Source organism: Canis lupus, chromosome 21 (assembly GCF_048164855.1).
Source record: "Canis lupus baileyi chromosome 21, mCanLup2.hap1, whole genome shotgun sequence".
Lineage (NCBI taxonomy): Eukaryota > Metazoa > Chordata > Mammalia > Carnivora > Canidae > Canis > Canis lupus.
Genome location: NC_132858.1, coordinates 43,490,225 through 43,604,606, shown reverse-complemented (window position 1 = coordinate 43,604,606; position 114,382 = coordinate 43,490,225). Strand labels below are relative to the sequence as shown.

Here is a 114,382-nt window from a genome sequence, read left to right as displayed (position 1 = left end):
GTATGAAAATTGTATAAGGTAATGAAGATATAAAATGGAAAAGCAAGGTGAAAAGCAAAGAGAAAACAAGATGTGTAACCAGTTCTTCCTGGTCATAGAGGAAAGAAAAGATAGCAGGACAAAGCAAGACTCTTCTTCACAGCTGGTGATTATTTGTAATTCACAGCTCGAGAGCTCAGTTTAGCTGGAGCATGCGTCTTGGCACACATGCTTCTCTTTTTTGCTGGCATTGTTCTCAGTGCAAATTGTATTTAATTTATGTAATAGAGAATTTTGTGACTTTGTAAAAAATAATTTTGTCAATGGGAAAAGTCCCTGTGGTTTTAGATCTCATCTCTAAGGGTTTCCTTCTATCCTTTATTAGCGTCTTAACTGAATCCATTAGACTTAAAATCAATTACAGGAAGGTGAAACAGAGGTACTGACACAGCTACTCTTAAAAACCAGAAGATAAGCACTCTTTGAAGAAACAGTTGTTAAATTTTTGAGTTAGAGATTCCTTGTAGAGAGCCTCATGCACCCTACAGACTTTAGGGAAAACACACACACGCACACATTTTATACTTGATTTATATATGATGCGCTTATATAGGCCATTCCATGAATGTCAGGTTAAGAGCTCTTTCTCTGTAAAGGTCAGGGAGGAGAAACTGAAAACATAAGCCCATTTCATTGATCACTTGGCTTGGAAGTGGAGCAAGAGCCTTATGTAGGATTATGGCAGGTGTCTACATCTTCCCAAATAAAGGAGCTCTTTATACCTTTCTTGCTCATCTGAGTGACTTGGAGCACTCCAACCATTGTGTCCCCACTTCAATCTATTCAACCGTAACATCTTAGAGGTTCACTTAACCTCACCCTTAAATGTTTTTTTTTCTTGGGCCTCTCAGGTGGGTATGCTTTGGGTAGTGGGAGTATATGGGGCTGGGCCTTTACTCGCCTGCCTCAGAGCAAATATTGGAAATTGGTACAAAAATCTGATCCCTGCTTTAGGAAAAGGCCAAGAGATCATGTTGGAAGATAAAAATTAAATTTCTGTAAGTCAAGTCAGAGCAAGACTGAAAGCAAGAGGATATCCAGTGATTCAACTGGATGAAAGAACAACTTGTGAAGAGAGATACATGACTGAAATTAAGAAAGGTTGAAGCTAGTACATGCTGAGTTTATCCTTCAAATTTTTCTAATAATTATTTTAAGTATTTCACATACATTCTTGTCTAAACACAGTAGCTTACCACTTAGAAATGCAAATTAAATGTTCTAAATGCAAGTTTGACCATATACTGCATAAACAAGAACAGACCATAGGACTCTTTATTTTTCTGTCATTTTCATCTGGACATCAATCTACTGACCTCCTTGACCCTCAGTCTCCTCTGCCAGCACCTTTTCCACCCCAGCTAATGCCAACTCCAGTCTTCCAGCTGCTCAGGTTGAAATCTGTTGGGAAATTCCCTATTGACTCTACCTTTAAGATAGGTACCTTAGATCTATATATCTTGAATCAAGTCATTTAATTCTCAAAGTAGACCACCTAAGGAAGATACTATGTTTGTCCTCATTTTTTTAGAAAAGCAAAATAAACCAAGGCTCAAAGAGGTAAGTAAGAAACTAGTCTGCTACCTAGTTGCAGGGAGGAGAGTCAGAATTCAGCCTAGGGCAGCCCGGGTGGCTCAGCGGTTTAGCGCCTGCCTTCAGCCCAGGGCATGATCCTGGAGACCTGGGATCGAGTCCTGCATCGGGCTCCCTGCATGGAGCCTGCTTCTCTCTCTGCCTCTCTTTCTCTCTGTGTGTCTCTTATGAATAAGTAAATAAAATCTTAAAAAAAAAAAAAAAAAAGAATTCAGCCTAGACGGCCAAACTCCAGAGCCAGGCTCTTAATCATTAGGAAATATTACCTCACAAAAGAAATTAACACCTGTCTAAAAACTGATCTAGCAAAAGCAGGACTAAAGTCCACAACAATAGAGGTACATTGTACAGATTTGTTCCAAAGTCGCTAATTTAACATTGTACAATGAAAATGTACCCAGAAGAGCTATTAGGAAACATAATACAAATGTCCAGAGCCTAATAAGTTTAGTATTTCTCTCTCATTATGGCTGTGTGTAGATTTTCGTGATACATTTTTTAAGATAATTTTTTTCCTAGCTACTATCCTTTGAAAAAGAATATAAGAGATTTTTTAAGGAAAATCTAGGAATGACTACCAAGAATAATCTCTAGATGAGTTAGAATGTAAGCTCCGAAAGGGCAGTGACCATATCTAACTTAGTTCACCATTATATACCCATTGTCTCACATATAGTGATTAATTTATGTACATATATTACATTTTCACACATATGAATTATTTTATATATTTATCCTTCCACAAGTACCACCATCATCTCTTGTGTAAATTACTAAAACCTTCTGACTGGTCTCTCTTTACCTTCCTCAACTTTCCCAAACACACAGCCAGAAAAATCCTTCTAAAAAGGACCAGATCATTCCATTCCTTTGCTCAGAATCTCACAGTGGCTTCCCATGTCAGAGCAAGGTCAAAGTTTACGATGGCCCGGAAAGCTTGTGATCTCCCCATTCCCTCTGTTATTAGCTCTCTGACCTCCTCTTCTTGCTCATCTCTCATTCCAATCCAGTCTCCTTGCTGTTCTCCGAATCTGCCAGGTGACTTTTATACACTATTTCTGCTTAGAAAAGTTCTGCCCTATGGTATCTATGTGGCTCTCACCTATTTCAAAGATTTTCATTTTTTGTTTTTAAGTAATCTCTACACCCAACGTGGACCTTGAATATACAACCCCAAGATCAAGAGTTGCATGCTCTGCCAACTGGGCCAGCCAGGCACCTCGCTGTGAATATTTTAAAAAAATTTTTAAGTAACCTCACCTACTGCAAATCGTTCTCAAATGTCATCTCTGGTGAATTCTACCCAAACCACACTACTTAAAGAGGCAAAGCTCCCACTCTATTATCTTAATTTTTCTTTTATCCCATAGAATTTTATCACACTAACATGTTAGGTAATTTAATGAAATTTGTTGATCTATCTCTAAAGACTTGTGTACCCCAAGTGCTTGGAATACTGTTGAGTACATACCTGAATGAATGAGTGAATGATTCATAGTCCACATGGTAAGTGCTCAGTCTAGGTTTACTGAATATTGGTCATGAAATGCTACATTTACCATGGATTCAGATGCTCACCCAGAGCATGGAACCTATTTAGCTGTTGGATCTGCAACTAAAATGATTATGGATAATACGCACCAAAATCGTAACAGCTCTTATCTCTGGGAGGGCAATGTTCACTGACTGCAAGGGGATCTATACCTTTTTTTCTGCAGCATTAATGTGTTACATTTTTTCCCAAGAGATTACTTATGTGAGTGAAGTACCAATTTTAAAACAAAAAGTTAGAGGTTTGAAAGTAACACTTAGGAAGAAAACTAAAAAGGAGCAGAACTTTTCAATCTGAAGGCAGGCAAAAGGAGAGCAATTTTATAGGTAGATGAACAGGAAATGGGCCTAATGGAATATGAAAACTGCTGTCTACAACTACTTAGAATAGAAATGGAATACCCTGAGTCATAGTATAGATTAACATATCAAAATACTAGATTTTTAACAAGATATAGTCCTGCCCATGTGTGAGAGCTAAACCTATGGCCTATTCAATTCTGGGATTGTGGAGTGCCTAAAAATTCATAATTCTTAAAGATAGGGAGATGGGAAAATTAAACTTTAAAATACTGCTTGAAGAATTGTCTTTTAAAAAAAATTGTCTTAACACTTTTCCCCTCAACAACAGAAAATTAAAGGGGCATGAATCAAAACAAAAATTGTTTGAAAATGCAAATGTTTTTATTAATATCAAGTATTTTCACTGGCTTACCTCTCTGTCCCCATTAGGCGAAGTATATCCAATATTGCTTTATTAGATTGTGCATATATTGTCATAAGTAAATTCTACTTAGTTTCTAGACCAAAATTTAACAGATTACAGTTACAAACCAGTGAAGAAAAATAAATCCACTTTGGTCAAAATATAGTATGTTTGTCAAACCTCCTCAATTAACATCAATATTTGATGGCTAATCTAATAATTAGAAAAGTATATTTTTATTCTAGGTACTTGTGATTTCTTCCATGTACAGCTGACCCTTGAACAACAGGGGTCTGAATTGCACAGGTCCGCACTTACTTATACACGGATTTTTTCTATATGGTATTGTACTGTATTTTCTCCTTGTAACTTTCTAACAACTTTTTTCTAGCTTCATTGTAAGAATACAGCATATAATACATATAATATACTAAATATGTATTAACCAACCGTGTATGTTATCAGGCTATTACCAAAGTTTTGGGGGAATCAAAAGTCGTATGTGGATTTGACTGTGCAGGGGGATCGGCACCCCTAATTCCCACATTGTTCAGGTCAACTGTACTTATAATACAGGACTTTTTCAAAATTTTCAGGAGATTGGAGCAGAGTACTCTTCCAGAAAGAGGTAGGACACTCTTCCAGTATGTTAGAACAAAGTCTACAGCAGCTCTGTATATCTCATTTAGTAAAGTTACTTAGAGTTTAAAAATTACGTTCAAATGATCTTTTCCACTTGTATTTCACTGGTATTTCATATTTACACAATAATTTTGAGCAAATGGTTTTTACAGGGCAAAATGGATATAGTTTCTCATGGTTTTTCAACTGATAGCTCCCCCAAATACTATATTATAATGTGAACAAGCATGCCACTGAAGAAATTTGAACATTCGACTTGCTGGTTTTCATCTCAAGAAAAGTGAATCTAATTTTACTGTAAAAGTTGTATCAACACATAAACACAAAAAAATTTCATTCTCCCAAATATGTCATCATTAGGTAAAAATTCATCTAGGCAAAATAGTATTTATGCTTCCATTTTATTGTTTTTAAGAATTAAACTGCCACCTCAGTAGTCTTAAGAGCAATATAATGAAACATACATACATTTAATTTAGACTTATGTCCATCATAGCTTCAAAGGCTTCCCTGAAATAAGGCTGGGATTCACATCTTTTTTCCTTAAGGAAAGAAACACTAACAGTAATTTTGTTATCCTTCTACCCACCCACCCTCATTCAAACAATAACTGGATGAATTCAAGTCTAACACCATTTAAAAATTTTGTCTGCTACAACACATTCATCTGATCTGCCTCCCTGCATAACACATATTTTTTAAGCCTAACTGAAAAGAAATCATTTTTTTAACTCTACGAGAATTCTCTTTAACATGTGGAAGTTTATCATGATACTAATTATTTTGTCCAATACATAGGCTAAGTGGCTTCATACCACTTTCAACTCTAGTGAATTTCAGTAAAAACAGGAGAGCTCCTCATAAATAGATGAAAAGCTCTAAAGTGAATTTGGCTATTTTCTTATTACAAGAAATGAAGAATGGTATTGGATTTTCAACAGTAACATTTTAACAGCTCCTAAACAGGGGCATGAAAAGGAATCAAGTTCGCACCAGTCCAAGTACCTACAGTAAAATGACAGAAACACTCACCACCACCATCTCACACTAGTTCATACTTCACTCCCACGCTTCTAATAACAAGAATTTCTCACTAGATATATTGCATTACACTGGACTCTCAAATTGCTAGATGTGAAAAATCACTCAACTTAAAAAAAAAGTGTATTAGTTATTTTCGGCTGGTCAAGGTTGAAATGATAATCGATATCATCTCTAACATCAGCTCTAAGTTCATAGATGCCTCTGCATCTGATGATCCAAGGGGAGACACTGTTTTGCCTTTATCTGACAGAATTAAATGGTAAATTAGCCATCAGTTCACCCTTTGTCAAAAAGAAATGTTCTAGATTTATGCACTACAAACTAGTTAATAAATGATATCTGCATACTACACTTTTCATGTTTATATTATGCACCATTTTAGGGGGGAGGAAATACTTCACAGGGGTTTATTCAAAGGATATATAGTAATATCCTAAGACTGTTGATTTATACATATGAGTTCTGTATAAAACGTAAGTGGTCATCGTAGCTGGACTGTAACAAGCCCCTATAATGCAAAAGCTGACTCTAAAGGCACCTTATAAAGCTCTGAAATTCAGAATTTAGTAATTACTTTTCTCCAATACAAAATCATCTGGAAGTCTGCACTGTTGACTCCATTTTAAAACGTTCCAAATTTTATACTGCTTAACCAATAAAAGGAATAGGAGATAATAGTTTTAAAATTTCAAGTTAGAGAAAAAAAAAAAACAACCTTATCACACAGTAATGAAACCTGAGCAACACAAGTTTGTGATTACAAGAACATCCTTCATTAACACAGTATTCCTCGACGGCATTCAAATTGTACTTTAAAACCCAATAGACAAGAATCCACTTCAAAGCACAGGATCAAACTCTACCAAGATATGAGGAATTATACAAAGCCTATTCAGCCCTAAATATTTAGTTTAAGACAATGAGCAGAGTAGAACACACTTCATCTAAATAACACAATTTAAACAGTTCTATAAAATAATGTTACTTAAGATTAGTAAATGTGGTGCATCATGTGATTCCAACCATTCAGTAAAAAGCATTAACAAGTAACAGTATCCCCCAACAGCTTGGAGCCTGTAGAGTCAATTACTTTGGCCATATCTTTCCAAATAATTACTAATGCCTTTTAATATTACGAACATAAATATGGAATTCCAATGTATTTTGGTGCTCCTGAGGCTGCCTAAAAATGAAAAGGCATCCAAGTGAAGTGCATTATATACTTAATATACCTCAAAATTTCAGTGCCTAAAATGTGAAATAATTCTTTACCATTTAACAGTCTGCCTTACAGTAAATTCTAGATTTTTACTTTTAGGATTTTATTGTAACTTTGGGAAATTAGTGGTAAAACATATGGTTTTAAAAAACAGTATGTGGCTGCACTTAAATTCACATAAAAATAGCATTTTTACAACCATTTTGAAATTTAATCCTTTTACACAGGTTAACAAAATGTATCACAAGAAAAACTAAACATTGGATTTAACAAAAGCAATATTTTTGAAAGTGGACAATGAAAAATTCTCAAATTTTTTTTACAAATGGTCACCTCTGGGTCAATTTACCACGCTAGGGGAACAAAGTTGTTAAAATATAGCTGTGCTCAACTGAGCCACTTATCTGCGCTACAGTATAGTACTTGAAATCAATCCTAAGGTCAAGATTTAAAACCATATTAAGAGACAAGACCCTAAGTGTTTTACGGTCACCTCACTAAGAGGTGCTTTTCCTTCCCCAAAACAGTCAAAAGCTTAATTAAAAGATTGACTATACATAAGTTTTTTTTTTTCCTCATCATATCTTCAGTTCAAAGCACTATTAATCATTGGTAATACGGTCTATATCTTGTCTGATCTGGATGATGTGGTCCAGGAAGTGGGGTTTGAGAAGGCGGACCCTGCATTCGTGGAGGAGGAGGTGGCCCTCTCGGTGCAGGCCAGATACCAGGACTCATTCCCCCTGGTTGTGTAAATGGAGGGCTCAGAGTTCCTTGATCTTCAGTGAACTGGGGTAAAGAGTTGGGATTATAATGGTGAGGAGGGGGTGCAGTTACAGGTGGACCACCATGTTGAGGTGGGGGAGGTCCTGGAGGAGGATGATTCATATAAGGTGGCATCTGGGCAATAATATGTCCAGGGGGAGGGGTTATTGGTGGTGGAGCAGAGGTCATTGGTGGAGGTGGAGCTTGGCTATAAACCAAGTGAGGAGTACCTGCAGCCTGGGGAGGATGTGGCATTGGATGGCTTATTGGTGGTGGAGGAGGTGGGGGTGGTGCATAATGTTGCTGTGGAGGCATAATATGATGAGGGTGCGATACCACTGGTTGACCCTGATATTCAGGATGGTGGTGAGCAGGTGCTGGGGCAGGAGGTGGTGGTTCTCTAGCACCTGAATTTGAGTCATCCTGAATAGGGACAGTTATTAAATTGCTGTGTTTTCTTGTTGAAATACGAAAGGTTTCCTGACTGACCGAACGAGGTGGAGGAGGAGCCATGGACAATTCTGCAGGAGGAGCACGAATATCCTCATGTGGCTGATTATAGTGCTCGTGTGGCACATGTTGCAAAGGAGGTGGCGGCATCATGATGTGCTGCTTTGGTGGGATATGGCTCATGTGGTGCTTATCTGGCGGCATCAGAAAACGATCAGGGATTTCAGCTGGTGGTGGAGCAATAGGAGGATGAACGTTTTCAAGTGAAGCACGGGTAACAGGTTTTCCAGCTCTCATATGGCGGTGGTTGATATGAGCCTGTAAGTCTCGCTGAGACAAGTATGTTCTCTTGCACCCTTGAACAATGCTACACATGAAGAGAGAACCTCGTGTACACTGCTCGATTCGCTGCACAGGATCACTACAGCTAAATTAGAAGGGGAAAAAACTGATTTACTAAAAGCAAACTACAAAGACAATGCACATAATTTCACAAATAGGCCTGTTTTTAAAAACCAGTTGTGGAAAATATTGCAGAAGTTCACAATTAAAAGTTATAGTTACAGAAAGTGAACCCTTAACTTCTCTCCCATTCTGCGGTCTGTTCCCTATTAAGCATCAGCATTTCTACCAACCTCAGAACTCTGAAGAAAAAATGAGAAGTGCTCATCAAACAGATTAGGTTTTTTTTTTTTTTAATTTTATTTATTTATTTATTTACGATAGTCACAGAGAGAGAGAAAGAGAGAGAGAGAGGCAGAGACATAGGCAGAGGTAGAAGCAGGCTCCATGCACCGGGAGCCCGACGTGGGATTCGATCCCGGGTCTCCAGGATCGCGCCCCGAGCCAAAGGCAGGTGCTAAACCGCTGCGCCACCCAGGGATCCCCAGATTAGGTTTTAAAAAGAGACCCATCCTTCCTAAGGCCTAGAATGATCTTGTTGTCTCAAAGAACTCTACGCTTTACATCCATTTGCAAAAATATCCAGAAAGGTTAAACCAAAGATCTGTCATAGTCCTAGAATTCAAACCTGTATGGTATTTATTGAGCAGTCAGTATGTGCTGAGCAAATAACACTAAGTAAAAGATACCGCAAGGACTACAGAAATTAGTAAGATCATCCCGGTTATCAGGGTTCCTAATATTAAACAATGTGAACAATTTAAATTCAAACTGACTATCAAGAGTCCCTTAAGGAAGAGTTACCAGACAATTTCACTACTAAAAAAATACTAAACACTCCTTTCTAAACTGTAGGCACTAAATTTAACTCAGTATTTTCTTAAAGACTCAGGGTCAAAATTACAACTCTTTTTCATTCACTGTATTTAATCCACATTTGCCTTTGTAGTCTGTTGGAAATAGTGGAAAGAGGACTGAACTAGGTATCAGAAGAAATGAGGTCAAGCATTGGCTCTGTAATCTTGGAAAAGTCACTTAATCTTTTTGCTTATTTCTTCATCTGCAATATGGGGTTAAAACATGCATTCCACCTAACTCACAGTGTTTTTCTATTTTGCCCTACCTTAAAGAATATCCTTAGGATAAAGGAAACAATGAAAGTGACAGAATTGAATCACTAGTTAAGCACTACATATACAGAGACACAAGCTATGATCACTGAATATGTGTGTCAGGTCCTTTGAAATTATATTAAATGGCTCTATATTTTTTATTTTGAGTTGTGTCCATATTTCCGTCCTTGCTGTAAGACTGGCACTCCTTGATCCTAGCAGGCTTCCCTTTAGTCCCATTCGGCACAGTTCCCATTTCTTGTTCCTAATTTGCTGTAAACTCAGAAATATCTCTACAGTAACAGGATATAAGGTACTTTGTTTTGGGTGATGCTTAAAAGCAACAGTGTATGATATTTATATAACTTGGGTTGCCATTTCTTCATTTCCTGACCTGAGTCTGTTAAGCCAGATAGGCTTATGTTCTCAAATAGCTAAGGGCTAACTAGTGAGGTACTTACTGAGGAGTTACACTTAATATCTTGAAACCTAAATTCCTTTTTAAATATTAATATTAGAATACTTATTGAATCATCTCTTCTCTCTCAGTGATGCCAATCTTCCTACACCAAAAAAAGAAATCATCCTGGAACTATCTGTAATTCTGTTATCAACCAATACTACCAATCTTGGGATAGCTTCTGACCCAGGTTATAAAATCTCAGCAGCTTACAGTTGTCCCAAGGAAGTTTGTCTCAAAGCTTTCTTTAGCCTTCTATCAGGGATTCTAAACTGATATAAAAATTCCTTATTCTGGATCTCTCAAGATCATCCCAAATCAGATCAGTAGCAACCAATACCTCTAGATCTTCTTCATTAACTTATCTGAGCTGATGCCACGATCGTGTTCTAAGATATAATACTCCAGACATAAATAATAAGATTTCGAGGTAATAAATAATAACTTATACTTAACACAGTACTTATCAAATGTAAGGTACTATATATGTACTAGTTTAGCTCTAACAACAACACAGGGAGGTAGATATTATTATTAGCTCCACTTTACAGATGAAGAAACAACCAGGGACATAGCTAATAAATGTCAGAAAAGGGATTTGAAGCCAAGAATTCTAATTCCAAAGTCCCTGTTCTCAATCACTGCTTGATACTATCTCTCACGTATCCCATCAGAAAACAAAACAAAATAAAACAAAACAAAACTGTTCTCATTTATAATAGTAATTTTGTGATGACAAATGTTGTTTGTTTTGGCCAATCTGAATTGACAAATAGCTATCTAGCCCTATCCTAAGGAGAAGGCTATGGCCAACTCTGGGCTCACAAAGAAAGATCAGCCATGTCTGCATATTTGATATCCTGCTGCTGACTTATATCATACCCAGGCCTTTAACCTAGATTACAATTCATCTCATCACAAACTTTATTATTTAAAAATGTAATGATAATCTTACCCTGGACACATCTTATCTCCTTTTTTTTCATGTAAAATAGCACAGTCATAGCAAAAAACATGCTTGCATGGAATCTGTGAACAGAGACATATTAGTTGTATTAGCATACAAGAATGTAAAATATTTCCATAAAAAATAACCATAAGCACAATAACCTAGACACAGAAGGCACCTGAGAACTATTCATCAAAATAAACATTAAGTACTAGTTACAGAAAAGCAACAGTTAACCTTTTTCAGTAACAAAACACTTTGAGAATATAACGAAACCTTTGGCTCTTTCCTCAATAAACGTATACATGTGCATCTGCTTACACTTTCTGGAAATATAAATGCTACGACTTTCATCCTGTGGTTCCTAGGATGTAAAGCACGTGAAGAAGCCCAGATTATCCAAAGCAATCTACAGATTCGATGTAATTTTTCACAGAACTAGAACAAAAAATCCTAAAGTTTGTATGGAACCACAAAAGGCCCCAAACAGCCAAAGCAATCTTGAGAAAGAACAAAGTTGGAGGTATCACAAGCCCAGGTTTCAAACTATACTACAAAGCTGTAGTGATCAAAACTATGGTACTGGCAAAAACAGACACAGATGAATGAAACAGAGTTGGGACCCCAGAAGTAAACCCATGCTTATATGATCAATGAATCTATGACAAAGGAAACAAAAATATACAATGGGGAAAACCCAATCTCTTCAATAAATGGTATTGGGACACTGGACAGCTACATAGAAAAAGAATGAAACTGCACCACTTTTTAATACCATACACAAAAATAAACTCAAAATGGATTAAAGACCTACATGTATGACCTGAAACAATAAAAGTCCTAAAAGAAAATATAGGCAGCAATCTCTTGGACAGCAATCTTAGCAATATTTTCCTAGATATCTCCTTAAGCAAAGAAAACAAAAGCAAAGTAACTGGGACTATAACAAACTGAAAAGTTTTGCACAGCAAAGAAACCATCAACAAGACAAAAAGACAACCTAGTGAATGAGAGAAGAAATATGCAAATGATCTATTCAATTAGGGGTTAATACCTAAAACACATAAAGAACTTATACAACTCAATACCAAAACAAACAAACAAACAAACAAACAAAAACACCATCCAATAATCTGATTAAAAATGGACAGAGGGGGCAGCCTGGGTGGCTCAGCAGTTTAGCGCTGCCTTCAGCCCAGGTCGTGATCCTTGAGTCCTGGGATCGGGTCCCGCGTCGGGCTCCCTGCATGGAGCCTGCTTCTCCTCTCCCTCTGCCTGTGTCTCTCTGCCTCTGTCTCTCATGAATAAATAAATAAAATCTTTTAAAAAAAAAAAAATGGACAGAGGACCTGAATAAACAATTTTCCAAAATCGACATACAGATGGCCAGTAGGCACCAATCATCAGAGAAATGCAAATCAAAAGCACAATGAGGTATCACCTTACAACTGTCTGAATGGCTAGTATCAAAAAGACAAGAAATAACATGTTGGTGAGGATGTGGAGAAAAACGAACTCCCATGCACTGCTGGTAGGAATGTAAATTGGTGCAGCCACTGTGGAAAACGGTATGGAAGTTCCTCAAAAAATCTAAAACTTGAAGTACCATAGAATCCAGTAATTCCACTTCTGGGAATTTACCTGAGGAAAACAAAAACACTAATTCGAAAAGGTATATGCACCCTTATGTTTATTGCAACATTATTTATAATAGCCAAGATATGGAAGCAATCCAAGTGTCCAATGATAGATAAGTGGATAAAGAAGATGTGGTACATACACATAATGGAATATTAAAAAATTATAATAATACAAAAAATAATAATACAATGAAAACAACAATAATACACATAATAAAAATACAAATTAAAAAAATACTTAATAATTAAATCTTGCCATTTGTGACAATGTGGATGAACCCAGAGAGTATTACACTGAGTAAAGTCAACCATAGAAAGACAAGGACGCCTGCATGGTTCCATCAGTTAAATATTTTGTCGGTTAAATAATAAATAAAAATATTAAATAAATAAAAATTTTGATTTCAGCTCAGGTTACAATTTCAGGGTCGTGTTATCGAGCCCCAAGTTGGACTCTACACTCAGCGGGGAGTTTGCTTGAGATTCTCTCCCTCTCCCCCTCCCCCTACTTATGAGCTCTCTCTCTAAAATAAATAAATAAATAAATATTTAAAAAGACAACAGAGAAAGACAAATACCGTATGATTTCACTTACATGTGGAATGTAAAAAACAAAACACAAGAAGAGAAACAGTCATAAATACAAAAAACACACTAGTAGTTGTGTGCGGGGGATAGGCAAAAATAGGTGAAGGTGATTAAGAGGTACAAACTTCCAATTATAAAACAAACAAGTCACAGGGATGAAAAGTACAGCATAGTCAATATTGAAATACACAATACTGAAATAGAGACAATAATATTGTAATAACTGTGTGTGATAAAAGATGGTTACCACACTTACCATGGTGAGCACAGTGTAATGTATGTAATTATCAAACCACTGTGTTTACACTTGAATATGTCAACTATACTTCAATTAAAAATTTAAAAAAAATTTAATTTAAAAAAATAACTTCAAAAAAAATCTCCCAAAGAAGAATACCAAAACCATGTTTTATCTTATCCTGCCCCTCTTGAAACTATTCCAAAGTAAAAAAATTACAAATATCTCCTACACTTAATGTAAGTAGCATTCTTCTCTGGTAGTTAATAAACTTTTAAAAATCTAAAAACAAATCTGAAGGACACAGTAAAATGATGTTAGACCATTTTAAAACTCACAATCCATTGCTGTTATTTAGTTATGTTACACAGCAAAGACTGCATTCTCTACCGGCATATATGTTACTGAATTCAATTTTTTTTTCAAACACAAATATGAAACCATCTTTTTTTGAGGGAGCATGTGTCAAAATTACTGTAAAATTACATCTGGGGGGATCCCTGGGTGGCGCAGCGGTTTGGCGCCTGCCTTTGGCCCAGAGCGCAATCCTGGAGACCCGGGATCGAATCCCACATCGGGCTCCCGGTGCATGGAGCCTGCTTCTCCCTCTGCCTGTGTCTCTGCCTCTCTCTCTCTCACTGTGTGCCTATCATAAATAAATTAAAAAAAAAATTAAAAAAAAAAAAATTACATCTGGGGTTGTAATTGTTTTAAGGATCAGAATTCAATTCTCAGAAATTATAAATATTAGTTTTACATTTAAAATTATAGCCTTCAGAAACGAGTAACTGATCTTATTCTTTAAACAAGAAAAAAATGTTTCATTAACAAACTATAATAAATGTATACTAATAAATACAAAACAGTCCAAAGAAATAAGTTTTCAGAAGTTAGTTTCCTTAGTATTTTTCAAGTAATTCAAGAATTTGTCATAATTATCCATAATAAATGATGTTATCCCAAAATTGCCCTTAGCTATTTCATACTCACTAAAATGTCACGAACTTAGTCATTAAACAGTGATAAACCTATCTACTTAAATTTCAAAATCCCAACTCTATGCAAATGTTTACAGTTACTAAAACAGATTTAATATAGTAATACTTACCATTCGCCCATAGATTTTAATAGGCAATCCACATTTGTCACAGAAATGAACTGGTGTATCATCCTTTTCACCTAAGATGTTTATCTGTTGAAATGATAGAATTAAAATTTCCTTTTTAAGCATTTCTAAAAGTTACATTTATAAATTAGGCAATGAATTGGTTAGTATTTATAAAAGTTGTTAAAACAATTAGAAATAAAGGTTTCTTGGTATAATTCCCATATATTCCACATCATTAGTGGCGTCTTTTTTTTTTCTCCTTTTAGTGCTTATGGTCACTGATTTTACTTGACTTTACAGAAAATTACTTCAAATTATTTTTTAAATTAGTGGATATACGGCATTAATAAATGATTTGAGTGTTCTAAAAAGCGTAATAGCTTTAATAAAAGTTCATACCATTCTTTAAGTATTCTGATTATAATAAAATATTTAAGATATTTTATTGTTCTAATAAAATTTTTTATTTTTAGTTATACCTGGAAGTCCCAAAAGAGGTGTCCAGGAAATCTTCGCTGATTTCCAAACAGTTCTCCCCCTTTACAGTCATACCGTTCTTCTTCATTATAATCAAATCCTTCTGAAAAAAGAAAGTGTTAAGGATTAACTTTTAAAATCCTAAATTTCATTTTGGAAGTACATGTACTCACCACAGACCTGTACAATGAGAGAGCCATCTGATGCCTTTCAAAGCTCTTCTAAGGACAAGATAATCAAGATTAGTTAAATTGAGTTTAAAATATCAGCTAGAGGGATCCCTGGGTGGCGCAGCGGTTTAGCGCCTGCCTTCGACCCAGGGCGCGATCCTGGAGACCTGGGATGGAGTCCCATATCGGGCTCCCGGTGCATGGAGCCTGCTTCTCCCTCTGCCTGTGTCTCTGCCTCTCTCTCTGTTGTCTATCATGAATAAATAAATAAAATCTTTAAAAAAATAAAAAAATAAATCAGCTAGAAATGATCTTGGTGACCATCTAGTCCAACTCTCTTATTTTCTAACTGAGAATATTGTAGTATGGAGACCCACAATAACTCAACACATGGATTAGTGGTAGGGCCAGGAACATACCTCAGAACTCTTCACTCCCATTCAAGTGCTCTTAATAACTCATCAGATTATCTCTAGTATAAAACTTTACTATTTGCCATCAGCACATTTGTTGCACCAACTTCTAAGATACTGATCACCATTTACTCTAATCTACCTACCAAAGTGGTGTCATGCTGCAAAAGGCTGATTTTATTGCCAAAAGCATATAATGGAAACAAATAATTCTGTAGGTTTTCTTCTTAGACTTAGTAAATTAGGTATCCTCTTCTTCAGTCTTACAACTGAGCCTGTTTTTAGAAATAACAACATATTCATACTTCATCCTTTCAATTAAAACCTCTCCCTGGTTTATCATCCAAAAGGCAGAAGGCATATCTTACCTACTCACAAGTATCCTCCTCTACACTACATATACTAATAACGTTACGACGATCAAATGGGTTCAGTTTCTCTGACCCTGATCGTCATCCTCTCATTTTATACAAAAGAACAGAAAACCAATGGACACTCTGATGGTAATTCTAGGTATAATCCAATTACCTAAAGTAAAGTTGAGAAGACACATTATCCCTCCAAAATGCCAAGCTTCTCGTGTCTCTTTTGGCCCTAGAACTGGTAAACAGAGTAGCCCAAGCACACAAGTTTTAACTTTACTCAAACATGGTTAAATTACAAGCACCTGTGTATGGGTGGACACATGGACATACGCACAAATACAATGATGTAAGAATTTTTTGAAGATGATATGGACACTTCAGTGCACTGCTAATTATCTCCAATACAAAAGAGAGTTCAAAGAGTGTTCTTACAAGTTACAAACAAGTGGCTGTAGGCTCTTAATATGACCCATTTATACCTTACAAAAGATGCTGTCATCTAAAACTCAAAATAAGAAAAATCAATTTCTTTTATTTATCTAAAATACAGAAAATTATTGTCCAAAACAGAAAAGGAAATGAGGAGCATGTAATCATTTTTCAGAGTAGTCTGATCTGTGCTCCTATCCTTAAACTATATGTGTGTGTGTGTGTGTGTGTGTGTGTGTGTGTATACAACAAACCATACACCAAACCCCATATCAGCACCCAAAACTCCCTATTTTGATCAATGCCTAGGAAAAACACCACTTATTTTTTACCCCAAATAAGTTAAACTAAAATATTCAAAAATTATCTTTAGTCTCAGTTTGTGCTATTAGGAGAAAGAATGATAAGAGTAGTTCCCCTTAGAAAGGGGTATGGGGGGCAGCCCAGGTGGCTCAGCAGTTTAGCGCTGCCTTCAACCCAGGGCCTGATTCTGGAGACCCTGGATCGAGTCCCACGTCAGGCTCCCTGCATGGAGCCTGCTTCTCCCTCTGCCTGTGTCTCTGCCTCTCTCTCTCTCTCTTATTAATAAATAAATAATCTTTAAAAACAACAAAAGAAGGGTATGGGGCTTGAGGAGTGAGAGAAGAGGGAATGAGGGGTATCTGAGAGGAAAAGGATAGAAGGGGTTTCTTTCTTAGCTTTTTTTGCCTCGTTTGGATTATTCCAACAAGAATTTATGTGCAGATTACTGTGCTGTTTTTAGAAATTATTAAAAGAAACAAAAAGACCAAAGAGAGGAGAGCCTAGGTTATGGATAGTGAGGGGCAGCCCTAAATTGCTACCACTCCAATTTGTAACATTGGATTTCAAATATACTTGTTTAGATGGGGAGAGATACCCTACAATAAAAGGAATCATAATATGAGGTATAATTAAAACATTTGGTTCCAAAAAGAAATACAGACAGATTGCTGGAATAGAACAGGAAATCCAGAAATAGACATAAATACTTTTAGACCTTTAATGTAGGATAACGATTGGATTCCTATTCTCAGCAGAGAAAAGACAGATCATTCAATAGTTGGGACAAACAGCTAACTGTTTTAGAGGGAAAAATAGAGCCGCCAAACTCCACTTTATTTTTCTAATAACCAAATATATGTCCATAAATGTCCCAGTGCCAGCTAACTTTTTCTGTAAAAAGCTAAGTAAGTAAATATTTTAGGCTGCGTTGGTCTCTTGCAATTACTCAACCATGCCATTATAGTGTGAAAGCAACCATAAACATTACTTAAATGAATGGGCATGGCTATGTTCCAATAAGACTTTATAAAGACTGAGCTGGATTTGGTCCACAGGCCATAGTTTGCTGACCCTGTGCTAAAGGGCAAGACAGACAAATTATTTTGTGCTCATGAAATAGGGGAAAGGCCTTTCTAAGAATTTTATAAGACCCAGAGGTCGGGATGCCTGGGTGGCTCAGCAGTTGAGTGTCTGCCTTTGGCTCAGGACGTGATCCTGGGGTCCCAGGAACAAGTTCCACGTTGGGCTCCCTGCATGGAGCCTGCTTCTCCCTCTGTCTGTGTGTCTGACTCTCCCTGTGTGTCTCTTATGAATAAATAAATAAAATCTTAAAAATAAAATAAAACCAAGAAGTCCTAACAGAAATGACTAGATTGGTACCTGACAACACAGAATCTTCAAACTTCTCTACAATAAAAATTATATATAGAAAATGCAAAAGACAAATGGTGAATCTATACAATATATGACAAAGAGTCAATTTAATAATATGTAAAGAACTAATAAAAGTCAAGAGAAAGACAAGAAAACAGTAAAAAACGGTTAGAGGATATGAACAGGTAGATCCTAGGCAGAAGAAATGCCCAATACTATGAAAAGATATAGACACAACCCCACTCATAATTGAAGAAATGTATATCAAAACAAAAATTTTAGGAGGCTAGTAGTCACGATATTGGTGTATGGGAATATAAACTGATATACTTTTTATAGAGCCATTTGACAATATCCATTAAATTCTAAAATGCACCGTATCCATCAACTTATAAAATACCCAAATTCATGCAGTTCTACCTCAAGTATACATGCTAAGCTATACGTACAATATTTACTGCAACACTGTTTTTAACAGCAAAGAAGTTATAAAAACTATTAAATTACGGCATATCCATAAAAAAGAAATATCCAAACCTATTTTCTTAAATGAGTACATCTGTATATACTGATACGTGGAAAAATTTCAAATGCATCTTACATGAAAAAAGGGCAGTAATACATTAAAAAGTTACTATACTATAAAAAAGTTGTAACAGAAATCATTTTGGTGGAGTACTGTCGAAGTAGAGGAACAAATTTTACTTTTCATATTATGCTTTCTGCAGTATTATTTAGGTTTTTTTATTTTCAAACAACAGGCAGTGTTACTTTCAATAACAAAAGAAAAAAACAAAAATACTATACAGGAAAGTACATGCCAAAATGAGAAGTCAAACAGAAAGACTGAAAAAAAGTGAAGACAATTAAGATAAAAAAAGGTCATTATTAGTAAATTAATAAATAAGACCACATGGATTATTTGCTGGAATTAGATACAAAAGAAAGACTTTTGGACTTGTCAGTTTAAACAAATTACCTTCATCACCAGGTGGAGCCTTTGCAGGCATCCTGTTTATAGTCCTTGGAGTTCGAGGCGCAGTTTTGGTTTTGTTCCCTTGTTTGGAGATGAGCTTTATAGGAATTCGTCTTCGAACATCAAGACCACCCAATGATCCAGAACTATTAGTGCCTTGTAACTCATTGTCTATGTCAGAAGAAAAAAGTTGTCATTTCTTTTAGTTTTCCTCTTTTGAAGATTATTCTGCCACAGGTATTAAAGTAACATACCCAACATTATCAAGGGCTAAATATGTAGGTTCTGATTTTAAATATTATGCTATATAAGTTTAAACATTAATTTTCTCTACATTAGATAAAACCTTAAAGCAATGCTTTTTGAGACAAAGAACCCTTTAAAAAGTTGACAAAAGTTATAGAACGTCTCCCTAAAAGTAGACAATAAAAATTTATGTGATTCCAGAAGAGTTTGCAGGAAACATAAGACCCTTCATAAGCCACTTCTGTCTTTAACTATGAGATAAGAACTTCTGTCTTTAACTATAAGAGATTTTTTAAAATTAAAAAAAAAAAAAAAAAGTAAAGGAAGTAGAAGGAGGAAAAGAAAGAAAATCATCCCTATCTCCACCAAGCACACAAAACACTTGTTAAAGTTAACGAAGTGAATCTACATTAGGACAATCAATAAAACAAAACACAAAACTAACACTGACAATGGCAAAATTAAATAAATAATGCATTTGAAAATGAAGTTAGTTTTAAGGAAAGTGATTATTTCCTTAAGTGTAAAATAGTTTTTCTAAAAAGTATTCAAGGATAGCAAAACTTATCACACCATTTAATAGCAGAAACATGCAATCATGTATTTGTGCTATAACCTTTCTAGATATATAATGTGAGTGTGCTATTGTAAGCAGCACAGCATCATAACGGAAAATTAGAGTTTAAGGGTATGCAAAATTTCTGCAATTAAACTAAATGTAAACAAGAGACACTTTCTAAGTCTCTGCTTGTTACTAGCTATGAAATAAATGAACTCATTTCTCATGAGTAATAGGAGCATTATTTCATAGAACTGACTCCATCGAAGGTTAATAGCCTCCCTTGTTTCAAGTCTGACAAAATATTACAATACAGTAAATATTCACCTTTACTACTAAAGACACAAAGGGAAATGCCCTAAAGTAGGAAATGCAAATAAAATAATTTTTTAAAATAGTAATGTTTTAAATGTGATAAATTATTGAACTTGCCATGCAGGAGATAGTACTATCAAGATTGATAGGCACACTGTCCACATTGCATTCAATAAAGCCAAATTAGGAAGTAGTAACCTAGTACTAATGACCTCCAAGGGTACTAGGATTTTAGACACGTGTTAAATTCACATCAATTTGCTTTGAACAATACTTTCTGAACAATACTTATTTTAAGTTTTATTTATCTAAGTAATCTCTATATCCTACATGCGGCTTGAACTCATGACCTCAAGATCAAGAGTCACATACTCTTCTGACCCAGCCAACCAGATGCCCCTCTTTCTGGACAATATTTAGAACAAAATTCAAAATAGGTCATTAATAATTAATTCCAATCTCTTTCAGTCTGCTTTCTGCTATTACTTTTACAAAAGCTAATCCTCAAAGAAAAAACTCATGGAAAGGAATTACATGGCTAGCTAAAATCCCCAGTTAGGATAAACCCAACTTGGTCAACCTTCAAACTTCACTACATGTATTAACAAGTTGAATAATGTATTTCATCTGCTTCCATTCCAGTTATTTATGTAAAAGTATCTACAAGCCAAAAGACATGAATCATTTTTTTTTCTTTCTCAAAAGGTATTCCTGATTTTCCAATAAAGTAGAAAAGCAAGTTAATGTAGACAGATATTTAACAGTTCAATGTTGTCCTTCAGATACTAGAAAGACTCAATGGTTTTATCTAGTGGAATGACCAAATCCCAACCCTTCATTACTGCAAATCCTTTTCCCACCACCCTGAACACCTGTCACAATTGCTTGCTTAGTCCACCACAACTTCTAGGGAGTCTACTGCCCCTTAACACCTTGCCACCTACTCACAAATTGCAAGCCCATAAACAAAGTACAGCATTTAACAGTGACATCATTCTGGGCTTGCCTTTTTTTTTTTTAATTAAAAATCAGAAAATACAGCAATTTCTTCTTGAACATGCCAACTAAAAATATAAATCCCGTAACCACAAAAGTTCTTGGATTTTACACAGAAAATGAGAACTAAAAATATAACTGACCATTTATTTTTACTTTTTACTTTTTAAAGATTTTCTTAAGTGATCTCTACATCCAATGTGGGGCTTGAACTTACAACCCCAAGATTGAGTCAAACGCTCTACCAACAAAGCCAGCCAGGCACCTCTGTAATTTGTCATTTAAGGTGAATCCACTTTAAAAAGGAGTAACACTCTTACATGATAGTATTTTTTTAAAAGATGTGTTTAGAATTTTATCCTGAATTAAAGGAACCCAAGAAATATCTTACAAAATTTAGATTTCTGTTATAACTAACTGCTGATTCTTAGAACAACCAAAGAATGAATCAAGTATTAATTGGAGTTTCTCGGAGTAGTTTTTCCTGGCAAAATGCTATTAGAAGATAGACTTCATTATATGTTTGACTTTTCAGCATGGATCATAAAATCAGTCATTTTTTGCGTAATATTCAAGGGTTTCGTCAATTTCCTCAAGGGCCTCTCTTAAACCCTCCACATTAAAATTTTTCCGTTAAGATGCCTACCTGATCATAATGTCTTCAATCAACTGGCACTTCCTCACTTGCCAATGATTTTTTTTTTTTAATTTTATTTATTTACTCATGAGAGACAGAGAAAGAGGCAGAGGCAGAAGCACAGGCAAACTCCCTGGTAGGGAGCCCAATGCAGGACTCGATCCCAGGACTCCGGGATCACGCCCTGAGCCAAAGGCAGATGCTCAACCGCTGAGCAACCCAGACATCCCAGTTGCCCGTTTTAGTTGTGCTTCAGTTATCAAATTCATGTTTATGAATTCCATGAAAACCTGAATCTTTTGCAAGTTTTATAATCAGTCAATATACAGCATGTGATACCATTTCCTGATGTGATACCATTTCCGGATAGAAAGCAAGGACAATGGCTTACAACAAAATTAAAAGAATTGAAAAAGGAACGCCTGGCTGGCTCAGTCAATAGACCATGTGACTCTTGATCTAGGGGTTGTAAGTTCCAGCTCCAGGTTGGGTGCAGAGCTTACTTTAAAAATAAAATCTTTTAAAAACAGAAAAGGAGCAGCAGGGATATCTGAGTAGGAACTAATTTTTTAAGTGGTCAGATCATTTGTGAATATTTTCATGCCAGGATGACTCTTACTTTCTGGTCAACATTTTAACTTGGAGAACTAGGATAATACTCAGAGACACACCCAGCCACACTACAACTTCCTAACATACTATCCTCTAAACTGTGGAAGGCGCTTCACTCTCAATTCTAGTAAGGGGCTGTAATGAGAAGTGTTTTGCTGAAGTTGCATGTTTACTACTCCAACACCAAGGTCCCAGATCTCAATTCTACAAAATTTCCAAAACCAGAGTTCCTTACAGCCCGGTTCTTGGCCCTCTTCTTCTCTGTATTCTTGTTCTTTGAGTGATCTCATCCATCCCCATTCCTTAAAACAACAGCTACCTGCTCATAAATCTCAAATACATATTTTTCAACCCAGATCTTTCCTCTGATCTCCACTTGACATCTCCCCTTATATATCCTCGTACACAGCTCATCCTTTGCAGCCAAAAATCTCATTCTCAAGTTCCCAAGTCTCCCTTTACCACTTAAAAAAAAGACGTCTGTTTTCCTCCCAAGTTTTCCCCAACTTAGTAACGGGCACTGCCTAGCTGCTCAAATCAGAAAGGTAGTCATCTCTCCTTTCTCTCACAAAGCTCCTATTTGAATTCCACCACAACATTCGATATGCCCACTCCCCTTTTCTCTAAACCGAACCAACTTCATTACCGAGCCTCTCTTAGTGTTCTACTGCAATCACCATCTAAACTATTTTCTATCAGTCTTGTCTCTCACACCATTCTCCACAAACAAGTTACTGTGTTTTTAAAAGAAATTATGTTCCTCCTGTACTCCTGCTCAATGGCTTCAGGGATCCCCAGGTGGCTCAGCAGTTTGGCACCTGCCTTCAGCCCAGGGCGTGATCCTGGAGTCCCGGGATTGAGTCTCACATCGGGCTCCCTGCATGAAGCCTGCTTCTCCCTCAGCCTGTGCCTCTGCCTCTCTGTCTCTCATGAATAAATAAATAAAATCTTTAAAAAATAAAATAAAATCTTTACCACGGCCTTCAAAGTCCTGTACCATCTGACTCCCACCGTCCCTTCCAATCTCTTAGGGCTCATTGCTTCTTGCTAAGCTGTAGCTGACTGACCTCTACGTTTTCCTTCCTCAGAGTCTTCATATTTGCTAGACACGCTTTACTCCTGATTAATTCCATGCAGGGATTCTTCTCATCTATCATATCTCAGCTTAGAAATCCAGAAAGACCCTCCCTGACCACTCTCTCTGAAGCCTCCTCCTTTAGTCTTTACCACAGACGCTGTTAATTTTTTTTCCAAGCGCTCATCATGATCTGTAATGCTTAGGTTAAAAAACAACAACAACAACAAAAACTTCTCTATCGTGTCTTTCCCAACAGAATGTAATCTCCATGAGGCCAGGAACGCAGTTGGCCTGGTTTCCAAGTCCATCATTCCCTCTCTAGGCATACTGGGGTCTGGCATAGGTTTTGCTGACTAGCACTCACTAAATTTTATAGACAGATATAATTTTACGCCTATATGTACAAAATTAAGTAGGCATTTGATGACTGAGAACACCTTACCCAATACTTAATACAAGAAGGATCCTTTTATCCTACTTAGGATATGGCTGATGGAACCACACGGAACAGCAGCCCCAGGTTCACTCACTCACTATCCAAAAGCCACGATGAAAAAAAAAAGCCAAACAACACACAACGAAGAGCGGAGTCCTTCTTACTTGGAGAAAGAGATGCGGGTATCTTGAATTTAAGCTCTCCTTTGTAAACGCCCCCGAAAGAGGAGTAAGGACCACAGCCGAAGCGCGGAGCAGGCTTTGGGCTCAGACAGAAAAGCCGGTCCGAGCAGGATTCCGAAAACTCTCACCTGGCTCCCCGCTCCGCCTCGGGTCCACGAAGGACCGGCAGCGCCCCCCGCAGCGCCCGCCCGCAGCCCCCTCCCGCGCCCCGACCCTGAGCCTGGAGTCTGCCCGCCGGCACCCGAAACGCAGAGCGGGGCACCACGGTTTAAAAAGAAAAAAAAAAAAAAGGAGGCAGCGCGCCCCGGTCCCCACGAGGCCGCGCCGCCCACCGTGCGGGCGGGGAGCTCCGCAGCACCAGAGCGGCGGCTGCTGCCGGCACCGAGGCTGTAGGTACCACACCGGAGGGTAGGCCGGGAAACGGCAGGCCCTTGCCGGGCACCGGGAGGGGTCTGTGGGATTTCTCTCTCACCGCCACCCCCCAGCGCTGCAGGGCGAGCGCATCCCCGCTCCGCCCGCCGGGCAGCCAGTCCCAGGCCGGCCGAGGGGGCATGGACCCGGGACCCCCGCTGCCTCCGCCTCCTTACCAGTGTGATCCATGATTCGGCTCGCGGGGCACAGTGGGAGCGGAAGTCAACCGCGCCGGAGTCGCAGGGCGCGCGTGCGCGCTCCCTTCCGGAGCCCGCGAGGCGGAAGTGCGACCGAGCTGCCTCGGCTTGGGCCTCCTCAGGTTCCCCTCTGTCGGGTGGGTGCACTACCCAACTCCGGTGAGGGCGTCTGGCATAGTTCGAGGGAGACAAAGGGGGGTACGCCAAGAGCTTCCAGGTCGAAGGTGCTAAGCCTTGACTACAGAAATGAGACCCGAGGGCACGGGGGAACGGGGAGAGCACCAGCAGCCGGTGGAACGAATTCGCGGCAGGTAAGGCGGCTGCTCGCCCCCGCGGAGCGTTGCCTTCTGGGACTTGTAGTGCGCGGCGGCCTCGGAGCCGGCCGGGCGCAACTGCGCAGACTCGGCCGTTGGGCTTGGCCCCACCCCGGCGGGCGGAGTAACGGTTTGGAATGGCCCGCAGTGCGCGCGCGCCGGCGTCCTCCGCGCGGGGCGGGGGGGGGGGGGCGTGCGGGGAGCGTGGGGGGTGCGTAGCCGCGCGCGCCCCGGAAGGCGTCCTCGGCGGGAGGTTGCCCGGGGGACGGCCGCGCCGTGGGAGCGGGGAGGGCTCTCGGCGTGCGGTCTCCATCCCGCCCCGTCCTGGCGGGCCCCGCGGAGCGCACGTGGTACCGGCCCGTGCTCCCACCGAGGAGGTGTGGTAGCGGCGGAGACGCAGCAAGGCGCCCCGCGCGCCCCTCCGCGGGGTGGGGGTGGGGGCGGGGCGGGGCCGCCCGGCAGGGGAGCGGGGGAGCGCGGGAGCGCGGGGCCCGGGGGGAGGGGCAGCGGGGCGGTACCTAGCTCCAGCTCCTGGTCGCCGGGGGTCGCGGCCGCGGCTGCCTTCATCGTCCCCGGCCAGCGCCGCGGAGTGGGTCCGGGGGCCCCTGAGCGAGGCGGCGGCGGCCTCGCCGACCGGGCTCCGGGTGTGCGCTCCCTTCTCCGACCCTTCGCACCTGGTGCTCTCGGAGGAGTGGGAAGGAGCGCACGATTAAGGAGAAAACACGAGCCTGGGAGCCCAGGGATTTGGGTTCTATTCCTGTCGTCCCTTGGTGACGACATCGTTACCTTGGGTGGTTCACGCTTTCCGTGCCAGAGTTCCTGGATCGATAGAAGAAGAAGATGATGATGATGATTCTCCTGCCCTCCTCCCAGGAGCGTTCTCCGGCCCCGAATCCTGGAGGGAGCGCGTGCGGCGGTGCGCTGGGCCGGTAGTGCTGCAGCGACATCGGCTGGAGTCCTCGGGAGCGGAACCTTGAGTGCTCCGCGCTCGCCGGTGGATGGAGGTTCTCCTGGGGCCTTTAAAGATTGTACTTGTTCATGAGACACAGAGAGAGAGACCTAGGCAGAGGGAGAAGCAGGCTCCCTGCAGGGGACCCCCCCACACGCCCTAAGATCACGACCTGAGCCAAAGCAAAGGCAGATGCTCAACCACCGAACCAGCCAGGTGCCCCTTCCTGGGGTCTTGAAATACACTTCCCCGCGGCATCTGAAGCTTCCTAAACAAGTTTTTCGGTACAGTTACAGCCAAGGGGAATTGTGAATCAGACTTAACCCTTGCTTTTGTTGAAAGGTAAATTTCTGTATCACTAAGTGGTTTCCAAGACGCTTTCAATTGCTGAGCTTGTTTTTTTGTTTGGGAGGTTGGAGGAGGCTTAACCGTACCTTTGCCCTTTCTCTAAATATGGTGCTAGATATGGTCGTGCATTTTTCACCCATTTGAGGTACAGAAGAAGGTAGTTTTCAGCTAGGAAGTCCTCTTTGCATTTTTTCTTTCTTTCTTTCTTTCTTTTTTTTTTTTTTTTTTTTAAGATTTCATCATGAGAGAGACAGAGAGAGAAGCAGGCTCCATGCAGGGAGCCCGATGTGGGACTGGATCCCGGGTCTCCAGGGTCAGGCCCTGGGCGGAAGGCGGCGCTGAACCGCACACCCCCCCACACCCCACACCCCACACCCCGCGCCGGGCTGCCCTTTTTTCCCTCCTCACATTTAGCCTGTCGGCTGTACTTCAGATTAATGCAAATACAGGTTCATAATGGTATTATCAGTGTCTGCTGATGCTCATATGTAAAGAAATAAAGAGACTTCAAACTATACTATACATAATTTAGTCTGTAAATTAGAAGCTGTGTCAGCATTTTATGATGCATCAAGTTACGAAATTTTAGGGAGGGAACACTCACTTATTTTAGATTTCCTGTTGATAAAATGTTAGACAAACATTTGTTGAATTATTCGTTTGACATCTGTTGCTTTTTTCGTGCGCTGCTTGTAGCATCTGTGCTCTATATTCATTTCCCTCCTTAGCTGTAGTTGCCTCACTTTATCAGGGCGATAGCAGTGTGACAAGTTAATCCCTAAACTGATAAGTGAGACTGTACATAAGACTTTTATTTTATTGCTGCCCTCTGGTATCCCTTGTTGGTGACCTCTTTGCTGTAATCAGTCACAATTTCTTTATTAAAAGTCGACATTCTTAGTCTGCTCTACATGCTTTCTATTTTAATAATCTTAATTATTGATTGATAGTATATTTAAGCAAGTTTTATGAAATGGAATAAAGTAAAATTAGCACGATTTAAAACAACAATAGAAACTTGATATATTTATTTTATAGCTTGGTGCTGTCCTAGGATTTATAAGAACAAAATATTGTAGTAATGGGCAATCTGAAGCACTGAGGTGCATATTTCCATCTTACTGGCAGACCATCTGCTGACCCATGAATTTATAAGCTAATGTTCTTTTTTTTTTTTTTTTAAAGATTTTATTTATTCATGAGAGACACAGAGAAAGAGGCAGAGACACAGGCAGAGGGAGAAGCAGGCTCCATGCAGGGAGCCCAATGCAGGACTCAATCCCAGGACTCCACGATCACGGATCACGCCTTGGGCCGAAGGCAGACACTCAGCCGCTGAGCCACCTGGGCATCCCTAAGCTAATGTTCTTGAAGATGCTTTAATAACCTTCCATTTATATAGCACTGTTTACACTAAGAGAAAAAAAGGGTGGGTATCAGAGAGCTTGTTTGACTTGTTTTGTTGGTCTATGTTTGGGAGTGCTGAAACATAAGGTATGATTGTACAGAACGTTGAAGAGTAAAATTCTAGAGTAACAGTAAAGAACGAGCCCATAGGGGTGCCTGGCTGGGTCCATTGGTGGAGCATGTGACTCTTGATCTCAGGGTCCTAAGTTCAAGTCCCACATGTGGCATGGAACTTACTTTAAAATTGTTGTTTGATTACAAAAAAAGTACATAAAACTTAGCATGATAAGTTATTCAGATAAACAACATAGTTCAGCAAGATATAAATTTTTTTAAATGAACAGAACTTCAATTTGGATGGGGAAAAGTGAACCAATAGTATTACCTATAAGAGAAGAACAGTTGACTGGGGTGCCTGACGGGCTCAGTTGGTGGAGTGTGCAACTCTTAATCTCGGGGTTATAAATTTGAGACTGAGGTGTAGAGATTACTTAAAAATTCTTTTAAAGAGCGAGCAGTTGACCAAGAAGCCAGAGACTGCTATGATATCCAAAATGCTAGTAAGTATGAATGAACTGTTAATAACTGATCAGGATAGTGTCCACTAGACTTTAGCAAATTTGATAAGTAGGGGCACCAGGGTGGCTCTGTCCGTTAAGCATCCAGCTCTTGGTTTCAGCTCAAGTCGTGAGATTGAGCTCTCGGTTGGGCTCTGTGCTTAGTGTGGAGTCTGCTTGAAATCTTCTCTCTCAAATCTTTTTTAAAAAGCGGGATCCCTGGGTGGCGCAGCGGTTTAGCGCCTGCCTTTGACCCAGGGCGGGATCCTGGAGACCCGGGATCGAATCCCATGTCGGGCTCCTGGTGCATGGAGCCTGCTTCTCCCTCTGCCTGTGTCTCTGCCTCTCTCTCTCTGTGACTATCATAAATAAATAAAAAAAAAAAAATTTAAAAAAAAATCTTTTTTAAAAAGCTTGATAAATAGAAGTAGATGGGAAAGGCAGTAGAATATGGTGATTAGGTAGATGAACTTGAGAGTTAAAGACCGGGGGCTCCAAGCCCAGTGCTGTCATTTCCCAGTTGCAAGACTTTAGGCAGATGACCTAATCTTTGTGGCTGACTTGCTTCCTTTGTAGAATAGGGTTAATAATAGTACCTGTCTTTAGGGTTGTGAGAATTAAATGTTTTTATTCATCTGAAGTACTTAGTACTGTCTGGCAGCCAGTAAGCCCTCATTAAATGGCAGTTCTTATTATCAAGGTAATTACTCTAGTCCTTGCTTCTTAAGGTGGTAGTTAAGATTAAATGAGATAATGAACATTACATGATAGCTACAACGTTATTATTACCTGTAAAAATGAATTGGAGATAGGTTTTGAAGAGAGGTCAGTTGGGCTGATTTAAACCCATTAGCACGCTGATACACAAAGCAAAACTATGTTGAGCTAAGACTCTGACTTCTTTGTATTGGAAGCAGTTGTGTGATCTGCCCTCAAACTGAGTCAGTAGCCATAACTGCAGCTGCACATAGTCCCAGCTTCCTCCCCTCCCTACCAGCTCTTGAAACTGAGCTCTAACATAATACCACAGCCAAGCCTTATCAAGTATGGCAGCTGGCTTTCCAAACACCGTAAAAAACTGGGCAAGAGACAAATACAGGGAATAAGAAGGTTAAACCACAAGGAGTATTGCTGATTGAAGGCATTTCCCCAGTCATCCTTTGAGTCCCAGAAATACACATAACCCAACTGGATAGGAGTACTTTAATCTAGAGAGTTCCTGCAGCCTCTCTCCCCTTCTGAGGAGGCATATTTTGCACTGGGTAACCTTTGAGTTGGATGGGCCTACTTCTCTCTCCAGAGCCTCTGCTAAGAGATAATTGCCTTTTTTTTTTTTTTAATAAGCTTACTCTTGAAAGACTGCTTAGAATATTACACTGCTTGATAGCTGTGCCATGTTTGTAAGCAAACAGTCTGTGAGATTGTTTCCTAGACCTGAGAAAGCTTTCATCCAAAGTCCAGCTGCCACTCCATGCCAGTTAGAAAGGGCTTTCAGGCTTCCCTGGTATACATGGCTTGTAAATAGGCCCTGTTACTGTTTAAGTAAAGGTCTGTTGCTATCAAATATATTTTACATCATAGCCCAGTACATAAACACAAACACATATGTATCACACATGGAAGTGTCATAAAGCTGTTTACCCTTGCTATATCCAATTCCCTCTGCTGTTTCTATTTTCTTCTGTCCCTTTGAAAAAGCTTGCTGGTTATGACTCATTAAAATGTCAAAGTGCACTAATGACTTGGAATTTAAGTTTGAAAGCCACTGCTTTATATCTCCATGTTGTTTTGAAGAATTTATTCTATTCTAGAAATGTCACAGAAGAAGGATAAATCTTGGCACCAGGAAGACTTCATTCTTGTGTGGTTGTGCAAAGGGATGATAAGGAAGATAGATATCCAAGACTGAAGAATGCCAGGAACCTCAAGAACAGGGCTACTTGGAGTCTCTTTCCTGTAATTGGTAATAGCTACCTCCCCAGAACTGGGTCTCCAAATGAACAAAAGCAGTTTCTTGGCACTAATGTAACACCCACCTATACCTCAATTGAAATGCTGGGCGGAGATTTGGAATTCTTACTCCTACCTTAAAGCCTACCTACCCGTCAGGTGATTGCCCATATGCCACTTTCTCCATCAAGCCTTCTCTGATTCATTCCTGTGGCAGGTAATTAGAGAAACTATGAGCTTTGGAACCAGCCGGAATTGGGCTCAAATCCCAACCCTCCCTGAGAGACATTTGTTAAATTGGACATTCACGTAAGCTCAATATCTGTATCCATGAAATGGGGATACTGATCATTCTTCTTACAGAATTGTTCTGGAGATGAAAGGAGATGACATCTACAAAGGCTCTTTATTACTTGCCACATAACAGGCCTTCTGTAAGTGTCATTTCCTTCATTCATCTTGATAATTACTGTCTCTTCAAAACGTCCAGGCATGGGATGTCTGGTTGGCTCAGTGGTTGAGCACTTTGACCCAGGACGTGATCCTGGAGTCCCAGGATCGAGTCCCGCGTTGGGCTCCCTGCATGGGAGCCTGCTTCTCCCTCTGCCTGTGTGTCTCTCTCTCTGATGTATCATGAATAAATATAAAATCTTTTTAAAAACTTGTTAAAAAAAAAAAAAAGTCCAGGCACTGTTTCTCCTAAGACCTGACTCTGTACTTGATATTGTATCAGCAGGCTTATTTTGTCTACCCTACACTCCAGCTCCTGAGGATAGAGCCCGTTGGCCATCTGTATTTGTATAACACACAGTATGTAGCAGAAAGTACTCACAAAGTATTTGTTGACTTATTGAAGAATGTCAAAAATAATACGGCCTTGTCGAAATAAGACTTGTATAAAACTTTTGCACATAAATGTGGCAAACAACTGGATGAAAGCTTACAATATAAATATGATAGGAGGACACTGACCACTAGGCTTGTAAAGAATCAGTGACAGTTGGAAGCCTGGGTGGCTCAGCGGTTGAGCACCTGCCTTCAGCCCAGGTCATGATCCTGGAGTACCGGGATCGAGTCCCACATCGGGCTCCCTGCATGGAGCCTGCTTCTCCCTCTGCCTACGTCTCTGCCTCTCTCTGTGTGTGTGTCTCTCATGAATAAATAAATAAAATCTTTAAAAAAAAAACAAAAGTGACAGTTTATCACACCAGTATTCAGAGTTCATTCGATAAAATGAGCAGAGAACACGTAATGCCAGAAGGTAGTCGGCCAGGTCTTCAAACATAAACTCAGAAGCCCAAGCTTCTCTTGAGTGAGAAAACTGTGTGTGTTTATACATATCTACATATACAACGATGAAGTCTAACCAACTAGGAGGGAAATTACAGTTTAAAACTAAGAAAGTGAATCATTTTGGTAAATAATTTATTCCACCGTATTGATTAGTGCCAGACACTCATCTAGTCACTTTAAATAGATCAGTGAACAAAATAAGTAACCAGCCTTGGCTGTGTGAAACTTAACTTTCTAGTGAAATAGAGCTGGTTTAGATATGTAAGTTGACTAATACTATGGAAATTATGCCTGAGAATAGAATGTAAATGTTATGAACCTGAACAAAATATAACTGAACAATCGTGAACAGGTCACAGAAAGCACATGGCTACTAGTTTTTTGGGAATCATCAACTTTTACTTTTTTTTTTTAAGATTTATTTATTTATTCATGAGATGGGACTCGATCCCAGGACCCTGGGATCACAACCTTAGCAAAAGGCAGATGCTCAACCACTGAGTCATCCAGGTATCCCTTTTATTGTCTAAAGTTGAAAAGCAGTTAAAAATATTAAGCATAACAACTCCAACTTCTGAGAGGTTTTCATAATTTCTTAACCTACAAAGAGCTTTTAGAACGTAGCACCCCTACATTAAAGGAAAAAGTTTTCTACTTCATATTCTTTTGTTGCATCAAATTCAAGTAAAAGTCATTAAAATTAGAATATTTTAGTTAAAAATAGCATCTATCATAGGGCAGTCAGGGTCTAACCAGAAACTGCTTCAAGTATTTTCAGTGAGGGAATTTAGTGCAAGGAATTGATGATACAGGTAATAGAAAAGCTGAGAAGCCAAATATAACCAATGAGATAACCTGGTGATTAGTTTAAGAGCCAGAAGCCACTGAGGCTGAAGGGACAAAGGGAGAAAGTGTTCCCCGAGTCACAGGAGAGCCGGGGGTGGGTAGAGAAAACACGGCTGGCTGCCCCTCAAGAATAAGCACTTGCTTCTCCCTTTCTTGTACCTTCTCGTTTCCCAGTAGTCCTCCATTAGTTGACCCCAGCCAGATGCCAGCCTGTTAGGATCAAAACCCGAGCAGTACCGATGGAGTAGAGGTAGGGCAATGAATGGGCATACAGGCCTTGGTCACATGTAGAGTACCCGGTTATTCTTCTAAAAGTATTGCTACCTATCTCCCCATATAGACGTGTATATAGCTGTACTTACTGTGTACCTAGTATTACGAATAGTTTACGGGCAGCCCGGGTGGTTCAGCGGTTTAGGGCCGCCTTCAGCCCAGGGCCTGATCCTGGAGACCCGGGATCAAGTCCCACGTCGGGCTCTCTGCATGGAGCCTGCTTGTGTCTCTGCTTCTCTCTCTCTCTCGTCTCTCATGAATAAATAAATAAAATATTTTTAAAAAATAGTTCTATGTAGACTGATTTTGAGTGATTCTTGCAACTTTATATTTTTCTGCACTGTTTGAGGATTTTCTTTTAAGTTGGAATTTAAAAATTTTCATCCACATATTTTGATGAGACCAACAATGAACATAAGTTTAAAACTATGGTAAATTTAGGCAGAGTTCTAAGATTATAAACATACAGTTTTTCCAGTATTGTTACCATGTAATAATATGGTAATTTCTTTTTTTTTTAATATGGTAATTTCTGCAACTGATCAGCTTTCTGATTCTACTCAGGTAAGAAGTTTGAATTAAATCTGAGGCCATTGGGACGCCTGGGTGGCTCAGCCAGTTGGCCCCTGCCTTGGGCCCAGGGTGTGATCCCAGGGTCCGGGATCAAGCCCACATCGGGCTTTCTGCATGGAGCCTGCTTCTCTCTCTCTCTCTGTCATAAATAAATGAAATCTTTAAAAAAAATAAATCTGAGGCCATTAATCATGCCTTATAATTTCGTAATAGCATTTCTCCCATTTCACTGGTAAATATCTTTGTATATCTTAAGAGTTAATAGGGTCACAATGTCATTATCATGTTGTCTCTTCAAAAAGTCAGTGTCCTGGGGGAAAATGTGTAGGAGGACTTTTCTAGATGAATAAGACCAAAGAGCTATACCAACTAAATGCAGTGCCTAAAGCTTCATTTGATCCAAATTCAGAGGGAAACAGCTATAGAAGATATTGGGGAAAATTCAATATGAATTGGCTAAAAGATGATATAAGGGAGGGATTTATTTTCATAATAATGATATTTTGGTTAGATGCATGCTGGTGGGTAGAAAATCATGATGTCCACGAGATACTTTGAACAAAAAATATATAGCTAGGTAGGCATATAAACGTGTAGATAAGGCAAATGTGGCAATTAATCCAGGCAGTGGTGTTATGTTTTCTTCTTTCAACTTTTCTGGTGTTTAAAATACTATATAATAAAAAGGGGAAAAAAACTCCAGACAAACCCATTTGCAACAAAAATACATGTAAGCCAAAGAAAACAATATCTGGTGTTATGGACTGAATCTTTGAGTCCCCCTCAAAACAATTCAAAGGATGAAGCTTTGACACCCCCAGTGTGTTGGTGTTTGGAGGTGAAGCCTTTGGGAGGTAATTAAGAGTAGACGAGGTCATGCGGGTGGTCATCCCTCATGATGGGATTAGTATCCCCTATAGGAAGTGTCACCAGAGAACAGGTCCCTTCTCTCTTTGCACATTCAGCAAGGAAGGGCCATGTGAGCACGCGGTGAGAAGGAAGCCAGGAGAGCGCTTTCATCAGAGCCTGACCGTGCTGGCACCCTGATCTCAGACTCCTAGCTTCCAGAAGAGTGAGGAAATACATTTCTGTTGTTTAAGCCCCCAGGCCCCAGTATTTTGTTATGGCAACCAGAGCTGATTAATACATTTTGGTATCAGGAAGTGGGTGCTGCTATATCAAATACCTAAATATGTGGAAGTGGCTCTGGAAACCTTGGAAGATCTTTGAGGTGCATGCTAGGCATGTGGACATTTAGGGTGATTCTGGTAAGGTTGCAGAGAAATGAGCATGTAATCGGGAGAATGTTTACTGGAGGAAAAGCAAGCCTTTATTGTAAAGTGACAATTTGGCGAGACTTGTGTTTTGGTGTTTTGTGGAAGGTAGAACTTGTGATGAAATTGGATACTTAGGTTTCCAGCAATGAACAGAGGAGCAGCTTAGTTCCTCCTGACTGCTCATAGTGAAATGCAAAATGAGAGGGATGAAGGAGTGAAGCGAAGAGGAACCAGAATTTGATTTGGGAAATTCTCAGCCTATCCATATTGCATAAAATGAGAAAGCTTTTTTTGGAAAAGAACACTAAAGGTGAGGCTCAACAGTCATCTGACCCTGATCATGGGTGCCATAATTTGTGGACTTCATCAGCCATCCCAACAGAAGCCTGACATAGAAATAGGATTGTACCAGCAGAGACACTGCCAGTGTGAACTGAAGGCGATAGAAAAGACAAGGTGGAGTGAAGGATGGCTATTGGACACCTTGGACTTTACAGGATGAGACTATGGGGCTATTTGGCCCTGGTTGTGTATGCTATCCTTCAAGAACAGAGAAAAAGGACCTGACTGGTGATTTCAGAGATCAGCAAGGCTGTCTCCACCTCGGTTTCAAAGACGAAGACTGCTCAGCAGAGCTGCATGGACAGCACCCCCACAGAGAGCCATATGGGGGCGGGGCTGTCCACCCCACCCAGGGCGGCGGGCTGTGGGGGGTGGGGGGGGCTCTAGTGGGCCCTGGAGGGCAGAGTATTGAACCAAAGTGGATTATTCTACAGCCTTAAGAGCTAATGGAATTTGCCTTGTTAAGTTCTGGACTTGCTTGGAACCCATCACCTCTTCCTTCTTTTCTATTTCTCCCTTTGGAAATGGAATGTCTATCCTACACCAGTCCTACCAATGTATTAGGGAAGTGCATAACTTGTCTGGTTTCACAGGTTCACAGCCAGAGAGGAATTTCACCTCAGGATGATTCCTATCTAGAGCCTCACCCATACCTAATCTAGATGATACTTAGATGAGACTTTGGGCTTTAGACTTCAGAGTTGATGGAATGAGGGAAGATGCAGAGTCATTGGGGTGGAATGAATGTGCCTTGCATATGATAAGGAAGTGAATTTTAGTGGTCTAGGGGCAGAATGTTCCAGGCTGAATATCTATGCCCTCCCCAAATTCGTATTTTGAAGTCCTATCCTTCAATGTGATGGTGTTTGGAAGTGGAGCCATTAAAAGGCAATTAGGAGTAGATTGAAATGAGGGTTAGGGCCCTTGTGATAGGATTAGTACTCTTAGAAACAGAGACAGCCAAAGAACTGGCTCTTGTACATGCATCCAGGAAAGGCTCTGTGAGCCAGAGAATTCTCACCAGAACCCAACCACCAGATCTCCAACTTCCAGCTTCCAGAAATGTGAGGAAATAAATTTCTGCTGTGTAAGCCACTCTGTCTGTGGTACTTTGTTATGGGAGCCCCAGGTGACTAAGACATCTGGGAATGACTTGATTTTCCCAAGTTAACATAGAAAAACCCTGACAGCACCAAGAGATCTACTCCACAGAAGAAAGGCACTCCTGTGAACTGAACTTCTCCTTGAGATGGTAGAGAGTGATACCGTCCTCCTTTGTCAGGAATAAAGGCTCCTGATGCTTAGAGTGGAGTCTGAGCTTTCTACTTTGATGTGTGGGGCAGGAGAGCATCAGCCCTCACCCCATTAAATTATCCCACGCACTGTGAATATTTGCTTATCTCGCAACTAAAGACGAAATGCAGGCCTGGCCCACCTGCATCGTGGACACCAGAGGAATGAACCTTGTCTGCCCAGCGTCCAGTGCGAAACATTTCTTTGGCCCTTCCTAATGCCTCCAGGGACAACTGAGCCGCTTCCTTGGAACCTGTTAGGAGCTAAGTCCTCCTAGCCACCTCCCAGGTGCTAAACCACACCATCAACAGCAGTATATAAACGCATTGCGCTGAATTCTTCATTAACAGAATGTACTCAGTATTTCAGCTCAATAGGTAAGGGCTTGGACTCCAAATGTCGCTCTGCCATTTACCTCCTGAGAGGCAACTCTTAAGCTTTCCTTGTCTCAGTTTCCATATTTTGCAAAATGGGGGTAGTGGTTCCCACCTCTTAGTATTGTTTTGGAGATTAAATTAGTCAGTGGATTTAAGAAATTAGCATCACATCCAACACACTGCCTAACCAGAATAACCGTTAGCCAGCTTCATTTTCATCACTACCTTTGACAGGTAGATAAAAAATTCTAGCTGTTTTGGAGACGATGTCCGCTAGGTGGCACCAGCCACAGGTAAATAAAATCTCCCGCATCCACAGTATTTCTTTCATGAGTTTGGAAGTTACAGAAGAGACAGAGATTAATACTGCAATGGTGAGGGATCCCTGGGTGGCGCAGCGGTTTGGCGCCTGCCTTTGGCCCAGGGCGCGATCCTCTGCCTATGTCTCTGCCTCTCTCTCTCTCTCTCTCTCTCTCTCTGTGACTATCATAAATAAATTTTTAAAAATTTTTTAAAAATACTGCAATGGTGATAAGGCAATATGCACACACGATACACTTGGCCCAAAACTAAGGGTTTGATTCATAGTAATTTCCTAAAGCGATCATCTAAAACAATTACAAGTCATACATGTTCTAGTTTGATTCCCAGACCCTAGGAGATTCTGATGCTGGGGATCCACAGAGAAATTTTGGACAAACGTTCCTATTCTGTTTCCAGGTGGGTGTGATGCTGGGTCAGGTTTGGGTAACAACTGGGGCTTTTTTGCAGAGGTCAGTTCCTCCAGCTTTTGTTCTGCTGAGCTGGGTATGATTAGAGAAGGACCCTGCCGGAGGCCAGAGATCTCTGTGTGCTGTGGAAGGAAACTTCTGGAAGGACAGAGAAGGGAACAGACTGCCGACATAGGGGCAGAAACTTGGATGGAAGTGCAGAAGAGTTCAAATAGGGCTTTTCGAAAGTTTTCCTGTGTGATGAGGAATATCAACAGTGCTTTTGCAATTACATGAGCTTTTCTGACATCTGAGAAGATGATCTCAAGGTAGATAGAGCAAGAACAAAATAGGCTGGGCGTTTGAGTTACAACACCCTTTTACTTTTCTTTCTTGTCATTCCCTTCTGTTTATCCCTAAGCTTTCAAATAAAATCTTACTTCAGATATCTTAGTTATATTTTAGGGAATTAAGGGAGAGGTTTGTGTCCATCTCTGGGCTGAATTATTGCACTTCCAGAAGTAGGGTGATAGGGTTTGTGCAATGTGAACATACTCCATGGAAATCCTAATACTTAGAGAAATCAGATAAAAAGTCTGGAATTCCTACAATTTCATAAGATAGATTTTGTCATTTGAATATCAAAGAGCAGGACAATCCACGACAATTGGCTATGATCACACCCTGAGCCAGCTGAAGACCTAGGAGCTACAGGCGGATCCAGAGCAGGGAGGCGTTGACAAAGCTTAACAGTGCAGAAGTGAAGAGGATCTGGAAAGAAATGCGGAAGAGTTGGCTAAGAGGAGAAGTTGAAAAGAGTAGTTTGGGAAGTGATGTTTCTGCACTTCAGGCTCAGAAAGAAAGGCCCACCCCCTTGGACTTCCTGACCTCTACCCACACCTGTCCTTACTTCCTTTGTGTGTGTGTTGGGGGGCAGGTCAACACTCCCGGTTTTGTAAATAAACCAAATCTACTCTAGTCCATGCCCCACCCGCTACCCTTTCTCTTGCATCTTCACTTCTCTCTTTGCTGGCTCTGTTCTCACAAACAAAAAATGGTGAAGTCTCTACCTTTTAAAAACCGAAACTCTGTTCGTTTTGCATCTTATAGTTCACTACCTTGTTCTTTCTTCCCTTTGCCACCAGCTTCTGGAAAGAGCAGTCTCCACCACCTCTCTTCCCTTGCTCCTCCCTCCCTGCAATCTGGCCATTTAGCCAACACCTGACTGCCAACGCTCCTCCTGAGGTTACCAGTGAAGTTCACATCTGTGTCGTTGGGTGGGTCTCAGCCCAGGTCTCACTAAGCTATCAGCAGCATTTGCAACTTTATTTATTTATTGTATCAATAATGAAGTAATGTATGTTATATAATTATATAGATAATTTATATAAGATTATGTGAATACAATTATTCAGTAACTATTGAGTACCTGCTATTGACTGACACTGTTCTAGGTCCTGTGGTGTAGAGGTAGATGAGGTCCTGTCTCAAGGGTGTAGCCAGGTTGTAACATAAGAGTTATCTGTCCTGGGCCACGTCAAGAGGCATGGTGAGCCCCACAACTTTGGTTGATGGGACAGCATGTCTTCATACAGGTGCCAACCTTTGCCTAACTACTCTGCTTGCTTTGCGATGGAATTTTAGACTGCTTGCTTCAATGTTATTTTCATCATATTAACTCTTTTATCAACAACACTCTCTTAAAGTTGCTGAAAATGTGATACTTTGAGAGGAAATAAGCACCGCTTATGCTTCTCAATCCTTATCCTCTCCCCTACCTAAGCTTTCCTTGTATCTTCTTGCAACTTGCTTTGTATTGGAGTGGGGGGACACTCACAGTGTACAGGTAAACAATAATTAGAATTGTAAATGCCCTATCACTTCTTAGTCTTTTGGCTAAGATCAAGTGTAGATAATTGCTTTTTTTTTTTTTTTTTGGTTTTTTTTTTTAAATGAAATAATACCACTTTTAATACCAAATAAAATAATAAAACCAAATAAAATAATACCAAATTTTACATGAAATAAAGATAGCACTTTATCTACAGTAAACACACAATTACAAGGATGAAGTACAAGCACTCATTCACATTTTTTTTTTTTTAACAATTCATTTTTATTGGCAGGCATTGTATTTCCTAGTTTCAATTTGTCAGTTTTACTTCTTTAGTATTTTTAACCAAAAGAAAGAGAAAAATAGTTTTAACATTCTAAATGTAATTTTTTTTTCACAGCCACATATTTTTGTTTTGATTTTAAAAAGCTGTGCCTATCCCAAGGTCTAAATTTTATATGTAGTATGTTTTTTTATTATTCACTTCTGGATGGTTTTAAATTCCCATTAGGATTTCTTTTTAAATTATGATTTATTTAAATATCAGTATATAATGATTTAATTTCTAATTATTCAGGAAAATTCTGTATATCTTTTGCTATATACTTTTTGATATATTTACTTATTTTTTTACTAACAACTTTTTAAAAGATTTTTTTTATATATTTAGTTTTTAAAGTTGTATTTAAATTCAGTTAATCAACACATAATGTATTATTGCTTTCAGAGTTAGAGGTTTCAGAGTAAGACTGATTCATCAGTCTTATATTACACCCGGTGCTCATGACATCACTTGTCCTCCTTAATATCCATCACCCAGTTACCTCATCTCCCACCCCCTTCCCCTCCAGGAACCCTCAGTTTGTTTCCTATGATTAAGAGTCTCTTATGGTTTGTCTCCCTCTCGATTTCATCTTTTTTTTTTTTTTTTAGATTTGTTTTTTTTTATTTTTTATTTTTTATTGGTGTTCAATTTACTAACATACAGAATAACCCCCAGTGCCCGTCACCCATTCACTCCCACCCCCCGCCCTCCTCCCCTTCCAACACCCCTAGTTCGTTTCCCAGAGTTAGGAGTCTTTACGTTCTGTCTCCCTTTCTGATATTTCCCACACATTTCTTCCCCCTTCCCTTATATTCCCTTTCACTATTATTTATATTCCCCAAATGAATGAGAACATATAATGTTTGTCCTTCTCCGACTGGCTTACTTCACTCAGCATAATACCCTCCAGATAATTGCTTTTTTTGTGTTTTTTGTTTTTTTTTTTTTAAGATTTTGTTTATTTAGTCATGAGAAACAGAGAGGCAGAGACCTTGGTAGAGGGAGAGGCTCTCCTGTGGGGAGCCCAATGTGGGACTCAATCCCTGGACTCCAGGATCACTCCCTGAGCCAAAGGCAGATGCTCAACCACTGAACCACCCAGGCTTCCCTCAAGTGTATAGAATTGCAAATGATGTGAAGGGAACTGGGCAGGGCAATGTGATTGAAGGCACTACTATGATCTGAATGTCAGTGTCCACCCCCACCCCCTATTCATATTTGGAATCCTAACCCCCAAGGTAATGGTATTAGGAGATGGGGCCTTTGCAAGGTGATCAGCCCTCATGAATAGTAAGATTAGTGCTTTTGTAAAAGAGACCCCACAGAGATCCCTTGCCCTCTTGCTCCATGTAAAGGACACAGTGAAAAGTCACTAGAGCATGTTAAGCACTGATAGATCTGACTCAGTGGAGAGACAGGAATTGAGAGGCAGAAGGGTTCTGCCGCACAGTGGAGGAGTTCGCTTTGACAAGAGCAGAAATACACATATCTTTTAAGGCTCTTCCCCTTAGTCATTAACAGTGTCACTCCACTTTCCCCTTCTTCTGCGACTGTTGCTTCTTACTCTCCTTTTCAGACCCCTCTTTAAATTTGGTTGTCATCATGGTTCTGGTCACAATTGTCTTTGAATTATCGTCTGCATTTCCCTTAGACCATCTTATCCCTAAACATACTGGCCTAGACCCCTCTCTTGCACTTCACACTCTCGTGCCCAAATGTAGATATATATTTTTTTAATCTCCCAAATTCTACCTCTAGCCCAGACCTACCCTCTGACCTCCTGTTTTATGTTTTAGTGGCTTATTTGACACTTCCATTTAGATAGAAGAATCTTGAATTTAATGTGTCCAAAATTGGGATTCTTGGGTCCCTCGTACACACACACACACACACACCACACAAAACGAACGATGGGGAGGGGGTTCATTGATGGGCCATATTTCAACTCTTTTTTATAACCTGTACCATATTCTTAAGTAATCTCTATGCTCAGTGTGGGGTTCAGACTCCCCACCCTATGTCACATGCTCCACCCACAGAACCAGCCAGGTGCCCCTTTATTTTAATGTACCCCATTCTTTGATACTAACTTTGGAAGTTTTTTCATTCTTATGGAACTATCATAGTGATGTCACTAGAGCTTTATCAATACTTCCAGCCCCCTTCCTTTCCCAGACATTTGGGAGATTTATATTTATCCACCTCCTTGCAGTTGGTGAGGGCAATTACTGTGACCACTGAAATGTGGGGGGAAACTACACATATTGCATCTAGGTGGAAATATTTAGGAACAGGTGCACAATTCTCCTTGCTGTCTCCCCCCGCCCCCTTCTTTGTTGCAAAGTTATCATGTGTTGAGATACAGATGCCTAAGATCAAAACAGCCTGGAATGCTAAACCATCACGTGTAGGAAAATTGCCCAGAGTGTCATTTAAACCTGTAGCAAACTTTGAGCAAGAAAAAAAGAAAGAAAAACTATTGTATAAGTCACTGACGTTTTTGCTGTGTTTTAGTTCTGAAGTGAGTGTGTGCATGTTGTGTGTATATTTTAGGTGACTGCAGTATAATCGAACCTATCCTGATGCTAGAAATGCTATGCAAATGCACAAAAGCCCCCACTTCCAACTAGCTGACCACCGCTAGCCTCTCCTAAGTAGAAATTCTGGAACTGCCCCCTAAGCGTCCCTCTTTACCCCTCCCCAATTTCAGTTATCATCACTATCCACTTAGTTGCTCAATTCTGAATCCAAAAACAGGGATTATCTGAATGCCTCCCCCTTCCTCACTCTGAGTGAAACTCACCGTTTCCTGAAGTGTGTCTTAGATCTGTCCTGGACAGCTGCAGTTGCCTTCTTCCTGTTCCTGTTTCCAGTCTTGGGATTTATATATATATGTCATATATATATGATACCTTCAAGTTCAGAAGTTAATAAAGGGTCTGTAGTAAAACTTGTGCCTCCCACCTCTGTCCCCGGCCACCTGGTTCCTCAGCCCACAGGCAACCACAGTGACCAGATCCTTCGGTATCCCTTCAGAGCTAGCTGCACACAGAAACCAACAAGTCTGTGTTGCGTGTCTATTAGAGTAATCTTCCAGAAACACAAAACTGACCACCCCCCAACTTAAAGCTTTTCACTGACTTTCCATTACAGATTCTTGAGTGTTTAGGACCCTACACTGGCAGCCTCCTCAGTCTTGCTGATCTCTCCATTCCAGATAACCCCTGCTGTGTTGAAATCATCTCCACCTCAGGGCTCTTCCCTAGGCCGGTCCTTCTGCTTGGACAGTTTTCCAGCAGATCTCTGCACGCTAATTCCTTCCTTAAGGATTACCTCCTCGGGGAGAGTGCACAGCCTTCCCACCCCTGTCTTCCCTATCACAGGAGGCCCTCTATTTGTTGCCTTCAAGCCTCTACAAGTAGTTGTCATATACGATGTTTACCTGATTATTGATGGTCTCTCTCCCACATGAGACTATAAGTTCCATGAGAATAGAGGTTGTGTCCTGTTCGGTTTACCGCTCACTGTATACGCAGCTTCTAGCTCTGCGCCTATCACAACATAGGTGCACAGTCAACACTTGAATGAATGAATAAGGAACTAATGGAAAAAGTAGTGTCTGAAAAAAAAAAAAAAAGAAATTTTAAAGAGGAACTAGCTTCAACAATGTAGGCAGGCAAATTTGGCCTCCATACTGTTTCTCCCCTGAGTATAGATCTTAGACTTTTACCCTGAGCTTCCTCACTGTGTGGTTGGCTATGTCTCTGGGTGGGCCAGCTACCCAATACGAGAAGGGAAGAGAAGGAAGAGAAGAGCAAAACACCACCCCAAAAGGTTCAAAGCCTTGAGTTCTTTGGGAGGAGGTGGCAGCAAGCAGAGAGTGCTTGTTTCCCAGACCTTGGATTTTGTCATAGACATTTAATAACTAGTGGAAACAGAAATATTAAGCAGTCACATCTTCCTTGGTTTTAGGGACCAAAAGTTCTCTTTTTGGTGGATTTATTTGTTTTTAAGCAAGTAACACCAGAAAAGACGGTGACTCCCACATTGAAACAGCAGCATGTCTGTAAGGAATGTTAACTCCGCAATCTAAAATCAGGGTCTACTTCTGCCTTAAATGTTTTAATATAGCACATGCTTTCCTCATTACTTTTATGATTACATTTAATCATTATAGATAATAGGATACTAAAATTGTCTTAAGGATAAACTAGAGAAATAAAAATCGCATCCCTTAAACAAGTTCTTTAAGTCACAAAAGCTAATTAATATGTCTGCTTTCACCTGTCACTCGCTCCTTGGAAAATAAACAATAAAGCTTCATTCATCTCTACTTTAATTTCACCTTCGGAATTTATCGCTAGGTGTCCAGGTCAGCTGATTGGATTAGGGAGGTAATGTGACCCAGCCACTTGGCCTTTATCTCTCACCAGAGCAGAGGATAAAATCCAAGTTCTTTAATGTGCTCTACAAGGCCCTTATAACCTGGCCCGGTTCCCCACCCCCACCCCAGCCTCACTGCTCACCACTTCTTTCCTTACTCAAGTGGAGAAAGGTCATGGGCTCACAGGTGTGTTTTAATGGTGCAGATCTCTCCTGTTTTCCTGAACACTGCTGTGCTGGGGTAGAGAAGGATTCCTAGGCCTCCTTTTGTATATGTATAGACTTGGAGGAATGGGTTCAAAACGATCCTGCCTTGCTAGATTGGCCACAAATTGATGAGCAAGGAAGTGAATTCACCTGGAAGGGGTAGGGTTGACTGCTTTGATCAACATGCAAAGATCAGAACCCATCCTCAGCTGCATGGCAGGACCACCTAGTTTACAGGTGCTTTGAAGAGAGCTGCAATGAACTAAATGTGTCTCCCTCAAATTTATGCATTGAATCCATAATCCCAAAGTAATGGTATTTGGATGAGGTACGTTTAAGAAGTAATTAGGTCAAGAGAGTGAAGCCCTCATGATGGGATTAGTGCCGTTATAAGAAGAGGCCAGTGAGCTAACTGGGTGAGGATGAAACAAGACAACTCTCTGTAAATGAAGAAGGCTCTAGCCAAGAACCTGACTGTACTGGCACACCGATCTCAGACTTCTAATTTCCAGAACTGTGAGAAATAAACAGTCTGTTTCTTAAGCCATCCGGTGTATGATAATTTGTTATAGCGTACTGAACTAAGACAAGAGCCATACCTGGTCTCCCTCCTGAGGAGCCCCCACCAACTTGTAGCACTGGTTGGTCAAGGATTTGTACCATTCTTTTACAGCTAAACGGTGACCTTTTCAGATCCTCCTGCTGTGAGGTTTAGAGTTCCTCCATGACTGGGATGAAAAATGAAAAAAAATGCCAACAAATTCTGAAATAGAACATTAGGTTGTCAACTTACCTAGGCTGTAGGAAGTATATCAGAGGAGCTCCTGTAAACAAGGACTCAGGATATCCTTGTTTGGCCTTAAGTCTGGGAGTAGGGTCATGTGAAGAGGTATATCTGTGCTTGGAGTGCTTTTTTTTTTTTTTTTTTTTAGATTTTATTTATTTATTTGAGAGAGAGAGAGCGCGAGCAGGAGGGGCAGTGGGAAAGGGAGAAGCAGACTCCCCTCTGAGCAGGGAGCCTGATGTGGGGCTTGATCTCAGGACCCTGGGATCACGACCTGAGTCAAAGGCAGATGCTTAACCGACTGAGCCTCCCCCCCACCCCCTGAAGGTGTCCCTCGAATGCTTTTTAATCCCATTTTTAAAATGGGCCCTCAGAAGGAGCCTTGTGCTGAAGGTACAGTTAACCATCTTGATGTGGTGGGGTTTATATGAAGCTGTACATGGGATAAAACTGTATAGAGCTACACAAATGAGTGTATGTGTAACTGGTGAAATGTGAATAAACTCTTTGGTTTGTACCAGTGCCACTGTCAAGAGTTTTATATTGTACTTATTATAGTTATACAAGATGTTAACACTGGGGGAGGCTGGGTAAAAGGTACATGGGAACCTCGCTGTACATTTCTTTGCAAATTCTTGTGAATCTATAATTATTTCAAAAAGTTGTTTTGTTTTGCTTTGCTTTGTTTCAGTTGCACAGGGGATACTCAGAATACTGGAGCACTTGGTCTAAAACAGTGCATTGGGGATGACCTTTAAGCTAGATCTCATGACCTCTCCATGACCAGGCCTAAAGATGTCCCCAAAGAAAAGAATGAAGTGGGCTACCTTTGTGAGCAGATTCAAAATGAGCATAAAGTCTAGGAGAGCCTTCTGCTCTCTGAAGCTCTGCGTGCATCCAAGTGAATCCCCAGACCCTTTTCTGGAAAGCTGTAGGGTGAGCAGGCAAATAGGGCAGGTGAGCTGTGGTAGGCCCCAGGAATAGGCCTGCAAGCCCAGGAAACTAAACAACTGCACACTAATCTGATTGCCATTCCCAAGCCTATTGGCCTTGTTCAGCATCACTGCAGCTTAATTCAGTCTTCCAACTATTTATTAAATACCTACTGTGCACGTGGCACTTTCACTCCTTGCCTCACACCGTATATAAAAATCGACTCCAGATATGTATCTAAATGTGAAAAGTAAAACAAAGTTTTTGTTAGAAAACATAGGAAAGTATCTTCATTATCTTAGACAAAGATTTCTTAAACTATATACCAAAAAGGAAAAAAAAAAAAAAAAAAGCTAAACATTAAGGAGAAAAATGGTAAATTGAACTACATTAAATTTGTTTAAAAATGCATGATTTTTATGCATTTTCAAATATGAAAAGCCAATCTACAGAATATGATGTGGGACCATAAGCAAACGGTCAAGAAAGAAATCTTGAGATATTTTCAGTGCAAAAAAGTGCTTTTAATATAGCACAGGGACAGGGCCCATGAACAGAGCTGCCCTGGGATTGTGAGAAATGACTGATTATACACTTTTCTATTACTGGGGGTTAGGGATAGCGTTAAGTCTCTAGGGAACTTGGAAACAAGGCTTCTAGGACTTTGAGGGACTAGCTACTGTTAAGATTATTTACTACTGTCTACTAAGACACTGGTCACGAGACCCTTCAGATATATATCAGTGGGTCATATGTTTGAAGGATGATTGCTAACATATCCTGGGGTGAGGGATGTTTACGATCATCAGAGGAAAGTAACACCAGAGCAAAGCTAAGGCGGTAAAACATTAAAGGGAGTCCTTGAGGGAGCTCTAAGAATGTTACAGTGTGTATGCTTCAGGAATTCTGCATGGGGACCGGGAACTGCAGCAAAGTCCAACCTCTGTTCCTTTTTCTCTCATCAAATAGAATAAGGTATTTGTAATATATATTTCTACCTGCTGGGAAGAACAAATTTCCTCTGCCCTTCAAGAGCCTTCTAGCTGGACAAAGAATCAAATTGATGTAAGACAGCTTAACAGGAGAATATTAAATTTAATTTCGTACATACAAGGAATCCACACAGACATGGAGATTCCAAAGACAGGCAAAAAGAGGTACATATGTCATTCTGCACTAAGGAGAAGGAGGTAGGGGTCTGATGCTTCACTGGGATGGAATGCAATTCACAGGAAGATGAAAAAAAGTAAATCTTTTTTTTTTTTTTTTTTTTTTATGATAGTCACAGAGAGAGAGAGAGAGAGAGAGGCAGAGACACAGGCAGAGGGAGAAGCAGGCTACGTGCGCCGGGAGCCCGACGTGGGATTCGATTCCGGGTCTCCAGGATCACGCCCTGGGCCAAAGGCAGGTGCCAAACCGCTGCGCCACCCAGGGATACCAAAAAGAGTAAATCTTTGTTAAATGTTTGCAGTGCCACTCAGAAACCACAGGACACAGAGAACTTTGATCAAACAGGCCTTGCTAGGCCTCTCCCTGTCTATCCTACCTAGTTCATATCAAAATATAGTTATGGTGATAGGTCTCTTCCTGGAGTACATCTTGTCTAAATTCTTCTAAGCAGTTGTGGGGGAGGTAAAGAGCTTTTCCAGAATCTGTTGGGTTTTGATTGCTTTTACCTCAAAAATAATCTTCATGCCAAAGTGGCCCATTTTGGGGCAGCCTGTCCTTGGCCCTTACATAACATATTAGTGAGGACTATATAGATTCCTCACTATACAATCTTACAAGGCCATTAGAAAAAGGCAGATGACTGAAAAAAACAAACTGGTGAATGGTTTGGGCAGATGATTCACAAAAAGGGATATTTAAATAATAATAAACATCTGAGGGATCCCTGGGTGGCGCAGTGGTTTGGCGCTTGCCTTTGGCCCAGGGCGTGATCCTGGAGACCGGGGATTGAATCCCACATCAGGCTCCCGGTGCATGGAGCCTGCTTCTCCCTCTGCCTATGTCTCTGCCTCTCTCTCTCTGTGACTATCATAAAAAAATAATAATAATAATAAACATCTGAGAAGGCACTCAACTTCTTTAGTCCTTAGCAAAAGGCAAATTAAAACCACAGTAAGATACTACTACACACCTAGAAGAATGGCTCAAATGGAGGGACATTGCAATGGCTCAGTTGCTTAAGCATCCTCTTGATTTTCAGCTCAGGTCATGATCTCAGGGTCCTGAGATTGAGCAGGAGTCTGCTTAAGGATTCTCTCTCCCTGTCCCTCTGCCCCTGCCCCATCTGTTCAGATGGCACCACATTTGGACATCATTCAGGTGTTTGTAGTTAGCCCTTTGGGCAGTTACTAGGAGGGAGCTTGAGAGGGCTTCTGGGCTGCTGCATATATTCTGCATATTGACCTGGGTGCTGGCTCTACTAGTGTCCTTGTTTTGTGAAAATTCCTATACTTTGTACACTATACTTTGTATCCTTTTGATACATGCATTGTAACAGTGTGAAAAGTTTGCTTAAAATAATGAAAATAATTGCACAAGACAAACTGGAAATACTTGGGTAAGAATTATAAGAATTAACTGAGCTTTTTTGCAACGTTTATTGCATGAAAAGTCTTTACAAAAAGACATTTGCGTACAAATAAAAGTGGAGCTATAAAGAATACATCAAAATCATGGCTGTTGAGAGTAATGGCAAACTTAAAATGTAGCATTTTTAGTACATTTAATAATTTTGTTCAGGAAGGACACATCCAAGTAGTATGAAAGGCAACTTTACATTTAATAAAAATATGTGCAAATATTTCCGATGTACATGATTTGATTTTATTGTTACTGAAATTCATATACAACACTGAATCTTATCCTATAGGTTAAAAACATAACAAAAGACAACCTCACTTCAATTTCAAGTAAAATTTTCATTGACAATACAGATTTAAAAGTATGGTTACTATTCACAAAATGCACAGAGAAGACCGTATTCCTAGAGTGAGCTTGGGATCAAGTCAGATAGACTCTGGTCTTATAATAGTCACAAGTGGACCCAAGATTTTACAAAACTCTAGCCTTATTGTAAAATGGAACTTTGGTATTTCCTTTAACTAATAAAAGGGCAGTGCATATTTCCTCTATTAAACAGAGGTATTCATCCATTTTCTGCAAGACTGTTATGTTCACCCTTAGAAGATTTGTTGCTATTAGAGGCAGGTATTGATGTGGAAATGGGATATTATAATCCTGGTTAGGCTGTTCCCAACAGGGGTCACATCTGTTCTATATCAGCGAAGGACAGTACAACCCATAAATGAAAGAATATTGTAACATTGCAATCCATTGCAGCTCACTCAAATTTCAATATGTAGAAAGACTTGGGTGATACTTTTAGTTAACCAGTTTGATATGACCACTGATAGTAATCCTTCAGAAGTGGATAACTTACTTCTGATTGTATTTAAGAAGAAACACAAGGATAAGACATGCTGCCTTTAGATAGCCAAACACATCTGGGAATTTCACACATTTGTGCCAAAGGTACAAAATAAATCTCAAGCGGGCAAAACAGTGTCTTACTTGGGGACCTGAGTATTTTTTTCCCTAGAAATTAAGTACAATTTCATTCACTCCGGTGTGAATTATGTGGGAATAGTCCTCGGGACTAAAGTCTATATTTATATATAATACCTAGAAAATCATTGGCACTCAAAAAAGATTAAGTAAAAATAAAAAAATATAAAAGGTTCTGGTTTAAAATATGGATTTTTAAAAACCTAAGTATTTTCAATGTATATATTCCAAACCCATTTTTTTGAAGTTCATTTAGAATGCTCTGTCTAAAAAAACTCATTTTAAATATAGATTTATATATAGGATATCCATTTTTTAGATTTTTTTTTTTGGAAAGGTGGTCAGAATTCTGTTAAAGATCATATATTTCATACACTGCTAAAGTTTTAGAGAAAAATATAGACTAAGTCTTATATCAAAATTGGTTTTTTGTTCAAAATAACACAATTTTTGCATTAGATTTTAAATAGACCATACGTCTATAGACCTGTACATGATGATCATTTCTATAAACTAAGATAAATAAAAGCTGCATCTTTAATCTAGAGTCTGTCATATATTTTATTTGATCTTAATTGTGATCCATGACAATCATCATCAAAAAAGGATTTCTGCACACCACAATAATCTTATTGCTTCGCTTCTCTGAATCAGTGTTTCTAAAATAGATCAGTCTGGTTCTGTAGTTTTTAAGTGAACCCCCCCCCCCTTTTTTTTTTAACTCTGGCTACATATCTGGTCACATATAATAACATTGACTATTAACTACTAAGTTTGCATTTTAAAAACTTCATTGATGTATTTACTAAATGTGATAAGACTTTTATGGATAAATGCATTAATAATTAAATTTCTGCATTTATTCAGTGTGACCCTACACCGTGGCCAGTGCAGCTGATGGCGACGAAAGTCAGTTAGAAATGGATTTTTTCTTTATGATAGTCCTTCCTGGTCCACCTGCCCACAGAGACTGTTTGGGGCACATTTACCCAACTAAACAGAGGTACAGCAGTACCCACGAGAACACTGTTAGCAAACCTGTTGTGGAGGAACAGCAGCTTAACATCAGCAGATCCTGGACATTGCTAAATCACCTGGATAATTCTCCTCACCATTTTGCACATTTTAGAGGTAAGCTATTTATTTTATAAATAAAGCCTTAAAAAAAAATCTTACTGGTTCTCTTTCATTGGCTAAGAGGTTAAAAAAAAATCAAAGATTTTAAAAAATCAAATGGAAAGAGAATGAGTGTTTCAAGTCCAAAGAAATAGTCAATGCAGAAAATGTTTGCATAGAAGTCTACCGGTGGGTAAATCTTGCCTTTCAGTCCTTGCTTAGAGTAACCTCCTGAGCCCACTTTCAGGAAGCAAGACTACGCATAGCCTGGGGAAACAAAAGGGAAACAAAGTGTTCATACAAATAAATTGTCCTTTAGTCCACATGATCTTGTTTTTTACAAATATGATTTGACTGTTAGGGTTACTCACATTTACTCATGTGTATGGTAAAAACTTAAATTTGTACCTCATCATTCTTGGATTTATTTAAAAGCAGCGAGTACTATTTATCAAGTACTTACTATGTACAAGAGACTATTATTCTTTTACATGTATCCTTTAATATTTACAGCTCTATAAAGTATTACTATTTCCATTTCACATGAAGAAAATGAAATGAAGACCTGGTGAGTAATTTTCCCTGGGCTACACAGCCAGGAAGTAGTAGATGTGAGGCTGGCATACAAATCTGAATGGTTCTAAAGCTCATACCCTCAAAACCACTCCACTCTACCCCTTTGCCATCTCCCGGAACCCAGAACCCCACCTGAATGATCCTCTTATCCATTACCTGAATAATGATACTGTTAGTTTATGAGGCAATCAAAAAATACTTCTGTAATGTGCCAACTTCTTAAGTTCCAATTTGATGAGTTTTTACTCAACTAAGTCAGTCTTATAACCATACTCGTAAACCAGTAAAGCTGGAAGTACTTCTAAGCTCAAGAATGACATTCCCAGACTCACTAAGCTGGTAGGCTAAGGATGCAGGACCTCTGACTTTCACCCTAGCAATGTACTTTCTCCACAAAAATCTCTGCCTGTCATCCTTACTGCCTGAAGGTTGCTCTTCTCAACGTTTTTATCAAGATCTGGAATAAGGCATGCTAGTCAGATTTACATATGGCATCAGCAGAATGGTTAGTTAATATGTTGGGTGATGCATTCAGAATTTGAAAGTATTTCAAAATAAAATCAACAAGATATAATCTAGCAAAAATATGCATAATTCTGCATTAGGGTCAAAAACCAATAACACAAATATGAACGGGGAGCCTAGCTAGACCACCATTCGTGTAAAATGCCCAAGTGTTTAGCTGGCCCCTGCTCAATAGAAGCCAAGATTCTGATGTGGTTGCAATGAAAATAAACACATTTTGAAGTCGCAGTAATAAACAAATCTTGGCAAGATCAAGGTAGGTTGTGGTTGCATAATCTTCATGCTGACCTGACTCCACTTGGGAGTGGACAGTGACAAATTTTGTGCCCATGAGGAATAAAGGGAACTAGAGGAATCTAGCCTGGAGTAGAGTCTGGTGGACACATGAGAGCTACTCTCAAATATGTAAGGGCTGTTCAGGAAGAGGGTTTGTGTTGCTAAAGAGGGCAGATCTCAGTGCACTGGGTACTTATTAAAGAAAGGCTGCATCTAGTATTGGAAGCAGAACTAACACTTGGAGACATCCAACCTCGTGACAAAGGCCCTTGAAAAGCTACCACTTGCCCTTATCTTGAGATGTTCACACAAAAGCTAAGTGAACATCCTTAGGGACGGAGTAGGAGAGATTTCTGCTGGGCTAGGATGCAGATGTCTTGATATCCCAAGACATCTTTCAACTTTAAAATTCCTATGATCTTCCTTTGTTGGTCCCATTTTACTCTTACTCGGTGGTGGAGCCGAAAAGTTCAGTCAGATAATACATTTAGGTCAAGGTTCCTAGGAAGAGTCTGATGTCCCAAGAGTATTGGCAATACATGGGACCAGCCTCAAATGGAAGGAGTGTCTTGTGTGCTATCATCAGTGAGATGAAGAAAGTTCCATGAGGTTCCTGTCCCTCACATTCTTCTTCTGAAGCTTATGAAACTCCCAGGTTAGAAATCCCCTCTGTCTACCTTACTCCTAATCCCATTGCCCTTAGGTGGGGAAGGAAGGGGACACATGGAGAGGCTTAGGTAAAAAGTCAGTGCCACTATGTTGGCAGCTCCAGTCACTGATCATGCCTATATGTCTGGGGCAAAAGGTCCCTAAGTACCTAATGTCTTCAAGGGACAATTTTTGTTTTCCATTTTCCCTTTTCTATGAAGCCATCCTTTTGGTATTTCTTAAAAATCATTTTCCCTGAATGGTTTAGTCAGACATCATCACTATTTGTATTATTCTATTCGTTCAAGGTTCAATACAAATTATTTTCTTTGAAAGGAAATAATGATCATACCTCATCCTGGACATCTAGTTCTTCTTCAATCAGCTCTGCTTCCATTAATTCAAGAGGATCCTTACAGTCTTGGATGAGAGTAATCTTGACCAAGAGAACAGAGAATATTTATTGGAAAGATAATGACATCAGCCCCACCCTGATACTCCTCTGAAAATTATTTGAAGCTTTGCTGTAATCTCCATACAGCAAAATCCTGTTCAGCTTTGTGTTCTTTTACATTTTCCACCTTAGAATGTTTCCCCATACCAATTTTTCACATTCAAGTATGACCTCCCATGGCTTTCCATTGTCTCCCCTCCTTTTCAGCTCTCTTCCCCAACAGCTGAAGTGCGTACCTCTTAATGGATCACCCTGTCTGCCTAAATGACTCAGCAGTCAATTGTGTTTTTTCCCTTCAGTGGCTGAGCTGAGAGCACTTAGTACACCATTGAGTGTGCAGTGAAGGGCTTGTGACTGATGACAATAAGCAGTCCTCAGTTGAATTGGATGGAAATTAATTTTATTGGAATTGGAAGCCAGAGTGTATGAACCACATTGGTTCAGAAAAGTTCTGCTTTTTAGCAGTAGTATGCAATTTATGCTTCCACACAAAGGAAACCAATAACAATTTGGGCTTTGTTTTAAATATGAAGGATACTTCCTTTTTTCCTTTTTTTTTTTTTTTTTTTTTTGATTTTTTTAAAATTTATTCATGAGAGACAGAGAGAGAGAGAAGCAGAGACATAGGCAGGGGGAGAAGCAGGCTCCATGCAGGGAACCTGATGCAAGACTCTATCCTAGAACCCCGGGATCACGACCTGGGCCAAAGGCAGACGTTCAACTACTGAGCCACCCAAGTGCCCCCTAAAGTAACTCCAGATGTGTATCAAGGCAAGAGTGATGTTTTGAAGTGCTTTTGAGCTACTTTTCATCTCAAAAATAGATAACCCAGTTCTCTTTGCTCCTGTGGAAATGCATCAGAGATTAAGTCCCTGGGCAGATGGTCATAACATAAAAGTTAGGGGATAGGTCTAACCACAAGTCGAGGCTATCCTAGAATAATTCTTGTGATGGTCAAATAAAGGGACAGGGAGAGGGTCATATCACTGCATCCGCATATCCAAACACCACAAGTTATGTTTCCTGGAGGAAAGGAAAGTACCACAGGCATGATTTATCACCACTTTCTATACATCTACCATGTATGAGGCTTTGTGCTAGACAGGGCACATAAAAGTATAAGGTTCCTGGTGTGAGGGAGGCCAGTAGTGCTCAATCATCTACCCAGTGAACCAAGAAGTGTATGATATAGAAGTACTCAGTTAAACTCAGTCTAATATTTGTTCAGGGTAAAAAAAAAAAAAAAAAAAAAAGAAAGAAAGAAAGAAAAAGAAAAAAAAAAATTCCATCCCAGCCAGTCACAATGCCTCCCTGATGGCAGACAAGATTGAGTCTAACACTGGAAGGGGCACTCTTTTTTTTTGGAAGGGGCACTCTTGATGGTTTCTGTGGCATTCATGGCCTGAGAGCTTGAATCAGAAATAGAGTATAAACAAATAACAAAATAACCATTTCCATGTTGAGAAAGAATTTGACACCTCAGTTCTAAATACTTTTAATGCGAGGGTTTTTTTAGATGCTTTGTATGATCCTGCTTTATTGCTGTTAACCTATGGGTTAGAGAATTTTGTTAGACAGAAAATAGAAAAAGGTTTATGAACTTTCAGAGATCAGCACCTTGCATGTAGCTTGTTGATTTCTCATTTTTTGGTTTATGTTTTACTGCTTTTTTTCTTTTATGTATTTAAGATCCACACCTTGGTATTTAGTGCTAATATTTTCCCCAGCAGCATTAAGTGGTCTCTCCACTAACAAGAGCTGAAAACAATAATGCACTATTGTTTTCTAAATTAATTTTACTTCAGATATCAACTTCCAATCTACAATAAAAATCTACTTATCCTAATTTTTAAAAAGGAAGCAATTAAAAATATAGCACACCCATGTCACTGGAATAATTACTACTGTTGTTATTTTATAAGTATTTGTTTTATTTGCCCAAATTCACTGAGGGTCCATGAGAGAAGAGGTTCTTGGACCAGGCCCAATAACCCAGCCCAATGACCAGCCCAATGACCCAGTCTGGAATGTGTCAGGAGAGTTGACAAACTAGGGAGGCTCATGGGAAACCACAGTCTATTCTATTTTGTAGGAAATAATTAACTCTAGGCTGACTTGTGATTTTTCTTTTTTTCCTTTTTCAAAGATCACTTGTGACCTAATGGATCCTATTTAAAGACATTTATCATCAGGATTTTCCAGATGGCTGAAAATTTAAATTATACACACAATTGTGCATTTGTATACCCAAATCACAGAAAATCCAAGACTCACCACCTATATTCTAAAAAGGCATTATTACGGCTAATGCCATTTTTTATCAGTAAACCCACACATCATAAAATTGATATGTATGTACCAACAGGTGCTTTCCCATAAATTATCACATTTAATCATCATATCAACCCAGTGAGGTAAATGTTTTTATTTCCATTTTAATGATGAGAAAAGTGAGGCTCTGAGAAGTTAAGCAGGTGGCCCCAAATCTTACTAAGCTGATATTCAAACCTAGATTTGTGGAATTTTTGCTCTTCACAGAAATCATGGTAGTTCAGGAAAAATAACCTATGTAGAAAGGTTAAAGATTTACCGTTTCTAAAATGGAATCTTGAACTTCTCGAGATTTAACCTGGTTCTGTAGATGGAGGACAGCATCATGGACGGTCAAAAAGAATATGTCCTTTCTAATGTTATCATTAAAGAAACCACATTTCTCCAGTTTTTCTATCACATGATCTTCAAAAGAAAGAAATAATGTTTAGTCTCTAGGAAAACATATTTTTGTGACATCAGCTGATATTAAATTTTGTCAGCTCCTTAATTTTCAAAATGTGACCCTGCTCTAAACCGAGTTTCTTTTCTAGAAGCACATGGAATGGTCATACCATAACTGGTTGTAGTAGACAGTCTTGGCTCCTGACCACATTGTTTTTGCCAGTGTATTCACCCTCACGCTGCTAGGAGCCTGGCAGCTAATGGCCCACAGCTGTGCCCTTCTCTGAAGAATTTTCCTTGGCCACTAGTTTATACCCTAACCTTGGGTGGCCTACGGCCCTTCACTAACTGATATGGGGGTAAAAAGGCTGGCCTCAGGAAGGAGAACCACGTGATGCTCTTCCTGCTGTATGCCCCCCATGGAATCAGGCTAAGGTAGACTTCTAAACCTATGTCTTCTCCCAGCCTCTTCCCCTGCCCTATCCGGCTTCCATCAGCCCCTCATGAATTCTCATGTCTAATATCAACAAATCACTTGTGCAAGAATCCTTATTTCAGGGCCTGCTTCTAGACAACTCAGCCTAAGGACTAGCATTTTCTTACATACATACACTTGTGCATAAACAGACACAGACTCAGACCCTGGAGGATCCCTCTACTTCTAAGAGATCTAAGTCATCCCCATGGTAAATTGTCCCCATTGACTCTGCACTGTCGTCAGGACATACATTTCTATGGCTTACCAGCTCTACTAAACAAATTGGAAGTAATAATCTTTCCAGATTCAAAAAGGTCTGCAGAATGGGTAGTTTCTATTTGTGACACTGAAAAATTTTGGAAACTGATGGTTGAAATGGTTGCACACCACTGTGACTGTACTAAATGCCACTGACTTAATTGTACACATCAGCATGACTAAAATGGCAACTTTTCTATTTTACATCTTTTGCCACAATAAAACATAGCTTTAAAAAAGGCTCTTTGAATATCATTTACCCATATTCCAAGGTAGAAGGAAGGGCATGGGAGAAAGTCTTAGGGGTAGATAGATTTATATATGTACTTACCTTGAAGTGATGCAAAGTACACATTTACATCAATTCTCTGAAATTCTTTGACAATCTAAAAATTTAAAAAAGAATTTGTAACAATGAGTGACTTTATCTGCCCATAATTCAGTGGCATTCAGTTAGTTGCTCAAGAGAAACTAACATTTTCACGCTTATTCAGGTTTTTGAGGAGAGTTGATTATTGGAGAAAAGTTCATTATTGGAAAACCATAGAGGTGTTCAACCTACAATGATGGTATGATTAGGGATGAAAAGACCTTATTTCTAGAGGTGGCAACATCTAGGGCGCAATAATAGCACAGTGCTTGACAGCACAGAGCTGCTTAAAAAATATTTTTGGAAGAAAGGAGTACAGGAGGCTTCTTAACATAGCCCCTGCTGATTGAAGACAAGAGTATACATTTGTATCTTTGAGTGGAAGATATGGAAGTATGGATATGCGGCCGCTGGATGCCAAATATAAAAACTGACCTAAAAAGTCCACTGCATTTTGACTGTATCATTGTAAATATCCTGATTGTGATTTCTGTACTATAGTATTACAAGTTGTTACCATGGGAGAAACTGGATAAGGGGTACGTAAGATCTCTCTGAATTATTTCTTACAACTCCATGTGAATCTATAATTATCTCAAAATTTAAAATTTAGCTAAAAAAAATTCTAGATACAGCCAAAGCAATCTTGAGAAATAAGAGCAAACAAAGCTGGAGGTATCACAAATCCCAGATTTCAAGATATACTACAAAACTCTAGTAATCAAAATAGTGTGGTACTGGCACAAAAATAGACATATAGGTCAATGGAACAGGATAGATAGCCCAGAAATAAACCCACACTTATATGGTCAATTAACCTATGACAAAAGAGGCAAGAATATACAATGCGGGAAAAGACAGTCCCTTCAACAAATTATGCTGGGAAAACCGAACAGCCACATGCAAAAGAATGCAACTAGACCACTTTTTACACCATACACAAAAATAAGACCTAAGTATGAGACCTGAAACCATAAAAATCCTAGAAGAAAACATAGGCAGTAATTTCTTTGACATCAGCCACAGAAATATTTTTCTAAAAATGTTTCCTCAATCAATGGAAACAAAAGTAAAATATAACTATTGAGACTACATTAAAATAAAAGGCTTTTGCACATCAAAGGAAACGATCAACAAAACAAAAAGCATTAAAAAAAAACAAAAAACAAAGCCCAGCAACCTACTGAATGGGAGAAGATATTCACAAATGATATATCCACTAAGGGGTTAATATCCAAAATATATAGAGTTTATATAACTCAGCACCTCAAAACCCCCAATAATCTGATTTAATATGGGCAGAGGACTGAATAGACATCTTTCCAAAGAAGACCTATAAATGGCCAACAGACAGATGAAAAGATGCTCAGCGTCATCATGGAAAATGCAAATCAAAACCACAACAATATATCACCTTTCACCTGTCAGATTGGCTAGTATCAAAAAGACAAGAAATAACAAGCATTGGCAAGAACGTGAAGAAAAGGGAACTCTTGTGTACTGTTGATGGGAATGTAAATTGGTGAAGAGCCATGTGGAAAAAGAATGGAGGTTCCTAAAAAAATTAAAAACAGAAATAACATATGATCCAGTAATCCCACTACTGGATATTTATTCATCCAAAGAAAATGAAAGTACTAATTTAAAAAGATACATGCAGCCTTTTGTTTATTGTAGCATTATTTACAATAGCCAAAATACGGAAGCAACCCAAGTGTGTGTCAATAGATGAATGCATAAGGAAGTGGTGTACACACACACACACACACACACACACACAGAGGAATATTACTCAGCCATAAAAAGAGGACATCTTGGCATTTGCAACAACATGATGGACGAACAGACACATGAAAAGATGCTCAACATTACTCAAAATGCTAAGTAAAATTAGCCAGAGAAAGACAAATACCATATCATTTCACTCATGGGAATTTAAGAAATAAAACAAGTGAAAAAGAGACAAAAAACCCCAAGGTCTTTTTTTTTTTTTTTTTAACCTGAGTCTTACAAAGAACAAAATGATGGTTACCTGAGGGAGGTGGGGAGGGATGGGGGAAATAGGTGAAGAGAATTAAGAGTAGTACCCTTAAAAAAAAAAATGGGTAGTACCCTTATCATCATGAGCACTGAGTAATGATGTATAGAATTGTTGAATTATATTGTTTATCTGAAATTAATATAACACTATGTTAATTATACTTCAATAAAAATGTAAAAATTAAAAAAAAATAAGACACAAGAACTATGGGCAATAATAAACTAGAACTTGAGGGATGCCTGGGTGGCTCAGCGGTTAAGCATCTGCCTTTGGCCCAGGGCATGATCCCGGGGTAGTGGGATTGAGTCCCATGTCGGGCTCCCTGCAGGGAGCCTGCTTCTCCCTCTGCCTGTGTCTCTGCCTCTCTGTGTCTCTCATGAATAAATAAATAAAATCTTAAAAAAAAAATAAACTAGAACTTGACATTTCTAGGGGAAAAAAAAAATCAAGACCTCTACACAAGTATAATGTTTGGAGGAATCATAATTGCCCTTATGACATTTGAAAGAATTGTTAGGTATGGGAAACATTCTGGCATTAAATAAGTTACAACTCTCCCCAATAGTACTTCATTAAACCCTTGAACCAAATACAATCTACAATGGATCTGAGCCTCAGACTAGAGTGAAATACACAACAAAGAACAAGATTTATGTTTTCATTTCTGTTGTCAGATGAGTTTCATAATAGCCATGTTTTCTAAAAGAACTGGGATAGAACCTGCCAGCATATTCTTGAACTCTTTTGTCAAGTATCATCACTTTTCTACTTTACCTGCCTAGTATCCCAGCTCTAAAATCATTGCCTGCCCTTGCAGAGGCAGCCAGGAAGCCCCAAGTAAGCTAAACCCCAGTTAGGAGACATTGCCATACTTTTTTAATAGACTTAAATTTTTAAAAAAATTTTAATTCCAGTGTAGTTTACATGCAGTGTTATATTAGCTTCAGACAGACAATAGAGTGATTCAGCAGTTCCATATATTATTACGCAGCGCTCATCATGGTAAGTGTACTCTTAATCCCCTTCACTTATTGGGGTCATTTCCATTTATTACAGCTAATTGCCGGTGCCTTGAACCTGCTTTTCTCCCTGACCCTCTTAATACCTACCTGAAGCTTCACCTAAATTTGACACTTCTAGTCAAGTTGACACCCTGCTTAGTCTGTTTGGGAGCACTTCATGCAGTTGGTTCTAAAAGGTTGCTTAAAGTTTGCCTTCCCCTCTAGACTACTTAGTCGCCTCAGGGCAGGGACTATGGTGGCTTTATCATGTCTCTTGTTTGCCTGATGAGTGCTTGGCATATTATTAGGCACTTCACAATTATTTGCTGAGAGAATTAATGAACTTGAGCCTGCATAACTGGTTTTGATCTCATGAATGTTTCTGTCTGCATGCTCCTCAGCTTTTGCTTTGATTTCCTAGATAACTGACCTGCTAATGCCTGGCTTTTCCAGGCCTACCATGTTCCCCGATGGTCTTTATCCTGTTCCTGTTATGTTACAAATAAAAACATAACACTTGACACAAACCATTGTCCATTTTTCCTTCTTCTAATATTCCATTTTCTATATACTCTTAGAAAAATAAAACCTAATGTTAATATTTGCTAACTCTTCTGAACATTCTCTTTATATATACATAAAACATATATAACATATGTTATATAGGGAGCTAATAAAGTAAGCTATTTTATATATTTAAGTCTATTTAATCCTCATAACAAACCCTGTGAAGTAGGTACCATCATTACTCCCACATTGCAGATGAAGAAATCGAGGTACAGGCAGATGACGTAACTTGTCCATGGTGACACTGCCAGTAAGTTGTAGAGCCAGGATTCAAAGCCCTGTCTGGCCTCACAGTCCATGCTTTAAAATATTACACTCTATTGCGAAAGCATTCCTCTAGAAAAAGTACAGACCCAACAATCGTCCTTTTGCAAGACCAGGCGACCCGTATCACGTGTTTACTGCCAAAGCTCCAAATCTATAATCCAAAGCACCAAAACCATACCATTCGCAGTGATCTCACTCCAACGACATCCAGGAAAGACACAGCTCCGCAATCAAGCACGAGGCTATGGATCGGCACTTTGGGGACATTCATTTTGACTGGAAGCTCGGAGTTCCAATCCACTCGAATCTCTATTTCCTTGGTTGGGACATCAGGGTCTTCTGGATCTTCAGTATCTTCATCAGGTTCAAAGGCATCATTGGATGAACCAGCATCCCTTATAATGCCATTCTAAACAAAGAAAACACTGCCAACTTGATCGCCAATGACTGAGGGACATATTTTTAATGATTCGTCTCAAATCACTTCAAAGTCCTATACACTGTTCCTTGGCAAGCAAGACATTAAAGGGATGAACTCTTAAGGAATGAGATTTACCTCAGTCCAAACTGTGATGTTCCCTAGGAAGAAAAATGGAAGAGCAGAGGAGGCAGGAAACTCTTGATTTCTGGAAGATTGTGGAACTTGGCCAAGAGATACATAGGCAGGAGAGTCTGAATAAAAGGTAATAGATCTAAAAGTTTATGAACTTAACTGCCTTCGATTGTGAGTAATTTTTTGGCATCAAATTAGCACTTATTTTGTTCCCTTTCATAAAAATAAGGTTTAGTTCTCAATTGAAAAAAAAAAAATCACACCCTGTGTTTCCAGGGAGTTCTGCTGATTTTTTAATTATCTGCTATTCCCTCTTGCCTACAAGAGCAACTCCACTGTTGTCCAACATACATTGTCATCTGCTTGTACACATCAGGATACCAAAGGGAATAAATCTAATTTTTTACTATAACTGCTTTAATTTTCCTCCGAGAAGAGAAAGAATTTAACAGGGAAAAAGAAAGATGTCACCTCACCTTTGTTGCTCTTAACTGTCCTTTTTTGATGAGTTTCTGTATTTTCCTCAGTGCTTTCAGCCTCTTATTATATACTCGAATGGCATCAAATCCAACCTTTGGAAAGAAATACCAAATTACTTACAATGTAAGTCCAGTTCCTAATGCTCATTAATGGCAATTGTTATCTGGAAAGGTTATTTCTCAAGTGGTATTATTTCCTGAGACATCCTGTCAAAAAAGAAATTCTAAGGTTTAGGGGAGATCTCCCCTATGAGCCCTACCCCACCCACCCAGAGACTCAGGAAACATAGTCTCATAGGAAAAGCTCAAAGCCAATAAAAAACAAAAACAAAAACAAAACAACACAAACAAAAAACAGCAAAGAAAAAACTCTCCAGCTTTAAGTCTTTGTTAACAAATTCCCTTGACATCACAGAGCGCTTTTGTTAACATAAAATAACATATGACCATTCCTATGAACCAGTTTTCTCTGGAACTCACTTAAGAAAACACCGATGTAGAGACTTAGCATCAGAGCTGGGGATGGCATTCAAGACCACAGTGTCTTGCTTACATGTTCCACTTACACTTTCTACCCTTTACTCCAACTGAGCAAACACCTATTCTGCCCAAAGACATGTATCTACCCTTGACTCTCAGTTCACACAGTTCCCAAACACCCAACATAATCGTGCCTCTGCCCAACTGCCACACCTAGCCAGGTCAGTCCAATGCCCAGGGATGGCTCCCTTCTGGGAAGTCTTTGCATTTACTGTCTCTATTACTTATGTGGAACTCAAGTTGGGCCTGGAGACATCTCTACTATTTTTGTCTTCCATAGTGATTGCCACCTGGATTTTTTTTTTTTTTTTTTTTTTTGCCACCTGGATTTTAACATATATGACATTGTCGGTCTTTTCCTATCCCCAAATAGATTGTAAGTTACTTGGATGTTATAATTCTTAATGCACCATACCAATGGACTGGGGTGTAGGGCCTTAGCTCAGTTTGAGCCGATAAACACCTGTAGAACGAATGAAGTCTCAAAGGAGGTTAGAAACCAAATTTCTAGAGATAAAATACTCACTGTGGACTTGATACATTTTTTAAAACCATCAACGTTGCCATAAAAAATAGGACTAGAAAATCTAAGAATCTTCACTCCTTCAAGTTCTTCAATCTAGCATTAAAAAAAAAAAATGTGTGTGAGGTTAAATAATCTTAGGCTTCAAGTATTTTATTAAATTTCTGGTTTTGGGGGGCACCTGGGTGGCTCAGTTGGTGAAGCATCCAACTCTTGGTTTCAGATCTGGCCATGATCACAGGGGTCCTGGGATGGAGTCCCTGTTGAGCTCTGCACTCAGCACAAAGTCTGCTTGTCTGTCTCCCTTCCCCTCTCCATCACCATCCCCATTTCCCCCTCTCACTCTCTCTCTCTCAAATAAATAAAATCTTTTAAAAATAATTTCTGGCTTTTCCACTAGGAGCCAAGAGCACTCATCTCTCCCTGAATAGGCGCTCCCCCCCAGTTAGGAGGCCACAGGTTATTCAAACTGCTGGAACTTTACAGTCTTTTAGAAGGTCAAGCTAGGAAGGGCCTTCATAAGCAATTAATGCAACCCTCTGATTTCCAGATGGAGAAACTGAGGCTGAGAACAGTGACGTGATTAATGCTTCAAGTTCATACCACTGCCCTCCACTTTGTTCTTTGGCCATAATTCTTTAAAAATAGAAGATAAAAATTTAAAAGGTAGCAAACCAAGGGGATTTGCAAGTACTGAGGCCTGTGATGGTATTTGCTTGTTCTTACCGTGACACACAATGGCCAGACAGAAAGTGGAACTTAACAGAATCCTAGACTTTTCTAGGCTTTAGGAATTACAGCAGTTTCAGTCCAAACCCCTGAGATGAGCAAGCAGGTGCTGGGAGGCTGAGCAACATGGGCAGAGTCTCCCCAAGGTAGAGCCTAGAACTCTGAACTCTCAAACTCAGCCCATGGTTCCCTGAGCCAAAAGATTCTCTACTGTCATGTTTAGCTCTGGGCTGCACTTGGCTCAGCATAACTGAGAAAGATTGTGGAAATACTTTAAGTAGCAGCTAATGGAATTGTTTTTTTTCTGCATTTTTCTTTCTCTGCTTTTTCATCATCATTTCCCCTGGTGACCACTAAGCTACTTTATTTGCAGGGAACAAAAGCCCATCAGTGGGATGTGTCTTGTCTTTGTGTTTTCCATTTCCGGTATTATATATTATTTCTTCTGAGATTAGACCAAAATGTCAAATAAGCTTCCTTGTTGACAGAGAACTTGGAAGTCTCATGTTAGAATTTAATAAGATAACCTTACGGGGATTTCAGATCATTTCATAGAGGATAAGGATTGCATAGCAGAGAAATAGAATTGTGAGGCAACTTCTGGAAATAATTAAACTGACTGTTTTTAAAAATTCGTCTTACGATGGTTTTACATTAAAAGGACATTCAAACTAGCATGGACACAATTCATACAAACCATGGATAGGAGAAGGCACATTGGGTCAAAGTTTTCATGACACAGCCCAGAGGACTTCTAGACCTTCCTGGAGAAGCCTTGCCCGTTGGCTGCCTCGTTCCTGATACGCTGAAGGAGAAACCTGCTGCCCCGAAAATCCAAGCTAGCAAGCCCAAGTCCAGCAATTGTCTCACAAAGGCACTTACATTTTTGTAATTTGTGGTACTTTTGTAAATGTCTGTGCTAGGAATGCTTCCAAGGCCGTTCCATGAAGGACTGAAAGAAGAAAAGATTAGGTCAGGATTCTTGGGAACAGGCCTACTTTGGAATAAAACATTAGAAGAAATCACAGATTAGGAAAGAGGCCACCGTCCTGGCGTTTTTGGATGCGTCTTCAGTACAGATGACATCTCCCTGCAGCTAACTCTGAAGCGAACAGCTGGTGTTTGCGTGGGCCCTGGGAGGAGGACGCCTTTCCTGAGGGCTGAGAGAGGTCACGAGCATCCCACTTCCATGGGCATGACACTTCAGGGGACCAGCAAAGAGCTTTCACACAAATTCTACCTCAGGGCCACCCTACTTCTGGAAGGTCAGCAGTACTATCTTCATTTTTACGGGTCAGCGGGCTGGGGTTCAGGTCTGAAGGGCCCCAGAGGAAGGGGCAGGGCAGCCTCTACATTTGACCCAGAGCTCCTCACCGCCTGCACAGCGCCTGGCTCTCGCCCAGGAGGAAGTTCTTCCCACCAACCAGACTACCGACTTCCTGCTCCTGATGCAATCAGATCAATCCCATGAGTCTACAAGTGTGAGCAGGCCCAGGTGCTAAGCACGACCCCTGAAGGAAGAGTATCTCTTTGGGGTACTCTCAGCAACGCACTCCCTGGAGCAGCCACGTAACTACTGGAAATGGAACACTGTGGAGGACACGACTTTTGCTTGGCTAAAAGCCTAGTCACCAGATCAGCAGCTAAAACGTGCCACTGCCTTATCCTCAGCTTGTTGGGCGAGGCCGAATTTCCACGTAAAGCTCATAGGCTACATCGTCTCCCTCCACAAACCCTTCTCTCCCAACCACAGCCCCACAAGGCCTAGTAGACACTGAGGCAAGTAGAGCAGGAGAAGCAGCATCTTCCAAGGACGGGTTCAGAGTTCTGTCCCAGCAGCACACTGGGCACGTTGGGAGCTTGTGACCTCTCTGGACTCTTGGGCACCCAGGTAAGGGCACCGAGGGAGTGAACACAAGCTTTTAGGGAGACTCCAGCATGCCAGGGTAGGGAAGAAGTAGGAACAGGGGAGCTAGCTGCTAAGAATAAGAAGGGTGGGCTTATGCTAAGTAGAAGACTGATGCTTTTCCAGATTTCTTATTCCTCTGTGGCCCAAGCACAGGCAGAGAAGAGGCCAGAAGCCTGGAAAGGTCACGGAAGTTTTGAGGAGAGAGACAGGCTCTGTTCGCCTCTCTATTGGGACAACTTCACAGACCCAGGAGGGCACCTACTAAAAGCCTTTCAAGAGTCAAAACAAACCCAACAAAGAAACAGATACTCTCCCTGACGTCAAGCCACGTCATTGCTGCTTTCCCTCCGCATACGACCCAATGACGTCTACTTCATATCATGTAGCTGATTGGGTGCCTGCTTCCTTTTCTGAATGAACTCTGGCTACAACTGATGCTTTCAAAGTCTCCTGTTCTGCATTACTGGCTTCCGGAGAAAATGAGCTGTACTATATTTAGCAGCTACCTGTCCCAGGCCCCGGGCCTGTGCCCTACACACTGCGTCTCATTTGCAGAGGGGACCACAGAGCCACCTCGGTCCTTTGCTGAGTCACAAATCTTTTAGTCTTCCCACCACCGAAAGGAGAGCGCAGCAGGAGAGCACATGACTAAATGCACAGATCTGGGAGTGAGATGCATCCCGGTTCAAATCCTGACTCTGCTGCTTACTAGCCGTGTGATCTTGGGGAAGGTTCTTAAACTTTCTAAGCTTCAATTTGCTCACCCATAGAATGAGAATAATAAAACCTATTCATGGGATTCTTTTCCGAAGACTAAAATGACAACATGTGCCAAGCACTATTGGCTTAATTTGTAGAAGCCCTCGATATATAGTAACTACTATGAAAGGGGGGTTCCCTATGTTTTATCAAAATGGTATAAGAAATCTCAGGGTGTGTGGTTCTGTTTATGGGAAATCTGGCTCTTACATTACTCACAATTGAACTCTCAGGACCACAGTGAGCAATCCAAACATGAGACCAGCTAATAAACCAAGGTCCAGCCCCAGAATGATGGATGCTATGCACGTAAACACCCAGATAACCTAGGACAAAATGGAAATGGGAAGGATTGCATTAATCCATCAGGCACCATCAAATGAAACTACCTATAAAAACAAGAAGATCAATTGTCCATGAACGAATTACAGCTTTTTAAAATATTCTGACTTCCTTTAATGTTTAAGTGGGAGTGGAAATTGACCTTTCTGATAAAGACCATTTGTCCCATTTCAATGTGTGTGTGTGTGTGTGTGTTTTAAGATTTATTTATTTGTTTGTTTATTTATTTATTTATTCATTCATTCATTTATTTATTTATTTATTATAGACATAGAGAGAGAGAGAGAGGCAGAGACACAGGAGGAGGGAGAAGCAGGTTCCATGCAGGGAGCCCGATGCGGGACTTGATCCCGGGACTCCAAGATCATGCCCTGGGCCATAGGCAGACGCCAAACTGCTGAGCCACCCAGGAATCCCCCATTTCAATGTGTTTTAATTTAATTTTTGAATAGGGAAAATATGGACATAGGTCAAAATGGAATTAATATTGAAAAGGTGGGACATTGGCTTCCAACCCTCTCCATGTGCACACTTTTCACCAGCACTTTTTAATTTTTTTACAAATATAAGCAAATAAGGGGATCCCTGGGTGGCGCAGCGGTTTGGCGCCTGCCTTTGGCCCAGGGCGCGATCCTGGAGACCCGGGATCGAATCCCACGTCGGGCTCCCGGTGCATGGAGCCTGCTTCTCCCTCTGCCTATGTCTTTGCCTCTCTCTCTCTCTCTGTATGACTATCATAAATAAAAAAAGATAAAAAAAAATTAAAAAAAAACAAATATAAGCAAATACGACTGAACAGTATTTTATTTTCCCATCTTTTAATGTATCGTACACACTATGCCATTCTGCACTGGTCTCTCTTTCATTTAACAATATGTCTTGGAGAATTCTCCATGTCAATAAATAGAGAGTTTTCACATTCTTTTTGTCTGTCCTGGTGTAAATGAGAGCAGAATTCTAAAGGACTTAGCTTCTGGTTTTTAGAGTTCCTTAGAACTGTTGCAAAGGTCAGTTGTACTCAGCAAGGATTTTGTAGTTTGGTTTTGCTTTGTTTTGTATTTTGTTTATTCTCATATACTACAGCGGGGTATTTTTTTATTGTTTGTTTTGTTTTTTAAATTGGTTTGGTTGGTTTGGTTGGCTTGTTTGGTGTTTAACTTGGGTGTATGGGATCCTTCCTAGATGGAAATCGATCTCCCCGGAGATATGGAGCCTTCACACAACTTGTGGCAGGCTTCACAGCATTGTCTTATCCACACAATTCTAATTTCTGCTCCAGGAATCCCAAAACACAAGTGAGATTGAGGAGATAAGGGGAACATGATGATGTGGCAGGAAGCATATAAGAACTAAATCTTATTTCAGATAAAAATGGGCAGCAAATGACTTACAGCATCGATCTTATTCTGTCTCCACAGACGAGGAATGTCACACACCTGCATAAACATCCCTTTCAGGTTGGCGATGACAACAGCGGCCAAGACTGACTGCCAAGAGAGACAGGGAAGGCCGTGTTATTTAGGGGAATGGCTTTTCATGGGATGATTTTTAAATCTCCTGTTATTTCTCCGGTGGCAGAGCAGTGAAGAGAGATTATGCAATCAGGGTTGTACCTTTTGCAAAGGTTCCAGCAGCTTCCCCAGGGCGACAATGGCGATCATCACAATCCCTGCCGAGATGATGCCAGCAATCTGAAAGACACACGCCTCCCGTGAACAAGGTTCACCCTTCTCCCTCACACCTTCCAGCTTGCTGGATGTGAGCAGGAGGGGGCCTGTTCATGGGTGCACCTCCCCTCTTCTGCCCAATACTGTTGAGAGAAATGAGGATTATTTCCTAAAGTTCTATACAACTAAAGAAAAAAATGGGAAATATATAAAGGGCATCTATGGCAGAGAAATTAAAGAAAACGTGGAGACCGAGCCTGTTGGGGGAAAGCTGGAGGGACCTGGATTTCCTCTGGATGTACGACAGACCTAATGCCCCAGTGTCCATTTGGGAGGCCGACTTGTAATCATCTGCTGTGGCAGGAAACCTGGACCTCACCCTTCCCCAACCACAGGTCACCCTATGTTCTTGGAAAATAAATCCTCGCAGCACACATCGGATTCTTCAATTTATGGAAGCAGCAGCCATAACAGCAAGTCTGCAAACACTTTGTACTTAATAGCATGTGATTCCCACAGAGCTCTCAGAGGGAATAAGTGGACCAGTCCCACTGCAGATTCAAAATGCGACATGAGCGTAACGGCACATGGGACCGCGTCCCCGGACGCAGGCTCAGAGCTTTGCCCCCATGATGGTGGGGCAAGAGCAGAGGTTAAAGGACCTGTAGACACTTTACCTTCGCTGGCCAAAAAGCTCTCCTAAGATCCATAAATAGTTAGGAGAGAGGCCGAGGGGGTGGGGCTATGCTCTGTGTGGTTAGCTGACCAGGGACCTCTCCACTGAGACAGCTGGAAGATGGCCCAGGTAAGACCAGAAGCTCTGAAACGGAGGAGCAAAGGAGACAGGGCGCCAGAAGCAAAGTGACAGGAGGAGCAACGGGGAAGACCGTCCTGGGCACAGGTGCTGCTGGCTACGAGAGATTGGAGTTGAAAGAGGCAGGTAAAGCCAACATAGATGGAAAATCCAGAAACTTCAGGAAACTTTAAAGTCACAGTCTTTCCACCTGGCAAATTGATCATTCACGTTTCAATTATGGTTGGATCAGCCCGAGACAACATTATAAATCCAACAGACTAAAAACTTGGTACTTCCAGGCTCTTTGTTGCCTGTTAGCGCCGCATCTCCAGGTTACCTGTACCTCAGTGGCTTCCCCTCTCCTATCTGAGCAGAGAAACTTATATCCTCCCTCCCTCTTCCCTTCCTTCCCTTCCTTCCCTTCCTCCCTCCCTCCCTCCCTCCCTCCCTTCCTTCCTTCCTTCCTTCCTTCCTTCCTTCCTTCCTTCCTTCTTCTCTTCCTTCCTTTCCTTCCTCCCTTCCTCCCTTCCTCACAATTGCTTAACAACACTGGTTGCCTATCATGAGCCACTTGCATCTCACTGTGGAGGTAGGGCTCTGTGAATTGCTGAAAGAAATGGAGATCTGGGGACAGAGACCATAGCCAGCTGTCTGGCTCATGCCAGGAGAGTAGCCACATCCTTGCCAAGAACGTGTATCAGTAAGCTGCCAGTTAGGGGGGCCAAGATGAACTTTGGTCACTTAAGAATCTGTGAGGGATGCATTACTTATACTTACTTTATAAGGCTGGTTTGTGGGAATTGCTGTAGTTTCTATATGGGAGCACATTCAATCACTAGATAATGATTCTGTTATAAGCAAGAAGGTAATCAGAGCTGAGAGTAGCTTGTAATCAGAATTACTTCCTCATGAGTCAGTAGGAGTCAGATGGGGATAAGAGAAAGAACAGGCTGTAATGTTAAGCCCAGTGACAATCTGAAGCTGAGCTGCAGGCAGTTAACAGAGCCCTAACCCTCATCACTCCATTCATTCATTCAGGACATATTTGCTGGGTGTCTCTTACGTGTTGGGTACAACACATGTATCACTGCTATTACGATGCTCCTCCTGTCAGGAGGAGTGCCTGACTGGAACAGTCAGCATATACAAGAACGTGCCAGGGCTTTACGGACATTTTTATTCAGTCCTCACAACATCCCTATGAGGTGGATACAATTACTATTCCCATTTTATAGATGCTGAGCCTGAGGCCCCAACATAAGAGGAAACATGAGAAGCCACACACCAAGGGAAGACCTGCCAGTGTATGTGGTCATGATGAGTCCCTGGATCTCAGTCCGGGCACTTAGACTTTTAACCCCAGAACTTAGTATACATTTCAGTAATTAAATATCAAGCCACTTCTGTGCTTGCTTCATTCTTCACTCCTGAAATCCTGGCATCCGTCATTCCTAAATATAATACATGCCAGTGTGCGGCGGCGGGTGTCAGCTTACCAGAATGCCATTATCCCCTCGCCCTCTGCCAAGGAATCACTTTACACGGACATTCTTCCTGGGACGGCTGGCCTGTGCCTCCCCAGAGCCTGGAGGCAACAGCAGGAGAGTGGACATCACCAGCTGGGGACCTGCCTGCACCCGCCGACAGCCACATGCCCTTGAGCGACTCCGATGAAAGCCACAGAAACGCTGCCAGCTGCCGCCCAAACACGAGTGCAGCTCTGGAAGTCACCTGTGACCTCTTCCCCTGCACCATAGGCCCCTGGCTCTGCCTCCTGGTATGGGCCCTAGTGTCTTACCTGCTCCCTCAGAGCTGGAAAGGTCTGCCCCTGCCCCCATCAAAAAAGGAAGTTCCATTTTAAAAAGAAAGATTCTGAAAATTGAAATTTGTTCAATAGGAACCAAGAAATTGGAAGAGGCCCCTTCTTCCAATCCCCCCACCCCCACACCCACACCCACAGAGAGCCATTATAAATGGGAAAGGAGCATCACCCTTTCCAGGGTGTCCCAGCACCCTGGGGACAATTCGGGCCCCCGGGGGCAAGCCACTGCAGGGAGTCACTGGTTTTCTCCATTAGTCTCTTTTACTTATGTGTGTCTCTGCCTTAATAAAACTCTATCTGAAGACTGGGTGTGAGGGATGGTGCTTCCTCCGGATTCGGTGTCCACCTTTATAGCCTCAGTGCACTTTTTATTCTGAAACAATAGCTCTGTGCAGAGGGAAAACGGCCCCCTGCCCCAGGCAGGGCAGGAGCCCGGTTCCAGAGCCTGCCCCCGGCCCCATCCACTGGCTCTGGCCCACCTGAGCCCTCGCCCTGCTGGAAAGGATGGCCTTTGACAACCGCTCCCACGCTTTTTGGCCAATCGAAGGTGGGTTATTTGGAGATGAACAGGGATGCTGGACTTGGGGTCCCTTCGTGAAGGCTACAACTTGAAGCCACATTTAAAAGGCAAGATTAAACCCACATTCAGAGCTTGAGGAATAAAAATCGTCCTCAAGAGGAAATGCCTAACTGCTATGGCCAAAATATTCTTGGCTGGCAATCTTGTTCTCTGGGACGAAGGCGTCTGGAGGAAGTTCCTGATCCTAGTGGAGGAAACGTAGACAGACAGTTGGTATTTTCCTGAAAATACAAAGCCTCACTCCAGCCTCGAAGTGCTGGAAACTAGGCTGGCAACTAGGGAAACTAGGCCTTCTCTATCCCCAGATCACAAACTGATAAAAATCAGCATTCTACACCACTGATTCCTTATCAGTTGTTATCAGCCCTGGAAAGGCAGGTGGAGTGGAGCTACCTGCCAGCTGCGCACAGAGATTCCTTGGAGTATCTGTGCATTAGGAAACCACCAGCGTCGCTTAGGAGGTTTTTGGTGGGGAGAGGGATGGAGGAGTTGGCTGAGCCCTGGGGAGGGTCCACGCAGGAAGCACAAGCCTAGGGCCAAAGGCTAACTGCCTTGCTGGGTGCTTGTGGAAGCCTTCCTGAGGGCCACCCCCGGCTCATCCTGCAGTCAAGCTGCTGTTCCGTACCTGAGTCTTCCCCCCAGTACTCTCCTGGACGGCAGTGCGGGACAGGGCAGTGGTGGCCACGAAACACGAGAAGAATCCGGAGAAGATGTTGCTGATCCCAAAGGCAATGAACTCCTAAGGCAAAGACCGGGTGACACAGGGATGCTACGAATCTTGGCAGGTCCCTCTCCCGGGATTTAAGGAAGAGTAAGAAAGCAGACTCCCAAGCCCACCCTAACCTGTCTGGTGGCCCCAGTTTAATCCTGTACCATTAAAGGTTCTTGGGGGTCTTGAGAGGCCCCAGGGCCTGCGGTTCCTCGCAGTCTAAGAGAGACCTCGCTGTCGCCAGCTGTTTCTAAGCTCGGTAAGGAATAGTGACCCAGGCCTGTCCGGCTGACACGCTTCCTGGGGAGGGCTCTGCTCACATAAAGCGCCTCTCTTGCGGCCACACGTTTGCTGCGAGGAATGTTCTGACCCGGACCCCTCACATTCGGCTTGACCCCTAAGCATCTGGCCGCCCTAAGGGCTGGGCTGGGCTTTCAAAACCAAACTACACTGGCCGATTTGTGAGCAATTGAAAATCGGCTCACCTGCCAATGCCCCATATGTCCACAAAGACGGGCCTGTGCACATTAGGGACCTCAATTCAAAGTGGTCACAACCATCGTTGATGGTGTTTGGTGTGTCATCTCGCCCTATGACAGCCACCACTGCAGAAAATCAAACAGGGGACCCTGGCCTGCATGGAAAATGCTTTTTTTTTTCTTTCTTTCTTTTTTTTTTTTTAAATTGGAGTTCGATTTGCCAACATATAGCATAGCACCCGGTGCTCATCCCGCCAAGCGCCCCCCTCATCTTATGCTGATCTACTATGTGAGCTTTGAATGTTATCTATGACCCGACTGAATTAACTCTTAAAATTTGGGTTACTTCAACTTCTCTCTTTTTTTAAAAAAAAGATTTTATTTGTTTATTCATGAGAGACACACAGAGAGAGAGGCAGAGACACAGGCAGAGGGAGAAGCAGGCTCCATGCAGGGAGCCCGACGTGGGACTCAATTCCGAGTCTCCAGGATCACACCCTGGGCCAAAGGTGGCACTAAACCGCTGAGCCACCGGGGCTGCCTTTTTTTTTTTTTTTTTTTTTTTTTTTTATTTTTTTTTTAAAGACTTCAACTTAGGGACGCCTGGGTGGCTCAGTGGTTGAGTGTCTGCCTTTGGCTCAGGTCATGATCCTGAGATCCAGGATCGAATCCCACATCAGGCTCCCTGTGAGGAGCCTGCTTCTCCCTCTGCCTATGTCTCTGCCTCTCTCTCAGTCTGTGTTTCTCATGAATAAATAAATAAATCTTAAAAAAAAAAAAAAAGACTTCAACTTGTTTCTTAAAAGGGAAAGAGATGCAGCCTGAATATTTCAGAATAATTTCACTGAAGGGGGCACTTGACGGGATGAGCACTGGGTGTTATGCTATATGTTGGTAAATCGAACTCCAATAAAAAAAAATACAAAAATAAATAAATAAATAAAGTTTATAAAGTCTTTAAAAATAGTAATAATTTCAAATGAGTGTGCATAAGAGGGAAACCAGCTCGATAAGGGCCAGTGGAAGACACCGATCCCTTCTTCAGCAGACAACAAAATCTACCCTGTGGGCTCCGTTTTCTTCTTTGCAGCCCTACAAAAGCGGTCCAGCACATGGGTGACCATACCTGGTTCCCATCGATGGCGTAATCATACTTGATGGCATAAACTTTTCCGACAGACACTGCAATAGCATAAGCCACCACGGCGATGGAAAATGAGGCAGCCAGCATCTCAGAAAACAGGCTCACAGGTGGAAGTACAGGAGGCAAAAACCTAGTGAGTTTTTAAATGAAAGACACGCAGTGAAGATTTGACCACAATTCTGTTCCTACCTCACCACAGCCTATATCCACCCGACCCCAGGCCAGACATGAAAGTGCTTGGCCACAAGGGGAGAAAGCACACTGAGACAAGTAAGTCTTTTACAATCTTTAACTAGAAGTTGGTGCTAGCTCACCAGCTGACTTTCCGACCCCTCTTCCAGAGCCTACGAACGCTCCCTTATCTCCACCTCTGACATGAATAAACCTGTCCTAATGGATTCTCTAATATCATGCCATTTCACACGTTAGTGTTTCTTCCTGCACAATTTTATCTTAAAGGCCTTTGAGTTTAAAAGATAGTCTGGCCATTAAATGGGGTTTGCCTTGCATGAAGAGATGTCGGGTTGATTAAAGAAACAAACAATAATAAGATTTTAAAATAGCTGAATAGAAAAATCCATGTCTAAGAGCCCTGATATTTAAAATCTTGAATGTAGAAAAGATTAAATTTACGTAATTATCAGAATGCTCCAGAATCACAATGACTAAGACCTCCCAGTGACTGTGGGGTAGAAGGACTACTGTTTGACATATCAGAACTATTCTATAAACCATGTAAAGAGATAAACCTAGGGGTGTCTGGCTGGCTCAGTCGGGAGAGCATGTGATGCCTGATCTCAAGGTTGTGAGTTCAAGCCCCATGTTGGAGGTAAAAGCCAGAAAGAGGAGAGGAGAGGGGAGGGGAGGGGAGGGGAGGGGAGGGGAGGGAAGGGAAGGGAAGGGAAGGGAAGGGAAGGGAAGGGAAGGGAAGAGGGGATCCCTGGGTGGTGCAGCGGTTTGGCGCCTGCCTTTGGCCCAGGGCGTGATCCTGGAGACCCGGGATCGAATCCCACGTCGGGCTCCCGGTGCATGGAGCCTGCTTCTCCCTCTGCCTGTGTCTCTGCCTCTCTCTCTCTTTCTCTCTCTCTCTCTCTCTGTGACTATCATAAATAAATAAAGAAAAAAATATTTAAGGAAAGGAAAGGAAAGGAAAGGAAAGGAAAGGAAAGGAAAGGAAAGGAAAGGAAAGGAAAGGAAAGGAAAAAGGGAAGGAAAGGGAAAGTTTATACTCATGCAGTTGTCCCAATATGAAAACTGGGCGAATGACTGTCATGTACCTATAACTTGATGACTATCCACCGGGTATATATCCAGAGGTCCCTAGCCAAAAAATGTTCCCCCCCCCCAAAAAAAAAAAAAAAAAAAACACCAAATAATCTCCCTCACTTACCTCACTTATGTCTGAATTTCCCTTAATAGGAAACTACACTTTCCCCCTCTAATTAGAGGGAGGTACTAAAGCAGAAATAAGAGCTTACAGAAAACCATAGAAGTTTAGAGATAGCTAATAACCTGATATTATCCAAATTGATATGCTGTCCTGATAGCCTGGAAATGGTTGAATCTACCTCTCTCCTTTTGTTGAGGTCCAGACAAGTGAAGTGATGTGCTCGGTATCAGTTAGTAGAGCCCAGGTAGGACTGTTGATTTCCTACGTAACAAGATCTGTCCAGTTCTCTACCCCTGGATCCTTCTTCTCCCCAGAGGTGAGGTTACTTCCCAAACTCCTTTTCATCTATGTCACATCCTGACCCACAAGTAGACTCAGGAGTGGATCTTCTATGTAGACGGACAGGATGTTAGAAACCCTGATCGAGCCCTTGAGTGACTCTGGATCACACCTCCACTTTCTGGACATGAGCTTGGACCTCACTTCTTAAAACCAGGCTTGTGACTTTTTCCTGAGACCCAATCAGCCCTACTTCAGGTAATTTGGTCTGTCCGGAGGACTTGCCAGTCCTGCAGAGTTCACCTTTGATTGTGACCTGATGCCCACTGCCTGCCTGTCTGCCTACTTCTCCAATTCCAGATCCTTTTACCAGGTCCTTGATTCCCCCGGGTCACAGTGTAAAGTACAGAGACTTGAAATCCAAGGACCCAGAAGCTGGCTCCATCGCTCTGTAAGTAACTGATTTGGAGCATGTTATTTGAACTTATTTGAAGTCCCAGTTTCTTCAGCTGTCAAATGGAGACCATGTACTCTTCTCTAGGGTGTTGGAAAGAGTAAAGGAAGTATGGTAGGTGTAAGTCATTAGTACCTACACACATAGTAGGTACTCAGGAAATGTAGGGAGCCCCTACATCTGCCACACACCTGCGTCCGTTTGTACTACCTTGCTGGATCTTAGCAGTGCCAATTTTTTTACCCCAAGCCACTCACTTGGGGCCCTGGCTGGACATCTTCTAATGACCTCTGAGTAGTTCCCGATCTCCTGCGCCCCCCTTCAGTGGCCCTGTGTGCTACAGCCAACCCTCCCATGTCTGGCCTGATCATGAGATAATACCACGAAGGGGAGTGACTAGGACACTTTTTTGAAAAGATAAGGGTAGGGAATGGTGGGTCCCAGAGGGCCAGAGGACCCCTAACAGAGAGTCAGGCATGATAAACATGATGCCAAGGGCATATCTTGACTTCAGGTTGGCCCCAAATGTTTGGCAAATGCACCAGCACCGGACTGTAAGGGCAAAGTGGCCCTCGGAAGGCAGCTGGGAGAAAACCTCTGTGATTTTGCTGGCCTCCCCGCTCCTGTTCCCCCTGTGCCACACTTTCAAGTACATGTACAAAGCACAAGTCACTTCAAAAGCAACGGTCACGAACATGATGACAAGACCCCTGGCACAGTGTGCTCAGAGAGGAGGCAGGAGAAAGAATGGAGACTACAACTTAGATGAGAAAGCAGTCCATCTTGTTGGTTTATGTTAAAAGAAAGAGAGAGAGAGAGGGACTAAGCGATCCTAACATACAGACTCTCAGTGGGGAAAAAGGAGCTGCCAACAGCAACCTTACTTTTACCCCTCATCGGACTATTGAAGCCAGGAGGAGATAAAGAGGTGGCCTGCACCATCTTTCTCTTTGTACCCCTTCCTGTCATGGAACTCACTTCAACACTCTACTTTCCCTTCTCTTTTCTGGTCTCTCCCTCACCTTTCTTTTAGAAGGTTGTTGATGTCATGACACTTGTTTCCGAGATCAGACAAAAATGGCTTACTTATAACAGCAGAGGCTTGGCTATTCTTCCCTCAGTGCGTATTTCCGGGGACCCTCCTACGGGACAGGTGCCATGCTACAAAGATGGCGTCACACAAGACGACAGGCCTCAAGCCCTCCTGGAGGAGCTCACAGGCATTTCAGAACAAGCCCAAATTAAGAATTTGCCAGTTATCATTACCCTAGTTTTATAGGAGACCCTCCGCCCCCTGCCCTCAGTCATCGATCTAGGTGGTGACAGAAGGGGACAAAGGAACTCAACTCTTTACTCTTCTAATTCCCCGAACTACCAAACATCTATAAAACCTCCCTTGAAAAAAAAAAAAAAACAAAAAAAACAAAAAAAAACCTCCCTTGAAGATAATGCATTTTATTCATAGGAACAAATGACATAATTATTATTTAAGATGGACAAACTAATGGGTGGAGAACTTAGGTCAGATGTCCCTTATTCCTTACGGAGATTGTCCTCATTCTGATAAATGCTACAAACCGTGATTCTATTTGTATCATATTGTAATTATACACATGAGTTTAAGTCAGGAGTCTGGTGGTAACTGTACATGTCCTGCCACATTTTAAGAAAATGAAAAAACAGAGCCTGTGGGAGCTACTTTTCAACAAATGGCTTGAACTTTATCTATACACGCATACCATCTATCTGATCCTTTGCACAAATGGGTGTTTCTTGAAGATCTCACACAGAGAAGACTATTGAAGGAGCACCAGTGAAATGCAGCTTATAATAAAAGGTTTCCTTTAAATAGAAAGTACTGATTTAATATATTAGTCTTGCCTAAGAGGAACTCCACACTCACCCCCTCGGGATGGATTTAACAATGCCAGCATTGTAGTTTTTTTCCAGGTTGGCTGCATATGAAATGGCAGTAGCAATTATTGTCTGAAATAAAACAAAAGAGGTTTAAAAAAACTCCATGTTTTAATAACTCCTTTTTTTTTTTCTTGTCTCCTCATTAGGTAGTCTGCCCTGTTGGTCTCTTCTTTTTTTTTTTTAATCCAAGGATAATTAACATATAGTATATTAGTTTCAGGTGTAGAGTGTAATGATTCAACTTTTCTAGACACTACTCAGTGCTCGTCAAGATAAGAGGACTCTTAAAAAGAAAAAAAAGATAAGAGGACCCTTAATCCTCTTCATGTTTCCCCATCTGCCACCCACTTCTCCTCTAGCAACCACTAGTTTATTCTCTGTATTTAAGAATCTAGGGGTGGGGAGTGTTTGTCTTTTTCTCTTTGTTCATTTGTTTTGTTTCTTAAATGCCATATGTGAGTGAATCACTTCATATCTCTCTTTCTCTGACTTATTCCACTAAGCATGTTACTCTCTAGCAGCATCCATGTTACTGCAAATGGCAAGATTTCATTCTTTTTTATGGCTGAGTAATATTCTCTATATATAGTACAACTTCTTGGGCCACCTGGGTGGCTCAGTGGTTGAGCATCTGCCTTCAGCTCAGGTCGTGATCCCGGGGTCCTGGGATGGAGTCCCACATCAGGCTCCCTCTGCCTGTGTCTCTTCCTCTCTCTCTGCGTCTCAAATGAATGAATGAATGAATGAATGAATGAATGAATAAGTCTTTATTATAACTTCTTTCTTGTCGAACTAATGAATGCAAATTTTTTAATTACATGTTTTACTTACCACAATTACTTCTATAGGAATAGGGACTGGAATTTTGTGCTTAAATCGATCATTCACTTCCTTAACTGCCATACAGATGATAATGGTAAGTAATCCAGCAATGAAATCAGCAAGATTGGTGTTGCCAACATTTTGAAAAATCTCAATCAGAGTCTGTAAAAAGAAAATAATTGTATATTCTTCTCTTGTGAAAAATCATATCATCATCAAACAGCATTTAAAAATATAATGACAGTAGCAATTCTTGTGTTAGCTAAAACAGAGACCATTAAAAATATGCAGTTTTTGCAAGTTATGATATATTATATATACCAAGTTATTAATGATGGTTAATTGGAGTGGTAAAACCATGGGTGATTTCTACTTTTTTATTTTTGTTTATCTGCATTTTTTACAATAAAAATGAGATGTTTGAAAAGAAAAAATATTGCATGTTGAATTTTACTTGGAGAAAAGCTTTATATCTTAAAGTGGTTAAGGGGCTATTAAGGGAGCTAATTTCATAGTGTTGATGTGATATTATTGGGACTAAAAACCAATAAACCAAAAAGTCCCAATCAGCCATTATTTTAGGTAAAACTCTTCCCCAACCTGAATGATATAGGTGGTCATAAAAATACCTAAAGACTTCACATGTAGATCCATAGGGATCAATCCAGTCTTCATGCTAAAGCAAAGCTACTGACTTGATATATAGCTCAAATATAAATTTTAGGAAATTAATTTGGTACTTAGTTCAAACTTAACTGAGACGACTTAAATAAAAACAATTCTTTCTAAGTGGACAGACAAGCCAACTCAAGAATTAATTCGTCTTGTTTTGTAAATAGGAGGTTTCTGGGAATCAAGGCAGATTAGCAACAGAGAAACAGAGAATCCCAGGGAAGAACACTAATACCTTTGTTCCAGCAGCTTCAGTCCTGTGGAAGGCAGGATTTAAGAAGGCATTCTTTAATTTTTTGAGACAATCTCTTGGTGAATGTTATTTTTTTTAATGAGTCGTTTTATAGATATATTTTTATATGAAAATAAAGGATAGAGCATCTTATATCCCTTATAACATATATCTTACTTAATTTCACAGACAAGCTGTATTTAAAGTAATTTTAATGACAACCCAATAATAGTTATGTATAAAGAACATTAAGTGATCTAGCAGTCATTTTGCCAACAACTCCAATTCTCTAGAAAACATTCAACATTCAAGGGTAGGGGAATGAAAGGAGAAGTTTTCACGTTAGCAAAAGACAGCCACCAAGTTCTTGAACTAGATAGAGTTCAAGTTTTCGACTTGCAGGAAGCCTCTTAGACTTTCACTCAGAAGGTATATTTGCTCTTGCTTTAAACTCAGTACCAACAAATTTACTTTGCCTTCCCGAGTCAGTCAAAATTGCCAGAGGCAGATACAGTGATAGCAAAAGATGAAGCAAGTGATAGCTGTGTGAAAAAGAGAAAATGAGAGCCTCTGGGTGGCTCAGTAGGTTAAGGGTCCAACTTTTGATTTCGGCTCAGGTCATGATCTCAAGTTCACAGGATGGAGCCCAGCATCCAGCTCCAAGCTCAGTGGGGAGTCTGCTTGGGATTCTCTCCCCCTCTCCCTCTGCTCCCCCAACCCCAGAGAGCACGTGCTCTCTCTCTCTCTCTTTAAAATAAATAAAATTCTTAAAAAGAGAGAAAGAAAATGTAGAAGTACCACAAATGGTCACCCTAACTCAAGAATTTAGGGCATCTGCCATAGGAGCCAACAGTCCTACATGCCTCAGAGTCATGATGGTATTGGCCCTTTCAATCATCGATTTTCTGATGATGAGCCTCATTAATTCATAAGCAGGACACCATATTTCACTTAATTGTCTATACAGTAAAGGTTTACTTTCAACTTAAGAGGGAAAAACTCAAACTTGAAAACAAGCAGATAACCATCCCAATCATAAAAACATTTCACCTTACTAAAATGATTGCTTCAGGATTCCCATTTAATCTAGGATATCTTGGAATAAAAAAAACACCTTTGGTATATTAAAAATGTGACATGAATTGCAATAAAACCCAAAATCAGTTTATATTACACAACTGCATTAAACAAGCATATAAATATATTTGTTGCTTATATACTGAGGCATCTCCTATGAAAATTTCTACAATAAAAAGTCTAGTCTATGTGAAAATAAAACCTACATAAACTGAAGGAGTCAGATTATACTCAAAGATGATAGAAATGAGTTTCGAAGAAAGCACTGAAAAGTAATTCTAATTTGGTTTACCATGAAAATACTTACTAAAATATATTTAAAATGTGGATACACATATGAATCCATATTTCAACCGAGTATTCTGAATAGTTCAAATCCTAATAATGACCATTTCAATGATGGGAAATATTTTACTCTATTTCCTACCATGCTTGGAGAATTCTAGGACCATTTGGATCATTTCTTCCTTCTTTGCCTAGCATTACGTGGGCATATGAAGCCAGCAGAAAAAAATATACACCTGATGTTACACATGAGGAAATTTATCGTTAACTTTTGGTGCCAAATTTAAGTCTTCTTTATCAATGTGACAAACCCTTTCTAATCACCCCTTGCAGTCAGGCATTTCCTCCTACCAGAAAGAATTTCTGCCCATACGGAGATCAACCCTTTAAGTGTTCTTTTCTTTACTAGAGTGACTTGGTATTTACGTACTGAAGCAGATTTGGTGGCTTTCAAGACTCTCATTATCTGGGCAGAACTTTTCCGTGTTTTCCTCTTCATTAGAGGAAGAAATGAGGGGGTGGTATCAGTTCAGTAAGGAAGCAGAAAGCCTCCCTTTGTCTATTGAGACAAGGCATTTAAAGTAACGGTAGGAAAACACAATCATTCTTCCATGTGCTATGGGATTTACTTACATAACTGAGTAGCTACATGGTGCATGAGGAGTATTACCAATTCCGAATCCTGCCAACATCCTGTCATTCCCCCTTCTACAACCTATACTCAGTGGCTCCAGCACTTGTGAATTAGAGCTTTAGTTTTTCTTACTGTCCCAATATTTCCTCCTCTAATTCTTCGTATTGTTTTCCTTTTGGGGAGGAGTTGGGGGAGGGAAACAATCCAAGGTACAACCTTCTAACAAAAGGCATGTTAAGTTGCTACATGCCATGGAAAGTATCTTACAACAATCTTCCTATTTTTCCTGGAGGAGTCCACTACTGCTCTGCATTTGTTGAAGGATTCTTTCATTAATGATTGCATCGGGTCATGTCATAAGAAAAATTCTCTGTTCAAGTACTGAGTGGTTTGTTCAACCCTTTGTAATCCTTTCCCAACCTGCTGATCCCTCATTTTCTGAAAAGCAAGCTCAGAGGCATTATCACACGGGGAAGATTGAGACATCTTCATCCAACCTGACTGCTCTGGAGGAATTTCTCACAAAATTCCATGATACATTCTAATCTAAGATTGCAAGAATAATGTTCAAGAGGATATAAGTCGCAGAAAAATTGTGCTTGGTTTGGGGCACCTGGGTGGCTCAGGGGTTGAGCGTCTGCCTTTGGCTTAGGGTGTGACCCCAGGCTCCTGGGATCAAGTCCCACATCCGGCTACCTACATAGAGCCTGCTTCTCCCTCTGCCTATGTCTCTGCCTCTCTCATGAATGAATAAACAAAATCTTTAAAAAATATTGTGTTTGGTTTAAAACTATTTTTGACCTTGTCCTAGTATTTCTTGGTCACTTTTGTCCCTGTTTCAAAGTGGGATCATTTGCAGCAAGCTTTGTCTTAAATAGTCCTAGGAAAGACACAAAGGAATGGAAAGATTGTGGATTGGAAGAACAAATACTGCTAAAATGTCTGTACTACCCAAAGCAATCCACACATTTAATGTAATCCTTATCAAAATACCAATAGCATTTTTCACAAAACTGGGACAAACAATCCTAAAATTTGTAGGGAACCACAAAAGACCCCAAAGAGCCAAAGCAATCTTAAAAAAAAGAAAACAAAACTGGAAGTCCCACAGTTCCAGATTTCAACTGGTACAGCCACTCTGGAAAACAGGTGTGAAGTTTCCTCAAAAAGCTAAAAATAGAACTACCCTAAAATCCAGCAATTGTATTACTAGGTATTTATCCAAACGATTCAAACATAGTGATTCAAAGGGGCACATGGACCCCAATGTTCATGGTGGCAATGTCCACAACAGCCGAAATACAGAAAAAGCCCAGATGTCCATCAACAGATGAATTGGTAAAGAAGATGTGGTGTACACACACACACACACACACACACACAGGAATATCACTCAGCCATCCAAAAAAATGCAATCTTGCCATTTGTAATGACATAGATGGAGCTAGAGGGTATTATGCTAAGCAATATTAAGTCAGAAAAAGACAAATACCATATGATTTCACTCATATGTAGAATTTTAAAAACAAAAGAGCAAAAGAAAAAAAGAGAGAGGTGGGGCACCTGGGTGGCTCAGTCAGTTAACTGTCTGCCTTTGGCTCAGGTCATGATCCCAGGGTTCTGGGGCCAAGCCCCCACATTGGGGCTCCCCATTCAGCAGGGGTCTGCTTCTCCCTCTCCCCCTGGCTTGTGCTCTCTCTCACTCACTCTCCCTCTCTCAAATAAATAAATAAAATCTTAAAAAAATAAAGACAGAGGCAAACAAAGAAACAGACTCTTAACTATAGAGAACAAACTGCTGGTTACCAGAGGGGGGCGGGGTGGGAGGATGTGTAAACAGGTGATGGGGATTAAGGAGGGCACTTGTGATGAGCACCAGGTGCTGTATGGAAGTGTCTGAATCACGATATTGTCCACCCGTAATGAATAACACTATATGTTAACTATACTGGAATTAAAATAAAAGCTTAAAAGAAAAAAACCAGTCCTAAGAGACCAGAAGAACTATTCTTATCTGCAGAGGTCCCCGAATGGCCAGGGCCTAAGCCCCCTGTGATCTGTGTGGATGCAGGCCAAGCAATGTTTACGAAGAGGTGAATATACTCAGTAAGGGGTATCTTGGTGGATTCAGGGGTCAGTGGATTTGTATAGGGAGAAAATAGCTCCTAGCACATTGGAGGTAGTCTAAATACCTACTTAGATGAATTGTATGAATGGCAATGAAGGAATAAATGAATGAACAGTTGACAGGGAAGGTATGAAAGCCAAAAAAAAGCAAGACGTGCCACGGACTGCAAAGGTGAGAGAGTCTGTCAGAGAAAGGCAGTCAGAAGGTTTCAAAATGAACCAAGCACCTGGTAGGAAAAAAAAGCAACAACAACAAAAATAATACTGAATCAAAAAACAGCCTACATCCATAGGCTGGCTCCTTGGGAAGTGAACTGCAAGTTCCATGAGGTCTGTTCACCTTAGTCACGAAAATAATAATAGCAGTTATTATTATTATTATGAATTAAATGACTAAGCTCTTACTATGAGCCAGGTAGTGTACTAAGTGCTTTACACAGATTATCCTTTTTAATCCTGGCAATTCTAAGAGGTGGCTACTGTGATTACTCCCATTTTACAACTGAGGACACTGACGTATAGAAAAGTTACATATCCCATGCCCCAAATCATGCAGGTAGTAGGTAGTGGAACTGAGATTCCAATTCAGGTCTACTGAAAGTCAAAGCCCCGGACTAATCCCTGCGTGAGACTACCTCCTTTACCTATTCCCAGGGCTCAGGGGGTACATGGCCTGTGACAGGCACTGGGCAGTATTTGTTGAAGGGCTAGAGCAATGTGGGGTAACGACATTGTCGTGGAACTGAACAAACTCCTGACCACCTGGCTAATTTTTACATATGGATACACAGCCTTACACTGTTTTCAAAGCTAATCCATTGGGTCGTTAAAGGACTTAAACTCCATTCTTAAGGCCTAGCACGTTATTTTTGCAGAGTATCATTCTCCCCAAGCTAGGATGACATCATGTTACTATCATTATCATTTTCAAGCATCAATAAGCATGTTTTATATAGAACGTATATTTAGGCCCAAGAACTTTTTCAAATCTAATTAGTGTGATCTACATCCTTCTTTTGCATCTCTTTTGCATGTTGAATCATCTCTGAATCTAATGTTCCTTTTCATCTATAATTGCTGAGACATTTACATTATGCATTTTACGGACTGTTGCAGTTAGAGAGGGCTTTAGAGCTACATCTCCAGTCGTTTCATTTAACAAATAAAAAAAGAAGCCTTGGCATGTGAAATAATAATTTTAACCTAACTACTTTTTTTCGAGTACTTGTCATGTGCCAGCCTCTGGGCCAAGTGTTTCTCTGACACCCTCATTTAACTTAACTATGACTATAGATAATTATTACCAAGTCTATTTGGCAGAGAAGGAAACCAAGGCATGGTGATTTGCTCATATCACTAGTAGAGTCAGGACATGACTTCCAGGTCACCCAGCTCCAATCCTGAGCTTTCAGCCACTATCCCCCCAGGTGTGTCTACAGTCACTAGAACTTATCAGAAGCCAAGCTGACACTGGAGTTCAAGTCCACGGCATCCCAGACCAGCACTTCACTATACTGCTTTGTTTTCATTAATATTTTTGAGTTCAGTGACAGTTTCTTTTTTTTTTTTTTTAATTTTTTTATTTATGATAGTCACAGAGAGAGAGAGAGGCAGAGACACAGGCAGAGGGAGAAGCAGGCTCCATGCACCAGGAGCCCGATGTGGGACTCGATCCCGGGTCTCCAGGATCGCGCCCTGGGCCAAAGGCAGGCGCCAAACCGCTGCGCCACCCAGGGATCCCTCAGTGACACTTTCGAAACCACTCTGACCAGTTGAGAATGATGATTTGTAAAATGTGCTGTCTTCAATGTTACTCCTGATTCTATTGCTTGCTTTTTGGAGGAGAAGGTTTTCCATGGCATCCCAAAGTATGGCATGGGGGCAACTTACGCTCTCCAGATGCAGGTTAAAGGGGAAAGAAGAGATTTTTCTCAGTGAGCCATCCCCAGAGTAAGAAGCCACACTTACATAGATGATGGAGAGAACTCCATTATAGTTTTTGGTTGAAACGTTGAGAACGATTTTCAGCTGTGAGACCAGCACTTGGAAGGCAGCAGCTGTTGTGAATCCGCCAACCAAAGGATCTGCCAAGTACCTCACTATGAATCCAATCTGCAAACCTCCAAATATCAACTAGTATAAGAAGGAAAGAAAAAGTTAATGTTTGTCTGGGAGAAGGACTGACTCTTTTAACGAATTAAACTAAATATCAGTTAAAACTCTGGTAGCCTGCTAATAATACAAAAATACTCGTAGGCATGCCCCTCCACCACTCTAAAATTTGAAAACTCCGGTAATATGAACCTTGAAGTATTTCTATATATGTAATAAGAAAAGCAAAAATCATGTGGCTTATTTCTGTAACTTTCAGATCCCATGGCTCTGCTCACCAGAACACTTTTTTCTCCTTTGTTGGTTCTGCACACTTCCCTTCCCTCATCCTCATTTGAATCACACATGTTATTCTGATTTTTTTTTTCTGTCTCTGACTTGGATGGTACTCGAGCCTTCATAAGTGGGGTCTTGCTGACTATTTCAGCATCTGACCTAAAACAATATAATTTAGAAAATAACTTTGGGGGGGTCCAATAAATTGCTCTGTTTCGCTTTTAAATGAATCTCGAAGTCCACATGCTTCACGCTCAGTTATTTCAAATAAAAATCATGCTAATCCATCTTGTACTTGCAATCCCATTACCTGGATGATTCCAACCAAAAGAGTAAGGGTGCTCGCAATCAAAACTCTTGCTGCGTCTCTAGCCGCGTAGTCTATCACGGTGGCATTGAATGCAGTGCCATTACCGCTGGATGTGTGGAAGTGTTCATCCGGGGCCATGCTCAGTACGACAGATCCCACCATTAAACTGACCACTGGGAATGGCCCTGGGGGAAAGAAGCCTCTATCAATTAATAATTATTCATCACCAATGTTTAGGTTCAACATGTCTACATAGGATTAGACGTGTGAAATTCTTAGCTATGATTGAGAAAATATTTTTTGTTCACCAAGAAAGCTACAAAGCAGACATTTCAAGCAAAGCACTTGTGACCCAGAAATGAGCAAGAGAGACATGCAGGTAGGCAGTTCTAATACGGCATTCCGGATGCTTGGTGATTACACAGGAAGGTTATCTAACATGTCTTTGCGTGGTCTTCATGCATGTTGGGGCGGGGGTGGGGGAAGTTGCCAGGAAACCTTTCCTGGTGACAAACAAGCTGAATCCTTACTTGTTCTATCCTATTTCTTTCATACAAGCTCATTTCCTAGGACATCCTATGCCCTGATCTCAATGGATCTGAGTACCTGGTCTCAGCTCGTCTTCGAAGAGAAACCTACACAGCTAATTAGGAAAATGATGCTTAAAATAAATACAATGGTACAAGATCCAGATTGGGATATAGGGACAGCAAAGAGAGTATATAGCTTATCTTCTTCTCTTTTCAAGACAAATCATTTTTTTCATATCAAATGCCAGTCTATAAGATGCTGTGTTTTGAAAGGATTCCTTCTCTCCCATTCACTCCTGATATTTTTATCCGTGATGGTGATCCTATCCTTTTGTCATGGAAGGCTCTGACAGTTGGAAGGGCTCGGTACCAAAATCCAGGAACCTGGAGTGTCTACACGTATAGGATACCAAAGAGAAAAAAAATCAGCTCCTATGTTCCTCATGTTGTCAAGCCTCTGATACTGATCGATTCTCCCAGGCGAGGAAGTGCTTCCAATCAATAACCTTTTCCTGATCTCCTTCCATAGACAAGGCAATACGCCAGGTACTGGGGACTATACAGCTAAGGACGGGGCTACGGGTTGAGATACAGTTGATGATTGTGTTTGTCTCAAGCGGATTGTCCAGGTAGACATGTCTAGCCAGCAGATGGATGTAGGCGCAAAATTATCTCAAGTATAAATGTCAAAGTCACAAAATAGCATTAAAACATTCACTTACTAGAACATTCCAGCAAAAGAGAATTCAGATTTTAGGAACAGCAGAAAATAAGCCTATTTTGAGCCATACCAAGAAGGAAAGCCAAACTTAGTTTCTAAATAGTTTTGGCATACTTTTGCCAGCCTTCCAATATTAGTGACTTAAAAGGAGTACAGTTTTTAATGAAATGATGAATATGTATTTGATGAACATAATTTAGTAAATGATAAGTTGGTCTAGTAAAACAGGAGGTTTAAGACCCCTTAAAGATATTTTTCCCATTTTGCATTTTGGAAGTGACCACTTTCTAAATACGGAGTCAAATTCATTACATTTCTTAAAATGAAAATATGCTAGAACTTGAAGGTAGACTGTTATTTTGACAATCTTTCAATTCTATCCTCTTTAAAAAAAAAAAAAAAAAAGAGCTACGTATAAACTTAAAACCAAAGAGATGGTATTTTGAAAGCTAAGAAGAACCACTACATCGTCACATGGGAGAAGCCTGTGAAGCATTGAAGGCCTATTTTTCTGGAAAACATTAACAAAGGTATGGAAGCCTCGTACCCATCCTGTAGCTAAAGCACGTTAAACAGGAATAAATGCAATTGTAGTGTTGCTTCTAATTACCAACTGAGATGTGTCTTGATGTTCCGAAGATAAAATATGTCAGGATGGGGAAGAAAGCAGAGTAGAGACCATATCCAACAGGAACCGCGGCTAGCAGAGCGTACGCCATGCCTGAAAGTACATCCAAAACGAGTAAATTCACACACAAAAGTTACAGCATCATTTCTCCTGTTCAAAGAAAGGCCTTTTCATCGATACTCCAAACTTGCAGCTCGCCCTGGCTGGTCTTGCTTGGTTTGCGTACAGTCCTGCTGGGGGCCACAGCAGGTTGCCCAACGTGATCTGGATCAGCTGAGAGAGCGATTCATCCTCGAGCACCACCTGCTTAAATAAATTGATCGAATCGATCAGTCATCCCATTATCCACTGATTAGACGAGTGGAAAAGCGAAGGCAAGTCAGTTGGTTAAAGACTTCGTGGATTCAGTCCGCGGGCTCAGAGCAGTTTTGCCAACAGATGTTGGAGGGAAGGCAGTGTTGGTCTCCGTGTCCACAGGGGCACAGTCATTCCCCCCTGTCTTGCTGGGGAACGAACTGGATCCAAACCCAGGAAACCATGACAACCGCGCACAGGTGCAGCTCGGAGTCCTGGCTCCCCGAGGGGCGGAGTCCGTGCTTGCCCTTGGCTAAGTACTTCTTGGGGAGTCATCACCTCCTCACATTTCACTCCCAGTGAGAAGAAACTCAAGCCCATTGATCACTGGCCCCTTAACAAAGGACTACATGGAAGGCAGTTTCAAAAAGGCAGAAAACAACCTAAATATCCTGGCTCGCAGTGCTCGCCTGATTTACTAAATACACGTCTCGGTGCATTTAGGTGACCCACTGTACTCGCAGGGCGGGAAAGTGCTTACCCAAGTTATACCCAAAGCACCGTAATCCTGTAAAAGGAAATTGATGTGATGCATAGGAATACATCTACTGACATGGAGCTAGGTAAAGAATAAAGCAGTGAGGACAAGCAGGATTCAAAATCACGGTACAAAAAAAAAAAAAAATCACGGTACAGGGGCATCTGGGCGGCTCAGTCAGTTGAGTGTCAGTTGAGTGTCTGCTTCGGCTCAGGTCATGATCCCGGGGTCCTGGGATCAAGCCCCAGGTTAAGCTCCCTGCTCAGCAGAGAGCCTGCTTCTCCGTCTCCCTCTGCCCCTCTTCCCTCCATTTGTGCTCTCTCTCTTTCAAATAAATAAATCTTTTTAAAAAAATCATGGTAAGTATGCACACTCTCACTTTTATAAAAAGCAAACATGGATGTTGCATGCACAAAAGAATCTCGAAAGATTTTCAGTATTATACTAAGTCACTTCCATATACAAAAAGACTAATATACTGAACACCCATGTGTTCACCTTCCAGCTTAAGAAATAAATTGCCAGTAAAGTTGCAACTCCATATAGTTCTCCTCTGTCACATGGTCCTTCCTCCCTCCCCCGCCAGAAGGCAACCGCTCTCCTGAATTTAGTGCTTTTATCATTCTGACATTTTTTTTAAAGATTTATTTATTTATTTATGATAGACATAGAGAGAGAGAGAGAGAGAGAGAGAGAGAGAGGCAGAGACACAGGAGGAGGGAGAAGCAGGCTCCATGCCGGGAGCCCGATGTGGGACTCGATCCCTGGACTCCAGGATCATGCCCTGGGCCAAAGGCAGGCGCTAAACCGCTGAGCCACCCAGGGATCCCCTCATTCTGACATTTTCTTCTTTTACAGAATTTATGTGTCTAGTGGGATATTTACTAAAATATTAGTGGGTTGTCTGCATGGTAGGATCAAAGGAGGCTTCTAGATTGCAGAGGAGGTATTTTTCAGCTTCCTCGTGTGTATTTTCTGCTTTCCTACAATAAGCATTCATGCATTCCACTTGACGACTATTGATCATAGACCTCCCATGTGCCCGCACATGGTTTGGGAGGATCTGGGAATGGACAAGAGAGTCTGTCCTTAGAGAATCTGCATTCTAGAATAATCTGTATTCCTGAGGAAATCGTCTTAATACATAACTTACAAGAAATGGTGATAACCCCTCATGCCAAGAGCTTGCAGCCAAAAGGTGACTCCACAGTGGGAAGAAAAGAGGAGCAGGAAATAAAAGCAACCTCTTCTCTATGTACTTTTCTCAAGTGTTTCTCAAACTTCACTTCCCTGAACTGGGCTCTGCTGTGTTTACAGGCCTCAGGAAACAGGGACTTTGTCTGTTTCCATATAGTGTCCTACTTAGGGACAAGTGCTGCTCAAGGATACTGTAAGCATCTTTTTTGATAGAGGAATGTGCTGCGTAAAGAAATCTGAGCCATTGATTGAAGCCCAGAACCTCTGCTGGTGGCCTTCACGTGTAGGTGGCAGCACACGCTGGTAAAGGTGGTGCTGGCGAACGTTGGCAAGGGGCACCTGGGTGGCTCAGTGGTTGAACATCTGCCTTCGGCCCAGGGCGGGATCCCGGGGTCCTGGGATCATGTCCCCGCATTGGGCTCCCTTCCAGGAAGCCTGCTCCTCCCTCTGCCTGTGTCTCTGCCTCTCTCTGTGTCTCTCATGAATAAATAAGTAAAATCCCTTAAAAATATGTTGGCAAGCATCTAGAAGGCGAGAGTAGAAACTGGAGGGCGGTCTCCCCCGTAGTTGGGAACGAAGATACCCCTAAAAGGCTTGTGTTGATATTTTGCTGCTTGGTGGTAACTTCTTTTTTTATATATAACAGAAGTCAAAAAGATCCCATTACCCTTAGCAACAAATGGCTTCTGGGGAGTTGAGCCTGCCCTCTCCGATGAGTTACTGGCCCACCCATCAGGCGCCAGGCCAGCCGGGAGTGTGGTGTGGCCCTCGCTGGCCACCACTAGGGACTCTGGTCCTGCCCTGCAATCTCCTCCCTCTCTCAAACCATTGCCTCCTAGCCTTTCAGTTGACCTACTGGGCAATCCTTGCTGCTACATTTCTTTGTTCCCATGAGGTTTCTAAACCATTGACTGATTGGCTCCCTCCCTGTTCTTGGTGCCTCCCCTGTCTCCTCTTGCCTCCTGCCGGTGGACTTTCTCACCTTCTCGGAACCCCCTTACCTCACTCTCTCCCCCCTTCCCTTTTCTTGTCTGGTGAAACCCTGCCTGGCTGAACCTGAACACCCACCTCGTGGGGTGACAAGCGCTTGAACAGCTGGAGAAGCTGGTCTGGACCAGGTAGTGTGCACTGGGGCCTGCGGGCCTTGCGGGAGAGTCAGGCCCCAGGTGGGCACTGGGGAGCCCTGGTGGCTCAGACCTCCCCTCCCGGACTTTCTCAGGCTGCCCCTCCCCCTTCTGCACACCCACCCGGTTCCAAGATGAGTCTTAGGCTCCACCTCAAGAGTCCCTAAGAGATGTTCCCAATTTGCTTTCCACCATAATTTCAAACCCCTCTATCCTTGCACCATTTGTTCTGTCTTTTTGCTTTTAAAAATGGGGGAAATATCCTCCTGTCTTTAAGGAGCAACCCCCCTACTTCTGTCCTCAAGCCCCATCTGCAATCCCCCCTTCACACCACGTTTTAGTTTCTCCTCCACCTCTTGGGCCAGAGACGCCTCTCTCTCTACAAGGACGCCCCCACCAGTCCCCACACGTGTTCTGGTTCTCTCTTCTATGGAAAGAAAACGAAATCCTCCCTCATTCTACCTCCATCCCCTACCTCTCTCTCTGCTTACAGCCATTTTTCTTTTTTTTTAATTTATTTTATTTTATTTATTTATGATAGGCACATAGTGAGAGAGAGAGGCAGAGACACAGGCAGAGGGAGAAGCAGGCTCCATGCACCAGGAGCCCGACATGGGATTCGATCCCTGGTCTCCAGGATCGCGCCCTGGGCCAAAGGCAGGCGCTAAACCGCTGCGCCACCCAGGGATCCCCTACAGCCATTTTTCTATTCTGCTTCACAGTAAACCTTTTTTTAAAAAAAAAAAAAAAATTAAAATTTATTTGAGAGAGAGAGAGAGCATGTGTGCAAGCAGGGGGAGGGGCCGAGGGATGGAGAGACTGTCCAGCAGACTCCGCACTGGGCACAGAGCCTGATGTGGGGCTCGATCTCAGGACCTGCGCCTAAACCACGAGTCAGATGCTTCACCGACTGAGCCACCAGGTGTCCCACACGCAAACCATCTTAAAAGCCTGCTCTGTGTTGTGTCTTCAGACTCTCCCCTCAAGAGTAGGACACTACGGGGCCTGTATCCTTTTAAAGCAACCTTGTCTCTTGGCTTCTGACCCCACATCCCTCCAGTTGCTCTTCCTCTGGAACCTCCTGAGCCACCTCATGTTTCTCCTCCGCCTCTTATCTTCCTGACCTCTGAATGGTCCAGCCATCTTCTCTTCCATCTGCCCTTTCTCCCGGGGTAAAGGAGAGAATAAAGGGAATTCCTCAGGCATTCCCACTCCTTTAGAGATCACCTCGACAAAGGGATGCTTTCCTGATTTTTCTGCCTAGCTCAGACCTCTCCCCTTCTCTTGTGATAGCTCAAGAGAAGCTCTATATTTGGCATTTCCACTTAGCGGTCTCACGCACGTGTCCAAAAAGAAACTCTTCACTTTCCATCCCAAACCTGCTCCTCAGCCAGCCGTTGCCATTTTAATAAGGGACATAACCATCTACCCGGTTGCTCAAGCCAATAACTTTGGAGCCATCTGGGATTTTTCATCTACATGCAAAATCCATCAGGAGACACCAGTGATTGTTGCTCCAAAATATATGTCAGATCTCTGCGGATCTCTCCATCTCCTGCTGGAGCTGGTTTAAGCTGACACACCTGTCCTCGGGGCTGGGAGTGGGGTGAGGCAAGCCAAGGGCCCGAGGCACAACATTTAAGGAAGCCTTCTGAGAGCAAGTGCCTCACTGCCTCATCCTAGCCCCAAGCCCTGCCCAGCCTTATCTCCTGTTCACCCTCCCCCCACCCACTGCACCCACCCACACTAGAATTCTTACAACTCACTTGAAAATACTGAACTCCTTTTGGCCTTGGGCCTTTCCCTGGTAACACTCTCCCTTCTGCTCTTTCTATGGCGTCTCTTTATCCTCTGGACCTCTGACTACATTTTGTTTCCTCAGTAAGGCCTTCCTTGACCATTCTATCTAAAATAAATACTCCCTCCTCAAAATAATCCCTAGTACAGAGTACATAATCCGACACAATGGATTACATCTATTACAGTCAGTAATTATTTTTTCACTTTATATACTTAATAATTTAATTAAATTAATGTCCACCATTCAAAAGGAACTCCATAAAAAAAAAAATAAGGGAACTCCATGAGGTCAGTACCTGTGCTTGTCAATAAACCACTGAATCTTCACCGCTGAACACCTGGCATACAGAATTGGTTTACAAATAGTACTAAGTGAATGAAGGGTGAATGAATGCAGGAATGAACCAGGTTCACCTCCCAGAAATTCGACTTACAAAGATGATTTTACTGAGATAGAAAAAGGCTTAATGGATTTCTCATTTATCTAACTAAGGGGTTAATAAATGTTTTCATGAAGATTAAATGAGATAATTGGCCAAAGCCTCAGCACAGTGTCTGGTACTTAATAAACCAAATTAAAAGTAGGATTAATTCTTAGGCAGCCTATGAAAATTTGGAAGATAGAGCTTGAAATATCATTTTTCACATATAAGGGTGATTCATCATCAATCCTCTTCACTAAATGTTTAGGAGGCCATCTATTTTGTGCCAGTCTCTGTGCCGGGCACTAGCACAGTTCGATGGTTCCTGTCCCCCAGGAGTCACATGGTGTTGCTACGTCACAGCTTTTAAGAGTCCACTGTGCACGTGGGCACGTGGCATCATGGAACTTATGTGCTGCACAGTCCACCTCTGTGATTGAAAACACGGTTGGTCAGGCTGGAGCTGCACACTGGGGGCCACAGAACATCCTCCTCTGTGGAAATCTACTGGGCTTGCTCTGAGTAACCTTGAGAGCTCTATGGGCAAAGGCTGGCTCATGACATTGCTCATCGACTGTTGCTACTAAGTTTTGAAATGGTCCATTTTCAAGCCATCTTTCTACCCACATCCCCACCCAACTCTACTTCCCAACGTTTGACAATCTCAGGCTTAACCTTCCCGGAAACTCCACTGTGGCAACTTGGCGTCCAGGAAGCCATTCCCAGAACCCTAAGGCTGGGTGGTGAGCCTCTAAGCTGGCTCACCTCCTAGGCCTTGAACCCCTGCCCCTGCCTGTGTTGAACTGTCATTACCCACTTTCCCACGGGACCATGAGCTCCTTGAGAGCAGGTGGTACATCTTATTCATGTCAGCATACCTAGTGCCTGGAGCATATCAGATGGCCCCTAAAATTACAATAAATAAATGAGACTTCTGCTTTCATGGTCCAGGGGCTTTGTAGAGTTGGAGGGATAGCAGAAGGAAGACAATGGGGATGGGAGACAGAGGAGAATGCTCATACTGCTCTTCACCAACTATGCAAACAGATTTCTAAGATGTTCATGGAAATATAAAGCCTGTTTAAAACAAAACACCTCTGTTAAGACATTTTGCCAGAGATTAAAATAAGAGGGTGGATTAAAAAAAGGAAGGAGGACAGAAAAAAATGCTATGTACAACACTCTAGGCTAAAAGACTTCCTTCACTTCCCCTTAAGCCACCTTCAAATTACAGGTCAAGACCCAAGTGTGGGATGCAAAATAATTTAATGGACAGCAATCATCATTTAAAAAATATAAGCAGAATAGAATAGGACAGAACGGAAACCATCAGAGTATATCGCTTGTAGTGAGGGTAAATATTATCTCACAAAACTTGAGGTAAGTGTGTGCAGATCTATTTCTTACTGTGAGTTGTGGTCAATAAAGGTTGGGAAGCCGCTGCTCAGATGCTAGGGCTCTCGCTGAAGCCATGAAGGGTTTCCCAGGAGGAGAACTCTAAGGAAGAGGAAAGAAGAGGCAAATCTGTCCACTAAGGGGCTCTAGAGGAAAGATGAAGATCTCGAACGGTAAGCAAACATTTGGTACAGCCTCCTGGGAGTCAGGAGCTGCTGGAGATTGTGACTCTCAATCCCTCGGAAGCCAATCCACCAACACCTACCTTGCAGCGTGCCCACTAGCCCAGTACTAACTCCCGAGATGATGTCGCTAAGCAGCCATTCCTTGATTCGGTATTTGGGGAGCCAGTCCAAGATGGGCAGGAGAGTCTTCAGCACACCAAGGCCTCTCTTCCTTGAACAACTGTCAAAAGGCAAGAAAAGTGGGTTTCCAATACCATCTCGGGCACGACCAATTGCAAAGCACAAAGTTTTGAGCAGGACTGGGCTGATCTTTACAACCGTTTGGAAAAAGAATAAGAATTGCATGGCAAATACCAACGCTGAAGCGCTTGCCATGCTTTTGCCAAGAACTCTATCTACCCTTATAAATGCCTGCAGTAGAAAACACAGGATTAAGTGTCGCCTCCCTCTCTCCCACCTTTGTAATCCTCTGAGAAAATATCCCCACACAAGGACCCATTTTCTAGACCAGCCACAGAACGATCAATGTGGAGTCTCTAAATGGAGATTAATTTTCAGACTTCTAACCCAGGCGCCTTCTCCTACTCCTTTTTTTTTTTTTCTTTAAAGAAAAATAAACACACTCTCTTTATTTTGGCAACACAAGCTTGGAGCCAGTTTATACAAAAATCTTAACATGATAAATGTACACTTTGCTGCGCCTTGCTATTTAGTATTTAGTATTTTCTAAATTCAGCACCCTTTAGATAAAAGGGGAAGAAATGTTAAGAGGGGGTGGGCATTATCCTCATTCAACTGATTATTTAAATTATGACACAATTGGAAATTTTGACTTTTTCATATTAAGGAATTATTTTTTAGGTGTGATAAGGTAACTGCTTTTTTTTTTTTTAAAGAGTCCCTAGACACATATACCGAAATATATACAGACAAAAAGATATGCTATAGGGGATGCCTGGGTGGCTCAGCGGTTTAGCTCCAGCCTTCAGCTCAGGGTGATCCTGGGGTCCCGGGATCGAGTCCCGCATCAGGCTCCTGGCTTGGAGCCTTCTTCTCCCTCTGCCTATGTCTCTGCCTCCCTCTCTGTGTCTCTCATGAATAAATAAAATAAAATCTTAAAAAAAAAGATACGGTATATAGGATTTGCTTTAAAAAAAAAAAAAAGTAGGGATGCCTGGGTGGCTCAGCGGCTGAGCATCTGCCTTCAGCTCAGGGTGTGATCTGAAGTCCAGGGATCGAGTCCCACGTCGGCCTCCCTGCAGGGAACCTGCTTCTCCCTCTGCCTGTGTCTCTGCCTCTCTCTCTCTCTCTGTGTCTCTCATAAATAAATAAAATCTTTTTTAAAAAATAGAATGAGGACAAGTGGGTGGAGAGAGATAGACTTGGTCGTTGAAGCGGAGTGATGGGTAAAAACATGGAGAGGGGGATCCCTGGGTGGCGCAGCGGTTTGGCGCCTGCCTTTGGCCCAGGGCGCGATCCTAGAGACCCGGGATCGAATCCCACGTCGGGCTCCCGGTGCATGGAGCCTGCTTCTCCCTCTGCCTGTGTCTCTGACTCTCTCTCTCTCTGTATGACTATCATAAATAAATTAAAAAAAAAAAAAAAAACATGGAGAGGGTTTCATTATACTACTACGTCTACTTGTGTATATACTTATGTCCTATAATAAAAGATTCTTTGGGCCCCCCGTGGCTCAGCGGTTGAGCGCCTGCCTGCAGCCCGGGGTGTGATCCTGGAGTCCCGGGATCGAGTCCCATGTTGGGCTCCCTGCATGGAGCCTGCTTCTCCCTCTGCCTGTGTCTCTGCCTCTCTCTCCCTATGTCTCTCATAAATAATAAATGAAATCTTAAAAAAAAAAAAAAAGATTCTTAAAACCAAAGAAAATCTGGCAGCAGGTGACAGTTGTCTAGCTCCTGTCGTGGTAGCTGGGCACAGGTGGCCCGTTGGCGGCTGGGGAGGACGCAGGGCTCCCTGGGGGTCCCGCTGCCCCAGGGAGGCCCGAGCCTGGGCGTACACTGGGCGCCGCTGGGTCCCAGCCCGCAGCCCGCGCCTCCCGGGGCGCCTCCCGGGGCGGAGAACGGTGGAGCCACCCGGCGAGCGGGAAGGCCGGCGGCCCGGCAGGCTGGCGACGTCCCCCGCGCCCCGGCCGCGCTACCTGCAGCCGCGGGCCAGGCTCTCCCGCAGCGTCTTGCGCTCCTGCAGGCGCCGCTCGTGCTGCTGCTGGAAGGCGAGCTCGCTGAACACCGGCCGCGACACCACGTAGCTGCAGCTGTACTCCGGGAGCGGGGGCGGCTCCAGCCGGCTGCGCGGCGCGTCCATGACCTGCGGAGGCGGGGGCGCCGCGGGGCCGGGAAGGAGCGGCCCGGCGGGGAGCAGGGGACCGCGCGTCAGCCGCCGCCCGGCGCCCCTGCGGCCGCCCAGCCCGGGGCCCGGCCGCGCACCTGCTGCTCTCGGCCCCGTCCCCCGCACCTGCTGCCCCGGGGTCCCGCGGTCCCGTCGCCCGCACCTGCTGCCCTGCCGGGGTCCCGCGGTCCCGTCGCCCGCACCTGCTGCCCCGGGGTCCCGCGGTCCCGTCGCCCGCACCTGCTACCCTGCCGGGGTCCCGGGGTCCCGCCGCCCGCACCTGCCGCCCTGCCCGGGGTCCCGAGGTCCCGGGGTCCCGCCGCCCGCACCTGCTGGCCCGTCGCCCGCACCCGTCGCCCGCACCTGCTGCCCCGGGGACCCGGGGTCCCGTCGCCCGCACCTGCTGCCCTGCCGGGGTCCCGGGGTCCCGCCGCCCGCACCTGCCGCCCTGCCCGGGGTCCCGAGGTCCCGGGATCCCGTCGCCCGCGGGACCCTGCTGCCCCGGGGTCCCGCGGTCCCGTCGCCCGCACCTGCTGCCCCGAGGTCCCGGGGTCCCGCCGCCCGCACCTGCCGCCCCGCCCGGGGTCCGGGGGCTCCGGGGGCTCCGGGGCTCGACCCAGCCCCCGCCCGCCGGCCGCCGGGGCGCTGTCCGCGTCCTGAAATCTCCCCCAAAGCCCGGCGGGAGCCCGCGCTCCTCTCGCGCGGCGCCGACCCAGGGCGCAGCTCCGGCCCCCGGGCTGGGCGTGGAGACGTCAGGCCCCGGTCCCCGGGTCCCCAGGCAAATTCCAGCGGCGGTCGCCGTCCCGCCGGGGGCCGCGTCGGGGCAGGTGCAGTGCCCTGGCGCCGGCCCCCCGCCCCCCGCCCCCCGCCCCCCGACCCCGCAGACGAGGCCGCGGGGCCTGCCCTCCCGCCCGACCCCGCGCAGGGCCGGCCGCTGGCGGGGCTCCCGGGGCAGCGGGGCTCCCGGGGCAGCGGGGCTCCCGGGGCAGCGGGGCGGGGCGGGGCGGGGCGGGGCGGGGCGGGGCGGCGGTCGGGCCGCTCACCTGTTCCGGCCGCGGGCCCGCCGGGAGTGCCCCGGGCCGCCGCGCCGCCGCCTTTATAGCGTCGCACGGGGCCCGGACACGTTTTATTTATGGAGCAACAGAGACACCTGAGTCGGAAAGAGGGCCGCGGAGGCCGCCGCCCTTCCCCTCCCGCACGCTTCCCCTTCCCGGAGCGCGGAGGCCGGGGGCGCGGGCCAGGTCGGGGCGCGGGGGGCTCGGGCCGGGAGCGACCGCGGCGGCCCCCCTGCTCCCAGGCGGCGCGGTCCCGAGGCGGCGGGCGGCGCGGGGGGGGGGGGGCGCTGCGGGGACTCGAGGGTTTACTCCGGGACTCTGGGCTCGTTGTGGCCGCACTTCTGCGGGCCTGTGTGCCGCCTCTCACGGCCGAAACCGAGGGGCTCGGGATGCTCAGCGCTGCAGCATCTGCCCCCGGCCCAGGGCGTGACCCCGGGTCCCGGGATCGAGGCCCGCGTCGGGCTCCCTGCTTGGACCCCGCTGCTCCCTCGGCCTGTGTCTCTGCCTCTCTCTCTCTCTCTCCTCTCTCTCTCTCTCTCTCTGTTTCTCATGAATAAATAAAATCTTAAAAAAAAAAAAAAAAAAAAACCAAGGGCCTCCCTTTCCTACCCCTGCTGACTCTGTGGTTCTATCTTCCTTCTCAGTCATCTGGGCAACTAAGGAAGGGATCGCGGGACTGGACAGGGATGGAGACTGGCAGGCAGTGGGGGGAGTGGGATCTGTCCTACCGCAGCAGGGTTCAGATCCTGCTGGGATGGATTCGCTAAAACTGACTGACGCACGTGAAGATGAAGGATGGGAGAGCTTCGTAGCTTGGTAAACGGGAAGACTATCCTGATTGTCAGTGCTCCGAAGTAAATACCCAAGCGACTGCAAAAGAGACTGTGGACCTTCTGGGCACAGCCTGCAGTTGCTTAGCTGGAAAATGCAGACCAAGACAATTCTTTAAACTCCAGGAAACAGAACTCCTCTGGGGAGAACCCTAGTGTAAATTCCCCGTAATTGTATTCCACACGGTGTGACCATGTGCATTTTTCTGATAAACGAGTCAACAGCTTTCAACAGATGCGCAAAAAACTTACTTGATCCTTAAATAGGGTTAAGGAGTGCCTGGCTGACTCAGTTGAAAGAGCATGCGACTCTTACTTAATCTCGGGGTCCTGAATTCAAGCCCTAAGCTGTTGAGTGTAGAGATAACTTCAAATAAGTAAAACGAATACACTTTAAACGAAGAACCGTTGAAGGGACCCAAAAAATAAAAATCAAGATCATGAACTTGAGAATCCTTATCCACTCACAGGGGAGGATTTGCTTGTACAGTTGACCCTTGAACAACACGGCTTTGAACTACACAGGACCACCCACCTATATGTGGAAATTTTCTCACGAGTACAGTACAATACTGTAAATGTGTTGTCTCTTATGATTTTCTTAACATTTTCCTTTACCTTCTTGTAAGAATACAGTGTATAATACGTAAGTAAGTCACAGATAATATTGACTGATGGTGTTACCTACGGCTAAAGCTTCCAATCAAGAGTAGGCTGTTTGGGGCAGCCCGGGTGGCTCAGCGGTTTAGCGCCGCCTTCAGCCCAGGGCGTGATCCTGAAGACCCTGAATCGAGTCCCACGTCGGGCTCCCTGCGGAGCCTGCTTCTCCTTCTGCCTGTGTCTCTGCCTCTCTCTCTCTCTCTCTCTCTCTCTCTCTCTGTCTCTAATAAATAAATAAATAAAATCTTAAAAAAAAAAAAAGAGTAGGCTGTTTGGGGAACCCCGGGTGGCTCAGAGGTTTAGCGCCACCTTTGGCCCAGGGCTTGATCCTGGGGACCCGGGATGGAGTCCCATGTTGGACTCCCTGCGTGGAGCCTGCTTTTCCCTCTGCCTGTGTCTCTGCCCTTCTCTCTGTGTCTCTCATGAATAAAGAAATAAAATCTTAAAAAAAAAAAAAAGTAGGCTGTTCGTAGCCAAGTTTCTGAAGAATCCTCCAGCTTACTGGAGGATTTTCAACTCCACAGGGTTTGGAACCTATAACACCCATGTTGTTCCAGAGTCAACTGTGTATACCATTGGTTCTTAACTAAGGGCTATCTTGCCCCTCAGGGCATTTGGTAATGTCTAGGACATTTTTGTTGTCACGCCTGATGGTATGCTATTGAAAACTAGTGGATGAAGGCCAGGGATGCTATTAAACATCCTATGATGGGGTTCGAAGGCCCTCTAAGGTTCTGTAGTTATTTAAAATATACTTCTTGGGGCACCTGGGTGGCTCAGTGGTTGAGCGGCTGCCTTTGGCTCAGGGCGTGATTGCGGGGGTTCTAGGATTGAGTCTCACATGGGGCTCCCTGCAGGGAGCCTGCTTCTCCCTCTGCCTGTGTCTCTGCCTCCCTCTCTGTGTTTTTTCTCATGAATAAATAAAATCTTTAAAAATAAATAAATATAAATGGAGCATCTCTCTCCAAACATATATTCATATATGTATGGTGTATAGGCATCGTATAGTATATGTGTATACAGTGCACGGGCATTTTCTGTAAGTGACACATTGTTGGACGTGTAACTCAACTACACTGAAATAGAGGCAAATATTTGTCTTAAAATAAATTCAGAATGTTTCTATTCTATACACCCTCACACTTAGCTTCGAGCTCCTTAAAACTCTCTCTCCTCCATGAACATTCCTTGATGCTCTCAGGCAGCATTAATCTAGTCCCTTTTCTGAATTCTCTTGGCCCCTTATCTGATTCTCTTTTAAGATGCCTTTTGCTATCTACCTTGGTATCCTGATTCTGTTTTCATACAAGTCTTATCTCCCTCTCTAGACCAAAACTTCTTCTTTTGGGAGAGCAAAACTTTTTGAAGGCAAGTACTATGCTTCCCTCAACCATCATTACCTTCTATAGTGTTTTCTAAGCAGATATACTCATACCCCAAACATATTTCTTTAAAAAATGAAAACTTAAATTATATATTGGTCTACAGCTTTTTAAAAAAAGTTAAGTCTATGTCACTCATATCTTCCAGGGGAGTATATGGGGATTTTTCCTTTCGTCAATGGCTGCCTGGGATTTCATATCATCAGTTCATATAATTGGTTCCATGGTCGCTCATCTAGGTGACTCACAATTCTTAGTTTATTTGGACGCTCTATGCAAATACAGATATAACCCACATCCCACTCTGAAACTTCTGCTCCCTGTTACATGCTCTTTTGAACCCTTGCAGTCTGGGCCAGTCAGCTCTGCGGACCACTCGTATCGGAACTTAGTGGTGGTTTGGTGGTGGTGGTAGTGATCAAACAAATAAGGAGTGGGGTAGAGATGTCAGAAGGACACAGGAGAGAATAGACTATCAACTTACACTAGAAGGCAAAGTAGCTTCCCTCGGAGAATAGAATTATTCTTTGAACCGCATCTTTCTATATAAGAATTTGGTTTAATAATCATCACACTGTAGTAAGTGCTGCCTGTACTTAAAGACATTGTTTTCTTCTGTTAAATGCCTTTTCCTTTTTTTTAAAGATTTTTTTTCATTTTTTTTCTTACCTTTTTCTTTTTTTTTTTTTTTTTTTTTTTTACAAACCCATGTGTTGAGAGGTGACTTTTAATAGATCGCAGCAAGGGAATCTGCTCTGCTACCTGTGAAACCCCAAAACAGAAGCAGGTTGTGTACAAAGGGATGTATTCATTTATTTGAGAGAGTGAGGGAGCAAGAGCAGTGTGGTGGGGGAGAGAGGCAGAGGGAGACTCCTTAAGTAAACTCCCCACTGAGCACAGAGTGGGGGTAGAGGAGACTTGATCCCAGGACCCCAAGATCATGACCTGAGCCAAAATCAAGAGCCCTTGGCTCCAACAAGTGAGCCACCCAGGTTCCTTTTAAATGCCTTTTCTAAGAAAGAAAGAAATGGTGCATGGACAGAATGGCATCTCCCTTACAGGTTTCTATAAAGTAGAGGATTGCTTTTCTCATAGGTCTGAATTTGGTTGTCTTTTAAACAGTGAGGAGTAGGATGTGATCACAGCTTGCTCTCCCTGTCAATTTACTTGTTATATTAAACACCTCAAATAACTCATTTAGGCTTTACCAACCAAGCTTCACCTGGTTTACACAGAGGTGGGTGGTTCTTATTTATCAGAATTTAATCATTTCCAGGACTTCTTTCCAAAGAGATAATGCGTCACCTCAAAATAAATGTTAGACAATGTTATTGCTACTTTCCAGCACTTATTTAGTAGTTAATGCTGATTTAAAATGCATTTCTTGGGCAGCCCGGGTGGCTCAGTGGTTTAGCGCCGCCCTCAGCCCAGGGCCTCATCCTGGAGAGCCGGGATCGAGTCCCATGTCGGGCTCCCCACAGGGAGGCTGCTTCTCCCTCTGCCTGTGTCTCTGCCTCTCTATGTGTCTCTCATGAATAAATAAATAAAATATTTAAAAATAAAATAAAATGCATTTCTTATTTACCATTTAGGTATTTGAAGTGTAAGACAAACTATTAGAGCTACATACTCACTATTAGAGCTACATATCCGTTCATTCATTCATTCATTTGTTCATTCAAGGATTTATTAAGAATTGATTAGTGCCGTCCATGGATATAATGATGAACAAAAAAAGAAGCATAGAAACTGGTCTCATAACTGGGTGCAGCAGACATTCATCAAATAGTCACAAAATGTATACATTATTTTACATTGCTGATTCTTAAATGCACATTTTTCACATTTTATTAGGACTCATCTTATAATTGATTGTATCCTGTAGTTCAAAGAGTAGAACTTTTTTTGCCCTTTTTTTTTTTTGCAGTTTTTTACTTTTTCTGGTCCAGAGGGCAAATTTATGATGTAAATTCTTACTTTCTTCTCTTCAATTTTTAAATTCTCTAATCAGAATAAGTGCAAACTACTGGAAATGTGCAAATAATGTCCCAAAATCTGGTTTCAGGAGAAACCTCAATTTTGATGTTTATCATCTTCTACTTTTGAATTGTAACGTGTGTAGCTCATTTATTATTTTTTTCTGTAGAATTGAATTGAGTCACTTCTGTTTGGAGGCAGTGTTTGGAACTCACTGTTGTTCACATTGCAAAGAGAAACACTGTTCACATCTCAGGCTGGTGTTGGTGATCAGTAGAAAGTCTGAAAAAATCAGCTGCCTGGGAAAGTGGCCATTTTCGCTGGGAAAATCAAGTCTAATCCTGAGCACTTATTTTCATTTTGCTTGTTGACTTTCTCGACAATAGATGCTAAATTTCTGCCATATTTATATGTAAAGAGAACTTTCACTCACCTTTATGATCTCTCCTCTGAAAAACTGATTGAGCTTCCTTTCAATAACCATACAATTTCATATTCAATAATTCTACATTTGTTCCCTGATTGTTACTTTTTCCCCCTCTCCAGATACAAGATATGCTGCTTGAAGACAAAAATCATATGGATATGTCTTTTATACAACTAAATGCCTATAAGTGGACAAGTTAAAAATATATTAAAATAGAAAAGAGCAATCACTTCCTTTCATATTGCTCCAGATAATCACTGTTAAACTTTGATTATTTCCTGCTTGTCTTTTTTTTGTTTGTTTCCTATCTGTAGTCTTCTTTTGTATCTCTACACAGTACCTTGGCAAATCATGATGATGTAATAGGAAATGAAGAAATACTTGTGACATTATTGATTGGTTGATCTTTAATGAGGTAATCTTGAGAAATTGTTAGATAGGAATGAAACTAAAAAACTGAGAATCCACGCTTTAAAAAAAAAAAATTCTTTCTAAGACTGTGTGGCCATGCATTCTAATTTAAAACAACTTTCAGGGACACCTGGGTGGCTCAGCAGTTGGGTGGCTGCCTTCTGGTGCAGTTGTGATCCTGGTATCCAGGATCCAGTCCCACATCAGGCTCCCTGCGAGGAGCCTGCTTCTCCCTCTGCCTATGTCTCTGCCTCTCTCTCTCTCTCTCTCTCATTCTCTCTCTCTCGTCTCTGCCTCTCTCTCTCTTTCTGTGTCTCTCATGAATAAATAAATAAATATTAAAAAAATAATAAAACAACTTTCAGTGTCACTAAAAATGTTTTTTTATATAATTCTATAATGTCTCAGATAGTAAAGGAAGAACCACATTCTTTAATATGAGTCCAAATTTGACATGTTGGAAATTTGTCCCTCAATAGTATGAAATTTTAAAGTTATCCTTGCACATTTTGTCCTGTGGTTTCTCAGTAGAGAGAGAAAAGAGAAAATTAAGGAATGTGGCGTGTTGTTGAGTAGGATGTTTAGGTATTCCATTCACTCATTCATCTACCCATCCATTTATTCATTCATTTGGTGAGTATTTATTGAACTCCCCCTACATGTGTCGGACCCCATCCTAAGTGTTAGGGATACAGTGAGCAGGTCTGATAAAGTTCCTGGCACCAAAGAATTTCTACTCCCATGGGGGAACAGTAACTATAAGCAAATACATAAATCAGATAATATTCTAGTTGTGATGAAATCTATGGGAGAAATAAACAGAATGATGTCACGTGGAATTGCTGATGGGGAAAATGCACAACGCAGAGAGTGGGGGAGGACTGCTTTAAACGAGGTGATGTCATCGGAAGAGAGATCTGAAAGATGAGGAGACAGCCTTCCTGGAAAAGGAACAGCAGATGCAAAACCCTGAGTCAGGAAAGAGCAGGCTATGCTTGGGAAATGAAAATGAAGGCAGGTGGCTGTAACCCAGGAAAGTCAGATCTAGAGATAGCAAACTGGGAGCCCTCCACAGTAGTATGCAGCAATTACACACAGGCATTTTGGGAGGGGAGGAACCGACAAGGCCAGATAAAAGGGCCAGCGCCAAGCCCTTGAGAGGTCATAAAGGAGAATGAAAGACCTCTTTTCTTCTGTAAGATGCAGATGATCCTTGGATTCAGGTGGCTAGGAAAAAAAAATCTCGAATACTTTGACCTCTTGGGGGGATGAGGGTAACAGGGTGACAGGCATTAAGGAGGGTACCTGATGGGATGAGCACTGGGTGTTATTACGCAACTGATGAGTCACTAAACTCCACCTCTGAAACTAATAATACAATATATGTTAATTAGTTGAATTTAAATAAAATAAAATACCTTGAACTCTTTGGAGAACTATTTTCTGAATAGTTGTGCTGGTAGCTGTGTTTTTAAATGACACGTATAAAAGGGAAAAAATTTAGTATTTAGAATTTATTCAATTGTTTCTAATTACTGCATGTATGACTAATAACTTTACTTTTGGGGGGCTGATGGTGCCTTACACTCAGTAGGTTCTCCTCAGTAGTTAAGATAACTCTTGTTAGATCTGAGCAGACATTGATCCAGCCAATGACTCTAACTGCTTTTGGTAGAAAACAACAGCATATTATCTGGGACAGTTTACCTTTCTTTTTTTCTGGCTGGCTGATCGCTACTTTGCTTTATTAAAAAAATGGTTTTTAAAATTATTTATACTCCCTCTATTGAACTACAAATTAGTAACAACACAATTAATCCTAGAATCTGCGAATTCTTCATTAAAAAGCAAGCCTTAAATATCGAGAGAGAAAGCCTATCATACAGAAAGGGACAGATTGGTAAGATGAGCAGAGAAGGAAGATGAGGGAGGTTGAAGACAAAGAATCAAAGGACTGGGAACGGGGATCCCTGGATGGCTCAGCGGTTCAGTGCCTGCCTTTGCCCAGGGTGTGATCCTGGAGTCCTGGGACCCAGTACCACATCGGGCTCCCTGCATGGAGCCTGCTTCTCCCTCTGCCTGTGTCTCTGCCTCTCTCTCTCTCTCTCTCTCTCTCTCTCTCTCTCTCTCTCTCTCTATATATATATATATATATATATATATATATATATATATAATGAATAAATAAATAAAATCTTTTTTAAAAAAAAAAAAAGGACTGAGAACAGGGTGGAAATTTATGGCATTATTTCCACTGAATGTGCCATATTACCCAGTGTGGTATGACTTGAAAACTGAACTGCTTTTGAGCAGAAGAATTTCCTTAAGGTGGATATTGTTATTCCCATTTTACAGATGAGGAAGTACACATAGAAAGGTTAAGTAAGGGATCCCTGGGTGGTGCAGCGGTTTAGCGCCTGCCTTTGGCCCAGGGCACGATCCTGGAGACCCGGGATCGAGTCCCACGTAGGGCTCCCAGTGCATGGAGCCTGCTTCTCCCTCTGCCTATGTCTCTGCCTCTCTCTCTCTCTCTCTCTCTCTGACTATCATAAACAAGAAAAATAAAAAAAAAAGAGTTGAACAAAGCTGATGGATACAAAATTATCTAATAAAATCGATTATGAAAAAAAAAAAAAGAAAGGTTAAGTAATTTGCCCAAGATCACACAGTTTGGCTGACCTGGAATGTGAACCCAAGCAGTTTGACTCCAAAGCTGACCTTTTTTAAATTCCACCTTCTCCTGGAGAAAGAGCTTACCTCTGGAGAGCTTTGGCCTTGTCGGTTCCTCTCACCACTATATCTTGAATTTCTAGTCCTATCTTCTCCATTCATCCTAGGCTTCATTCATGGTCCCTCTGCTAGGTTTCAGTGTTTAACTCCTCTCGTTGTTGTTGTTGTTGTTTTTTAAGATTTTTTATTTATTTATTCATAGAGACACAGAGAGAATGAGAGGCAGAGGCACAGGCAGAGGTAGAAGCAGGCTCCATGCAGAGAGCCCGATGTGGGACTTGATCCAGGGTCTCCAGGATCACGTCCTGGGCTGCAGGCGGCACTAAACCGCTGCGCCACCGGGGCTGCCCTAACTCCTCTCTTTGGATATAATATTTTAAAGTGTGATATGCACGGACAATAGATAGTAGGGGGTACTAATAAAGTTGATAGATAGACATGAACATGGAAGGGAACCCGAAATGATTAATAGATGAAAAAAAAAAAAAGGCAAGGTGAAGGAAGTGTGTATAGCATGCTCATAGTCATATCAAGGAAAGGAATATACATTTGTGTATATTAGTCAGAGTCCAAGCAACAAAGCATAAGACCTGAAAGACAGTTAATAAAGGGACTGTTTATAGAAGTGTGGGCAGGTCATGGAAAATCAACAAGGCAGTGGTGAAGCACCCAAGGGCTAGCTGACGGGAGCTGTCAGCTGTCTCCTGTCTGAGAAGACAGCTGCCAGCATTTCTAGCCTGAGGGAAGAGGAGGTGGGAGCTCTTACCACAACCCTGAGGGTAGGAGAGGGCCAGCTGCCCAGCAGGAACTGTGGCCCTTAATAAAGGAATGGAAGCAGGCCAACAAGGAAGAAGCTTGGGGAATAAATATCCAGATTTCTCCGCTTCCTTACCTCTCATCTTTTGCTGGTTGGATCTTCCCCACCCCTTCTTTCTCCATTGCCCAAAATCTACTGGAAGAAGCCAGACAGCTAAGGAGCCAGACAGTTTGTTCATTTGCTCATACGGTCAGTCCTCAGGGCACAGAGCAGAGTAGAGAAAGAATAGTGAGGGGTGAATTGACAATATCTCCTTATATAAACAGAGTACTTAAAAAAAAATAAAAAATAGAGTATTTCTAGAAAGACTCATCGGAAACAAGGTTCTGATGGAAGCAAGGGACTTTTTAAACAATACATTTTATTTTTAGAACAGTTTTTGATTCACAGAAAAACTGAGAGGGGGATCCCTGGGTGGCGCAGCGGTTTGGCGCCTGCCTTTGGCCCAGGGCGCGATCCTGGAGACCCGGGATCGAATCCCACGTCGGGCTCCCGGTGCATGGAGCCTGCTTCTCCCTCTGCCTGTGTCTCTGCCTCATTCTCTCTCTCTCTCTGTGACTATCACAAATAAATAAAAAAAAATTTAAAAAAAAAAAAAAAAAACTGAGAGGATAGTATGGAAGAGTGACCATATACCGTATAGCCTGTTTTTCCTATTGGCACCTAAAATTTCTATGGTATACTTGCCGCATTAAAAACAAACAAACAAACAAACAAACAAACAAACAAACCAATATTGAGGGCAGCCTCAGTGGCTTAGCGCGGTTTAGTGCCGCCTTCAGCCCAGGGCATGATCCTGGAGACTGGGATCGAGTCCCGCGTTGGGATCCCTGCATGGAGCCTGCTTCTCCCTCTGCCTGTGTCTCTGCCTCTCTCTCTCTCTCTCTCTTTCTCATGAATAAATAAATAAAATCTTTAAAAAATATATTGATACGTTATTATTACCTAAAGTCAATGGTTTGTTCAGATTTCCTTAGTTTTTACTAGATGTTAGTTTTCTGTTCCAGGATACCACATTACATTTCTTGTTTCCTTAGGCTCTTCTTGGCTGTGACAGTTTCTCAGACTTCTTTTGTTTTTGATGACCTTGACATTTTTGAGGGAATCCTGGTTAAATATTTTGTAGGATGCTTCTGAATTGGAATTTATCTGATTTTTCTCAGACTAGTGTTATGCTTTTTGGGGGGAGGAAAACCATACAGGTCAAGAGCTATTTTTATCATATCAAGGATACACAGTATCAGTATGACTTATCATTGTTGATACAGTATTGACCTTGGTCACCTGGATAAAGTAGTGTTTGTTAGGTTCTCCACTGTAAAGTGACTCTCTCTCCCCCTACGTCCTTTCTATAATCTCTTTGAAAAGAAGTCACTATAAGCTGGCCACACTTAAAGAGTGGGGAATTAACCTCCATCTTCTTGAGGGTGGAGTTATTTATATAGATAACTTAGAAGTCTTCTGTAAGAGAGATTTGTGTCACCCCCCCTTTATTAATTTATTCAATTATTTATGTCAGTATGGAATCATGACTTTTTTTACTTTGTATTAGAATCTAATACTACTTTATTTTGTTGATCAAATTATTCCAGCTTTGACCTTGAAAGCTCTTTCATTTGGCTCCCAAATGTCCTTATCAATGTAGGGTAGTTTTTGTTTTTGGAGTACTTCCTTACTTTCTGTCATTGTAAGGTGCTCTAGGTTTTCCTCCTCCTCCTCCTCCTCCTCCTCCTCCTCCTCCTCCTCCTCCTCCCCTCCTCCTCCTCCTCTCCTCCTCCTCCTCCTCCTCCTCCTCCTCCTCCTCCTCCTCCTCCTCCTCCTTCTTCTTCTTCTTCTTCTTCTTCTTCTTCTTCTTCTTCTTCTTCTTCTTCTTCTTCTTCTTCCTCTTTTTAAGTAATCTCTACACCCAGCATGGGACTCAAACTCGAGTCACACACTCTATTGACTGAGCCAGCCAGGAGCCCCTTCAGGCTTATCTTGTATATTTTCTATACCAGTCTTTGGATCTGCCAATTCTCTAAGGAAACCCACACAATTCCTTTTATTGGGAAACAGTATTAGAAACTAAGATGTGGGCTGTACATGTGCTCATTGCTGCTGGGATGTCATTGCTGATAGAGCAAAGAAATACATGTGTGTATTAAGAAATACTATGATATAACATTTTCTATATTATGTATATAAACATATCTATAGTACTTCTATACGTAACCATCTGTATCTCTCTTAAGCTTAACATAAGTTCATACTAATGAAGAAACTTATTTTTTGCCCTATTAATGTCTTTTTTTTTTTTTTTTTAATTCATGAGAGAGAGAGAGGCAGAGACACAGGCAGAGGGAGAAGCAGGCTCCATGCAGAGGGCCTAATGTGGGACTTGATCCCAGGTCTCCAGGATCACACCCTGGGCTGAAGGCGGCGCTAAACTGCTACCCCTGAAATGCCCTATTAATATCTTAATAGTTGTGGATTACTAGATGAAAAAGTTCTATTGAAAAGGTGCATACATATAAAAACCTTGTGAATCAAAGGAGGGGGTGCCTGGGTAGCTCAGTCAGTTGGGTGTCTACCTTCCGCTCAGGTCATGATCCGGAAGCCTGAGATTTAGCCCTGCATCAGGCTCCTGCTTAGCAGCCTGCTTTTCCCTCTCTGTCACTCCCCCTGCTTGTGCTTTCTCTCTCTCAAATAAATAAATAAAATATTTTAAAAAAACAAAAAAGAAAAGTCCATAAAAGCTTGCTTCCTGCTGAGAAGGTACACTCTGAAGCAGAAGAAAACTCATTTACTAAAAATAAAATAAAACATATTAGGGGAAAAATATATTGGGGCAACTGGGTGATTAGAATAACTCATGTGAATTATTCTTCCATAATGATCCTCCTATAGATTTGTATGTTGCATGAGGACCTCAACATAGTCAAAATGGAATTAATTATCTTCTTTCAGACCCATTCTTGAATCTGCTGCTTTTCCTGAATTTCCCATCTTTGTGAATGGCTCCCATCCATTCAGTTGCCCAAGGCAGAAACTTGGGACAACTCTTGATTCTGTCTTCCTTGTTGCCTTTGATGTCATTCTACTTGTCAAGTCCACATTTTTAAGTAACTCTCTAGTTCCTCCAGTTTTTTTCCATCTTCACAGCTATGGCCTGGGTTTAGGCCAGGGGTGCCCCCAAGGCAATAGTCCCCTCCTAGTTCTCCCTGCTTCTCTTTTGTGCTACTCACAAGTTATTCATCAAAGCAGCCAACAACAGTTTTAAAAATGGGTATCTGGTCAGGTTTGTCCTTACCTTAAAATTTCTCAAAATGGCTCTTCATCATCCTCTTCTATCCACCCATGGTTTTGAGTGAGCGCTCTCTGCCTTGGAGGCTTGCTTCTTCCTCTGCTTGGGACTCTTTCTCCCTTTCCCCATCCTTAGCTTCAGTCTTGGCTTAGTTGCCCTTTTCATGGAGCCTTGCCTAATAGCCAAAGGCCAGGGTCTTTGTTCTTCCTACATAGGTCATAGCACTGTCTCTCTCTCTCTTAAGTAGGCTCCATGCCCAACGTGGGGCTTGAACTCATGACTCTGAGATCATGAGTGGCTTGATCTAATGAGCCAGCCAGGTTCCCCTTGGCACTCTTCATATGCATGCACTTACCACACTGAAGGGTACTTGTCTGAATCCATTATTAGGCTCTAACCTCCTCAAAGGCAAAGGCTTTATCAGGAGTGCAGTGGAGTCAGACTATCTGAAGCTTCAGTTGTCCAGAACCTGGCTCTGTCATTTTCTACTTGTGGGCAGTTACTTTTCTTCCCTTTGGTTCCATGTCTTCACCTTTAAAATAAGATTGTATGAGAAGAGTACCTACCTAACTCATGATGTTGATGTGGGAATTAAATGCAACGCCTGGCACATAGTAAGCCCTTGATAAACGTTAGCTATTATAATTGAGTTTTGGAACCTGGGGAGTAGTTCGAGTTAGATCCTGGTGTATTTTGAGCTTCATTTCAAAAAAAGGTACGTGAGTGTATGTATATATGTTATTTGATGTTGCCAGGAATAGCTAATTTTATCTGTCAAAAATTTCTTCCTAGCACGCTCTTTTGAGTCATGGATTTTGGCTTTTAAGTAAGCTAAAGGTTGTTCATTGGGAGAACGGCCAGAAAAACTTATCCACGGCTTTTGAATCACATGTTGAACAAATCTGGCATCACAAGCATCAAGCTGCCTTCTGTTTCTAATCATTTTTCTTTCTAATTTAGTTTCTCCCACCAAAAGGGATTATAATTGATTTTCATTGCAGAGTCCATGGAAGATGTCACAAGATGTAAAGGCAATTATTTTCAAGTAGATGGAACCCATATTTGCTGAGCGTCACCACTGGCTCTGTCCCAAATGCTAAGCAGTAGCAATACTTCTCTGGCTTGCGACGATGTGCACTCATCTGAGGAAACTGGCATAGGTCTTGGCTAAGAGACTTCTTCTTTCTTCTCACCTACACCTCTGACATTCTTAAAAAAAACAACAACAAAAAAACAACAAAAAAAGCAAAACCAAAAACAGAAACAAAAAAACACAAGTGGTAGCATCTTATTTATGAAAGCCTCTCCAAGAACATACTGGTCAGTGGTCTGGCCCTAGAAGGCTTGAATCCAGGTCCTATCTCAAAATAGACTTGCCTCAGGGAAAATCACTCTTCTAAACTACACTTCCCTTCCTTTCATCTCTTTACTTCTCAATAGCTCCCCTCCTCCCCTTTCTCTAACCTGCAGAAAACCTCCCTCTTTTTGAGTTCCCATCTTCTGCTCTTTCACTCATTCTTACCATTTCCTAAACCTAGGCATTTTTCCTGCTTTGAAACTCCTATAAAAAGAGGGGAATCTGGGGATCCCTGGGTGGCGCAGCGGTTTGGCGCCTGCCTTTGGCCCAGGGCGCGATCCTGGAGACCCGGGATCGAATCCCACGTCGGGCTCCCGGTGCATGGAGCCTGCTTCTCCCTCTGCCTGTGTCTCTGTGCCTCTCTCTCTCTCTGTGACTATCATAAATAAATAAAAGTTAAAAAAAAAAAAAAAAGAGGGGAATCTGGAAATGATTTTTGTCAACATGAAAGCCAATATATTGTAAAATAATAAACATTTACAAAAAAAATTGCAAACACAGCAAAGAACACATTTGACATCATCTTTAGATGTGCCAATTCCTTTTGGATTTGTGTGTTTAACCCCCAGTAGAAGTAAATTTCTTGAGGGCGGAAGCTTATCTCTGTGATTCTGGGTGTGTTTCCTGGTCAATCTCACAAAAAGAAGGAAGTAATAATCATTCTTCACATTGTTGTGATAATTAAGTATAGTGAGAGAATTTTCTACACCACAGTAAAGTGCTCCTGTCTTTCTTTGGTTTTGAGGGTCTCCTCCACTGGGAAAGGACACGCAGCATGGATTGGGAGTGTGGATTCTGGGTTTGAGTCCCTGCTCAGCAGTTCCCTAAGGAATTCAGGAAACATACTTCATCTCTTCATGTCTCATTTTCCTTGCCTGCAAATTGGGAATGATAATGGTCTTTACTTCATAGGTTCTTGCAATAATTAAATGATGCGGAGTAGGTAAAGCAATTAGAACCTAGCACGTGGGGAGGACTTGACAAATGTTGGCCGCTCTTATTAGCATAATGCTCAGTGTAGAGTAGGTGCCTAAAAAATACTTAGGATGAATTGGAAACAAATTCACAGTGTGGTCCTTTTAATAAGCAGATCAGCTGGGGTAACCTTGATTGCTACCCAATGGTTGTCTTCTTTTTTATTTAGTTTGCCAATTTATCTTACACCTGGGCCTTGTAAACCATTTGATGGACCAGTTCAAATTGCATTCGGGTCATAAAAATCAAAAATTGTTTGGAAGACAAAAGCCAGAAGGAATTAGTAAGTGGAATTATAATCAAATAGGAAAGGTGTTTAACGTGGGTGAAGGAGAGATTCCCACCGGTATACATCTTATTTAAAATCTTAATTAGAGTTCTGGAAAAGGCAAAGTCATATGCTAATGTAATGTTAATATAATTACTTTGGGGACAAATGGAAATGCTAATACGGGCTGAGGACCAATATAAAGAAATCTAAATAAGGCTTTTTTTTCTTCTAAAGAGCTCATAATATATTATAAACAATCTCATTAATCTGGATCTAAACATTTCCAGAAAAGTAGAATACAATTGTTCACTCAGTAATATTGCTTTCTTTTCAAAATTTTTTTTTAAAATTTTGATTTAATTTTGTTACAGTAGGAAGAATAAGATAAATAGCAATCCTCAGCCCCTTCCCCCAGGTTCCCTCTCCTAAAGGGAACCACTTTTCAAATCCTGTAGCTGATTCTTTCATGTGTATGTCCACATCTCTAAATCATATTCATGCATTTTTAGGTTTTTTGTTTTTTCGGTTCTTTGTTTTTTTTCCATTTTTCTCACCAGGTGAGATGAGGATTTAGCACTCTTTCCTGTGTTCCCACTAATGCCAAAGCCCTGTAGACCACGTTTCTCCACCTCCTGAGACAGGGGCATAATTTTGGCTAGATTTATAGTGACTATTCACATTATTATAATTCTATTTTCTATTCACAAGGGAGCTATGTGGTAAGCTGCTATTATTTTTTATGTTCTGGACTTATTTTTCTGGTGACCCTTAATTTCAGTTGTCTTGGTTTTTTTGTTTATCTTGTGTTATTTGCTTAGCTTTCTATGACCGCTAACACACATCACTACCGTAACCCCAAACCCTCCTCCAGTGAAACTGATGTTTCCTTT

At 41.8% G+C, this 114,382-nt stretch overlaps 2 protein-coding genes and 2 long non-coding RNA genes across 12 annotated transcripts; 1 reads left to right on the top strand and 3 right to left on the bottom strand.

The window, feature by feature from the left end:
- Positions 1–4,244: 4,244 nt before the first annotated feature.
- Positions 4,245–25,932, bottom strand: CBLL1 (Cbl proto-oncogene like 1). Of its 6 annotated transcripts, none has more exons than XM_072791574.1 (6): positions 25,783–25,932; positions 19,017–19,184; positions 14,986–15,086; positions 14,507–14,590; positions 10,939–11,012; positions 4,245–8,436 (listed from the first exon to the last, which is right to left on the bottom strand). In XM_072791574.1, the coding sequence occupies exons 2-6, from the start codon at positions 19,045–19,047 to the stop codon at positions 7,401–7,403; spliced, it is 1,326 nt and encodes a 441-aa protein (XP_072647675.1). In that variant the 5' UTR covers positions 19,048–19,184; positions 25,783–25,932; the 3' UTR covers positions 4,245–7,400. The 6 variants fall into 6 exon arrangements, with proteins under 6 accessions (XP_072647675.1, XP_072647673.1, XP_072647672.1 ...); XM_072791572.1 differs by lacking the exon at positions 25,783–25,932 and adding an exon at positions 24,662–25,046 and having other exon boundaries at positions 14,986–15,083; XM_072791571.1 differs by lacking the exon at positions 25,783–25,932 and adding an exon at positions 24,662–25,043.
- On the top strand, positions 24,734–70,943 carry LOC140613104 (uncharacterized). 2 transcript variants are annotated; one of them, XR_012014237.1, is made up of 4 exons: positions 24,734–24,993; positions 50,098–50,361; positions 50,860–50,914; positions 67,775–70,943. It is a non-coding gene; the product is annotated as an uncharacterized lncRNA (long non-coding RNA). The 2 variants fall into 2 exon arrangements; XR_012014238.1 differs by lacking the exon at positions 50,860–50,914.
- LOC140613101 (uncharacterized) lies at positions 40,099–45,896 on the bottom strand. The gene is made up of 4 exons (XR_012014236.1): positions 45,831–45,896; positions 44,540–44,668; positions 42,793–42,969; positions 40,099–42,262 (listed from the first exon to the last, which is right to left on the bottom strand). It is a non-coding gene; the product is annotated as an uncharacterized lncRNA (long non-coding RNA).
- Positions 48,245–98,395, bottom strand: SLC26A4 (solute carrier family 26 member 4). 3 transcript variants are annotated; one of them, XM_072791568.1, is made up of 21 exons: positions 98,361–98,395; positions 97,130–97,296; positions 95,055–95,194; positions 88,002–88,112; positions 86,141–86,325; positions 85,411–85,575; positions 78,425–78,577; positions 77,580–77,662; positions 73,536–73,683; positions 71,847–71,960; positions 67,970–68,047; positions 67,748–67,843; positions 66,234–66,340; positions 64,229–64,298; positions 62,621–62,713; positions 61,552–61,647; positions 60,701–60,931; positions 56,608–56,662; positions 55,416–55,561; positions 52,724–52,807; positions 48,245–50,613 (listed from the first exon to the last, which is right to left on the bottom strand). In XM_072791568.1, the coding sequence occupies exons 2-21, from the start codon at positions 97,291–97,293 to the stop codon at positions 50,590–50,592; spliced, it is 2,343 nt and encodes a 780-aa protein (XP_072647669.1). In that variant the 5' UTR covers positions 97,294–97,296; positions 98,361–98,395; the 3' UTR covers positions 48,245–50,589. The 3 variants fall into 3 exon arrangements, with proteins under 3 accessions (XP_072647669.1, XP_072647670.1, XP_072647671.1); XM_072791569.1 differs by lacking the exons at positions 97,130–97,296; positions 98,361–98,395 and adding an exon at positions 94,802–94,891; XM_072791570.1 differs by lacking the exons at positions 48,245–50,613; positions 52,724–52,807; positions 55,416–55,561; positions 56,608–56,662 and adding an exon at positions 61,079–61,194 and having other exon boundaries at positions 60,797–60,931.
- Positions 98,396–114,382: the final 15,987 nt, after the last annotated feature.

Excerpts from the sequence above, each read along its gene's own strand:
- CBLL1 (XM_072791571.1), bottom strand. Across the intron at positions 14,591-14,985 it reads ACCTCTTTTGGGACTTCCAG|ATAAACATCTTAGGTGAAAA; the intron begins GTATAACTAAAA and ends TCATTTCAACAG. Across the intron at positions 11,013-14,506 it reads TTAAAATCTATGGGCGAATG|ATTCCATGCAAGCATGTTTT; the intron begins GTAAGTATTACT and ends CTCTGTTCACAG.
- SLC26A4 (XM_072791568.1), bottom strand. The coding sequence starts at position 97,293 with ATGGACGCGCCGCGCAGCCGGCTGGAGCCGCCCCCGCTCCCGGAGTAC. Across the intron at positions 73,684-77,579 it reads GTTAAATCCATCCCGAGGGG|GTTTTTGCCTCCTGTACTTC; the intron begins GTGAGTGTGGAG and ends AAAACTCACTAG. Across the intron at positions 50,614-52,723 it reads AACTAGATGTCCAGGATGAG|GCTATGCGTAGTCTTGCTTC; the intron begins GTATGATCATTA and ends TTGTTTCCCCAG.